Source organism: Eulemur rufifrons, chromosome 16 (genome assembly GCF_041146395.1).
Source record: "Eulemur rufifrons isolate Redbay chromosome 16, OSU_ERuf_1, whole genome shotgun sequence".
NCBI classification, from domain to species: domain Eukaryota; kingdom Metazoa; phylum Chordata; class Mammalia; order Primates; family Lemuridae; genus Eulemur; species Eulemur rufifrons.
In genome coordinates, this window is record NC_090998.1 from 23,694,940 (window position 1) to 23,839,118 (window position 144,179).

General features: G+C 39.7%; 1 protein-coding gene across 6 annotated transcripts; it reads left to right on the top strand.

Moving 5' to 3' along the window:
• The first annotated feature begins 1,941 nt into the window (after positions 1-1,941).
• Positions 1,942-113,485, top strand: RASSF8 (Ras association domain family member 8). 6 transcript variants are annotated; one of them, XM_069491687.1, is made up of 6 exons: positions 1,942-2,383; positions 39,074-39,168; positions 99,054-99,263; positions 105,508-106,397; positions 108,527-108,671; positions 109,310-113,485. In XM_069491687.1, exons 3-6 carry the CDS (start codon positions 99,161-99,163, stop codon positions 109,429-109,431), a joined length of 1,260 nt encoding a protein of 419 aa, XP_069347788.1. In that variant the 5' UTR covers positions 1,942-2,383; positions 39,074-39,168; positions 99,054-99,160; the 3' UTR covers positions 109,432-113,485. The 6 variants fall into 6 exon arrangements, with proteins under 6 accessions (XP_069347788.1, XP_069347790.1, XP_069347791.1 ...); XM_069491689.1 differs by having other exon boundaries at positions 99,096-99,263; XM_069491690.1 differs by lacking the exon at positions 39,074-39,168.
• Positions 113,486-144,179: the final 30,694 nt, after the last annotated feature.

Below are 144,179 nucleotides of genomic sequence, written 5' to 3' on the forward strand. Positions count from 1 at the left end.
TTAACCAAATAGGCTGAGGCAGGGTAGAAATTTTTCTGGGTTTACTCAGCACTGGATAGAGGCATATACACTGATATCCGCAGCCACCAGTAAGGCAAGCCGTAGTGTGGAGGGGAGGATACCTAAACAGGTGCCTGGATTTTAGGAAGGGTTTCTCCTAAATAGTGAACATGGTTATTCAATCACAGTAAATTTAAATGTCAGTCACATGACAGTTGGTTGTCATGAGTCCAGCAACTTGTTCACCTCTGGACAAGTGGTAAAATTGAGGTCCAGCTCCTCCTGGTGATCCACAGAAACTGGACTAGGGGTCGGCTACTCAGTAAGATTCTCAATCCTGGTTCAACAAAAGCCACACCCCCACCTGCTATCACTAACCGTTTCAAGACTTCCACAAAACAGGGATGACTATCACAGCAAAGGAAAAGCGGAAAGTTCTAAGAAGGAAGGAGAGGTCAACATTGGCAAATGCCACAAAGGGCACAAGATGAGAATTAAATTTTTCCATTAGATTTGGCAATTAGGCAGTGACTGATGTCGTTAAGCGGAGCGAAAGGTTGACAACGGAATGAGAGGTTAGGAAACATTCACCTTAGGTCTTGACAACTCCTTTGAAAAGAGTCTCGTAGGGTTAAGGGAGGACTCATGTCCCACAGATTCATCTTTAAATCATATCCCCTTAGCTTTTACATTTGGATCACAGAAAACTCTTCTCAAATCCTCCAAACGTTGGGTTGACAAATTTGACAAAAAAATCTTAGCATCTCTCTTCTCAGTCCACCTGCGAGGCAGAGCAATTAATGAGCTGTGGAATAACTAAAGGTCAAAACACAAGAGGAAGAAACAAAGAACCAAAAAATCCAAAACTCAAAACAAAACGAATCCGGTTCTGAGTCAGAAGAGCTGTAACAAGTTGTGCTTCAAATTTAATACCCTTGTTTTGATGATTATAAAAAAAAAAAGCAAGTGTCTAGAGAATTCAAGGGGGGAGGGACATTTTATAATTGGAATTTTTTCTTGTATCTCATCTATTATCTGCACCCTCATTTCCCTCCAAGTTAATAGCTGTTGCTGAATTGTGGGTATGTGTGAGCACAAGCCTGGACCAAAGACTGAATTTTGTCCAGTGACCTGATTAACTGCATGCCATTAAAAAAGAAAAAGTGAAATAGTGAAAACAATACACATTATCTGCATTTCCAGATGAAAGTACTGGTTTCCTTCCCTGATTATCTGCTATTTTTAGAGGTGGGGGGAGGGAGACACGTTCTTTTGAATCCGAGCCCAGCTCCTTCTAAACTTTAGTTACTCACGTCCGTCTGATTCATTCGCTATTCTTTTTGCTTCCCGCCCCCCCCCCCCCCCGCCCGCCTCTGTCATTGCTTGCTGCTAAGAGGGACGCTGAATCACAGCCACTCCAGATGAAAAGCAATTCAAACCCAGTCCTTGGGGGATGGAAAGGCTCTTTTTAATTTTTTTTCCGTCTGCGGAAAAAGCCTCCTACTTTCCGGGGTGACCGTAGAGGGCAGTTTTACGAGTCTCAGCCCCGGGCTATGGAAGATTTTGCTCGCTCTGGTCCTCTCACCACGTCCGGCTTTCTGGTCCCCAGACCGCGGTGTGTCGCGGGCCGAGCGGCAGCGGGGCCATGCCAGGGCCCGGGCGGGCCTGGCCTGTGGGCCCGAGGGTCGCGCCGCGCCCCCCGGCCGCGCTGGGGGCTCCCACAATGCAGCGCCGCGCCCCAGTTCCGTTACACTGTCTCCCCCGGCGCCGGCGAGCGGCGCGGCGCGGGCGGGGGAGCGGGGAGCGGCGGCTGTAACCCGAGCGCCCGGCCGAGGGGGGCGCCCCCGCGCCGCTCCTCTCGCGCGCTCCGCCGCGGCCCGGCGAAGGGGCGGAGCCCCCGGCCGCCCGGCCCGGCCCGGCCCCCAGCCCGGCCCCGAGCCCAGAGGCACCGGCCGCGGGAGCGAGCCGGCCGCCAACTCCGCCGCCGCGCTCGCCCCGCGCCCCGCGCCGCTCCCCGCTCGGCGTCCGCCGCCCCGCGCCTCGCCGAGCCTCGCCCGCCCGCCCGTGGCGGCGGCGGCTGCGCTGGGGGCGGCTCCCGCGGCGGCTCTGCAGCTGCCCGAGCGCTCGCGCACCCCGCACCCCGCCAGGGGCGTCCACACTCACCTAGCGCCGGCCGGGAAGGTGCGCGGGGAAGGCGCGCCGGGGCGCCGGGGCCTCCCTCCGGTGCGGGGCGCGCGGCCCGGGGAGCGCCGGGGAGGGCGGCGCGGGGCTGCGCGGCGCGGGGACGGGCGCTGGGCGGCCGCCGGGCTCCGGGCGCCGCCGCGTCCAGAGCTCCCCGCCGGCCCGCCGGCGGCCTGCGGGGGCGGCGCAGTTGCGAAACTGAGTAAGTATTAACTTTACTTGGCCGCGGCGATTTCTGGGCAGCGCCTGGGACCCCTCCCTCCTCTCCTGGAGCCTCGGGGCTCCCCCTTCCGCACCCCTTCTCCCCTCTCGGCACCTCGGGTTCCTTCGCCCGTTCTCCCCCACCCCGCTCCCGCGCGGGCGCCCCACTTCCTCCGCGTTCACCTTTTCCCTGCTGTCACCCCGTGCGCCTTCTCCCCGCGGCACACACGCGCCGCGGACTGAAAAGTACGAGCTTGTTCGTTGCTTTTCAGCTTCCTCCCAGTGTCCTTGGCAAGGGAGTTTAGAGGCCACTTTTGTTGGGAAGGGAATTGCATGTCTGGCTTCTTTAATATTTTGTTCTCCAGCTGGAAATCGGATGCTCGCTTGCCGGGTGGCGGTTTGGTGCACGCTTATTTTTTCCTCTGGGGGAAAAATGATTGGTTTATAGGTTTTTAAATTTTATTTGAACTGTTAACCATTCTGCGTTCCTATTCCCCCTTGCCGCCAATCCCTCTTGGGGAGGGGAGTCCAGAAGAGGGGACTTTCAAAGTAATTCTGTGTTGTAGACTAGAAACTTTGAGAAGGTAAATCGCAGAAAGCCTGATAAGATGCAACTTTAAGGGACGCGAGCTTTGAATGTGGATCCTTGTGCGGCACTGGGTCATACAAGCCGAGTACCTGGGTTCATAACCGAGTGTTGCGTTGTTATTTTAGCATCACAGAGCCGCCTGCTGTTGCTCAACCACTACTTTCCCAGCATCAAATGGCATCTTGAGCAGTGCAGTCGTAGGACATAATTGCAGGTCAATACTGCTCCTGATCTTTAGGGATTTAGAAGGGAAATAAATGCAAAGCACGTTTCATAGCTGACTTAAACCTGTCAGGTTAGCCCCATCAATACATCAAAGCATTGCATTTTTAAAAATTCTTCCAGCCTGGTGACAGCAGGGACGAACATGCATGGATTTTCCAGCAGATTGTGGCTCAGCAATTCATTAGATCTGTATTGTCCCCAGGAAGTATCATTAAATATGTATACATCTCTGCTTTTCTGTTCTTTGGGTTAACCACTCATTCTGGTGGGGGGAGGGGCCCAGGTAGTTTTTTTTTTTTTTAATTAAAAAAATTTTTTTTTAAGTCTTTCGTCTTGGGGTTGCCAGGAGTTGCAATCATGTTATGAAGGAACAGAAAACGGGAAACGTTCTTAATGGGTTTTCAACATCCTGTCCTTTGCCTGGGTGAGGCAGCAGTGAATGCCAGCCAGCCCTCTGCCGGAGAGGTGCCAGGTGGACACAAGAATCAGGACGCAGGACACAGCATTATCATTTGGGGAAGTGATTTGTGTGAATTTTATCTTTTAGCACACATACTAATGGTACTTTTATTTATCCCCATGGGGAACTCTTCTAAAACCATCAAAATTATACATGATCAAATCCCACTTTAAGAAAACTGAACATAATTTAATGATTATTCTATTGCAGGATCAGTCACAACCAAATATAATTTGTAATGTAGATGATAAAACCTTTCAAAAATCTCCCCCCTTCCTCAATTCTTTCTCCTTTTAAGAGTCTCCAGGTGGTACTTTCCATAATAGACACAATTGTCAGTAATGCATTGAGTTCTTTGTGGGTTCATTGATCAAACTTTATTTCTGGGCTTCAGTAGCCCAGGGGTGCATTAGAGAGCCCTGAGAGGGAGCAAATCATGAGTCTGTGCAGAGAGGAAGGGCATTTCAGTTTGCAGAAGTGTCAGTGTGCTGTAGGGAAAAGCAGTTACAAAGAAGAGTGAATGTTTAAGTTGTTTTTAGGGTGTGGGTTTACTGCATTTGACGTTTGGTTGAGATATTTGGGAATTGCAGATTTAAAATTCTTTACAGCTGTGGTATCCTTTCTTTTTGCCTTCTATTATTTTTTTTAGTTTTCAACTTTTTAACCTGAATCTTCAGTAGTTGGTTTTTGTAGCCTCTTATACTTGGTGACTTGCATCAGTTTTTGACTTGAATGCATTGCATTTTGAGAAATGATTAGTTCTTCAGGGTTTCTTACTCATTAATTGATCTATCTTATGTTGACACATGTAACGACTTGGGTGTAAAAATATTGTTTGCTGCAGGATATTGTTGCCCTTTTCATGATGGTTAATTCCTGGCGTAATGGCTTTGCTCATTTGTTGTAAAACATTAAGGTCTTAGGTATCTTGCTAGTGCTCTAAACATTGCAAAACTCTTTGCAGGTAAAAATAAATTGGGGATGGGAATTGGGTAGAAAAACACTGTGCATCATAAATCTGAGGATTTGGATTTTAAAAATAATGTAATGCCTGTTTGCTCTCTTTGGATGCTAGCTTACTGCAACCCTAAATAGAATTCAAAATTCGAAGTATAGAGATAGTTTCCAAGTATTCTGTATAGTGGAAAGAATGTTTACCTCGCAGCCAGCCAGACTTTGTTACTTCAGAGGTGAGTAAACGTAACAATGCTTGCTTCAATCTCTGATCTACAGTTTGCTTTCTGGAAAATGAGAATACTTCTACTAAAAGCGACCCTGTGGTGAATAGAACATCTAATAAAGTGCCTGGCATATCTTAGCCAATAAATGGCAACATCTCAAACTTCTCCAGAACTGAGCTCTTGACCACCCAAATTTTTGAACTGTTCCTTCTCTATTTTGCATCTCAGCCACCCAACGAGTGCCATTCCAAGAGCCATTCTACTCTCTTTTCTATCAGCCCCACCAAACCAGTCCATCACAAAGTCCTGCTGTCCATTTATCTTGCAGAATCTTTTTCAAGCCTGTCTGGTTTTCAGTCTGCACTGTGCTTCCGTCCTAATGCAAGCCACTACACTGTGTTCTCTTTTCCTGGTGAGGTGCTTTCTGTGCACACTCTGTATCCCTTCCAGTCTGTTTTCCCACCATCAGCCTGGAAAAAAAAAAAAAAAAAAAAAAAAGTGACCCACTGTTTTAAAGGTTTCAAGGCCCTTAGGAAACACGTTTATTTTGAGGATGAGATACAAAATGCTCAACATGCCGTCAAAGTCCCACATAATTCGGTCCCTGCTCCCCATCTACATCTCTTGCCAGCACCTTGACCAACTCTCCATCAGACTTGCCTCAGGGCCGTTGCTCCTGCTTTTCTCTCTATTTTAGGACCATCTCCTTGAGCAACTTCTCATCCTTGGATACTATCCCAAATATCCTTTCTTATAAAGATCTTCTCTGACAAGGCCACCTTAACATCATTTAAATTAGAGCCCTTTTATTTTCTCCTTCATAGCATCATCATCTTTTCCTTCTTAATATTTACCACAATTTATAATTACACATTATTATTTAATGTCCTTCTCTTGCCCTTGAGGTTTTTATGAGGCTAATAGGACCTGGTTTATTCACCAGTGCCTGGTATTCATGGGTGCACAATAAATATTTGTAGATACAGTGAATGAGATAGTAATATCAGTTTTGTATTTGTATCTCGATTGCCTTCTTTGTCACTGTTAAATTCATTTTTTATGACAGAAAAGCCAGACTGGCACTCTCTTTCGTCCTTCTTTGCTGATTATATGTATAATATGAAACAACCTTTGCTGATACCAGGTGAAATTAATGCATTTAGGCTCTGTGGAAGATTCATAGTAAGCAATAAATTGAGGCACCTTTTAATTAGTGTTACCCCAGTGACTTTCTGTTGTAGATAATCCTTTTTCCAAGTACATCATTAAAATAATTATGCTATTTTTCATCAGCACAGGATTACTGAAAGGGGAAAAAAAAAATCTTACTTTGCCATCCTATTTTACACAGTGTCACATGATAACACATTAGTTACCTGCTGTTGACTGCTCAGTGCCAGACTTCAAAGGAAGGTTGGAAAAGTTGTCGTAGAAAAATGGGCGTTAGAGTTCTAAGGATGTTCAGTACTGTCCGGCTGTTGATGTGGCTTGCATAATAACTAGACATCATTTGACCACGTAGTTAAGGGAGAGGAGTAGTTATTTAAAAATGGGAGCCACCTAGAGGTCTGGAAGTTCTTTTTTTCTCTCTCACTAAAAGCATTCCTTGTTGTAGCCAAAAAAGTCTCATGACCTTCCAAGGCCAAGGAAAGCTTCAAGCTTGGTTTGAGTATTTCTGTCATGTGGTTGCTCTTTGTGAAATACTAGTTTGGTGTTCTATAACTCTGAAGTATTTACATCTCTATTATGGATGTTTGGAGTCTCTGCTTCTTAATACTCATCTGTGTTTTTCTCTTGACTTGATTTTTAGGACTTCAGTTTTCCTTCCAAATTATCCCCTCTCACCCTTACAGTATAATTCCCATTCTTTTCTAGTTTGTAGATCACCAAGTATACAGGGGACTTTGGAATTGATTCTAGTCCCTTCAGAACTAACTTCTCTGCACTCAACCTCTGGGTTTCCCCAGACTGAGACACGCCTGAGTGGCCTTGTCGGCCTGGGTGCTCTGGGGCTGGGAGAGCTGGGAGAATGAAGGCAGCTTTTTTGAGCTCCTGTTGTGTGCCAAGCTCTGCCCTAGGTGCTCTCAAAGGAGGAGTGAGTAGTTTACCTGGTCAAAATTGGAAAGGGAAGCTTAAGCTTTCCATACATTTGCTTCTCTTAGGGAAACTGTTCCTCTTGTTCCCTCATTTCCCCACGCCTGATTTTCCAGTCAGAAAGGCATGGGAAGATAGAGAAGTCCCTGTTAGCCACAGGGCTGATGTAGATCCAATTTTACCTGTATAAAAATGTTGGGAGTGAGGTCCGAGGGGGCATACCGTGTGATCTGCTTTGCGCAGGGCCTCTGTGCCCCCAGGACATTTGCGTCAAGGGTAGCCACTGCTCTGGAGGAAAGAAAAGTTATGGTTGGGAGCCCATGTTATTTTTTTCCCCTCATGTATATATGTCCACTGGTTACTTGGGTGACCTTGAACAAGTTGCCTGGAGCTTTTTAGCACCAATAATATTTGTTACCCATTTATTTCACAACCTTGCTATGGAATTTAGATGACTTATTCTTGAGTTTTATTTTTTTGTACATTCTGATACATCACAAAGTTCATTACAATTAACTGTAGGGCTGTCCAAGTTGTAATGTTTTCTTCTTCAGTAGCATATGTTTTACTCTTTGTTTTTTAAAAAAATCATATATAGATATAAGTTGTAGCAAAGGGAGAGTTACAGCAGGTTTTATGCGAGTGTGTGATCTATTTCGTCACTTTTGTTAACTGAGTGCTTCTGAGTGCTAAATCATGCTTATCCTTAACTATAATAATATTATTGGAAGACCACTTAAGATTAAATTATTCTTCCAGAAATTAGTATTTATGTTGAAAAAATTAGGGTTCTCTTAATGGCTAGACATTGGGCAGATACTCTTGCTTAAAATATTTGAATGGATTTATAATCTGTGAAACCCTGTTGTAGAAATACCACTAAGAAATAGATTGGGATGTTTTGTAAAATTTGGCCATTTCTACAGGAAGTTCTAATACCTGATATGTTAGATGTCAGAAAACCTTGTTATAGTTTATTTGTGCTGTATTTTCCTTATTTTTTTAGTGTACGGTGACTTCCTTCTCTTGTATTCCTTTTTTTAAACAGTTAAGATGCAATTGACATGCAATACATGCAATAAAGTGCACATACTTACCTGGAACAATTTTACAAGATTTGACCTGTGTATATACTGTGAAATAATTACCACAATCAAGGTAATGAACGTATGCATCACTCCCCCAAATTTTCTCATTCTCCTTTGTAATTTCTCCTCCCTCAAAACCACTGCTCTGCTTTCTGTCACTGTAGTTTGTATTTTCTAGAATTTTAGATGAATAGAATGATGCAGTATGTACTCTTCGTTGTTGAGGCTTCTTTCATGCAGAATAATAATTTGGAGATTCGTTCATATTGCTGTGTGTAGCAGTAGTTTATTCCTGTTCATTGCTGAATGGTATTCCATTGTATGACTGTGCAACAGTTCATTTATCCATTCACCTATTGGTGGACATTTGTGGAGTTTCTGATTTTTGGCTATTACAAATAAAGCTGTTATGAATACTTGCATACACATATTCATTCATGAACACATACTTTCTGTTCATCTTGGGTAAGTACCTAGGAGTGGAATGGCTGAATCATATGGTAGGTGTATGCTTAGATTTTTAACAAACTGCCAAACTGTTTTCCAAAGTGATTGTACCATTTTACATCCTTACCAGCAGTGCATAAGCATGCTAGTTTCTTCGCATCTTTGCCAACACTTGGTAGTAGAGTCAGTCTTTTTAAGTTTAGTCTTTTATGATATTTCATTGTGATTTTAATTTGCATTTCCCTAATGACCAGTGATGTTGAGCATCTTTTTATGTGCTTTTTTGCTATCTTTATACCTTAGGTGAAGTGTCTGTTCAAGTCTTTTGCCTGTGTTTCTATTGGGTTGATTGTTTTCTAATTGTTGAATTTTGAGAGTTCTTATGTATTTTGGATTCAAGAGCTTTATCAGATACATGCTTTGTAAAGGGTTTCTCCCAGTTTGTGGCTTGTCTTTTCATCCTCTTAACAGTGACTGTTGAAGATCAGAAGGCTTTAATTTTGATGAAGTTCAGCTTATGAATTTGTTCTTTTATAGATTGTGCTTTTGGTATGGTGTGTAAGAAATCTTGGCCTAACCTGACAAAGATGTTTTTCCTGTTTTCTTCTAGAAGTTTTATAGTTTTAGGTTTAAGACTTAGGTCTATGATCCATTTTATGTTAATTTTCATATGGTGTGAGTTATGGATTGAAGTTCATTTTCTGCATATGGAAATCCAGTTGTTCCAACACTGTTAAAAAGGCTGTTCTTTCTCCACTGAATTGCCTTTGCATCTTTGTCAAAAATCAGTTGTCTGTTATATCCCTTTTTATTGTATCAATTGACATTCACAGCTGGATAACAAACTAAATGAAAAGCAACTAAATCTAGTATAGTACTTGATAATGTGTTTTTGTCATGTTTACTGTAGTAAAATTTCTAGTTTTCTTACTGTAGCCTTCATGGAAAGCTTTTCTTACTCAGCATTCCTTCTCCCTCTCTTCCTTTCTCCTTTTGTTATTTGCTATCTGTTACAAAGTCTGGTGGGGGTGGGTACACACATACCTTGCCCTTTTAACTAATCTCACATACACTTTTTGTTATCTTTCCTGTTAGTGACAGTTATTTCACTTTTTGCTCTCCTTGAAAACTCCCCAACCTGGATCACCCCTTTCATTTTAATTTTCCTGGTCTTGATTATCTGTCTCTTCCCTATCGTATTCTACAAGTGCCCACTTACATTAAAAGCCTGGCTGTACCGCGGTACCCTTGGAGAAGTTGTGAGGCTTACTGAGCAAGTTGCTGATCTTTAAGTGGGGCTACTAATTTATCACTCAAGGCAGTTTTGAAATAAAAGATGTTTAAATGTGTCCATGTATGGAAATGAAGGTATATGAAGTGCCACAGTGGAGAGTTAGTGCCTGTCCCCCTTACCCAGCCCCAGTGTGCTCTGTGTGATAGTTCTGTTTGCACCGGGGCCTGGGAAGGCCTCTGTGCTCTCTGGGCAGAACAGGTCCTGAGCCCTCCGCCGTCCGTCCAGGCTGGTGTTCTGAGGAGCACTGGAGTTAGGACACTGCCAGTTTAGGTCACGTGAGGGTGGGAGAAGAGTGTTTGCTTGTTAATGGAAGATCTTCCTTGTCCTCCACACTCTGGACCTGCTGTCCCCATACCTTTGTCAGTAATCCTTTCTCTCTCCTGGGGTGCTCTGCCTTGGCTCCTCGCCCTGGAAACAGTGTGCTCAGGTCTCTTTCGGCACTGCTGTTCCTACTAGCTGTCTCCTTTCTCAGCCAGCTTCTCACAGGGGTTGTCTGCTTATTGCTTCTTTTACCTCACCTGCCTGCTCCCTCCCCAGCCAGGGACCATTTCTTAGAAACATTTCATGCCGCAGGCACCCGTATCTTAATTGCCCAAATCAATGGAAACCTTCCAGCCCTAATATAACTGAAGTATTTTGCTGCATGTTTACCTTCCCTCTCTCTTGAAACTTCTCTTCCTTGGCATCACTTTTTCTTTGTTCATTCTTTTATTTTATTTATTCATCCACAGCTGAACTGCACACCCTTCCATGGGTGGAGATGTAGCAGAGAATCAAACACACAGAGCTCATGCTTGCACGGAGAGCACACTCTACTGGGGGGATGATATGTGAACAAGTAATTTCACATTATTTATGCGATGACAAATGCTTTGGAGGAAAAACTATAGTAAGGTGGGGGAATTGGAAATGCTAGGGGTGGGCATGGAGGTGTTACTTGATATTGGGTGGGCAGGAAGTCCTCACTAACAGGAGCAGAGACACTGCTGGAACAGAGGAGCCAGAGGTCTGGAGAAGAATGCTGCAGAGGGAGGGCACAGTGCCGAGGAGCAGGTGCTCACAGGGCGCCCACCCCAATGGCCAGGCGGGTGGGGCGGGAGGGGAGGCAAGGAGGTGGTGGGGATCTCTAGAGTGGGGCCTTACTGGCTGTGGCAGGGATCTTGGTTTTCACTCTGAGAAGACAGTTCAGGGTGCTGAGCCGAGCAATGAACAGACTGGAGTGCAGCCTGGGGTGGTGGGAGAACACAGAGTCCAGAGCTCTGCCTGGGTGAAAATCCCAACCCTACACTTACTGGCTCTGTGACCATGGGTTAGTTCCGTAACTTCTCTGTGCCGCATCCCTAAAATAGGGATAGTAATGATTGATAGCTGTCTCGTACTGGTGTTGTGAGAATTAGATGAGTTGATATTGGTAAAGAACAGAGCATGGCAGATAGTAAGTATTAAAGTGTTTGTTAAATAAAATGAGTAAAATCGAAAAGGGTTACTCTGCTGCCTAATGGAAAGTAGCCTGCCAGGGGGAAGTAAAGATAGAGGCAGAAAGACCGATTAGGAGTTGATTGCAATGATCCGGGCGGGGGATGGCTTAGACAAGGTGCCGGTGGTGGAGATGGAGTGGGAGAAGGGTCCCACCTGGGTGTAGTTTGGAAGGAATGGCTGGAGGATTGGATCTGCTTTTCTTTCCATCTCTGATCTTCCTGAGTCTCCTTTGCTTTTTCCTCCTCTCACTCTTGACCAGGGGTTCTCCGTGGGTTAGTACCATTTGGAAATATTTGGGGGCATTTTTTGGTTGTCACAGAGGCTGAGGATTGGGTATTTCTCTTATTAAGTGGCCAGGGGCTGAGCTAGTGTCCTACGTGGGGAAGACTTGTCCCTCGCAATGTGCCTGTGGCGTCCTGGTGAGAAATGCTGCTTTAGACCTTCTTTCCACCCCTGCACCCCCACCCCTGGGCCCAAGATTTCTGAGCCCCAGCCACTGTGTGGGCAGCAGGGGGCCTGTGAAGTTACTGATATTTTTTTCTCAAAAATGTCTGTTTATGTGCTCCTTTCTTTTCTTCTTTTTATTTTTATGGTGAGAGATTGCCAAATTTTCATGAAGTTCTGAAAAGTGTTCTGTCCTAAGAATGTAAAATTCCTATTGTGAGTGATCGCACCCACTTTCCTTGTTTCTACTCTGTCCTGTGTGGCGATCGATGAACATTGAAGTCTGTGTTCCTGCAGTGCTCTGTCCCTGAGTTCCAGGTCCCTGCCTACTCAACCATGTGTCACTTCCTCAGGATCAACATACCCTAACTTCTTCCTTTTTTTTTTTTTTTTTCTTCCTGGGTGTGTGGCACCCTCGTCCAGCCTACTCCATTTGTGTCCTTCCTGTGCCACTGCACCTGGACTGATTGATCAAGTCCTGATTTTACCTCCTGGACAGCGCAGGAAATGTCCCCCATCTCCCATCATTCACTACCCTCTTTCGTCATCTCTCATTTAGACTGTTGCCGCCTTGGCCCTAGACCCCATCCTCCCTGTTGCCGGATGAGCTCTTGGATATGCAATTCTGACTGTGTCACTCCGTAAAAGCTCAAGTCTGCCAGTGCCTGCAGGGTAGTGTTCAGCCTCCTTTAGGGCACACAGGACCTCTGACTTCTGGCTCTGGCCTCCCCACCCCGGGCTGGCCAGGTGGCTGTCGTGCCTCCCTGCTCATCTGAGCCCCCTGCCCATCCTCACGCGCCAGGCGCTGGCAGGACTAAAGTAATAAGCTGTCTCATGCCTTGATGCTGAAACATTTGGTCACACAAAAAATTGGTTCAGCCTGTCCTTTACCCGCCGGAATATTCAAAAGCACTAAAACCAGCCTGGCTGTTCTTTCCTCGTGAAGGAGGGGCTCACTCCCTTACGAGCTGATCCTACCGTCTTTCCAACCATGTGCATACATAGTTTTCTTATTCCTTTGGGCTGTAATTTTAGAAGCCCTCTACTTCAAACAGGTGAGCTTCTGAGAGGCTCTTCTTAAGCTCATTTGTTCACAAGTTCAAAGTGACTAAGAGGTCTTTAAGCTTCCAGTCCTCGATGCAGTTCAAGGAGTGTAAGTTGGTTCTTTGAAGCTTTATGACCGGTTGTGCCCTTGCTGCTGGATGTTCTATGTGGTATCTTGTTCTAAAGTGGAGTAGCTTCATCTGCATTAAACAGCTGTTGAGGCTGGTGGCTCCTTTATGATTTCTTTGGGGTCCTGGGGAGCCCCCTCAGTAGCCCTTTGTGTCCAGGTTCACTCCTCACCTCTTGGATCACGGGAGCCTTGGTGGGCTCAGCCCTGGCTGTGCTTAGCCTTTCTGTTCTAGAACAATTTCCTGGCCTCCTGAACTAAGGTTGGGCCAAGTTTCCACCTTTGGCATGGGTCATCCTGTTACACATTCAAAATGGAAAACTTCTGAAGATCTCTCTGCTGTGTTCTGGTTGATCATTGCTGCTTGTATTTCATCCTTTGCCCGTCAGGGGTCTTCCCAATTGTCATTCCATTGCAAAAAAAAAAAAAAAAGAGGAAAAAAAAATATTTGTCACCACCCTCTCTATTTTTATGAGCTTTCATTTTTGTTTCTGTTTTACCATGTGTCTCTTTTTATTAGCACTTTAAAAATGTACTGTGCTTTTGCAGGATCAGATATGATGGGGTCAGTAATGTTTGTAAAAACACTTCATAACATATTAAATACAGCAGATGCATTCATCCTCAGACTAACAAACCCACCCAGGTCAAGTTTTCAGAGTCTGGCTCTGGGGCTGATATCCGTTCCCATCTGCACAGTTGTGATTTGAAAGCTCAAGAGTGAAGAGTGCAGATTTGTTTCGCGTGGATTTCCCTGCTAGAGAGTCGGTCTCCTTACAAGCAGGATCCATATTTAATTATCCACTGACTGCAAGCTCTCCAATGTTAGGCACTTGCCTGGTTCCCATTGGATCCTTGGGCCTGGCATAGCTGGTTGTTGAATGAATTAAGGACCATACTAAATTGCTTGTAAGCATTTAGCTGTGCAGACTGAAAGAGGAGTTTGAAATAAAACTGACTACAACATTCATATTACTATATGGGTGTCTGTGGTGATACAGAAGTCCATTGATAGGAATGGGGATTTTACTTTTCTTCTGAAAACACATCAACAAATCGTCAGTACTTGACTGTTTTCAGAAGACTAACAGAATGTTCTGTGGGGGAACACGAGGAAGAGTGATGTGGTCTGTGATTTTGGGAAGCTTATTGTCGAGCAGTGAGGATACGGAGGTACATAAATAATTATATAAGCTATAATATATAATATTATAGATATATAAAGCAGTGTAAGAGGAGAGAGCGGCTGAAAAGCTTAAAGGGTAAGGGCATTTACTACAGCAGCATTTATGATAATAAACATTGGAGACAACTAAATGGTTGATATCAGGGCATTGGTTAAGTAAATTATGGTATAGGCATCAGATGGACTGTTATATAGCCATTAAAAGTATTTATGAAGAATTTACAGTAGTTTGGATAAATGATTATGCTTTTTTGTTAGGTAAAATGTCAGAAAACAAAATTATATGTACAATGTGATAGAAATTTTTAAAAAATTCTCTAAAAAGTAATACCAAAAGGAAAAAGGCACCAGAATGAAAACACACCAAAGTATTAACGTTGTTTTTGACTTCAGGTGTGTTATGTGTGTGTGCATGTGTACACACACGCATAAATATACAGTTCATTGAATTTTTACACACTGGACATACCTATACAGCAAGTGCCTAGATCAAGAAATAGAACATTATCAGCATCCTTATAGGCCCCTGGCATCTTATAGTATTGACTGTTTTTTGTTCCTTAGATAAATGATGTCATACAACATGTATTCTTGTATTTTTGATTTCTTACACCAAAGGTTGTGTGATCTGTCCATGTTGCGTGTAGTTGTAGATGGTTAATTCCTTTTATTTTTTATGGATGACTTTTAATCTTACAGTTTCATCTTTTTAGGTTTTCCAAAAGTTTCTATAATGAGCATGTATTTTATAATTATAAAAACATCGCATTTGTTTTTTTAGAGAGGCAAAGGCATGTTTATTTGTTAAAATGCTTGGGCAGGTTCGTTTGGCCAATTTGGCCAGACCGTGGGACATGTGAAGGGGCCCTGAGAAGACGAGTTGGGGCTGTGTCTGGTGACAGATGTAGTGCAGCGCGGTGTGAGCTCAGGGTCAGGAGTGCCAGGTTCTGTTTGTCGTTTCATAGTCATGGGACTGGACACTTCACTTCATCCCTTTGATCCTCAGTTTGCTCATCGTCCGTCAGCTGGGTGTGGTGGTATCTGCCTTATAAACTGATCCTGAGGATTAACTTGAGACACCGAGTTTGTGAGACAGTCTGCCAGACAGTGAGGTCCTCCACTGAAATATCAGAGTTAGAGAGGATGGCTGCTCAGGGAGGAGCCTGCTATGGTCTGAATGTTTGTGTCCCCCCAAAATCTACATGTTGACATCCTGACCCCCAAGGTGAGGGTCCTTGGAGATGGGGCCACTGGGAGGTGATTGGGTCATGGGGGCGGAGCCCTCACGAGTGGGATTCATGCCCTTATAAAAGGGAGCTGGCTAGTTGCTTCCACCATGTGAGGACTTGGCAAGAAGGCGCCTTCCATGAACCAGAAAGTGGGCCCTCACCAGACACCTGATTTGCTGGCACGTTGATCATGGACTACTTTGCAGCCTCCAGAACTGTGAGAAATACAACATTCTGTTATTTATAAGCTATGCAGTTATGATATTTTGCTATAACAGCCTGAATGGACTAGGACAGGATCCATGTCCATTTGCCATAATTTTCCCTTTGAAATAAGGGATGAGGAAGGGTGTTATCTGGAAGTGAAAGAAGATGGTCTTGAGGTTGGGGTTTGAGCAAACAAACCAGTTTTGGGGCAAGTGGCCCCTAAGCTTACAGTGGGCTCGGGGGTCCCAGGAGAACATGGGAGGGCTCAGCATGTGAACCCAGTGAGGCTGGGGCAGGGGTATAAAGGTGGTGTGAGCTCTGCCCCCAGAAGACTCATGATGTTTTGTTTGATGTTAGCCTACATGGGTGGGTTTGCCAATATTAACCTAATTTTTCTTGCTCATACAAGCAGAGGAGGTAAAGACAGGAAGGAAAGGGCGGGAGAAGTGCCATGGCTAATCTACGAAGAGAACGCTCTGTTTAAGGGAAGCCTCTGATGTACAATGTGAGCACTGTTGAAGTCCACAGTGATTTGGAATATCTTTTTCCAAAGGTATTTACCCTAAAAGGGAGAGGTAAGATTTTAGTCTAGCCGACAAAAGTCTACAAAACAGAGAATTTTTACTAATGTTATATTTTCCACTATGACACTGTCCTGGAAGACACTGAGCGGCGCTCTAAGCCTATGTTAATTCTAAAGCAATCCCAACATTTCCCAGCATAAAATCTGAATAAATAGAAATCTTAATTTCTCTGAGTGCAGTTTTAACTGTTTTAGAGCGTTCAGATTAAGTAGGGTTTTGATATGGGCCAGCCTATACGACTGTTGTTTCTATGGGAGTAATTCTCAGATAGGAGAGACTGCCCAGCTCTGCCTCTTCCCAGCACAGCGACAGGTGAGCACTCAACCCTGAGCCCACAGGGGTGAGTTAGCTATCTGTAGATAATTGGTGTTGGTCGATTGGGCGGTGCCCTTTATTCATCATTGACTCATTCAAACAGTATCTATGTAGTGCTTGTGAGCTGGATTTGCAAAACCAAAAGAACTAGTCTTATCTTTCAGACACTTTGTTAGTATGAGGTGCCTTTAAACAGATCATTTTTAGAGTGTGATAATGGATGAAATGGAGAGGTGGGTTCCTGGGCTGGAGTTGGAAGTGAGTGCCTCTGGAAAGATCTTCCTAAGTGTGCCTGAGGAAATCAGGGAACGTTTTAAGAGGAAAAGTTAGCTCTTGAGCTAAGACTTAAGGATGGAAAGGCATTTTTCTGGGAGGACGCTCCATACAAATAGAGCAACGGGCACAAAGGCACAGGGTGTAAGGAGAATGGTCTGCTGGAGAACTAGAAATAGTCTTTTTTATTTTTTAAATTTTTTTCTCACCCCTACCCCACCCCTAGAAATAGTCTCAGTATCGTTAAAGTTGGGTGTGCTCAGTGGGCTGGGGGAGCCGCTGGAGCTGGAGTTAGGAGTCATCGCCGCCCCGCCCCCACCCCGTCCCCACGCTCTCCTAAAGTTTGCTTAGCTTTTGGTTAATAGCAAGCTTGGTTATGGGAAGCAGAGTTTTTTTTTTGTTTGTCCTGAATTAAGATTTCTATTTATTCAGATTTTACAATAGGAAATATTGGGATTGCTTTAGAATTAACTTAGAGTACTGCTCAGCGTCTTCCAGTGTAATGTGTTGAGATCAGCTTGTTTACATTCACTCTAAAAACATAAAGATCACATGCTGTATTGAAGGAAAGATACTTGTAGTGTCTGGTATTACAAAGATAAGAAATGGCCTCTGCCTTTTAAGAAGCTTGCAATCTAGCAAAGCAAAAGTTGAATTTTTAAAAAGCCCTATTACAGAAATAAACATAAATGGAATAGGAAGGAGGAAGGACTTATTCCTTATACCCGTAGGAAGCAGAGAAAACTATTTAGAAGGCAGGGCATGCTGATCAAGGGCCCGAGGACCAGAAGACATGATACGCCTGGTGGACAGTGGTACAAAGGCCGGTGGGAGGTGATGGGGTGCTGGGGAGAGGCCACCACAGCCAGGGGACCATGGTGGAGGCTGGCCCAGGAGTGTGGATGCGTAGAGTAGCATTGGGACACTCTAGCACAGTGTCTAGAGTCAGTCAGCTCGGGATGCGCTGCTGGGAGTAGAGAGAAATGGGGCAGATGTGGCTGGGAGCAGGTGTGGAGGGTCTTACATGCTACACTGAGGAATTTGGACTTTATCCCAAGGCAATAGGCTTTTATAAACGGGTCCTCTGGTCTCCCCTCCTCACCCAGGCTGCCACCATCTCCAGTTCTCTTCCACCTGCTGTGTTCAGAACTAAGCCCAGTGTGTTACACCCGGTCCCCAACACCATGTGACTGGGACTCTCCTGGTTTGGGGCAGATTACCAAGAAGGTTGTGATTTGGGTCTAGAATTTTAAGATGTTTCCCTAGTTAACAGCTTATCCCTCAGGGTTGGTTCTCCTCACCTTAGATTTTTATGGAGTACGATTTAGTTTTTAAGCCACCTTGGTGTCCATTATCTCATTTGATTCTTAACAATAATTGGAAATAATCAGGTCTGACAATTTATAGTTAGAGAAATTAGCTCAGAAAGCCTGAGTGAATAGCCCAAGATCATTTAGCAGTGAGTGTTTGAAATGAGATTGGAAACATCATCTTTATGACCCTCTTTGGTCCAGGGTTCCTTCCATTAAGTCATTACAACATGGCCTTCCACTTGGGTGATTCTGACTTATTACCAGTGAATGCATGCCAGCCGTGTTGGTATGGCATGGGTGAGAGGTTTGCGTGGATTCATCCCAGTTGGGCCGTGACTTAAGTATTTTGAAATGGCTGAGATTATGGGCTACACTGGTGATGATTACACAGAGAGAACCTAGCTGGCTGATATGGGAGTTTGCCCGTAACCATCTTGTTATCTGCGTTTCCTCTGTTTGGGAAACAACCTTCTTAGTAAGTCTTTTTCGTTCAGCTGATCATTGTGATTTTTTTTCTGGAAATAATCAGCATAAATCATGGTAGTTTTTATTCTTGACCTCATACATTTAGCAGGAAAATTGTGTTCTATCTTTCAGATAGTCGACAAGCTAACAAAGTTTTTATATGTATCAGTTTGGTGAATTTAGTAGGAAATATGACTTGCCAACTTAAGCACACAAATTAAAATATTTGTAAGACAGAAAAAGTAACAAAGTTGGCCTTTTAAAAACCACGGAGAACATCTGATAGGTTGTGAGACAGCTCGAGGAAGGGCAGAGATACTATAGGGTGTCCCAAAAGTCTCCGCACAAAGGAAAAATTTTGTAAACTTTTGTAATGAACATTTTGTAAATAAAGGTACATTTAACTACAATTTCTCATTTTCCCAATGTATGGTGACTTTTGGGACACCCTGTAGGTTTTATAATGAACACATTGACTACCATGTGAGTTGTATTTAACTCAGGCTAGTTTTGACCCGTGGGCCTTGTAATGCACAACCCTGCAGTTAGTTCCTGAAAATCTTGTTGATGTTCTTATTGTTACAATTAATACTGACAATTTAATTCTAAAAACGTGGATTGTGTTGCATATAACTCAAGCACAAAAAACAATAAAAAATAACAAATTAGAAAAGATCGTTTTGTATTAACAAAACAGTGTGGCCCCAGGGAAAAGTTTTTTTTCTAGTGTGGCAGTCAGTGTGAAGGACCCCTGACAGAATAAATAGCCTGTGGAATTCACATAGGGACTTGGTGGTGTTGACATTGGAAGACACTTGGGAGGTCATTGCACCATATTCTCTTTCAGAGAACAGTCACTGAAGAATAGAAGTGGAAAAATCACATAGTTAGTGGTAAAATGGGGCGTAGGAGTTGTGACATTCCTCTTAAAATCCTCAGTGGCTCCCTGTTGCTGGGAGGGTCAGGCCTAAACTCTGCCTGGCCCTTTTGCCTAGTGCCTTATCTGGGCTGAACAAATGCACTTCAGTGGTATTGTTATGTCATTATAGTAATGACAGTAAGTTTCAGGACTGTCCTGGAAACAAAGGTGGAGCTCTTTTAGCACTGTTTTTAAAAAAACATGCAATGGATTCTAGTTGAATATGCAAAAGCTTCCGAGACTCTGATATAGAGAGCTGATCCAGAACACATTGTTTAATTCTAAGGTCAAATCCAGTTGTTTTTAAGCTCCGAAATGACTAGGATTGGGCTTAGACATAACACCCTTATATATTGTGGAAGTCAGACTGGCCGACTTCACCTAAGAGGAGCACTTGCCGTGCTGGGCACCAAACCTCCACATTCCCTACCTTTATTAATTCTTACTTAATGTTATGTTAATTATATATGTACTACATATAATTATGTTAATAATGATATTAATTATGGTAGTAATAAGTATTGCTCATCTCATTTCCAGTGCAGAGTGTTTTAGGTTTTAGACAGAAGCACACGTGTGTGTGTGCACAAGTGCGTGGGGAGGCGCTTCTGCAGCAGCAGAACGGACGCCTTAAAGAGGAGACACGTGGACCCATAAAACTAACATCCAAGAAAGAGGCAGAACAGCCGCAAGGCCAGCACTCTTCTGTTTCACAGTATATGTTCAGGTTGTAATAATACTGCACGTGATTGTGGCGCCTTACAGTTTTCATATTGTTTTCACATATTTTCAGTAATTCGATTGTCAGCAAACGCGCAAGAATGGTAGGCAAAGCATCACGCACATTCTCCATGCAGAGTGAAGTCACAGAAAGATTGTGCATTGATATCCAGACCCTTCTTCCACAGTCAATTTGGTTGTGCCCAACCCCCAGGTGTCTTCTTTTGAAAGAGTGGGTAGATTATGTTATCCACCAAAGAAACTTAAAGCAGGTGGGGGTTACCTGCTCTCTCACAACGTCACTACTGGGCTATAACGTAAGCAAGCGTCAGACGAAACTACTGCACATACAGAAAATTTTTAGATAAACATTCACTAGCAAGTAGCACAAAGCAGTTTATACAGCTGGTTTGTAAGTTCCATGGAGGCTCAGATCTCTGTGTTTTTAGATACTTGACATACTTTTCAATAAACATTTACATAATAGCATGGTAGAGGACGGAGTCCAGATTCTTGGTCTTCTCGTTGCCTTCCATTCCAGTGTGGGGTGTCTCTAAAACATTTTGCCAAGCCCACATATTGAATCCTTTAATTTCACCAATGTGATCCCATTTCTAATGTTCATCATGCTAATTACAAAATTGACACAGTAGGCTAATGAGTAAAATGACCTCAAAGCATCTGTAGTAAGCACCTCTGTTGTATGGGCTTCCTGATTGGAGCCCACCAGACTTAACCTGGACAGCATGTTCCTAATACCAGCAGAGTTATGGCTTAACCTAAATAATATCACAGAATATTATGGGCTGGTTATGCTGAAATAGCTTGCAAAGTAAATTGCAGATATTGAAATACATCTCCTTGGTTGTTGGGTTATCTAGGAAGGTTACATTATTGTGTATTCTCTTTAATAAAATAAAGAAGGCACGTTAATTTAATTTTATGGGATACCTTAACAAAATGTTGGAAGCAGGTTTGGTGATGTTATTCATGTCCATGTTAATGCAGCAGTGTGCATAGGCCAAATGCGCTTTTGTATCTGTTTAGTGCATATTTGCATATGTATCGCCCTCCTGAAGCCCAAAGCCTGAGTGAATTTCAGGTGTAGTTTACCTACTCTAAAAAGAAATGAGTGCTAAAGATGTAATGATTCCTATTACTGAGGTAAAGCTGAGATTTTGACACCCCCTCCCAATCCATCCGTCTGTACAAGCACTGTAAACAAGCTGCATCCTGGTGAATGCTATGTGCAGATACTTACACACTCAAACGTGTGGTAGATGGAGTTTGGTGGTTAAACTTAATATAGATGATTTTTTAAATAGGTTGGAATATATGTGAGGCAGTGGCACACACAAACACATCTCAATTCCAAATTTTAATTTAAATTTAACCTAAATGTAGCTATTATTTATAGCCATCCTAAAAGATAAAATATGTATACTGAATTTTTCACTCTGCTTTCCCATGTTTCTTTCTCTGTTGGGTGCTTCAAATTAATTGACAACTTTTATGAGCTAAGATACTTTTTTATAAACTTGGTTACTTTGTGTTACTTCTTTTGTGAGTATCTGGTTAGTATTCCTTTTCTTTTGCAGGGGAGAATATTATCCATTGGTATCTATTGGGATCTTCACATATAGAGTTTTAAATCAAAAAAATAAGGAAATTGCTCTTCTGTCATGTTTCTTGGTTATTTTGCTGACCTCTTTCTTCCTTGATAGACTTTAGCTTCCAGTTACAGTAAATTTATATTTTATTTTGACCCCTTAAATTTAGCCCATTTTTGAGCTTTCTGGAATTCTTTACCAAAATGTAGAGGGGGAAAAAAAGAAGAGTACTAGGAGCATCTCAATTGTGGCTTCACTAAATGGTACTGTATTTTTTCAGTTAATAAATTTGTTGATAAATTTGCCCTGATTTTCAAAAACACTAGATTGAATTACAATTGCAGTATTTATGAAAAAGGTTATTGAGCTATTTTATGGTGAAACAGGATACTATTTAAGAAAATACTTCTCATTTACTCTCTTAAAAATACTCAATATACTTATAAATTATTTTTGTGTGTTAGTGTAGTGTGTGGTTATCTCTTTTACCTCTTTTGATTTATTTAGCATTTAATATCCACTTTACCATTTGACACATAATCATAATTTGCCTTGAATTACCAGCTTTTCATACATGCTACAGGTATGCCCATTATCATAGATTATCATATAATAAAAATATCTAAAGTCTAAAAAACTCTTTCAATGAGGATTTTTTTTCAATTAAAAATCTAAGTGATAAGAAAACTTGCCATTATTTAATTAGCAGTTTTTCCTTGTTGGTAAACAAAATAACTGCATCTTAGAATTGGTGGCACCATGTAAGTAACAAAATGCAGTTTTTGCCAAACAAGGTCCTTAGAGGCAAAAACTCTTTCTTTTTTTATTTTTCTTTTTTTAATTTTTTTTTGGAGACAGAGTCTCACTCTTTTTTTGCCCTGGCTAGAGTGCTGTGGCGTCAGCCTAGCTCACAGCAACCTCAAACTGCTGGGCTTAAGCGATCCTACTGCCTCAGCCTCCTGACTAGCTGGGACTACTGGCATGCGCCACCATGTCCAGCTAATTTTTTCTATATATTTTTAGTTGTCCAGATAATTTATTTCTATTTTTTAGTAGATACGGGGTCTTGCTCTTGCTCAGGCTGGTCTCAAACTCCTGACCTCGAGTGATCCTCCCGCCTCGGCCTCCCAGAGTGTTAGGATTACAGGCGTGAGCCACCGTGCCCGGCCCAAAAACTCTTTCTTATTAGAACTCTTAGGGACTTAGGGCTTTATTCAGCTTGGAATGCACTCATTAGATGCTAGCAGATTGATTGTATTCAAATGTGTATATGTAGGTTAATAAACAATTTTAAACAGGGGCATGATGAGATCAGATCTGTGTAGGCTGTTCATTCTGGTGGCATTATTATTTTTTTATTTTTAGTATATGTGCTGCTGAAGCGAGCACTTTTTTTTTTTTTTTTGTTGAGACAGAGTCTCACTTTGTTGCCGAGGCTAGAGTGAGTGCCGTGGCGTCTGCTTAGCTCACAGCAACCTCAGACTCCTCGGCTTAAGCGATCCTACTGCCTCAGCCTCCCAAGTAGCTGGGACTACAGGCATGCGCCACTATGCCCGGCTAATTTTTTCTATATAGATTTTTAGCTGTCCATATAATGTCTTTCTATTTTTAGTAGAGACGGGGTCTCGCTCAGGCTGGTCTCGAACTCCTGACCTTGAGCAATCCACCCGCCTCGGCCTCCCAGAGTGCTAGGATTACAGGCGTGAGCCACCGCGCCCGGCCTTTTTTTTTAAATTTTTTTTAGAGACAGGTCTCACCCTGTCCCCCACGTTGAAGAACAGTGGTGTGATCACAATTCACTGCAGCCTCGAACTCCTGGGAGTAAGCAATCCTCCCACCTCAGCCTCTCAGTGGCTGGGACTACAGGCATGCACCACCATGCCCAACTAATTTTTAATTTTTTTTTGTAGAGACTGAACCTGACTGTGTTGTCCAGGCTGCTCTTGAACTCCTGGGTTCAAGAATTCTTCCCGCCCTCAGCCTTGGAGTAGCTGGGATTATAGGTGTGGCCACCACGCGCCCTGGTGGCATGACCAGAAGGTAGTATGCATGGTAATAAAGGAGAGAGAGTGGAAACCTTAATGAAAGGATTGCATTATAGTAACAGAGAAGAGAGGATGTTTCTTGTCAGCTCTTTGGAAGTTAGAATAGGTAGGATTTGATAGTTAACAGTTAAATCATTGATGCTCTTCTCAAGAACAGTGCGGTTAGCACTGAGTTACGAAGTGTGAAGTATTGGAGTCTAATATTTAAATAATAATGATTTTACTTATAATAATACCCGAGTGCTTGTGATATGCCAGACCCTAAGCACTTTATGTGTATTCACTCATTTAAATCTCACAACAGCCTCATAAAGTCTATGCTTTTTTATCCCCTATTTTACCTCTGCAAAAACAGGCACAGAATGATTTGCGCAAACTCACGTGGGTAGGAAGAGGTGGGGCAGAGCTGGAATTCTAATGCAAGGGCAGCACCACCACTATTGGTTTTCACTACCATCCATGCTCATGCCTCACTGCAGAGGAGAGGGGTTGCGTACCTGTGTGCTCTTGCGTTGTGTGAGTGATGGGGACAAAGAGACAATCCTACTCCAGCAGGGAAGATGGATCAGCAACATAGCGAGTGGCTCAGTTGCTGTGGTGGAAGTATGTCGCAGGTAGGGAGGGCAGTGGCCACTCTCTATTGCTGGGAGAGGGAAGGAGAAGTCAGGAAAGGTGACCCTTAAAGGGAGGTTCACAGTGGCAAAATTCAGAGTGGTAGTTCAAAAAATTTAAGTATGAGAAGCTAGATTCTGACCTTGGGACTATGTCTTTCTGTTTTCATCAGATTTTCTAAGTACCCTCCCCCGTAGTTAAAAAAACAATTTAAACAAATATACTCTGTCTTTAAAAAAGTCTCTAGTGGGTTTTTCTTAACAAGATACTTAACACACAAATGAGAATTTCTTGTTGTTTGGCTAGGTGGGCCATTATGCTGTAATACTCATTATTTAATTGCATATTCTCTTTGGAGAAGGAAAACCAAAGGCTCCTTATATCGCCTGTTCTAAGAAAAGAGCACATACATATACACAATGAAATGGTCATTATCTTTGGTTTTAAAAATGTCCTTAATTTAAAAAGTAAATGCAGTAACTATTATGCTTTCTGCATGAAGTGGGAAAGACCCTTCCTCCATAAGCATTTCTGTGCCTTCATCAAACACCGGTCTTCCAAACGGTGTTTTCCAAAAACAGTGTTTTCTTCAGAGAAGCCATATATTTGGATTTTTTGGGTGATTTCCATCCTTTAAAAACATCAAAACACTATATTGTCCAAACAAAACACTTAATGGAAAATGGATTTGTGCTTTACAATTGTGTGGGTATCTTCCTGTTAGCCGGTGGGAGGGAGGTGGGGCAGTGCTGAGTTCTGAGGCCTGTGGGAAGGATTTCTTGCTTTCTTGAGTGGCCTCAGCCAGTGCTAAGCAGGTGAAGCCAAGACAAAGACAGTAGATATTAATGCCCTAACTTAAATTCTTGTATCACAGGGGTTGTAGCTATCAGAAGAGATATTGAGATAGTCTCATTGCAAGAATAATTTATAATCGCTCTAATTTTTATTTTTATTTTTATTTTTTATTTATTTATTTATTTTTTTCCCCCATGGATTTGCTTATTCTGGATGCTCTAATTTTTAAAAAAATTCATGGAATGAGAAAATTCTGTGACTTTTTCTAGATAACTTAAATTCCTTAAAAATTTGCCCTTTAAGAATGAAGTATGTCATACCATTTGCTTTAACAAACAGTATACCAAACACAATATTTTGGGGGAGTTGAGGGACAGTATTAGCGTGTTATCCTAAAAACATACTGTCCATTAGAAAATAAGCAGTGGATGGGTACTTTTTATGGGCAATATAAGGAGATACTGAGGCAGCTGCTTTGGTAAAAGGAGGAGGAAGTATATTGTTAGGGTGAAGTATGTCCTGGTTTATTGGATCACTCCTGTTGTTCTGGTAATAATGGGACCTTTCGTCCTGGGTGATGAATTGTATGGTCACCCTACATAATGTTCATATGACTTTTAGTTGCTGGTCCCTTTCTCACGGAGGTGGAGTGAGGCTGGTATGCTGAATGACCTTGCTGCTGCTTGTAAAAACCAGTCACCGAAGCAAAGGCTAACCTCAGAATGACTCTCTCAGCCTTCCCTGAAGGATCTTTGCTGTTGCTGTCAGGGTTTTAACTTGTCAGCACCATTGAAAGCATGATTGATCATTTCTGTATTACGGCTTTCAAAGCCATCCTCCTTGTTAACTCTGACCTTTTCCTAGGCCCGTATCAGATTCAGTTTGTGGTGAGCGAGGGAGGCATAGCAGTCCCCACTTCAAGGATATATGCTAAACATTCTTCACAATCATCCTTAAATGGCACTTAGGTAAAGATAATATAACACGAGTTTTTGAAAAGCACATTTTCAGGCAAACATCTTTTATTGTATGAGATTGCAGGTGCGAGGTGCTACTTTCCAGATGTATCAGTTTTTTTTTTCAGAAAACCTTTTAAAATGACTTACGTGTTGAATGAGATGATGTTCCACATTATTTTCAACTTGGAATAAAAATATAGATGGCATATTAATCAAGTTTGTGAATGAGAAAGTTTGAAGGTGTTGGTAATATTTTACAATGAGAGATTGAGAATTCTTTGATAGCTTAAAACAACAGCTGAAACAGACTAAATTTAGTAGATCAGAATGTGAATTTCTGCATTGAGATTAAAAGAGTAGTTATGTACGGGAATGAGGAAATATACCTCACAATGATTCAGATGAAAAAGATTTAATGGTTTTAGTTGAGCACAAGCGCAACGTAAGCAAATAGGAAATAATGGCTGTTGAAAAGTTGATGTACTTTCATTTCTGGTCTTATGTGAGACTAGATATTCTGAACTCTTCCACTAAAAATGAATAAAAATAAAAAATGCTGGATAAATTATATAAAATGTATCTTTAAATGGTAAGAAAGTAAAGTAAGAAAGAAAGACCCAAAGTTGGCCTGAAAGTAAAATTGAGAAATTAGAGAAGTAAGGTGACTACCCAATCTGAGAGCACTTGCTGAGTCTGTCTAATTTGAGCTTTGATTTTCTTGGTCCCCTGTTGCTCTGGAGACAAAAGACAAAGCCTGGAGCCTGCCTTAGGGAAGAAAAATTTAATAGACAATGTCTTCACAACAAGCTGGGACCCCCTGAAGACTACTTCCATAGTATAGTTTTCAACTAGAAATACAGCTTTTCCCTTGGCCACCTCCCAACCCCCAGCAATTCTCAAGAAAACTGCTATCTAATATTTCATAGCCAATAATCAGCATCCATGCAGGTTTGCAGTTCGAATTTAGACCTACCTGGGTGGTCCAAAAAAAGACAACTATATAGTTGTAAAGTGATTCCAGAATCGTAGCACAAGGCAGAAGCAGGTACAAACTCTTCCTGCAGGCCTCAAAGAGCTCAAAAAGTAAAGTTCTCAGAAATTTTACTTACAGTCAAAAATCACGAAACAGATAAGTGAGCAATACATCATGAAGAGAACCAGCCAAAATAGTAATAGAATTAGACCTGTAACAATCTCAGATATTATAGTTGTCAAACAGAATGTAGAAATAACTTTGTTTTAAAGAAAATGGGAAGGTTAAAAATGTGAGTAAATAGCAGCATATATTTTTAAAAAATGACAAAAAGAGGTCTAAAAAAGCTAAGTAGAGTGTTGAAAATTTAAACATATAATTGGAATTTAAAAATCAAACAGGTTTAATGGCACATTAGACCTAGCCGAAGAGAGAATTAATCAGCTGGAATACAGTTCTGAGCCTTTTGATTGTGACCCACAGTAAGAAATTCATTTACTGGTACATATGTGTATATGATATATGAATATGATCTAAGCCAAAGTTTCTAGAAACTGATTTTATTCTACTAAGGGCAATAGTCTCTGCTATTTTTTTCCCTAATTTATTCTTTTTCATTAAAAGTGTTGGTACCAACCCAGAAAATTTTATGAGGTGTAGTGGGTCATGAGCCACAATTTTGAAGAAAACTGATTTTAATAAAATTGAAAATGTGTATGTCTTACCACCCAGCACATGTCCACGATAGTTCCTAACACTTTATGTGCCCAAAAAATAAAATAGGAAGGAAAATAAAATGTCTGTTGTAGAAAACATAGGGCGTGGTTTATCTGTAGGGTGGATTGTTGTAGGACTGGGGTGATACTGAGAATAAGGAACAACCAGTGTGGTGTGGACACCACCCAGAGTGGATGATGTGCATAAACAGGGAGCCTCACCCACACCTGTGCATACCAGCCAACCAGCAGCCTTTTCTACAGCTTTGAAAATGAATGAACTTCCAGTTCTTGCATCAACTTAATACTAAACAGAAAAGGCAAGTTCCAAAAGATTTTCTGTAGTATGATTCCATTTATATGAAGTTCAGAAATTTGGGCAGAACTAAATAGTATATTGTTTAGGGATACAAGCATGTATGTAAACTATTTTTTAAAAGGCAAGAGTACACACAGAATTTAGGAGAGTTGTCACCTCTTAGTCGGGGGACAAAGGGTGGGTTAGGAAGGGTCACACAGGAAGCTTCAGAGGTAAGAGTAATTTAGTTTTTCTTCTTAAAATTGATTGTGGGTACATGAATGTTTGTTTCCTTTTAATTCTTTATACTTTATTCATTTTATGAGTATTCTTTTGTCTGTTCAACGTTCAGTAAAAGTCATTTAATTAAAAAAACCAAGACAGGATTAACACAGGTAATCAATCTTTTATGCTCATCAGACCATTTTTGGAAAGTCATTTTTAATTTTGGGTGCCAAATTGTATGGACATTAACAAACTGGAATGTGTCCAGAGGAAAACATCCCAGGTGGTGATATTAAACCACCAACCTAGTTTTAAGCCTTTTGTTTTTCAGATTCATGTGGATTCTGAGTACTGGCAAAGTTTTAACTTCCCCAAGTCTACCTGCTAGTGGGAAGTGCAAGTCCTGTTAACTCCCAGGGTAATGCACTTTTTGTCATACTAGTCAGAATGGAGTTCTAAAAAGTTCCCACAACTGTTCTGTGGTATGGTAGTTTGCTAAAGGTTTTTCTTTTGGGGGTGGGGTGGTTGTCTAATGTTGTAACTGTAGGCCCTATGCAGGCATGTTGCTATAACATACCAAATAATAGCTCAGAAACAGGGCATCTTTCATTGCTGCACTCAGACAAGCCCTCTGCCGTCCGTAGCTCTTGAAGGCATCTCCAGATTCAGATTGTGTCTACCAGTGGGACACACACCAGGATCGTTTAGTTTGGTGCCTTTCAGGGGAAAGGCAGGCTTGATCCTGTGGTTGCTCTGTCTGGAGCTGTGCAGGGAGCCGCTTTGCCCAGCCATGCCTCGACTCTACATAAACAAGGAGAGTCAGGCAGATGGCGGCATTTGTCTGGGTAATAATTACTTGAGGTGAAGGCGTGAATTCGCAATTATGGAGGATCTTCAGTGTACCAAGTGTTAGGCATTTTCACATGAAAGTATTCCATTTTGGGGGAAAGGAAGTAGTCCTATCCCTGTGTTACAGATGTGGAATTTAGGGAGGGGTAGCTGAAATCAATACTGGGGGGGGGAAGGGCAGGAGAGCAAGCTTTCAGCAGGGCAGCGCAAGGGCTGTGGAGGCTGGCTGGAGGCAGTGTAGCATAATGGTCAGGGGCACAGACTGCAGCGGCCAGGGTTGGACTCATATGCATACTGCATTTACTCTCTGGGAGACCTGGGGCTTAGGTTAACTACCCTGTGCCTCTTGCCTCAACAGAAAATGGGGAAAATCTCTATTTCATGAAATTGTTAGGAGAATTAAATGAGTTAATATCCAGAAAGTACTTCTGAAAGTGGCTTGGCACATGGAAAGGGCTGTAAAAGTAAAATGGTTGGGGAAATTTCTCCTACCTTGGCTGGTAGCAAGTGATTCTTTTTGATCTCTGTGACTCTGCAGCAAAGCCTGTCCTTGGTCTTAAAGGGGTGAGGTTCTTCTACCCAGTCTAGTTTCCTAATGTCCCAAGTTAGGTTCTGCCCACCCAGAAGGTAGGCATGGGCTTGCTTTGCATTCCATCAGATCTTCCTCCTCCGGGATCCTGTATCCCCCAGGGCTATAGAGTTGTGCCAATGGCAGTTTTTAGAAGACACCACCAGGAGTACTTATTCCCAAGAGCTTGCTCTGTGGATGAGGAAACTGAGGCTCAGGAAGGTTATGACTGTTCCAAATTCACATCACAGCAGAGCTGAGATGAGGGTGTTTGTTGTTGTCTGTGTCACCTGCAGAATGTACAGAGGACAAGACCAGTTTTCTCTTTGGAGCCTTGATTTCATATAACGTGGCTGACCTCATGTTTCTTGCGTCCGCTGCACCATCAAGACACGTGGGTTTCACGTGCCCTTTTAGGACTTGCCATGTGTAGGCTGCCCCCAGCTCTTGAGCCAAGGGCAGCTGGCTGCTGCTTTGAGCACCTCTGTTGGCTGCTCCTCTTAACCCAGTTTCTAAATTGTGTAGGAATTAGACATCTATTAACTCATCTGTGTTTGCTCTAGTCTGACCTGTTGTTTCCAGTGGTCATTGGCTTCTCACAATCCTGACAAGGTTCCTAGTTGCTTACTGCATTCCCTCCTTTCTTTATTCCCTTCTCCCTCTCAGGTATTCTTACACGTTAGCCCTTGTGTATGTCTATCATTTTCTTGCAACTTGAGGCAGGATTGACTCTTGACTGTTAGAGCTATTGCTAGGCAGTGAGCATTCCCGATATGAACTGACCAAAATCCACAGTACATCTGTGAACTGTGCAGTCTTGCCTCTCACCAGTCTCTTGACTAGCCTGGAGCCAAACTGAACATTATTAACACAGCATCACAGTCAATGTTGTATGCTTTCATCAAGGAGAAAGAGTTTACCAATATTGAGCCAAAAACTGTGGGATGCTAGAATTCCAGAAACTATCTAAGGACTTCGCTTCATTAAGGCACTAAGGCAGGAAATGAAAAGGTTTCAGAAACAGGTCAGTATAATTTGCACAAGTACCTGGCTTAAATGGTATTTAAATCTAAAGATACTTTTTTGTTCAACTCAAAGTAGCTTTATGGCTTATGCTTTTCTTTGAACTGAAATGAGGACATTATGCAAGATTAGCACACATTATGCACCAGCTCAATTTAGGAAATTAGATAGTTTAAAACATACTTGAATATACCAACATATACCAACATGTTGTAGTAATTTTCTATTCAATGGTAGAATATTCTTTGCTCTCTCTATATTTGTTTGCCTGTTTAAATGTATGCTAAAGATTTTCTGTCAGCTCTTATTTTAAAAGAATGAAAATGATTGTCACCTGAAATTAATGTTATTTTAAAAAATGAATCTCTTCCTAACGTTTGAGTTTACTCTTTGTGGTGGGCTCTTTTAAAAGTTAGTTTTCCGAGATCATTAGGGAAAAAAATGGGAGAGACTTTAAAATATCCATGCAGACAACCCTTCAGTCAGAACTGTCAGGTCTTTAAAAGCAGTCTTGGGATTTTTCTTGTTGTCTGATAGCAGTATTATTGAACAGATGGTTAATTCACACAATGAGCTGGATAATCAAATCTGATGAGCGAGGTTAACTATAGCAAGCTGTAGTATTTACAGAAATTTCCAGGGTAACTGGGGAGTGGTGGCTGCAGTCAGTATTTGAGATTTCATTTGTGTTAATACAGAAATGCAACTTATAGCATTAGTTTGAATTAGAATTTTTTTCTTTCTTTTGAAAAATAGTCCTTCCACCCCCAAACAGTCCTTCCTTGTAGGGGGAGAGGGAAGAGAGAGATTTGTATCAGCCAGCTGCCTGCACCGCCACTCCAGGAAATAGCATGTCAGATTCCTGCTTTATCAGGGCCCTCCTCCTGGCCTTCCCCTGGTCCTTGTTTATTGAGTGTGCCAGATTCTGTGCTTGGTGCTGGGACCATAAAGAAAAGAGACAGGATTCCGTGGTACTGCAGGGGAATGGGTCTAAACAGATAGCACAAAACAGGGTAGGAACCTCCAAAGAATCATTCTAATACGTTCAGAGAAACCATCTCCTGGAGGATAGTTCACAACTTCATTTGTTTAATAACCTTTCTAGTTTGCCTTATTTAAATTAAAAACCAGTTAACTTATTTAATTTTTTTCTGGTCTCAGAAAGCAGCTCCTGCAATTCCTCTGCAGACTCACTGTGCCTCCTCCAAAAGAGCCTTCTGCTTTCTGATCTATAGCGAGGACAGCTTTACAATGTCTCCTTTGCAAAATGATTCTACTTCCTTATATATTCTTCAGGTTTCTTTCCCTCCTAACATCTCCTTCAGTTTGAATGTTTTCTTTTAAAACTGTGGCCCAGCCATGTGTTTTCTTAAAATCACCAGACCACACCCAGGGCCATACCGTTCTTTTCTCAGGGCTTGCTTGATGTAAGCAAGCCTTTAACGGGTCCTGATACCACGTTTGTCTGATGCGTGACCTACAGGGAATCACAGTTTTCATTAATGTAATTGTATTTGCCTTTCAATCTATATGCATTTAACAGCGTGTGTGTTTGTCCTCCTCCCTGCTCCCCCATCTTTCTTTCTCTTTCTTAGCTGATTCACACATCTTTAATAGATCTTCAATAAAAGACATCTAGGTACTTTGATGAATACTTACCAAAACCCTGAAGTTGGTCTTCTGAAAACAGCTTTCTGGTGTGTGGGATATTGAAGTGTTAGCTAGGAGAAGGAGACCCTATCCTACTAATCATCCCATAACTTGTCTACTGAAGTTTATGAAGTTTGTCTTTCAAACAGTTTTAAACAAAAATGATTGTTCAGCTGTTTAAAAAACAATTGATCATACCTCTTTTTTGTCTTACCCTTTTCCTCTGCTGCTTTTCTGATTTCTTACATGACATTTAATAACAAATCATAAGACTAACAAGGATGCATTTCAATTCCTTGTGGTTTATGGGTCAGTTGATTAGCCTGGAGGGGGAAGGTGCTGTAAAGAGTGTGAACACTTGCTTGGGATAGGCACGTTAACCTGGATGGGAGTCTGGCTGGAGCTTTAAAATCAAATACACCTGAGTTCAAATCAGGGCTCCACCATTTACTAGCTGTGTGAACCTGGAAAGGTACTAAATCTTTCTGAAATCTCAGTTTCCTCGTCTGCAAATGACAGGGACTGTAGGATTTACCTTCACGGGGTCATGGACAGTGTCTGAATTGGGCATAGAGCAGTGCCTGGCACTTATTTACTGAGTGCCTATTGTTACTTTGTCATCTGTATGATGGGACTGTTGAGAAAAGAAAAGAACTTCTTTCTGAGGAATGCAAGTCCTTTTAAATTATCAGGCCAGAGAGACTTTAAAATGAGACAGGAATTACGTCCTGCCCCCCCGCCCCCCTTGAGCTGTGTATTCGTCTCTTGAAACTGCTTGCTGTTGCCACATGTGGTTTTAAATTAAGCTAATAATGCCACACCAGATGCTGTAGCCCACATCCAATAGCTTAACAATGTGTAACCAATCACTAATCAATGTTATTTCTGTAAACCAATGAGAATTCTTCACAGACAACTTTTTTTTTTAGCCCTCTCCTGGTCCCCCTTTTTTGCCTTTAAAAACTTGCTTGTAACAAAGGCCAGATGGAGCTCTCCAAGGTTACTTGGGTCTGAATCTTCCTGCAGCTGTCCTTACTTTGGCTCAATAAACTCATTAAATCATATTTTGTGTTTCAGCATCTTCCTTTTAGATTGACACTGTTAATATATCCATATAAAAAAGCTAAAAAATTTACTGTCATATACAGGTATGAGGGGCTTATTTTATGAAGGCTTCCTAAATATCCGCCAGCCATAAATGATTTCTCTCATGTGTGACTTTTTTCCAAGTCTCTTTGGTGCTCACCAAACATTTATTTGATGTTGTTACTAGATGTTATGTCTCATAACCTATATCTTCATCTTTATAATCCCTATCCTATTTTAAATATGATAAGGGCTTGGTAAATGTTTATTACATAAATAAATTAATTTTTGTTATTACCATTGCCCTCTGCATCGCAAACTGGTATAGCTGATAGCATCATGATGGAGTTATTTCCATAGACTATCATATTGTTCCTATAATCATTTTGTTTTAACATTTCATATGGAATATGAAAGATATGAAAGATATGAAAGAATATGGAAGATATGAAAGAATATGGAAGATATGAAAGAATATGAAAGATACCTTCCTTACTAATGTTGGGTATTGCTTTTAGCAGAACTGAATTATATTTGGAGATGTTCGTTTATGAGTTTTGATTTCAAAGGAGGGAAAAACACATTGAATGATACCACTGAGAAATAAAAATAAAATCCTAAGCACCCCAGCCGACTGAAAGGACCCCCTTTTGGCCAAGGGGACCTTAGAGAAACCTTAAAAACTAGGCTTCCGGCCATGACTGGATGGGGGAGGTTGGACATGCCTCCTTATACCCCCTCCCTGCTAACTGCCATTAGATTTTCTTTCCTAAGGGTTAAACAGAAATCAGTCCTTTTGAAAGACTTGCTGCACTGCTCATTTGCACAACTGACCAGCATTCCTTCTTGAAAAGAGACTGAGACCAGACCCTGGACTGGGACCATGGACTGGTTCTGGGCTGTTCACAGAGGCTGCCCACCAGTGTCTCTGTGTCCTCCATTTCGCTTTATGACACGTAGAGCCTGATTTTAATGGATTTAAATGTTAAGTCTCCACCCCAAAGTGAACATGGGACTTACACAACATGCATATTTACTTACTATATATGTGCACCCCCCTTTGTGAATATTCATAGCTCCTTCTGTAACCTACTGAATATGTATACTTAGCCAACCCATTCAGCATAAATTCCTAGGTCTCACCCTTCCCTCTCTCAAAGTGCTACACTTCCCAGCCTGCAGGATGGCCAACTTCTAGGCTGCAACCCTTTATTGGAAATAAAGCTCTCCTCTCTGGCTTTAGTGATTCTGCAGTTGACATCAACTTTTCCTTTATTAGAGAAACAAAAATTTAGGAGTATTTCAGATTTGTATAATATTTATGGTTTAAATTTATTTTGAGAACACAAAGGGATATACTTATGAAAATGTACTACCATATTTTATTTACTGTTGAATATTTAGAATTTCAGATGGGTTTTTCTTTTAAGTAAAAAGAAATATGCTTTTTTTCCCCTCAACATTCTGGACGTTTTGGGGTCACAGAATAGAGAAAGCTGGTTTCCTCCAAAACTTTTAGACTTTTTCTTATGTGACCTGTAGTACTTAATATAAATAACCAGAGCAATAAACTTTCTTCTCATTTCTACAGTAATAGAAATGCCATTGTTGTCCATTGGTTATTCCTCCTGGTGGGCCCAGTTTAGAAGAACGGAACATACCCAACAATTAATCAGCGGTCATTAAGAGAGATCTATAAGCAAATGATGGGCTTGCCGCCTTCTTTTGTAAAAAAAAAAAAACAAAAAACAAAAAAAAGCAGAGCCTCTTGGAAACTGGAATTTATTTTGCTCCTGAGTTGTTCTTGAACATTCTGTTTTCCTTATGTCCAGTGTTTCAGAATTGCAATAACCTGATATTGTGTTAATTGACATAAGTAACTTCTATTTGCATTCTTATAAACTATTTAATTTAAGTCTGTGTGGTGACAATAGGTATTAATTATTTACGGCTGTATAACAAGTTGCCCAAAACCTAAAGACTTAAAACAGTAACTTTTAAAAAAAATCTCACCTGGTTTCTTTGGATCCAGAATCCATGAATGGCCTGGGTGGATGGTTCTTGCTCAGGATCTTTCGTAAGGTTGTGGTCCAGATGTCGGTCCATGTCATATGTAGTCTGTATGAAGGTTTAGGGGAGGAAGATCCACTTCCAAGGTGGTTTACTCATTTGACTGGCAAATTCAGGCTGGTTGTTGGCTGGGGGCCTCAGTTCTTCACTTTATGGACCTCTTCACAGAATTGCTTGAATGTCTGTACGACATGGTGGCTAGCTTACACCAGGCCAAGTGATCAAAGAGAGAAAGATGGAAGCTGCTGTGTTTTTTATGACATCATTTCACCATATCCTATTGGCTGTACAGCTTAACTCTGCTCATTGTGAGAGGAGAACATGCAAGGTTATGAATACCAGGAGAAGATCTTTGGGGGCTATCTTGGAGCCTGGCTACCAAATAAGAGAATGTCTGATCCTTGGCACTTATTATAAGTGTCCAATTAGTGGACAGTTATGAAATTTTACCAAAAATAAAGTAATTATTGGAGTATAAAGGTTTCCAATTTTTACCTTTCCCCCCCCAAATCGCACACATTGATATACATTGATTATTGGTCCACTTCAAGCATTTGTATATTAATAGCTACCTGTTTTTTCAGACATGTGGTTATAGGAGAATTTTATCTGGGTGAAAGGAACCATTTAAGTAGGCAGGGTGAAGCTAAGCTCAGCACCACAGAATAACCCGCTGCCATTTTGTAAAATCTGAATCCATCACACCTTCAGCAGACATTTATTGAGTATCTGTTATGTGCTAGGCATTGGGAATGCAAATATCAGTGCAAAATGTCTTTGCCCTCAAGAAGAGGCAAACAATTATAATTTATGCTAAGTATTATAATAGAGGTACAGTTTTTGAAGATCATGGGCTCTGAAGTCAGTTTGAGTTCAATTCCTGGCTCTACTATTTGTTAGCTCCATGACCTTGGGCCAGTCTTAACCTTTGTATTCTTTAGTACCCACCTCACAGGGCTGTTGGGAGGACTCAGTGAACAGCACCAGTGAATACTAAGTGTCAGCCATTTGGGAATACTTAGAGTGACTAATTTGGATGAGGGAAGGTTTCCAGGGGGTGGTGAGATAACATTTGAGCTGAGTCTTGGAGAATGATTGGAGTTTGGCCAGCACAAAAAGTTGGTAGGGCCTGGGCATGGGATGCCAGCGTAAAGTGGAGCCAGAGGCAGGGAGGCTGAACAGTGGGGTGAGGCTTGGCATGCCACGTGGGGGCTTAAGGAAAGGGACCGCAGATGAGCCTGGACAGTGGCCTGAAGGGATGTGAAGGGACTCCTGTAGAGTGCCTGGTATATCATAAGTTCTCTGAGATCATCCCCGCTTAAATCTCTTATTTCTTGTTGTCTTCAGAAGTACTCTCACAGTTGCCAGATCCTATGTTTATATTTGTGGTTAGGAAAATTTTGTTACCACAGTTATGTGACAAACAAAAAAAGGTTGAACTTTTTTTTGTGGAAACTTTTAAAGCAGTAGAATGATAGGATTTGATCTTTTTTGGTTGGTTTGTTTTTGTAAAGGAGTCTGGCTGAAGAGTGAACCGTGGGTTGAGTAGTTAGGATGGTTGTGGAAAGAGGCCTGGGAGGGGGACAGGTGAGCAGGAGCCCAAGCCTCTCACTTTCCCTGTCTGGTCTGGCATTTCCACAGGTATCCCAAGCACAGCAGAACAGGGCACCCCCATCCCATCTCAGAATTGTGCAGTTATGAAAATCTAAAAAGGAGATGTTTTAATCTCAGTATATATGTTAGTGTCATTTTGAATTACATGTGAGGGAATGAGCACCATAATCTTCTTGGCCTTTAAATGTCTGGCTCTAGTGATAACCTTATTTTATGGACAAAAGAAGATAATGATTATGTCAATTTTAGAAACTCATTCTCAGCTGCCCACTTCCCACTCCAGAAAGTTTTCTTGAAAACAAAACTAAAAGAGAGGCAAGCCTTTAAAGAAGATAAGCTGGGTAGGAAGAGATTTGGGTTTAGGTAAATAGGAATACTTTCGCCTACCAGCCTGGATTCCAGGTAGCTTCCAGGCCCAAGGACGAGAATTAGGGTGGTTGTTAGTTCCTTTAGCCTCTTCTTACTTGGTTCTGAATTTGCCACCCAGTCCTCTTTCCCAGCAGGATCGACCCTTCCTTACTCTTGGATGACACTCTGCATGAACAGGCTCTTTTACCAAATCATGTCAGCCTCTGATGTGTCTGTTTCTTCTCGCTTCTTCAGCAGGTAGGTAGGTCTAGTTGAAGCCAGAGACCCTAACCTAACATCTGGTATAAGAGGATGAAACAAATTCTGTAATATCTAGCTGGCCTAAACCTATTTATTTTTATTAGAAAAAAAAAATTTTTAATGTGACTTCTACTTTTCTTTTTCTTAGTTGGAAGCGTGCACTAATGCACCTTTGCACTGCAACTGTAACACTATGTAAAAAATAATCAGGAAGCCAATGGCATTTTTATAACCACTATTAAGTTATATGAAGTGTGAGGCTAGAAACCAGGTTTGGAGACAGTGTCTCCATTCAGGGGTATAGCAGCTGTGCAGGGAGAACCCAACTGGGAAAGGGAAACTTTGGAGTAACTTCACCCTTCCTCAATTGTGTTTGAAATTTATGTTTTCTCACATTTTGCGTCCTATTTGGAGTCCGTCAGTTCTTTCTCCTTATGTTCTAATTGGATATTTTTGTATTATCTCATGACTAAGAATATAAGGACGGTATCCTTTTTGGGTGGTATTTTCTATTCATAATAAAAGTAGTTCGACGTCTGGGTATATTTAAAAAGTGGGTGATCGAAGCTGGTCTTGTTGCTAAAGTAAACCTTTCTATAAATAAATTCAGAAACATCTGTGAAGGGCATCGTCTGAATGTGGCAGACATATGAATTGCGTCAATTCCCATCTTGTGGCCAAGATTTCTTCCTTAGGCTTTCTTTGTAGCCGATGTGGTGGCAGAGTTTCACATTCTCACAGCATGAGGCAATAAAATGGTCAAAAGAAATGCTTCCAAGTTACCCTCTTCCCTAGGTTGGCCGGTGGTGGTAATTTGTACTCACCAAGGAAAAGTGCGGCATGTTTTTGTTTTTATTTTTTAGGACCTAAAACCTGCAATCTCTCCTTCAACTTCATTTTTAGCCCTGGCTTCAGGCAATTTTCCAACTGTCTAACTGCTAACTGCTTTCAAGAAATTATTGTGGTCCTACAGGGAGTTTTGGTCAGTAGAGAAAGACGGCACAAAGTCTTTCCTAGAACACCATGGGCCCATCAAATGACCTTTTTTAGAAACAACTGAAATTCCTCTTTCAAAGGCACAAAAATGCTAATTGAAACCAAACAGAAAACAAACCCACCCCACAAGTACTGCAATTCAAATGAATAAGGGGGAGCAGGGAGAGTGGAGGAAAAATTCTTCTTGGGAAAACTATTTGAAGTACAAGCAGTGTGTGTTTTGGTCTTTGCCTAAGTTAAGATGGTGTGATTTAGCATTTTTAAGATAAAAAATTAGCCAGGCCTGTAAGAACACTGTGTACCTTTTCAGGTGCCTGTGTAGATCCTGCTAGAATACGGTGCGGTGCTCTGTCCGTCCAGTCTACCTCATGCTCGGCTCTGGCTTGGAGACTCCAGCGTGGTAAGGTGAGTCAGAAGATTTGTGCTCCTTACTTGCATCCTAGAAGAGTGTCACTTTCAGTGATTTTTCAAAACACTTTTCAAAGTTTTGGGACACTTTCAGTTCACTGGTGAACTCTTCAGAATCATCATTTGTAAGCCTTTATTTAGAGCATGCAAAGTGTAGTCAGTGATGGTATCTGTGGCCACTGTCATATAGTTACCAGGTCCAAATTTGGGTTAACACTAAAAGCATCATAAAACACGCTTTAGGTTTCAAATATGGAGTCTGCCGCAAAATGTTTCAAAGTCATGTATCACCACTGCTGGGCTTTCTGAGCACTCTTCTACTAATGCTTTAAATTGGCAGCCTCTTTTAAAGCCAAGAAGTATTTCTCATAGTGAAAGGTTAGAAAGTCTTGATGACTAACTGGTTTTTCTGACTCTTCTCCAGAATAACCTTGGTAAGAGTGGAATATTCTGTAGTTTGAGCTTCTGTTTCTTAAATAATGTCTATAATTGGCTTCACTAAGTAAGGGGGGGGGGTCATACAATCTCTCAGGTGAAAATATACAGAATATTATGTTTCACTTGTATTTAGTATTTTGCTGTGTGTGTCATCTCTTGTCTCTTGAACATTTACGTGACTTATTGGTCCCAGAAGGGAAAATAATACGACCTTGTTTAGTAAGTGAATAACTTATGAATAAATTGTTCACAGTTTACAGGTGAATAAACTTTTTTAAAGGCACCCGCCGGTGTGCTGTCTCATAAATTCCTTGGTCCCTCATTTACAAAAGTTATGTGCCTGCATTTTTAAATACATGATGGATCTCGAAGGTCCCATGTAAACTAATTTCCCCCTGAAATAAAAGGCTGTAACTTTAGAGCCTTCTAGTAATTGCTAGATTACGTGGAGGGACTGGACTCCTAAAACCGCAGGTCCGTATCCTCATTGGTTACACTGCTGTTCTGCAGACCCTGCTACATTGCTTGTGGCATTAGCGAAAGCCGTGACTGGAAGGCCACAAATGTGGAGAGTAAAAGGGAGTCTGATGAGGCAATTTTGTCATATCCGTGGGAGAGCCAAAAAGACCCATTCAGACCCTATTTTTAATGCCTGCCATTTGTAATATGGTCTGAAAAAGAAAAGCATAAGAGAAAAAAATGTACCGTGTAGCTCAACGGACTAATGTTCTCTCCGTAATTGGGTAGCTACTTAAATTTTAGTTTTAGCTTCCGTTACTGATGAAGCTGTGCTGTAAAGCTGTCTCTTATGCATTAATTATTTTCTATTTAGGAGGATTTATGTTAAATTATACTAAGAAGACTTGTAGTTCAAGCTTAGTGTTTAGGGATTATGTGTATTTGGGTTTGAACATTTCAATTATATATTTTTTTCTGGATCGCTGTTAGTTATCCACTAATACAAGTGGGGATGGTATGAGTGGTCTAGAGCTCGCTGCTGAAGATTTTTCATTTTTTGTTCAGATGTAGCTGTACACGAAACTTAGAAGACTGTTTTGCCTATGCTGGCTACTGAAGTAACCAGCTTATAGGAGAGTGAGTTCCCTCATCCTTTCCGAATGTAGCGTCTGATTTTAGTCATGTTAACTTGGATGGGCAAAAAAAATTAGCTTTGAAGTCTCAGTATTGCTACACTGTGAAACTTTCTAATATTTTTCCCCGTGGAGCAACTTTACATTTTTAATATCTTGCAATCAGAATATCTTTCTACTAAATCACATTGGATGCAATTTTGCAATTTCTCTTGAGCCATTTTTATCTTAGAGAATGTGATGATAGGGAATAATTCACACTTTATCACAAAACACTTCTGTTAGGTTTATAAATTTGAAACTGTGTGAGAACAAACCTTAAAGCTCGTATTTTGTGTAAAAAGACAGAATAGGTTAAAAGACAGAATAAATTTTACAGATTATTGATTTGCTTCTTTTTCTGTTCAAAATAGGACTGCAGTCTTCCCCCGTCCTTATTTTCTGGTACTTTCCCGTAAAAAGCATTAGTGAGGGGAAAATAATGATAAACAGGACTTAGCTCTATAATCTTATTCCAAAAACTGCTTTATAAGTAATTTTCCATAGTTTATGGAATGAAACATATGGTGGTAATACACTGTGCCTCTGGTAATAGGAAGTAGTTTCAGAATACTCTCAGTATTTTATGTTTTAAGTGTGTGCGTGTGTGTTTTCAGGTTAGGTTTTCTGTCCCATGTGGATCTAATGGAATTTGGATTTCATATGCTTAAGGTTTTAAGGGTTTAGATGGGGGCATTTCTGAATAAAACTTATAAAGACGTATTTATTGTTATTACAGATAATTTTCTGCACGCAGAGTTTAGAAGGCTTGATCTTGCAGAGAAAACTACTTGGTAGGAGAAGGTGGGGGGGGCATTTTCTGTAATTTAAGTTGTCATAGTAACCTGCATCAAGAGGCGGACTTGGAATCCAGGCCTGAAGAATTTCAGTGACAATAAACATTCCAATTGCATTCATCATCCTTTTTTTTTTTTTTTGGCCAAGTAAGGAGCCATCCATTGTGACCTAATTATTTTATTTCTATTTTTAGAAGATGGGTAGCAGTTTGCATGTTTTAGCACTTTGGAACTTTCCCGGTAGACTAAAAATGAAAAATTAAGCTGTTTGTATTTAAGATTGACGTTTTCTGATAATATACCACAAACCTAGTTATTTAAGATTTTGAAATGGGGTCAGAATGATGGTTACTTAATGAAATATGAAAGAAACAGGATTTGATACGTAGTGAAGCACTTTATATATCCATTTGTTAACATGTAAGTCTAATATTAAGAGTATTAGAATCTGGTTTTCATGGTGCTCTGATTTGGGAGTGTTATGACTTTTCTAATATCTACTAGTTAATAATTTTATTTCCTGGCGTCCTGTACTGCAGTCTTAATTAGGCACAGATGTATTTTAGTAAAAAGGATGAGGTATCATTTTTATTAATGGAATAAGTTACTTTGAGAAATTTGTATCCAGACTTTATTTTTAGATACCCTATTTTTCACAGAGGATAGTAGGATGTTGTTTCTAAAGAGAAAGCTTTTCTAGGGGTTTGCTTCTCTCTTACCTTCTGCAAGATATTGATTGCTAACCAAGATTATTTAGAGTTAGAAACTTTAAAGAATGTTAGGAGAAATAAGGAGATAACAGTGTTGGGGGGGGATGTGTATGTGTTCATTTGTTTAAGGAAACTTGGAAAAGAAATTGGAAAAATTCATGGCCAGTCTAATAAAAAATAATGCAAAAATCCATTTCCTGGAAAATGTAAAGGAAAATAAAATCACCCATTAATTCAGTGCTTAGAGATATCATTGTTAATATTTTATGGAAACTTTCTATAATTTTATAAACAAACTGAGATCAGGCTGTCAGTAGCCAAAATACTAATACTGGTGAAACACTAGAATTTTATCTCCTATTAGAATTAGCAGCATACCTGCTATTATCACTGCTATCTAAAATAGCACTGAAATATCTAGCCAGTGTATTAAGAAAAAGGTGAGAGAGAGAACTGTTGTAAAGGAGGATAAAATTATTTGCAGATAAATAAAAAATTTCCAAGGCAGTCATCTAAAACTAATAAGGTTTAGTAGGGTTCCATTATAAATAATATAAATACTGTGATCTTTTTTGTGTAGTAATAATAACCAGTTCAAAAATAAGAGGAAAAAGGAGCCTATTCATAGTAGCAACAGAAAGCATGCTAAGGAGTAGACTTTTAGGAAAAGGGAATGGCCTAGGAAGAAAACTACTAAACTTTAATCTGAGCCAAGGAAACTCAATGTTTCGGGCCAGGAAGACAATTCTTTAATTATTTTAATCTTTTTATATTGGTTTATAAGTTTGATATAATTGTAAACAAAATCTTAGCAGGAATTTTTCACAGATCAGTGATTTGAATTACATTTTTGTGGGATAAATAAGAGTCAAGAAAAGTTTATACAGTAAAGAAGGATAAAGAGAAAGTTGTGATCCTAGCTATTAATTAAAATATGGTATGTTGATAAAATAGGCAAATCCTTAGAGCAGAATAGAAAGTTCAGAAGAATGTTGTATTGCTAAAAATGCCGTTGTAAATAATGAATATAAAAATGTAGTAATAAGTATACTAGAAGAGAATGTATATGAATATCTTGATCTCGGGTCTTCAGTATCACTGTCTTCCACCTCCACACCTTGTCCCACTGGAAGATCTTCAGGGGCAATAACGTGCATGGAGCTGTCATCTCCTATGGTAACAATGCCTTCTTCTGGAATACCTCCTGAGAGACCTTTCAGAGACTGTTCTACAGTTAACTTTTTAAAAAAACATAAGTAGAAGAAGTACACTCTAAAATAACAATAAAAAGTTTAGTAAATATATAGACCAGTAACATAGTCATTTATTATCATTATCAAGTATTATGTACTGTACATAATTGTATGTGCTGTACTTTTATATGCCTGGCAGTGTAGCAGGTTTGTTTACACCAGCATCCCCACAAACACGTGTGTGATGCATTGCCCTACGGTGTTAAGATGGCTACAACATCACTAGGTGATAGGGATTTTTCAGCTCCATCATAATCTTAGGGAGCCACCGTCGTGTATGTGGTCTGTTGTTGACTGAAACATCATTATGTGGTGCATGACTATGTAACATTATCATATGTACTTACATAATTACAATATATAAAAAATAGAGTTAATACCCATATTGTATAAAAATTTATTTCAAGTAAAAAAAAAAATCGGTACCCAATTAAAAGATTTTTGGCCCCTAGTGGACAGTCTTAAAAAGAATACATACTGATGTAGACTTAAAGATTTGTTCAGTTTTAATACTTAACAAAGAAATATATTTGGCATGTCATATTATTGAAGATTCAAAAGCACATATATGACACACATGTAAATAACCTATATGTAAAATGTAATATATGCAGACATATGTAATTCCTCATGCTGGCAGTGGGAGAAGTAAGATCAGAATGTTCGTATAGTGCAACTAGAAGGTAGACTGTAATGAGGCACAATACAAGAATTTATCTACCTATCTATAGATTTTTAAATTAATACAACAGAAAAATGGTAGTGACAATACAACAATATCAGGACATGATATAAATTATAACCTTGGGTTTTTGTTTTTTTTTTTAACTATTTATATAGGGAAAACCCTGAGAAGCATTACACCAAAGAGTTAATAATGATTATCTCCAAATGGTAGAACTACAGGAAAATAATTACTATTTTCATTTAAAACATATAGGTTCTGTAAAATAAATATGTATCATTTTAATAATCAGAAATGTCTAAGATTTCCATTGTATGCCTTTTGTGAAAAAAATATATCTACTTTAAAGACATACTTAATGAGATGGACTATATACAGAAATTAATAGCAAGGGGGTCATCAGAGTCTCTGGGTAGGCTGAATAGACTGAACTCCTGGGATGTTATTTATAAATAATTGGACTGTGATGTGTCCCTGTGCATCCATTATGCTTCCTGGAAACATGGAGTTTGGGAATACAAAGAGCGATGTGTCTACAGGTGACCCTTGAACAACACTGGGGTTAGGGGCGCCGACCCTCGGCATGGTTGAAAATCTGCATATAGCTTTTGACTCCTCAGAAACTTTACTAATAGCCTACTGTTGACCAAAAGCCTTGCTAATGACATAAACAGTTGATTAACACACATTTTGTATGTTATATGTATTATATACTGTATTCTTACAATAAGGTAAGTTAGAGAAAAGAAAATCATTAGGAGGAGAAAATATATTTACTGTTTATTAAGCGGAAGTGGATCAACATAAAGGTCTTCATCCTCATTGCCTGCTCATTGAGTAGGCCGAGAAGGAAGAAGAGGTGGGTCTGGTCTTGCTGTCTCCGGGTTGGCAGAGGCAGAAGAAAATCCACATATAAGTGAACCTGTGAAGTTCAAACCTGTGTTGTTCGAGGGTCAGCTGTATTTTGTGCTGCTTTAACAGAATACACGAGACTGGGTCATTTATAATGAGCAGAAATTTATTGACTCAGAGTTCTGGAGCCAATGTTAAATGCCAGTATCTGGTGAGGGCCTTCTTGCTGTGTCATCACATGACAGGAGAGAGAGGGAGAGGAAAAGAAAACGGGGTCAGATTTGTTCCTTTATTACAAACCTACACCCAAGATAACGGCATTAATCCATTCACAGAGACAGAGCCTTCATGGCCTAATCACCTCTTAAAGGTCCCACCTCTTAATACTGTTAGAATGGCAATTAAACTCCAACATGAGTTTTGGAGGGGACAGACATTCAAACCACAGCAGTCCTAGTGTTTAAATCTCAGCCCCTTCCACCATGCCTTTTATATCAGTGTCTCTGCAGTTTAAATGTTCAAATACTGCCAGTAACACTGTGTCGAACTTACTAAAGTCTTTATGGATTAGATAGGATAATTAGGACAGTTATTTTAATTCCATGGCCATCTTTTTTTTTTTTTTTTTTTTTTTTTTTGAGACAGAGTCTCGTTCTGTTGCCTGGGCTAGAGTGAGTGCCATGGCATCAGCCTAGCTCACAGCAACCTCAAACTCCTGGGCTCAAGCGATCCTCCTGCCTCAGCCTCCCGAGTAGCTGGGACTACAGGCATGCACTACCATGCCCGGCTGATTTTTTCTATATGTATTTTTAGTTGTCCAGCTAATTTCTTTCTATTTTTAGTAGAGACGGGGTCTCGCTCTTGCTTGGGCTGGTCCCTAGCCATCTTGATTGAATATTTACTCGTCCACCTCATCTCCTTTTGACTTTCCTATTTTGATTAGCAATTACAAGAAACTTGAGGAATTTTTAGGAAAAATACCCAGAGTGAGATACTGTGCCTTTGAAGTCTAAATACTACTTTGTTTATTTGCATAGTTCTTCCTGAATACGGCTCTTACAATGGTCTTTTTTCTAGCAGTGTTTGTAGGTTTGCGGGCATGTACAACCCTTTTGTGACTTTGTACTACTTTCAGTAGTAGTTAAGACCCTGCAAAGGTCCGACTGTGCTGCCCTTGAACCTGTCTCATCACCGGGCATAGATGACTGAGGGGAACATGGTCAGACAATTCCCAGCAACAAGGGAAATCCTGGTCTGCTCTGGAAAGAGTTGCAGTTTATGGCAAATGAACCACTTTTAAGTTTAAATAAAATTTGATTTTACATTATTGAAATAGTTTTTAGGTTTGTTTAATTTCCTCCTTAGAAGGCAAGGATTGATTACTAAAGAAAATTGCTTTTCTGACACAACCTGTCTGATACCTTCTACTATTCTGAAATTCTAAATTCTAAAAACCTGCACAAGAGGTTTTTAGCAAAGCATTAGTCATTGTATATTTAAAACAATTGTTCATTAAAAAAAGTAATACAGTAAGTTTAAAGTGTATAGAAAGGTATAAGATGAAAAATAAGACTACCTCCTTTCTCATGTGTTTCGTCTACCCGTCAGTAACCATTATTAGCAGTTTCTTGGTTATCTTGGCAGAAGAAGGAATGTGTACATACAACACGTATTTTTGTCTTTTTAAATTTATGCTGATGGCATCATGTGTATGTGCATGCACGTGTGTGTTTTATACTAGGTTCTTTACAGGTTTACTCCTTAAATCTCCAGAATAATCTTAAAGGCAGGTATGATTATTAAATTGCAGGTTGAATTGGTGAGAGTTCGGTGACCATTTATTAGTGGTTTGCATTCTTCCAATGGACCGAGTTTATAAAAGTGAAGTCAGTATGTAATTAACTGATAGATATAAGACTGCACTTGATTCTACTCCTGAATGTACCAGTGACTATTATCTTAGTCAAGTCATTCTCTATGATGAGTTTCTGTCCCTGGGTATTGGGATAGTACCTGAATGCAGTAGGGAAAATATAAAATAAAACGAAATCTTTTTTTTTTTTTGTTCTTAAGATCTAAGATAATTTTGTAAAGGCTATTTCTTTCATCTAAAATGACCTCGTGAAAGTTATAAAATTATAATAGGATGAAGTCCATGGTTTTTGCCTTTGAGAAACACATAGTCTCACCATGTTGAGAAGGTTCACATCAGATGGGGAAAATACAGCTTTTATTAGTGTTTTTCTCAAATACTTCAGTTTTGCTCCAGACATAGGCTACATATGTTTTTATACTTAGTCTTTTTTTTTTTTTTTTTTTTTTGTGACAGAGTCTCACTCTGTTGCCCAGGCTAGAGTGAGTACCGTGGCGTCAGCCTAGCTCACAGCAACCTCAAACTCCTGAGCTCAAGCGATCCTCCTGCCTCAGCCTCCCGAGTAGCTGGGACTACAGGCATGAGCCACCATGCCCGGCTATTTTTTTCTCTATATATTTTTAGCTGTCCATATAATTTCTTTCTATTTTTAGTAGAGACGGGGTCTCGCTCTTGCTCAGGCTGGTCTCGAACTCCTGAGCTCAAACGATCCGCCCACCTCGGCCTCCCAGAGTGCTAGGATTACAGGCGTGAGCCACCACGCCCGGCCCTATAGTTAGTCTTTTATGCTTAGAGACAGTTCTTCAAATCAGACACCTGAGAGTGAAACAGAGCACTATTGATAATTTCACCAGGGTAACAGTGTAAAAGCTGTTCCAGGTACACCAGGACTCGTGGTCACTCTAGATATACCCCTAGTGTCTAACTCATGGTGTGTGCTCAGAGAGCACTTGCCCACTGGTCTGGGGCAGTGTAGGGTAGTGGGCACATGGGGCACAGTGAGCTCACATTTATCTTGCTGATATTTAGTTCTTACTCATTAAATTGAGGTAAACAATACTGTCTTAGTCTGTTTTGTGCTGCTATAAAGGAATACCTGAGACTGGATAATTTGTAAAGAAAAAGGGCTTATTTGGCTCACAATTCTGTTGGCTGGAAAGTTCAAGATTGGGCACCTGCATCTGGTGAGGGCCTCAGGATGCTTCCACTTATGGCGGAAAGCAAAGTGGAGCAGGTGTGTGCAGAGATCACATGGTGAGAGGGGAAAAGAGACAGACAAAAAGAGAAAGAGGGGTACCAAGCTTTTTTTAAATAACCAGCTCTAGAGCTGGAACTCACTCACCACCACCCACCCAGGACATTAATCTATTCGTGAGGGATCCACCCCCAGGACCCAAACACCTCCCATTAGGCCCCACCTTCAACATTGGGAATCAAATTTCAACATGAGATTTGGAGGGGACACATAACGAAACCACAGCAAATACCCATCTCCAGAGTGGCTGTAAAGATGAAATTGAGATCTCATAAAGCACAGAGTATGTGCCTGAAAATTGGACGCCTGGTAATTCCCCATTCCATCTCTGCAAATTACCTTAGCTGTGCTGATGGATAAGTTTCATGTATAGATGTTTCTGCTGTGTTATGTACTTCTCACACTTCTTTAATGTGTCTCCACAGTCCATTTAGCTGGACATTGTAGGTGGTGATCATAACTAGCTATATACATGGTTGCTCAATTCACTTACACTACAGGGTTGGTCAGTATTGTTTTAATTAAGCACTTATTGACAGGCATCAGCTGTAGTGTTGGTAGTTACACCTGCTTTTTCTGCACACTGTTCTTTTGTGGTATGCTTTCTTTGGGTAAATTTTCTAAATAGGTGAAATATTATTTTGTAAATATTTCAAGTATGAATTTTATATGCATTTAATAAAGAGAGTGTGTGAATCAAAGGTACTTGATTTATACATCAGTTGCAGAGATGTGTTTCTTCCTTGGGAAGAAAATCTGTCTGAACCTTGAAAATGGATAGAGTAATTGGGACTGTACATACCAGATATGCTTTTCTTATGTAAATAACTTCTATTAATAACACCAGACTGGAGAAAGTAATATACATCAAAGTTTGGGTGTTTTGTAAAAGGAGCAAAGCCTTTTCACCATTTTCTTCCATAGCTGCTCTCTTCGTTAGCAAATCTGTGTTCAGATTTGGTACTGCCTAGTTGTTAGGCTTACAAAGAGTCTACTAGAGGGACAGACAGGTAGCAAACGATGACAGTCATGTAAATTCTGCAATAGTGAAGGTGCTAGGGAGCACACGGGGAGGTACTGTAACTGTGTAGAGGTTAAGGAAGGTTTCTTGCGGATGTCATTTAAGCCATGTTTTTAAAGGTGAGTAGGTCTTTAGAGAGTCATAAGAAGACCCTTCATCACTGGAAGTAGCATGTGCAAAGCCCAAGAAAGGCACAGGAGAATAGTGTGTTTGGAGAAAAACAAGCACAGCTAGGTGCAGATATGAGTGTAGATGGGCAGGAGATGGCTGATGTAAAAGCAGCATTCTTATTCTAGTTTGATAGAAACAACCTCTTCTTTTAGGGGCACTGGGCCTTAGGGCAATTGAAGGAATCAAAATTATTTATATGAATAAACAAAGTTGTAGTTGGAGGATAGGTAAAAGTATTAACAATTTGGAGTAATAAACCTCACATATCTCCATAAGTAGAAAAATTATTCACATTTTTTATTGATAATTTCTTTATAATCTCAATAAATTAAATGTTAACATATTCTCATTCTTTAAAAGGCTATTACTACTTTAAAATTTTCTCACTTAAAATATTAGGTATAGATAACATTAAAAGCTATACTATTTCCAGCCAGTTGACTTAATGTTCCACTTACTTTGAGCCTGTTCTCCTGTGAGCTCTGCAGCTACTAGACAATATTACTGTGCAAATTCTTTGTAAATTTGCCTTGTCAGAATGGGAATTAGAGATAAAATGATTAAAGATCACATTTCTTTTTTTTTTTGGTATAACAAATAATTCTTTCAGAAAACCAAGCTAATATTAATTGTGATTTCAATTCCATTTTGCTCCAAAGGATCATTTGAATGTGTACTCTCAATCTTTGTTGTATCAAGAAATAGAAGTATAGTGATCTTTACTGTTAATAAAATAGCAAGTTCATATAATAATACTTATATTCTTATTTGAAAACTAAGATGTCATATGGGTGGCTTTACCTTAGCTCTCTAATACCACGGTACCTGCTTTTGTTTGTATTTTCCTTGTGCCACCAGGGTATATTGCAAGCATGTACATGGAATCTTAATTTTTTTTTTTTTAAATACTTCAGAGATTCAGATTTGAGATTGAAGAAACCAAAACACAGTTGGAGACGGATGTGCTCCGTCTGTACTTCTCTAGTAGGTTAAACAACTTTTTTATCCGTCTTGGTGGTCCTAGTACATGGCCAGTAGACGAAGGTCTGTTGAATAGGTGAATTTATCTCTTTATTCACAGAACTTGAATTACAACCCAGACCTTTTGATTTCCAGTCTGTTCCATGTTCTCTCCTGTATGCCGTTAGTTGCCCATCTTTTTTCCTACTGCACAATGGGTTTCTGTAGCAGCATTCCCAAGGGTTCAAGTTTTCTGTAACACTGAGCTGCCATAGCACTACCCGTTTCTCACAAGAAAAACAAGCTGACAAGCATGTTAGGACAAAGCTATCTGGGCTGAGAACCAATGGATATACGAGAATATTCTAATAAATTTAAATTCCATATTCAAGTTGGAACTTTGTGCTTTTCAATATATTCTTCACACTTCTTTTCAGCAAACTACAGAATCAAGAGATACCTGTAGGAGCATAGAATGTATTCTAGAGTAGTGTTTCTAAGCAGGAATGATTCTGCCATCAGTGGTGTTTGAGAAATTTGTGAGGGCATTTTTGGTTGTCACCGTGATTGAAGGGATTCTACTGACATTTAGTGGGTGGTGACAGAGATGCCAGGCATCCTGCAGTGCAGCGGTCCCCAACCTGTTTGGCACCAGGGACTGGTTTCATGGAAGAAATTTTTTCCACACAACAGGGGGTGGGGAGGCGGGGATGGTTTCAGGATGATTCAAGCACATTATATTTATCATGCAGTCAAACCTCTCTGCTAATTATAATCTGTATTTGCAGCTGCTCCCCAGCGCTAGCATCACCGCCTCAGCTCTACCTCTGGTCATCAGGCATTAGATTCTCATAAGGATTGCTCAACCTAGATCCCTGGCATGCACAGTTTACAGTAGGGTTCACGCTCCTGTGAGAATCTGATGCTGCCACTGATTTGACAGGAGGTGGATCTTAGGCAGTGATGCGAGCAGTGGGGAGTGGCCGTAAATACAGATGAAGCTTTGCTGGCTCACCCACTGCTCACCTCCTGCTGTGTGGCCCAGTTCCTAACAGGCCACAGACTGGTACTGGTCCTCAGCCAGGGGGTTGGGGACTGCAGCTGTAGTGCACAGGACAGTCCCATGTAATGACTTTCAAATGACCCACCCTACTTTCCTAATGAAAAACCCACAACTGAGCATAACTTTTTCCATGTATATACCAAGTGTTTTTATATAGTTTTAACCATAATGAATTTTCCAGTAATTATTATATAAATTAAGTAAAAATTGTGTTTGATTCAGAAATTGAATAAGAATTGTTCCCCAACTTAGAAAACCACATCACAGACAGCAGTGCCTGATGTAGTATATTTTTCTTTTATTTCTCTTCTGCTTCTGTGTTGAGAATAGGCTATTTGGGAGCGGGGGCAGCCCAAGAGTAGGTCAGGAAGATTTGTGAGGAGGCAATTGAAGAAACTCAGTGAGAGATGATGGTAAGTGGATAGAGGCAGAGCCAGCCGCGTTTCCTGATAGATTGGACATGGGTTGTGAGAGAGAGGAGGCAAGGATGACTGCAGGCAGTTTGGCCTGAGCAAGGAAAAGGTTGCGTTCTAGTTGCTTTGAACTGAGATGAAAGGATGTGGGTGTGACAGGTTTGAAGGGCAAGATCAAGAGTTCTTCAGAGTTCAAGCCTGCAGTGAGCTGTGATCTTGCCACCGTACTCCAGCCTGGGCAACAGAGTAAGACCCTGTCTCAAAAAAGAAGGAGTTCTTCTTCAGACACGTTTAGTTTGAGATGTCTAGTGGACATCGGAGTAGCAGTAGACATCTGGGTGTGGGGCTGGAGTCAGGCAAGGGTCTGGCTAGAAAGGTAGAGATGGGAATTGTCAAATATGGTGTTTCAAGTTATGAGACTGGATGAGACCACCAAGGGAGTGTATATAGAGAGGAGGAGAAGGCCAGCGACTGAGAGCTGGGATACACAAACGCCAAAAACCCATAGAGCAGAGGAGACTGAGAAGGAACACTAGTGAAGAAGGAGGAAAACAGGAGTGTCCTGGAAGAGAGGTGAAGGAAGTGTATCAGGAGGAAGGAGTGATAAATTGAGTCTTACATTTAGCAACGTGGAGGTGAGTGGCGACCTTAATAAGAGTTGTTTTGGTAGATGGTGAGGGCAAAAGCCTGGCAGGAATGAGCTCGATAGAGAATGGAGGGTGAGAAGATGAAGATGGGCAGTATACACAATTCTTTAAAGGAGCTTTGTGCTGCAAAGGGAAACAAGAAATGGCAGGTAGCCAGTGGGGAAAGTGGGATCAGAAGAAAGCTGTTTTGCCTTGTTTAAGGTGAGTAAAACAGCCACTTACTTATTCTTTGATCCAATAGAAAAACCCATGCAGAGTGGTGGTCCTGGAGTGAGTGTGAGCAGTGGTGTCCTGGGGACCTGCAGGGCTCCTGTGCAGCAGTGCCGGGTTCCAGGCTTCCTGCGTGCCCTGGCCCTGGGGCAGCTAACTGATGCCTGTGAGATCCCAAGGCCCTGAGGCCGGAAGGCTTCCTCACCCTTCATGTTCCTCTTTCATGTAGGAGAGTTGGTCAGGCATCAGCGAAGGGTTTGGGGCTTAGGTCAGAAATTACATTAGAAATGGGTGAGAAATTAGAAGGGGAAGTAGAACCAATTGCTGCTTCTCCATAGGCAATGACTTGAGAGCGGCTAAAGTTTTTCCTTCTTGTCCACTGGGACCACGTTTACCAAGATGGCACAGGTCCTTTAGAACAAGGCAAGTGAGGCACCTAGGAGGGTGCAGAACATTAGGAGGCGTTGCCCTTAGGATCGTGCAAGTACAGTGCTGGCACCTAGAGTGATGCCTCCTTACATTTTGTACCCCAGGTACCTAACGTGCCACACCCTTATTCCCCTAGCCCTGGGAATGGACACGTGGTTTGTTTAAGGGACAGTAGGAAAGCTCTTTCCCTGATTGTCTCTTCTCACAGTACCAATTGGAGATTACTTTAATGTGCTTTAATCTGATACTTACTAGTTTAATCTGATAGTCCCCTCTCCTTTAATATCTAGTTGACTTCAGCCACTCTTAAGGAATAGGAGGAGGACTCGGTGAAGAGGAAGAGAAGTGCTTCTGGGCTGAACAATTCGATTGTGTGTGTGGGTGCCACCGCACCCAGCTACTTTGTTTCTATTCTTTATAGAGATGGGGTCTTAATATATTGCCCAGCCTGGTCTCAAACTCCTGGGCTCAAGCGATCCTCCCACCTCAGCCTCCCAAAATATTGGGATTACAGGTGTGAGCCACCACACCCAGCCGGCAGTTCTCTTGTTAGTGATGAGAGGGAGCAGGAAATGATTGGTTCTGGGCCTTTGCACGACCAAAGGGCACCCTGAGAGACTTTTAGATACCTAAAGTGCAGGATACAGGGACCTGGAGGGTACAAGGAAGACTAGTTAGGATCAAACCTGGTCACGAAGACTAGAATAGAAACAGCCCCTCCCCAACCAAATTTATTTGTCATTTTTAAGTGTTGTACAGGTTCTAGTACCATTTTGTCTTTCCTTTCTTGGAACCCAAATGTGATAGGTGTCACTCACCTCGTGAGTCCTCAGGCCCTGCCCAGGGCAGCTCTAAGAAAGATCTCCTGAGGCCCTCTGAGGAATCGTCCATCTTCATAACTTAGAAACCAAAGGAACCCTCACAGTAACGTCTACAAAATCCAGAAAAGAATTCCTCAGACAGAAGTTTGTATTGCAGTTTCTTTGGGATGAGGCCTGATGCTGTTTTGGTTTGTGTTGGCCCCAGCTATGTCTAAGAACTGAGTCAGCCATGTGTCCATGGAAAGAAATCCCCATCCAAAATAGTAGGTCCTTACTCAAGCCAGTGTTGCATAATCAGCCCCCTTTGAGCATTTCCTCAGAACTTACTTTCCAAAAACATGAGCCAAATGTCTCCCAGAAGAGCTTTCCTCTTCCCAGTGAGCAATGTTATTTTTAATAATGGCAGAATACTCTTCTAGGCCTTCCTCCTCTCTGCCTCCAGTCCCACAAACACCTGAGTCAAGTAAAAATGATGACTGGACATTGTTAATCAGTTGAGACTGACTGCTCTAGTCTGAATGTTTGTGTCCCCTCAAAATTCATGTGTTGAAACCTAATCACCAATGTGGTGATATTAGAAGGTGGGCCTTTGGGAGGTGATTAAGTTATGAGGAGTCAGGCAGTTGAGCACTCAGGGTGGGATTAGTGCCCTCTTAAAGGAGACCCCCCAGAGCTGCCCTGCCCTTCCTCCCTGTGAGGACAGAGCTAGAAGGCGCTATTGCCATCTGCTACCCAGAAAGTGGGCGCTCACCAGACACGGAATCTGACGGTGCCTTAATCATGGACTTACCAGCCTCCAGAACAGCGAGAAATAAATTTCTGTTGTTTATAAGCTACCCAGTTTATGGTGTTTTATTATACCAGCTCAAATAGACCAAGACACTGACCCCATGAACTTCAGTTCAAATCTAGTGTCTTTAAAGCTTTTGTTATCATGTGCGTATCATGTGCATAGCACATAGTAGGCCTTTAGTAAATGATTTATGAAACAATTAGGTACAGTGTGTATTCTGCTTAGTTATTTATTTTATTAGGTAGTAGAGTATAGTAGTTAAGGCTCTGGTTCCAAAATCCCTGGATTGAAGTCTTGGCTTTTTCTATAATGAATGAGCTATGTGATCTTGGACAAATTTTGTAACTGCTCTGTGTCATCATTTTCTCTTCTGAAAACTAGGAACAACAACCTCGTAGGATTATTATGAGAATTAAATAAATTGATACATTCCAACCACTGAGAACAGTGCCTGGCATAAGGTAAGCATTTAACAAATGACTATAACAAAAGCTGTCAGGCATTTAATATTTAAAAAGTGAAAAAACCAAATCTCCGGTTTTTTCTCAAATACCATTGTAACTGGCAATGAATATTTTAGTGTTGGTTGTGTGAACTGTCATAATTTAGCCTTTTTCAGTGGCTGTCAACGGCTGCCTGTGTTTCCAAAGGAGGAATAAACATGGTCTTCCCATCTAGCCGCGTTATCAGTGTATCACTTTTGACCCCAAACATAACTGTGCTCATGTATTACTTATATCATTGCTAATTATGTGAGTTGAATTTTCTAAAATTTGTGGAAACTAATGATTAGTATCCAGATTTGTTTTTTCTTAACATTCGTAGCCATGATGTTTTTTTTCCATGTGAGTTTTATGAGCTGTATAGTGTATTCCATCTTCTTGCTCTGTTCCTACACTCAAATTTATAGAATCAAAGTAAAGGAAAGTATATCTCCCGGAGTCAAAAACTGACCAGGTTTCCATGTAGTCAGCAGCATGTTTTCCGCAGGCTTCTCTGTCATCATGGGCTCTGTCCCCTGGGAGGTTGGCAGCTCTGAGCAATAGAAAGGCAGAGTTCTTGCTGTGTGGTGTGCCCACAGGGCCGCCCTGCCAGCTTTTCTCTCGTTTCTCGTAATCCAAGTCTATTTTATAAACCCACGGGAATATGTGGCTTCTCTACTGAGAGCCACCCGGTGGGACAACACTTTAGAGTTTATAAGACACTTTTAAACAGGTGACTCCAGTTTGATGCTCACAGCAAACCACTGAGAAAAATATTCCTATCAAGGGAGTTCAGGGTTACGCGGTCAAAGTAATCAGTGAACCCAAGTCTGCTGACTCTTTAAATCCTATGTCCTTCCAATTTTACTGCTTTTCCATCAAATTCACTCAGGCTCAGTAAAATCATAGTAATAGCCGTAGAAGCAGTAGCCAGGCCTGTTCATTAGAAATCATAATCCTGGAGTTACAGTTTCAAATAATGTCTTAAGATTTGATACTTGTTAACTGTTGAAAACTTTACTTTTTATAATAAAAGGACTTGTTTCCCTTTACCTATATTGTTTGTTCTTATTGTTACATATCATAAGCATTTCCTAACTAGGTTTAAGTTTTTATTTTTTTTTTTTTTATTTTTTTTTTTTTTTGAGACAGAGTCTTGCTCTGTTGCCCGGGCTAGATTGAGTGCCATGGCGTCAGCCTAGCTCACAGCAACCTCAAACTCCTGGGCTCAAGCAATCCTTCTGCCTCAGCCTCCCAAGTAGCTGGGACTACAGGCATGTGCCACCATGCCCGGCTCATTTTTTCTATATATATTTTTAGTTGTCCATATAATTTCTTTCTATTTTTAGTAGAGACGGGGTCTCGCTCTTGCTCAGGCTGGTCTCGAACTCCTGACCTTGAGCAATCCACCCGCCTCGGCCTCCCAGAGTGCTAGGATTACAGGCGTGAGCCACCACGCCCGGCCAGGTTTAAGTTTTTAAAGATGTTTTTCCAGTATATGTATACTTTATCATTAAAGTAAGTTTCGTGTTGATAAAAGTCCTTTTTCTTTTCCTGTGGCTGATGTTGAATAGGCCTACATTAAGACTCTTCCTGAAATTCTTAGAAAAGTGTAATTGCCAGTTTTTATCCTATACTTAGTAGGTAGGTGAGTAGCCCTGAGAAGAATAAAATAGTTCTATTTTTGCAACCAGTATTTTTCTAAACCCCATCAGAGTAAATGGCACATTTCTGTATTTGGTGGCCGAACTCAGGCCTGTAGCATTGATTTGAGGAATATGAGAGTGTGGACCTTTCCTGCTTTGTGAAGTTGTGTTCTTGTGCCTCTGGTCAGCAGATGCAGCCACAGCTGGCTGGCGCTGTATGTGCAGTGACTTGCTGAGCAGGAGCTCTCTTGCTCCAGCAGCTGATTTCAGCATGGACCCGCCTGTTTCAACGTCATATTCAGTGATCAGTCAGTAATTCTGAGAAACTCAAGCTGCTATAATAGTACTAAGAGCAGCTATTATTTATTAAGTAAGTACTACATGCAGGTTCTGTTTTAAGTGTTCATGTTCATTGTTATTAAGCCCTGACAAATATAAGGATTATTACTCCTATTTTAGAGCCAAGGAAACTAGTAATTTGTCTGGAGTCATATGGCTAACAAGTGGTAGGGCCAGGATTTGAACCTAGGGCTGTCAGACCACTAGTATGTATGCTCAACCAACAACTTCCATACTGGTGTAGTAAAATATGTCATGTGTATGTTACCTACACCCATGGCAGACATAATTGATTGATCATGGTATTTGTGCTGAGCCTGATAGTCCTTTCAGACCATCAGGCTTGGCAGGCAAGATAAAAACATACGTGCTATCCTTGGCTCTACGTGTCTGTATTAACTTTGTCCCAAATTCCAGTGGTGTGTTGAATTTGGGCCAGTATGTTTTTGGGGAAATAATATAAATTATTGCTTTGTTTCATAGGAAGAACAAACATACAGCATTTTTCTACATAAGGCTTGATTGGTGTAGAACAATTGAATTTAATACAGGTCATTTCCATTTTTATTAATAATAGCATTAAAAGTCATCTGCATGTAAAAAAATTTTTTAAGGCAAGTTGATTACTGATGTATAATATGTATTTATATGAAAATTCTTTCAAACGGGTATTTGAAATAAATTTTGACAATACTCAGAGTTTGTTATGATGAGCTTATTATCTTTTTTATACAATCAGCAGAAATTGGCTGTGAAGTCTTCATTAAATTCTAATTATAGATCAAAATACTAATCCTTTAAGAATTGAATTTAAAACTCTGTATTATAGCTGTTATTGTGGAAGTAAAAACTTGTTAGGATTAGAATTACAGTTTTTGGGTTTTTTTTAGTCCATTTTCCTTTGAGACCTTACCAGTACTTAAGTTGAAAACAGCATTTAAAAAAATTTCCATATATGGTCAAGCAGATGTTTCAGTCTCTCATCTGATCCCTTGATGTAAGGGGCTACACCCACTGCAGGATTATGGAAGAGCACCTTGACACAGGGCTCAGGGTTGGAGCCAAAGACCAGTAATGCCGACAATAATAAATTGCCATTCCTGCCTGCTGCTTAGTGTTTATATTTCTAGAAAATACTCTTTAGTTTTATCCTCTGAAATCTGAGACACAGACTGAGAAATAGAAAATAATTTATATCAAAATATATTTCCACTGATAGACCACCTGACCAGCAAAGAGATTGAAGTTTAATGCAGATTAATGTATGAGGCCATGGAAAACCAATTATCTTTTTTGTGTGTATCTTTAAAGTTAAGTAAGATTATTCTGTAAATTGCTTATCTCAGTTTGCAAAGAAATGGAAATTATCTCTACTTATTTTTGTAGTGATGTTGTAAGAGGAAGAAAATATATAATACGTAAAGTTAGATGATCTATAATTGGGTTGTTAAAAATGCTGATTTGGATGTGCTTTGGAAAAATAAATGAAATTAAGGATAATAACTTAATAGTTGTGTTTCTACCATTTTACTCTGCCTGTTCTCAGAAATACTGTTTCTCTTTTTTCTTTATTGATAAGGTCCTGGCTATGCATACTCTAAAAACAGAAGACAATTCTTTTCTGTAACTCCGTGATCACAGACCCCACTAACTCTGACTAACGGTTACTTTCAAGTGCTTGTGGCCAGTTGGAGTTTATAATTTGTTGCCAAATCACTACTTATCTTTATTTTCAACCTGTATTTTGCCTGTCAAGCAGTCATATTCTCTAAAATTGGAGAGTCAGAACCTTCAGCTAAAGAGTTTGTTTAACTGGAGGCAGGAAGAACTTATCTTCCTTTGAAACGCTTGGGAAATGCATTCATTTTTATTTGTTTTAAATTTTTAAAAACCAGGAAGTTATTAAGGGATGTTTTGGGGTTGCGTTTTTTGTTTGTTTGTTTTTTATTTGTTGGATTAGTTTTTGTTTCATTTTGGTTTTGGATTATCTAGTGAATCTCCATGGTTCTAAAACCAGTGCTTTGCTTTGCTTTTTTTACTTTGTTTATAGTAGTCCATAAGTATAGTAGTCCATAAAGTAGCTTCTCCCTGGCCTGAGATTTTAAGATCTTCCAATAATCTTCGACTGTAGTCCCCATGTCCAGATTTTTTTTTTCTGTTACCTTAATTAATCCGCATATCTTTGCTATCTATTCTGGAAAGTAGCAATTTGGAATCTGCAGTTGGGAGGGGGAGGGGTCTTTGTTGATATTGTTATCTACATGTAAGAATCTATGAGAAAGAGCTTTATCAATTGCAAAGTTCTGTGCAGGTTTTATACTGAATGAGCAAATTATTTTTAGGTAATTATAAATATAAAATATAAAATTTCTAAAAATTAACAAAGACTTCTTTCAGAGTTTTAAGTTGTTTGAAAAGTGTATTGCTGGCAGTTGTCCAGGTCAGTCCATTTAATAAGGTGTGAGAATATTTTCTTCTTCCCTTTTTTCGTGTATAATGTTATCTGATTTGTATCCTGTTGTATAGATGTTCATTTACGTAATTTTTTACTTACATTAACAAGACAGGATGATGAAAATATTCTCTGAAGATCATTCATTAGTTGAGAATTTCCTTTTTTTCATTTCTAGTGGTTTGTAAAAGTGACCTAATTTTTTTTTTACTTCTCTGCTGTGCACAAGCTAGGCAAGTATTTTTTTTTCCATGAATGTATTTGCTTAATGTTTTTAATATTTTCAACTGGAATTTTTTCCTATGGATGAATATTAAATGAGGAAACATTCTTATTTATTTTTCTTTGGTTTTTCACATAGGAATAAAAATCTATATAGTAATACTAACTAAGATGTTTTTAAAATTTTTTTGGTTGTCTTTGTCTTTATATTAGTATTATTAATTGTTAGTAGGGATATTTACCCTAAAGTACACAAGGAAAAGTCAGAAAATGGCACTACCTGTTGCATATTCCTTTGCTAGACTTGTATTAATATATCAATTTAGTTTCAGTCAGGAGAGAGAAACCACGTCATAATTTCAACAGGGAAAATATAAAGGACTATAAATATAAGAGGGGGTTGGAAGTTAGAGATTGATAGATAAGAGGTAAAGAGAACTCTAAAGAATATAGGGCTAGCAGATACAATATTATACAATATGATCTTAATAGTCGCTACTACTAAGGCTGAGACAGAATGCCCAAAGAAGGGGCCCCCTGGGACTGAGATCCATATCATGTTGGCGAGGGCCTAGCTATGGCTCGCTGGATATCAGGAAGTCACTGTGGTGCCTTGTTGATGGAAGTTACCAGCAGTCCGCCTTACTGGAGAGGTGTCTTTCCAGAGGCACTCCACTAAAAATCCACCCAAGATGGATACTGAGGGAGCCTGTTGATTGGTTACTGCTGGCTTTTCTACACCATGGGAGCTGGGCGCCAGAGAAACAGCATTTGCTGCAGGACCTGCACCCTGGGGAAGCCACCCATGCCACAGGAGTGCAGAACAAGCACACCAGAAAGCAAAACTCTGTCCTCTTGCTCTCTCTAGTATCTCCCCAGTGCCTTGTCTTGACAAAATGTCACATGGTATGACTATCCAAGAAAAAATATTCAAGGGCCCAGTTCCATTTTTATAGAACTGGCAAAAAGAATGAAGTTGGACCCCAGAGGCAATCATTAATGGCCAAAACAACCTAAAAGATCTTTCATGATGAAAAAACTTTCCCTTTTCCATGGGCTATGATAGTGAGATAGCTTGACTCCACTTCTACCGAAATGTTTGTAAGAGGTATGTGAATTTATTTGACTTCCAATAAAATTTATTAATACTTTTTAATTGGAGCATATCTGTAGTCTTGAGAACATGAAGTCTTTTTTTTTTTTGGAGACAGAGTGTTGCTTTGTTGCCCTGGCTAGAGTGAGTGCCGTGGCGTCAGCCTAGCTCACAGCAACCTCAAACTCCTGGGCTTAAGCAATCCTCCTGCCTCAGCCTCCCCAGTAACCGGGACTACAGGCATGCACCACCATGCCCGGCTAATTTTTTTCTATATATATTTTTTAGTTGGCCAGATAATTTCTTTCTATTTTTAGTAGAGACGGGGTCTCGCTCTTGCTCAGGCTGGTCTTGAACTCCTGACCTCGAGCGATCCATCCGCCTCGGCCTCCCAGAGTGCTAGGATTACAGGCGTGAGCCACCGTGCCCGGCCGAGAACATGAAGTCTTAAGTAATTGAGAATTACCATGTCACTATAAAAGCCAGTTTTTGTTTACATTTTTTAAAAAGGATTGCTTCATTTCATTATATTTCTTAGCCATATCCATTTGAATATAAACATTAATGCTACACAGGTGCTTGAGCAGCTGCCTGTGAAGACTTTATTCTTAAAATAATTTGGAAATAGCTCTAGAACCTTGTTACTTATTTTTTTAACAAACCCACTTTTTAAATTTAAAAATTCTTGCCATTACATAACTGTACTGAAATTTTATAACATGTCACTTTAATATTTCTTAATGACAAACAGAAATAAAATTCATGTGCAAAAAAAAAAAATCTAAAAACAAGAACATTTCATAAAACCAAAGGTGGATCCCAGCACTAGTAGTCAAACAGAGAATGTGTTTTTTATTTCTTAGAGACTGATAAAGTTGTAAGAAAACTGAACACTTAAAACTTAGAAATTTAAAACTTAAAAATGACCACAAATTACATAGTTGGGAGAATCAGAAGAAAAACGTTCCCTACATAACAATGTAAGGTGATCCTACGTTGTTCTTGTACCATGTCACTCTCAGAGGAAAGAGGGCATTGAATGAGTACTGGGCCAAACCAGAGACAGTGACATGCCCACCAGAACAGTCTTTGATTACATTGGCAAATTCGATCTGGCTCTAGACTTGGCCTCTTGGCAATCAGTTAAGGTATTTAGAGTAACTACTGCTTGAGTGGCTTGAGTCGATATATCCAAATTTGCCTAATAAGCCTTTCTCTTCTCAAAAGCTGGACAAAACTCTGGTGAGTCTGGTCCTTGTGGCTAAGTGAGACTGTTGACTTCCACCTGTTTTGGCTTGGCCATAGTGGTGAAGTGGCATGCTGTCCTTTAATCAAGTAGGCATTTAGAGGAAGTCTTCTAGGTCATTGGTGGCATGGGGCAGATTATGCAAAGGCAACTGGATAATTCATCTGCTCAGGTTATTATGGGGTGATCATAACTGTCCCTTGGAGACTGTCTCCAGTATGACCAGTAGATCTGCTTGACACAATTGGTTGTAGACAGCGTGCCAGCATCGGTGATGGCTTGCTCACTGGAATTGGGCAGCATGTATTCCATTGTGGTATCTTCTTTCAAAATAATCTTAGGAATAACAAAAACAGATCATAGGGTAAGCTTGCGTTTTATTAAAAAAAAAAAAGGTGACTGTATTGAGTTCAATGCTTATGAGTGAGTTTAGGAAAGCTATTTTTAAAGAAAGTATGACCATTAACAATAGGACTTTTCAGTGGGTGTAATAAACTGATAATAGAAGAAATTGCTAAAAGAGGAGCTCAAATATATTTTGGGAAGTAGCAAAAAATTAGTAAGTACATATTTAACCAAATTGCCTGCCTTAAAAGGTACAGCACCTATCTGCATGCAAAAGTGTGAAATTATATGTTAAAGAAAAATGTGATCTCATTACATTATAGCCATAAGTCTTAGAAATGGCTTTGGTGCAACCAAACCTAAACTTCCTTATGCCTCCCAAAACAGACTAAATGACATAAATATTCTTCATGCACAGGCTTGTGTGGAAGTTTGAAAGTGTGTGTGCATTTGTAAGTTGAGTTTAAAAAGAAATCTTGAATTTTAAAAGGATTCCTAGTTGTGGAAAGAGATTTTATCATTTTGCAGAAGGACACTGTATTATTTTTTTTTTAAAGGAATGTTTGGATTAGGTACAAATGTACTACTTAGATTTTAACACCACATTTTTAACTGTGACTTAGACAATTCACTTATAAAGGGGAATTTATTTTTCTGGATATCCGTTGATTGATAATGGTTTTTAAACTGTGTCTATGGAGGTGCCTCAGGGCTGCAGCTTAGAATTTGCAGCTTAATGGCATTTGTCTGAGATGTAAAAGGAAGAAAATGAATGTGAGGATCACATTTGGTGTACATCTCAAGTATATTCTTACCACCTTATAGGGCAAAAGAGTGAATATTACCTTATGCAGCAAAATAAATTGGTTAAAGATTTTGAGATGAGGAACTTGTCCTGTGTTATCTTGGTGTGCCCTAATGCCGTGGTGTCTATGCTTAGAGAGGCAGAGGGAGATTTTGAGACAGAAGATGATGAGGCAGTTGGACCATGGGAGAGGCATGGACTGGAATGACACAGTCACAAGCTAAGGAACACTTGAAGTCACCAAAAGCTTGAAGAAGCCAGGAAGGGATTCTCTCCTAGAACTGTTGGAGGGAGCATGGTCCTGCTAACACTTTAATTTCAGCTCAGTGCAACTGATCTTGGACTTATGGCCCTCAAAGCTGTGAAAGGAAAATTTTTGTTGTTTTATGCACCTTATTTTGTGAAAATTTGTTATAGCAGCTCTAGGAAACTAATTCACTTAGCAATGAAACAAGTGTAAAAATAGAATGTATTAATAAATATAAAATAAACCAACCATAAGAGATTGACAACATTTTTTTTTAAAAAAGAGAATCTTATTTTCAGTGATGGTGAGGAGACAGTAAGATGTGAAGTCTGCTGTGGACGTGAAGTAAGTTGGAAATATGGAACAAAATTATGTAACCATTAGAAACTATTTTTAAATACAGTTTAAGGTTAAAAAAATGACTACCATATAATACTAAGTAAAAACAGGATTAAAAATATACTTATATTATGAACCAAATTTTAAGTATCTATTTCTAGGGGGAAAAAAAGTGGAAAAAAAAAAAAAAAACACAGCCCGTGGAGCTGGTTTGCCTTTATTTAAACCTTTTGCTTTTCCACTTAGCTGTGTGATCTGGGCAGATTTCTAAAGCTTTCTGAGGATCTGTCGTCATCTACAAAATGAGGGTAATAAAACAATCTACCTACCTTATGGAGGACTAAATATATTAATATTTTCTAAGCACTCAAGACAGTGCCTAGAACATTCTAAATGTAGAGTATAATTCATTTTTATAATAAATATTGGAATAAAATTCGAATATCTAGGCCAGTTCTTCACTCTGATTACTTCAAAAAGCTATTCCTTCTTTCTGCACTTAAAATATAGAAACTGGGTCTCCACTTTGAGAATGGCAACATGAGAAGCTCCACAGAATAGACCTCCTCCACAGCAAAATAGCCATAATTGGTGAAAATGATTTTTTTTTTTTTTTTTTTTTTTTGAGACAGAGTCTCACTCTGTTGCCCAGGCTAGAGTGAGTGCCGTGGCGTCAGCCTAGCTCACAGCAACCTCAAATTCCTGAGCTCAAGTGATCCTCCTGTCTCAGCCTCCCGAGTAGCTGGGACTACAGGCATGCACCACCATGCCTGGCTAATTTTTTCTATATATATTTTTTAGCTGTCCATATAATTTCTTTCTATTTTTAGTAGAGACGGGGTCTCGCTCTTGCTCAGGCTGGTCTCGAACTCCTGAGCTCAAACGATCCGCCCACCTCGGCCTCCCAGAGTGCTAGGATTACAGGCGTGAGCCACTGCGCCCGGCCGAAAATGATTTTTTTAAAGGAATTAAAGCGATGTGAAATTGTCCTATGGGCATACAACAAAGGAAAAGCATATATTTAACAAAATCTAAAACTTGGTAAGAATAGCAAGTCCTACACTTGAGCTATGGCTTACTCTGCCATGGTTTGAATGTTTGTTCCCTCCCAAACTCACGTTGAAATTTAATTGCCATTGTAATGGTATTAAGAGGTGGGACCTTTATGAAGTGTGAGATTAATTTGCCCCCCTGCCCTTTTGCCTTCTGCCATGTGATGACCCAGCAATAGGGCCCTTCCCAGATGCTAGTGCCTTGATCTTGGACTTGTCAGCCTCCATAACGGTGAGCCAATAAATTTCTGTTTGTTGTAAATCACCCAGTCTCAGGTATTCTGGTTTAGCAACACAAAATGCACTAAGACATGCTCCCTCCCTCCACCACTCTTCCCAGCTCAGCATGACACAAGTTTTACTCCCAAGAGATGTGGCTAAGAAGACAGGCTTCCTCTCCTTTTAGATCCCACAAAGGGATACTGTATGTCACTCGGAAATACTGTTTGTCACTACTGGCATTTCTCATCCCCTGCAGCTTCATTACAGAGCCTAAATTCTTTGTGAGTGGCAAAGAGGTCATGGAGTCCCTTCCTCCACCTGGCCCCTACTCATAAGCGCAGAGGCTTTACCCTAGATATGGCAAGTCTAGAATACTGGGGTCCAACTGTCCTCACCCCACCTTGCTTCTAAGGCAGAAGTTTGACACTGGGAAAAGCCAAGAATACCAGAGGCTACTACCTCTACCAAGCCTCCAAAGCAGTGGCACAGAGATTGTGGCCAATGAGAGAGGCATTCCGTAAGAACAGAGAGCTCCAAAATGCTCCCCAAAAGAACTGACTTTATTTGAAACACAGTGTAGGGAAATTCAAGCCTAAGGATGCTTTCAAAAACAATGGAGACTTTGGTAGTAAGCAAATAAGAGGTGACTGCTAGCTCCTTTTAAGAGCAACAAGCTAAACCATAGGCCAGCTAGTTTACAAAAAAGAATCAGAGGAGCAGCTAAGGAGAGCCCTCCTGAGGTCAGAACGAACCTCAAAGACTGGCCAAATTATACTGCCTCCTCCTGCCCCTACACTCCCCCCAATTTAATTGGATGAGACTGTGGAGCAAGTTATGTCCCAGAGCATTGTTAAAAACAATAGAGCAGTCAGCCAACAGTTAAGAAATAACAGCTGGAAACTTTGCAAATTTGATGGAAAATGTTAATCCAGAAATCCACAAAGCTCAACAAATTTGAAGTATAATAAACACAAAGAGACCCAGACATGTCAGACTAAAAATGCTGAAAGACAAAGAGAAAAATCTTAAAAAGCAGCAGTAGCAAAAAAACTTGTTACTTACAAGGAAACCCCAATAAGATTAACAGCCGACTTCTCATCAGAAACAGTGAAGGTCAGAAGTCAGTGGAATGACATATTCAAAAAGCCAAGAAGGAATTTTCAAATAAGAATTTTATGTGAAAGAAAGACATTTCCGGATCAACTAAACTTGACAGAATTTGTTGCTAACAGATCCAGTATTATAAGAAATAGTAAAGGAAGTTCTTCAGGCTAGAAGTAAGTGACCCCAGACAGTAATTTGAATTTCCATTAAAAAATAAGGAACACTGGTAAAGGTAACTATGTAAGCATGAAAGGTAGGATAGATGCACATTTGGGTTTTTTTTTCCTAGTAACTGTTTTAAAAAGAAACTGCATAAAATAGTATGTATATAATTTTATTTTGTGGCTTACAAAGATAGAAATATAATATATTTCATACTACCAACACAAAGGAGATTGGTGGATGCAAAGTTGTATCAGAATAAGGAAATTACACCAGCTGATAAAGCCACAGGAAAAAATGAAGAGAACCAGAAATGGTAAATAAGATTAATATACCAGATTCTTTCTATGTACTTGCTATTTTTACTTAGCTCATTTCATAGTCATAAAATTCTATAAAGTATTTAATTATAACTGTATTATTGGGTTTGTAAAATATGTAGATATTACTTTATATAATATATATAATAATAAAGACACAAAAACTGGGAAGGGGAAATAGACTTTTACTGGAGTAACATTACTATATGTCATTGGAGTAAATACTCAATAAAAGAGCTCCTGTCAAGATGAATTCACTGGTAAGTTCTATCAAACATTTTAGAAGAATTAATACCAATTCTTCACATAAAAACTCTTCGAAAAATAGAAGAGGAGAACACACTTCCTAGCTCATTCTGTGTGGCCAGAATTTACCCTGATACCAAAACCAGACAGAGACATTACAAGAAAGCTACCCAGCAATGGTTTTTCTGAATACAGATGCAAAAATCCTCTGCAAAACACTTGCACACCAAAATCCAGTGGCCTGTAAAAATGATTGTACACTACTGTCAAGTAGGATGTATCCTAGGAACTCAAGATTGGTTCAACATACCAAAGAAGTCAGTCTGATACACCATATCAGTAGAATGAAGGACAAAAACTACATGCCCATTTCAATAGATGCAGAAAAGACATTTGACAAAATTCAACAGCCTTTGTGATAAAAACACTCCACAAACTAGGAATAGAAGGGAACTTGTCAACCTGATAAATGGCATCTGAGAAAAACACACAGCTAACATCTTACTTAGTGGTAAAAGACTGAATGCTTTGCTTTCCCTTTAAGATCAGAAAGAAGACAAGGATTTCCACCCTTGTTACTTCTATTGATTGTGCTGGAGGTTCTAGCCAGGACAATTAGGCAAGAAAATGAGATAAGAGGCATCCAGATTGGAAAGACAGGTTGCTTGGATACAAGATCAGAATACAAAAATCAACTGGTATTTCTATGCACCAGCAGTGAACAATGAAAAATGAAGTTAAGAAAATATTTCCATTTATAGTACTATCAAAAAATAAAATACTTAGGAATAAATTTCACAAAAGAATCACAAAGGTTATACACTGAAAACTATAGAACATTGTTGAAAGAAATTAAAAAAGGCTGAAATAAAGGAAAAAACATAGTCATGGATCCAGTGGATGTCTACATGCAAAAGAATGAAGTTGACTCTTTCTCTCACACCATATATAAAAATTAACCTAAATAGGTCAAAGACTTAAATGTAAGAAGTAAAACTATAAAACTCTTAGAATTAAGCTTAGGTGTAAATCCTTTTGACCCTGAGTTAGAAGTGGTTCCTTAGATAGGACACCAGAAACACAAGCAATAAAATAAAACATCAGGTAAACTAGAGATCATCAAAATTAAAAACTTGTGTTTCAAATGATACCATCAGACAGTGAAAAGACAACTTTTGTGTAATGGGAGAAAATATTGGCAAATAATTTATTTGATAAAGGGCTTACAGTCTGTGAGAACTCTTACAGCTAAGTAGTAATAAAGACAAACAGCCCATTAGAAAACAGGCAAAGGGTCTGAATAGACATTTCTCCAAAGAAGATATACAAATGCCCAATAAGTGAATGAAAAGATGCTTGACATTGTTAGTACTCAGCGAAATGCAATTCAAAACAAAAATGAGATACCGCTTTATACCCACTAAGTTGGCAGATAATAACAAGTGTTAGTGACATTATAAAGAAATGGGAACCCTCATACGCTGTTGGTGGGAATGTAAAATCATACAGCCACTTTGAGAACTGTCTGGCAGTTCCTCAAAATGTTAAACATAGAGTTATCATATAATTCTCCTAAGTGTATACACAAGTGAAGTTAAAATATATATCCATGAAAGAAGTTGTACATGAATGTTCATAGCATTATTCATACTAGCCAAAAGGTAGAAACAACCCAAATGTCCTGAATAGATAAATGACATGTGGTGTATCCACATTTAATAATGTGGATATTTCATGTGAAATTATTAATTTCATTAATAATGAAATATTATTTGGCAATAAAAAGGAATGAAGTACTGATATTTGCTATAACGCAGATGAACCTTGGCCACATGTTGTATGATTTCATTTATATGAAACGTCCAGAGTAGGCACATCCACGGAGACAGACGGAGATTAATGGTTGCCTGTGGCTGGGGCTTTGGTGGGACATGGGGAGAGAGTGTGAATGGGTGTGAAGTTTCTTACTGGGTAATGAGAATGTTCCAAAAGTGGCTGTGGTGATGTTTGCACAATTTGTGACTATATGAAAAACTATCAAGTTGTAGACCTTAAATAGGTGAATTGTGTGACATGTTAGTGGTATCTCAATAAACCTGTTAAACAAGCAGACAGAAGCTAGATAGCACAGATAATTCCCTGTAAGTGTGATTTAGGCAAGAAAAATACTGAAGGGTCAGCAGGCCCTTAAAGAGAAGGCTTTGATTCTAAAAATATTGGCAGATAAATGGGAATTTATTTTGTTAAAATTTAACATATAAAATATGTATTTGTTATGTTTTTATGATTCACTGCCTTGACCTGCTTCTGTGAGTAACCAGCCAGTTACGAGTCTCAACTGTGGTGAATAAGGCTAATGCCGTGTGGCTCTGGCCACGGAGCTGAGAACTTCCTGGAGACTAGATTTCAAAGTCATTCATCATTAAGCCATTAATAAAACTAAACAGTTTTTAAGCACCTATTATATGTTAGGCGCATCAACCTGTAGCTAGTAGTTGATACCATGAGAGCGACTTTGGTCACCTAGGGAAAGGGTAGAATGAGAACCATAAAGGATGGAGCCAGAAATCCAGTAGTTAATGCTAGCCTGAAAAATAACAGCCCAGGACACTGGAGGGGAGTGTCTCCATGGGCAGAAGAAGCCGGGGAAAGTAGGACATAGAAGTCAGGACAAAAGAACATGTATAAGGAGTGGTCAGCAGTACGGATGCTCCAGGGACAGCACAGAGGTGCAGGGAGGGTGTAAATAGTAAGAGACATGGCCCACCCGTGCTGAAAAAGGGGACACATTATGGTTGATTTGGGGATGAATGTAGATGAATTATAATTAAAGGTATTTGAAACCATGTGTAAATTTAATTTTTTATGTGTTTTTCAGATATTTCAGAACTTCATTCTCTTTCCCATATTCTGTGGGATTATAGGTGATTCTATTTTCTCAAAGCATTTTCCATTTTTTGGATATTCTGTAATGGACTTATTTTGCCTTTGTAGTTGGGAAAGTTGTTAGTTATCCAAAAGATAGAATGATGTGCAACCACCTTATTTGGTAATATGTTGGAATACAAAACATTGTATTCTGATAAGTATTTCACAAGCTGCTAGGGGCTTTTACTGGGATACTAAATACCCTTTTCTTTGGATTTCCTTTGGTGCTTCATGGAATAAGAAATACTCTGTTTTGGAAGGTTTTAATCTCTTGGGAATCGTAAGTGTCTATGCTGAATTGTCCCTTGGCCACGTACATGAAATTATTATTGACCACTCTAACCCTTGAATTTTACCCTGACTTGTAGCTGCAAGTAAGTGACACTAAATAGAATTGTGCTCTCCCTTAACTAACAGGGTTGACACTAACGATGTTGAAACTTTTGGTTGTCAGCTCCTTGTAAGGTGGGATGAGTAGGAAAGAGTGTTCATTGAGTATATGTTGTGCAAGGCACTATGATGGATTAAGGATGTCTTTCTCTCCAATTTGATTGTAAAGATATATGTTGAACACTGAAGGAGCCCTGGCTAATTTGCTTTTTTCCCCAAACCCAAATCTGGTAGACAAAACTTAGGTTTGACATACAAAACTAATTGAAAAAAACAATATAAAATTTTATTGCACTATGTAGCTGAAGAATGTTCAGAAATGGTTATATTTATAATACAGTAAAAATTCTGGAAACCTCTCCCAGGTCTGTCCTTTGCCCCTCATTACCATGGCACCGGTCCAGAAATCTCTCTTCTCCTGGGAGCTGCCTCCTCTCTCCAGCCCCTCAGTGATTTGACTCAACTCTGTCATGGAGATCACTTCAGCCCCTCAGGCTGTTCCCCATTACTGGTATATCAGCAAAAGTGGGAGGGGGTCCATCCTCAATGTGTTTTAGGTGAGGAAAGAGAAGAATGTTGCCAACACATGTATTTTTTTATTGTATCCCTTTAACAAATACACTGTGAGTGACAAGTGCTTCCGAAGCCCTGCTTTTTATATCTCTGGGGAAGGGCGACCTCTGGTGGCTAAAACCATAGCCCCAATTCAAGAGACAGAAAGGTTATTTCATCCCTGCTTAAGTTGTGTTCATATGTTCATGTTTTGTCACTTTTTATGATGTACCATGTACTCATTCCAAGTAAATAGATGCCTTTTGCCACCGTGTTTAAAGGCTGCATCTTTTGTTACTTGCCAGCCGTGCTCTGTATTCGTGATTGGCCTTGATTCAAGATCTAAAATATTTTCTTAACCGATTATGTCTTGTTCTAACGAACAAAACCATCTCCTTGGCACTCCTTTATGTTACTAAAACTTAAAACTTCTCTGTTGGTTTAAATTTTAACCATTATAATTAGAAAAATTTACCTACTGGTTAAATAAAAAATCAGTCTCCAAGTATGCTGTCTGACTTATGGTCCTGGCTACTATTTGTCTTTCAATCAAGCATCTAACCAATATTTAATTGGATTGCTTCCTCAGAGATATTTAGCCTTAACTCATTTTATCAGTCAATAAATGGCAGCCAGATTGTCAATTTTATTTTTATGTCAGCCCTTGCTAGTTTGGTTATTTGTGTCTCACTCTGTTTAAAAAGAATTAGGGCAACTTACAAAGAGGCATACCATTTTTTTTTTTTTTTTAAAGAAAAGGGTAAAAATAAATTTTAAAAATTAGGCAAAAGGATAAAGTGTCTTTTTCTTGGGTTGTAGATTATGCTATAATATGTCTAAATTGTCTCAAAGTTTATTTTAATTCATTTGTTTCCTAATATGTAATTGATAAATGTTATAGTGATTAATTATAATCACTTAATGATGAAATAATTCTTAGCAGTTTTTCCCATGATCAAAAGAACGTTTTGTTCAAGAGAAAAGAAAAACCTGTTGTTATTCAAGAGCCATGGTTTTCAAATTTTTTCTGTGACAGTGGAAATCTACATTGTTTCTCATGGTTTATAATCCTAAGTAGAGGAACTGTAAGAAGTAGCAATTAATCCATTCCACATAATTGTACTTGTTTTCAAAGAAAGTTCCGTAGGGTTCAGTAGGGTGACTTTTTAAAACCACTTGTCCAGAGAAGATGGATTCTGTTCCTTTGTGATCTAGTATTGAGTTTTTGTCTGTCACACACAGAGTTGTTTTTATAGCCGGTGATGTTCTGCAGTGCTATTACTAATGCCATAGACAAAGTGCTGAGGGGTTTGGTATGAAACGAAAATTCCCACGTTATCCTGAATGAAGTAGAAAAAGCATGTTATTTTAACCGAGTAATATTTAACTTCTTTCTTTTATAAACCAAATATACATCTCCAAACTTACCTTTTTTGCCCAAAATTACATTTTAGTAGATAAGCAGCCCCAGATTAACATCTGGAACAGAATTAGGACTCAAAAAGTATTTCCTCACATGTAACAGTACAGACAAGTGGTTGGTTTTTGAGGTTAGTTGTAACTGCTCAGCTCCCTCGCTATAGCACGTAAGTGGCCATAGACAGTATATAAATGAATGAGCCTGACTATTTCCCTTAAAACTTTATTTACAAAAACAGGTGGCAGCCCATCACTTGCAGACCCCTTCAAGACGATCGTAGAAATAGTGAGTTGCAACAGAAGGAGATACAGGAGTACCTCTTAAATATGTCTGATTTCTGACCAGCTTGACTATTGCTGCTTTCAGTATAAATGAAGAGTCTTTACAGTGATCTAGTGCCTGAGTCAACAGTCCAGAAACCTTTCCTTTACAACTAGTAGCTTGGTGCCAAATTAACTCGTAGACTTTTTTCCCCTTCATTTTTTTCCCGGCATATATGGTTTATGGTACTCTGCCAGTCTACTAATGAAGTGTTTTAAAATGCCAAGCTATTTTCTATATTTTGAGTTTGCCAACATTACAGTTTCTCTGCCTTGGATGTCAACTTTGTGGGGTTACATTGTGCTAGATTTCTGGATTACTTTGATTTTGCCAATTGCCAAACCTTTAAAATTTCAATACCCAAAGATGCTAGATTGTTTAGATTTTTTTGTTTGTTTGTTTGTTTTAACACCATCACTTTCTTGGATCCTTAGAGTATATTTTGGCTCTGTGTTACACTGTGTTTCCATCTTTCCTCCTCATGATGGTGTGAAGTCAGAAGAGAGTTCTTGAACTGGGTCAGCTACCCTTTGTTAAACTTGTGATGCGTTCATGAGAGAGGTATAAACAGATTTTGAGCTGGGCTGAGGGAAGAGTAGGATTTGAGGGCAGTGTGCCAGGTTGATTGACGAAAGGCGTAAGTGGCTCTAAAATTATGAGGATCTGAGATATTAAGGGTTTTTAACCATTGCTGTTGGTAGTAAGAATGTCAAACAGTTGATGGTCTGAGAGATTTTAAAGTAAAGGACTAGGAAATGGCTACCTGCTTCTAAAGGCACTTGTTAAGTGGAATCTCAGGGATTTGAGTGAGAATGGGAGAACCTGAGAGGAAAAAAAGTGTTGAATGGAAATTTCAATAGCAGCCACCAATGTAAAACTACAAATACTCTCATCATTACTGAAAATATTCCTCATTCAGAGAAATCTGAAAAATCTGAGGAGATGCTTCAAATTGCTTGATCCAACGAATATGTTTTACTTATAAATATGTTCCAAATAAATTTACCAAAATACCTTAAGTTTCCCATTATCACATACTTTACTGAAATGTATGTTTCTGTGTGTCTAGTTTAAATTTACGTGCATTATGTCATGAAGGAAACTTTCCATATGCCAGGAGAAGTAGCGACTGACTTAAGAGAGGTATGGTCTTGGGATGCTTGGAAACTTTATATCTGGAAAATTTTCTGATTAGGGATTTTTTCCATTGAGCTTAGTTTTACCGAAAAGGTCCAAGATAGTTTGTAACACTTCATCAGCCCAGTTCACCCTTTCTTGTGATGATTTACTCATTTTGCATTTTCACATACAAAACTTCTAAGTGTCTTTTAGAAAGTTTGTGGGAATATTGTATATGTTGCTGCTTCATTTTCCCAAAAAGGAAGTGGGAGGAATTGGAGTCGTTAATATAAATCAAAATTCTGTGTCCGTATGTTTTTTGTATGCATAACAGGTTGTTCAAAATCATCTAGGTAAGGAACTTAGGAATGTTTGTACAAAACAAACTTCTAGCACTGTTTGTGTAGAGAACTATAAACCAAAGTCAAGTTCTAGGACTCTTGGGAAGTTTTCATGACTTAGTCAAAGGTTCCCTTGGGACATATGAATTTTTAGAAAAAAGAAAAATAACAGAAAAGAATTTGGAAATTTTTACACTGGCACGCAGCAAAGAATTCTGAGGAAAGTGTTTCCTGGCAGTTTTTGTATTATATTTACCTACTACTATTTATAGCCTAAGAGATTTTTAATCTATAAAACCTCCAAATTTATTTGTCAAAAGAGCTAAATAGATTTCATTAGCATATACAATGCCCAGTTTCCTTACCCTTCTGTAATTATTCAAAGCAGGATTCGTGATGGGAATATCAGCTGAGAAATTCTGTTGATGTTTGAAATGCCTGGAGTGCCAACATAATTAAACAGCATATGCACACAGGCTGGCCCTGCGCCAAAACCAGTGATTACGTGTGTAACATTAATCTCAGTGTGTCTACAAAAGCTGTTAGAGTAAACATCTGGAATCTTTTATTACCAAAGCTAAAATATTACATAATCAGTTAAAAGAAAGTGCTTCTTACCCACAAAGGTACTGCAGAAAGCCATTTGTACATCTGATCTTGTTGTTTCCAAGCAGACCTGTCTGCTTTAAAGGAGTAACTAAGTAGATACTTCAGTCATCCTTGAAATGTGACTTTTCCTCTAAGGTAAATATTAAGGCCGGTTTTTTGGCCGGGCGCGGTGGCTCACGCCTGTAATCCTAGCACTGTGGGAGGCCGAGGTAGGCGGATCATTTGAGCTCAGGAGTTCGAGACCAGCCTGAGCAAGAGCGAGACCCCGTCTCTACTAAAAATAGAAAGAAATTATATGGACAGCTAAAAATATATATAGAAAAAATTAGCCGGGCATGGTGGTGCATGCCTGTAGTCCCAGCTACTCGGGAGGCTGAGACAGGAGGATCGCTTGAGCTCAGGAGTTGAGGTTGCTGTGAGCTAGGCTGACGCCACGGCACTCACTCTAGCCTGGGCAACAGAGTGAGACTCTGTCTCAAAAAAAAAAAAAAAAAAAAAAGGCCGGTTTTTAAAATGTTGCTACAGAGTTCAGCTGAACCGTAAATACTCTGTAATGAGACTGAGTGGCATCAGTTGGAGACCACGTAATCTCCAAAACTGTGTGGCTCTGTTCTCAGGCCATTGCAGACTACGGTGGCGCTCTTTGATCAAAAGAGTTTGATATTTGTTCATGTAAGTATTAAAACACTAGGTAAAAATGATGATCTTTCAGGTCATAACAGAAAAACCACAGATTGTTTATATTAATAGCATTTTTTGTTTTCACAACATAAAATTACAAATATAGTGAGATCTTCCATATCTTCTTATGTTTTTCTACTATATTCCTTGTTCAAGCCTAGTAAAGTATTTATTCTCTCATGCCAAAACACGTTAACATTTTCTAGAATGTAAGTGGGTTCTCTAGAAAAATGACATTAATATAAATGTCCAGATTGTTATTTTAGAGGGAAAAAGAATGAATTCCACAAAGGGCTGTTTGTTTTTTTTTATGATAGACATAAGCTGAACATGAATATTATCTATCCTCATAGAAATAAACTTAAAGGGCTATGTATTAAATTTTTAAAAACATATTTCTCTGTGGAGGTGAAAACTGTTGCTTTGCATTCCGTGTGCAAACCTGCCTGGTCCCTGTCAGGCTCGCCACTCTCCAAGGGCTCTGGAGTGAGACTCCCTTCAGATCCTCGCTCCATCTCACACTAGCCGTATTGTACCAAGTTAGTTCAGCTTTCAAAGCCTCCAGGTCCTCACTTGTGAGCTGGGGATGAGAAGAACAGCTTACTTCATTGGGTGACTTTGAGTCGTTAGATGTGCGGGGCAGGGAGGAAGGACTTGGCGTCTGCTGCTGCCTTGCCCTCCGCCTCCACCTCGTGGGCCAGACCCCAGTGAGGGGGCTGGGAGGCAGCTAGGGAGTGTGGGAGGAGGAATGCCTTCCAGGGGAGAGAGCAGCTCACGGTGGGGTGGGAGATGGGGCCCCTCGCAGAGGGGGAAGCAGTGGAAGAGGGGGCTGGAGCAAGGCAGGAAACAGTAGGAATGGACGTCATCCCAGAGTTAGTGAGGAACATTCATGGATGCAAGCAAGAGAGGCCCAGGTGCATATTAATGTCAAGTAAGTGAGCGAGAGAATCAGTGGGAATGAATTAGGTTGTTCTTGGATGGGTTTGGGCTGAGGGAAGAATCTAAAATGAAGAAATTGTCACAGTATCTGATCTTTAGACTGAGTCTGAGTCCTTGTGGTTGGAGGAGTGAAGTCATGGATGGCTTTATCTTTTCATCTTTTCAGTATTTTCTGGCGTTTTGCTTCCCCCAAAATGAATACTTTTTTTAAAAAAAGAAATGTTAACTGTGTAAATAAGTTCTTCTGTTTCTAGCCCAAGTGGCATTCTTCTAAGCCAACTGTGGAAATAGGGACTATCACCAGACCCTACAATTTACTATACAAGAGTAAAACTGGCCCGAAAGTCATTTCCACAGATAAGGGGTCAGAGCCTTGGTGCAGCCTAGAAAAGAAGCTCATTAACTAGCCTTACCTCTAGGGGCTAATGATTTTTATCAGTGGTATTGGACAAGTGGAAAAATGTCCATTGAAGTTTATAGGGAAACACCAGAGTAATCATTATAAATCTCAAAAATAAGGTATAATTTACAGTGACTAATGCACATAGAAGTTAAAACCAAAATGTGACAGAAAGTATCTAGAAAGGTAAAAGCAGTCTACAATGAATCTCAGCTTGTCAGTGAATCTGCTTATGGTGTTAGATGGGTTTTTTAAAAAAAAAATCTTCATCTAATATCATGCATTATAGTGGGCACATTACATGGAAAAGATGTAATAAATAATTTTGCTGTGTTTGGATCTTGTCCCACCCCTGCTTGAGTTCCCCTCCCTTCATTCATGCATTGTGGTAAGGATGTAGAAAGCAGGCTGTCCTTTAATTTGGAAATATGGAAAGTAAATGCAGGCAGAAAAGGAATAGGAGATACTTAGCCTGACCGAAAAGAATAGTGAAGAATTATTTCCTAAGATTATTTGCTTGATCAATTCCCACTGAAAAGAATGAGTTTTAATTTTGTAAATAGTAAGAATGATAAAAATCCTAGGCAGAACATGGGACTGTTTCATTCTGCCCCCGAGGACTTAGGGGTATTGACAAATCTCCCCTCACTCCTACCCCCACAGCCCCCGATCCCAGCCGTTAGTTGGTCAGGGTGCTCAGGAACCTTCTGGTGCTGGAGTTGGAGAGCAGATGGAGAACCCCTGGCCTAGATGATTTCTAGATCCGTTCAAGCGCTGCAGGTCTGTAGTCTTTCAAATGCATATAACTGCTGCTAAAGAACTACTAAAGTGAACCAGGTGGGAGAATTTCTTAAGACAAAAATGGGATAAACAGCCTGGTGATGCGCCATCTCTGTTGCAGTGAGTGTGGGTACAGCTCTGGAGTACAGCACACCGACGCAGACGAAGCTGTGTCGTGCGGGTAGCATTGTTTTCCTTGGTTTAAATTACCTTCTTTCAATAGGCAGCAAAGAAAAGTAGGAAGGAAACAAAGGTGAGAAACCACTTCATCCTCTCATTTTAATGTAGAATAAATGAGTGGAATGTGCAGAAAGTTGGTACTGACTTACATGGCTTCATTTAACTCAGGTAATGTCTGGTATCTTCCTTAAAAGGCTTCTGGAGTTTCTGTGGTGTTCTTCTTGCTTCTGGACCCACATTATGACAGGAGTTAGAAACGACTGACATAATACATTTTTAGATCAACAATGGTAGAAACAGCCTGAATATTCTTTGTGAATCATTTTTCTGTAATTGCAGGGCAGGTCGGGGGGATATCTGTGACTCAGTTTATAGATCTGTCTTAAACCCTCTGGCAAAATGGCTTCTCTTCCCTGAACTGAAAAATTCTTGCTGAGAAATAAATAGAAAATGATTTAACAAAAATTTAGGTTCAGTTATTGTTGGAAATTTGATGTTTATTTTAATATTTATTACTTTTTGTAGAAAGTTATTTTCATATATAGGCTATTTGGAGCAGCTCCATTTTTTAAAATTTCAATGTAAGGCATCTTTATTTTTATTTTTATTTTAAAAGAGTCAAGATGACTGTGAAACTAATATTTAATTTAGCCCAGAAGATTGGTAGCTTGAATTTTTTTAAAAAAGTGTGTATTACACTATGTGTATGATTAAGTACTATCTAAGTGATAGGAAGGAAGTTGATGGATTTTTTCCCCCCATTTATATCAGAGTTTACTTTTTCTACTAATAGCATTGGCTGGTTGCCTGATAATTTTTTTAAATCTTCTTTTATTGTATGAAAAAAGTCTGCGCAATGAATATAAAAGCCATAGACTGAATTTGGATAACACCTTAACAGTGGTGTATCAAGGGCAAGGGAGCAGGCAGTGTCTCCTGGTGTAGGCAATGAGAGGAGTATTGTCTGGAGACAATTTGCAAACAGCAAAACTGACCTAGAGTCCTAAAAGCTGACCTTCTTTTCTTATCACCATGTTCAGAAATTCTAGGCATTATCAGTAATAAAATGCTCTTTGTCACCTGGGTGGATCTTTGCCACAGCCAGCTCCACCCCTCACTCCCTTTGGAACGCTCTTGAAAAAGTAAATGCTATACAAATAAATTTAAAATTTCATACAAATTATTTCACATAGTTTTTGTATTTTGCACACTTTATTTTGGTATTTTTAGAAAGAGGGTAGAGTTTATAATGTTTTTACTAGCAAGATCCCATTTTGTTACATCTTTCGTCAAAATCTTCATCCCATTTTTAAACATTTTATTGCCAAATTGCATTTAATTAATAATATTCTTGGGTTTTCTTATTAGACATTTATAACCAGCAATCTGATTAGCATTGAAATAACAAGCCTAGCGCAGTTAATTCAGGTAATTATTTTCACAAGCAAATATATTTCATAGCATGGACAGTGAACCTCCCTGAGTACTTCCTCGAGCCCCTCTAGCTTTTGTGTAGGGGTGGAGGGGGTTTGTGCTGGAGACACTGGAATGGGTTGCAGGGGAAAGAGCTTCACAGGAGTGGCTGTGTCCTGAAACCAAGAGCTGCCACTAAATGGTCACAACACACCTTCCCAAGTCAGAGACTAAAGGGAAATAATGTCCCAACCAGCGTGAGTGTGAAACGATTTAAAGGAGGACAGAGAGAGAATCAGATATGTATTAAATCAAGCTCCACGCAATTCGGGGACTGAGCTGAGTGCCGGTGCCATGTGTACCTACACTGTCACTTCCTCTTTGGTGTATTGTCTTTCTGTCCTGTACGCACCCCCACCATCACAGTTACACTGAGTTGTGATTGTAAACTGGCGTTGGCACACGGGTTGCATGTGATATCTGCGCTTTGGGGGACCTATTGCCACTCTAATAAAATAGTTTGCTCTCTGAACAGGGTCTTGCCTATGCTTTTGGTACCTTTATTCTTAGAGTGAAGCTTTGTTTCAATATTGAAATCTCAGAAAAACATCCTCAGTCCTTCTGGAAATAAAACTGGCTAGAAGTAAAAATTGCAAATGAAGACTACAAAAAATAAATACAATAAAAATGTGTGGTTTTGACAACTTCCTTGAAAGCATTTTATATTTTCAGTTATGAACACCCCAGATCCTGCAAAATTACTTACGTGCTTTTATAATTTGCATTTAGAACTCCAGCTTCTGAGTCATGTTGAAAAGCCCAAAACTATAGAACTAGGTATTTGGCTTTTAAATATATCTTCAGTGTACCTCTTCATCACTTGTTAACCCAAGGCACATTTAAAAAAAAAATCTTATATAAACTCTTTAATTTGCAATATTAATTTGGGAAAATAATTCAAAATGCTTTGTTCTTTGAAATGCTCTTGGTAAAACACACACACATACACACACCACACGTACGTTTAAAAGGGAACATGTTTAATTTTCTTGGTCTCCAACCAGTTATAATTAGTGCTCAGTGAAGCCTCAGCTCCCAGTGCACAAAACTAGGACATTGTTTTGTCTCTTGTTGGTTTTATTTAATTTGACTTTAGTGTCTTCACAATGAATTTTATTGCCCTGATAAATTACTCTTTTGTTTTCAAGGACAAATCCTTGCTATCACTCAGGTCTGTGTCAGTCTTTTCTACTTAGAGCTTTGTGGAACATTCACAGCTGTTTATTCTTCCTACATATGTAGGACTTTTTCCATTATTATTCTAGAAAATGTTTATATTCTTGAAGTTTGGTTTTGAATTATCTTTTTTTTTGTTGTTGTTAACTGTTTTATTGGTATTCACAGTGTGAAACATTAGCATCGCAGAACTGGAGGGGGCATCATGGATGTTTCTGTGATTGGGGTTGGGGACGTGGTCCACAGCTGTGAGTGGGGATCCTATTCCCATGAAATTGGTGTACTGCTCAGGTCAGGCCCAGAAGGTGAGTTCTTAAGGTGACTCACAGCATTCCCAGAAGAATTAGCTTTGCTAAGTAGATAGGATAATCCTCATTCCTCGGTTTTTCCTCAGCAGGTGGAACGTGACTTCTCTGTTCCTTAGCAGTGAGTCTAGGCAGTGCATGTGGGCAGAGTTCTGATTTCTGTGGTCGACTCCTGGTGAGGTTGGGCCTCAGAGGACAAGGATCAGAGACCTGAGTTCTTTGTCTAAGAGACCTAAGTTCTTGCACCTTAACTGTTGAGTAAATCAGTTAATCTCATCTGTTTGGTGTTTGGGGAGGGGGTAGATGTTACAAAATAATAGTGATAACTGCTTTGCCTAACTTTGTAAATTATCTAAGACTAGTCAACACTTTGAATTTTTCAGAGGAAAAAAATAAGAGTTATCTCAGAGCTGTAATTATTCTCACATTTTAACCTATTTACCATTGTGTAAAACTTAACAGTATGTTAAGAATACTAGTAGTTGATGATTTTCATGTCATCTTCCATTGATTTTTCTAATAGTATGAATTTTTATTCCTTGTTCTTACCATATTACTTTTGAGGGAATCACCCTATGACAGGGGAAGATTTTTGCTTTTACTTGTTATTTACTTCTTGAGTGGATTTATTTAAATAAAAGGTATAACTAATGGCTTGATTTAGAGAAATCAATGGATTTGCCTATATTTAATAAATAACTAAAAAGAAAAGGAATATTTGTCATTTGTGTTTTTTCTAAATAACCATGTTACTGAACGTCTGGCCCTAGTAGTACTATAATAGAGCATGTGAATCACATCATGTATTTAAAATTAAATTATAATTTCATTTTTTTTGATTTTGATCATTCTTTCAACACATGAGTATTAGATTCACTTAAACGTTGACTTTTTTGTTTTATTTTTAGTAATCCCTGTTTTTACCTTTTTTTAGTTGTTGAATCATAACTTTAAATATATTAGTATTCTTGATTTTAGAAAAAGAAATTAGAATTTCTTAGCATAAGATTTTTGGTTCCGTAGCTAAACACAAATAATTGGTTCCTTGGATTTGGACCAAAAAAAAATTAGCAACTTGATTCTCTTAGCCATTCTGCTGTCATTAAGTAAATTTTGAACAGTAGAAAGAATTTCCAGAATGGCTTAATGTCAGTGAGGTGGGACATGTGGCAGAAAGTTATTGGGTGGGGATGGCCAAGGGAAGTGGTGAAGTGACATCTTACCTGGAGGAGGACAAGTATGATGGACTGAAGTTTGTAAGGGTCAGGAAAGGATGGGAAATGTTTTTTCTGATTAACTGTGCCACAGACTTCAGGTCAGTAGCACCTGTAGCTTCTACTAGTGCTTCCACTGATAGCTTCAGAGAAATCCCTCTTGACTCTGAAAACATCTGTCCCTACTACAATGCTCCCCTAAGGCCCCTCTCCCCACACCTCTCCCGCAGTACTTTATGTAGGCCTTGAATCCTTGATTCCCATTTTATTAGTAAGATAACTGCTGACTCTTTATTGGACTGTGACTTTTTACTGTTTTCTGAGCACTGAATATATTTATATAGAATTAAGATGAATAATTATTTGAGTTCATTTTGTTAGACCATGATTTGCATAGTTTTATTCTGTGTGATTTTTTGATAGTCTAAAATTTAATAATCTAATCCATCTTTTCTTCTGAATATGTTATCTATCATGTTGAAACAAAAGCCATGAGTTTCTGAGGATTTCTTACATTAGTTTTCATATATACTGCTTTTAGAGTTTTTCATTGTTTAGTTTGTTTCTTAGAGGTCTACACTATGTTGTGTCTTTGGGAGCTCAGTTGGATTAATACTATGAATTTATTGTTATATTGTGAATTATTATTATTACTTAGGTGAAAACCTAGTTAATTGGAAATGCATAGACCTCCTGGCTTTGACAGCGGGTGATTGTGTAACTTGAACAGTTTACCCTGTAGGGTGATACAGTTAATGTAATGAGTATACATTATGTTTCCAAGACTGAGGGTTATGGAGAAAGGGGAAACCCTGATGTCTACTTTAAATGATAAAGAAGCAGAATTTGTGTACACATATACATATATATCTACATACATGCATATGTACACACACATTAAAATACTAAATTCCAAGCCTAGATCAGTCTTAAAATGGAAGCACAGAACAAACTGATATGAATTTGTATAATAATACTAATGAGTTGCTTTTTAAGGTGTGGCATATACTTAAATGAGTTTTATAACTTTATGTCACCTCTGTGATAATTTGATGTGTTGTACGATCTTCTCAGTTCTAGATGCAAATTTATAATTTTGCTGGATAGCTCTACAGAAATAGGTATTGCCCTTGCAAATTCAAGATATCCAAAACTTAATTAACAACTTTTTATTTATGGCAGAATCACACTGAAAGAATGAACTGCTAGTTATTGTAAATGTTTTGAAATTTTTAGTCTGATTTTAAAAATGAAATAAGGTATTTGTTTAATGTAATTCTTTTCTGAAATAATATAGTTACAAATCAAAAAAAGATTAGTTTATATTTTCTCCAGCTCAAAGGAAAAACAGCAATTTAAAAACTCATCAACTGAGAAAACAATGTATTTTAAGAAAGAATTGGAAAAAGAGCACCTGCTGTTTTGTGTTCACTTTATGTATTCCCAAGCTTAGGAATGGGAGAGAATGTTAATCACAGGCCCATCTATGGGTCTGTTTGTCTTCATAATCTCAGGTGAGTTATTCAGATAGATAATTTATAAACCAGAATCTGAAAATGGCTTGAAAAGTCTGTGGTGTTTACTTTATCAATTCTTTTGTTTTGATTTCATTAGATTCCTTACATTCTTTTTATCAAAACCTTCTGAGTTAATAGGGTGAACCATGTATTTCTTATCAGCTGATGACATTTGGTCCATTTTGATTTATTTCTTTTTAGGGAGGAAAATGCTTTGCAGGAATACGGGAATCAGAGAAAGTGTTAAGAAAGAAACAGCTATGTCAGGAGAATTTTATACTATACTGATTTTTTTTTTCCATTTCTAAGCTACATTAGATATTTTTGTCATTATTTTTCTGCCTGCTCTTATAAGTATGATTTACTTGAGCATTTCCTTTCACTGAGTATTTTAAAATATTCATAAATTATTTCAATTAACTGCTTTATTTAAGATCATATGGAACCACAAATTGTATTATAGATTAGAACAATAATATTCCTTCTTTAGATATAGCCTTGGGATATATTTTTACGAATTTTACAATGTGGTATCTTATTCACAGTAGCATCAATTAATAGTAAGATTTAACATTTATTCTAGGAGTTTAAATCAATAGCAAAGGACTTTACTGGGCTTAAAATACTTGAATGCCAATTATATCACCTGAATTCTCATTAATATTATGCTTTTTTTACCCCAGTTAAGCATGAACTCTGTCAGTTTCTATCCTGTACAGCTAGTACCTGTGTTATTCACCAAACACATACGGTACACCCACTCTGTGTCAGTCACTGTGCAGAGGGGTTCTAGGGGTAATACGGGAATCAGATGAGTTAGGCAGGTAGGCACTTCAATGGTTACCACGATGAAACAAAACCCCCTAGTGCTTTGAAAGCACAGGGAGAGTGGCCACCTCCAGATCAGAAGAGGGACCACAAAATTAGGGAAGGCTGCGTATTTGAAGGATGTGCAAGAATTAGCAAGTGAAGAATCAGAACCCTTTTCCAAGGAAGGAAAGCAGCATATGCAGCTCAGAGATGCTTGAGAGAGTGATATATTCAAAGAACTGAAATGTCTTGGCATAAGGGTGGAGGGCAACTAGGAGAGGTGCAAGATGATCAAGGGGTGGTTCATCAGTGACCTGTGAGGATTTTGGATTTTATCCCGAAAGCAGAGGAGAGCCATTGGAGGATTCTGAGCAGGAGCATGGAATCATATTTGTATTTGAAAAACATTTTTCTCTAGCAATAATGTGCAAAGTGGTTGTGCAAGGAGAGAGGCAGGATGGGAAGGCAGGGAGGTCAGTTAGCAGGCAATTGCAAAATGTAGCAGTTTCACTCCTGGGTACAAGTGATCAAAGCAGCATTATTTTGTAATAGCCAAAAACTGGAAACCCACTTGTTCATCAACAGTAGAATAGATGAATAAATTGTGGTTCATTTATATCATGGAAATCTCTACTGCTGCAAGAAAGAATGATGTATTGCTATGCAGAGCAACATGGATGAAGCTCAGCAAACATAGTATGCCAAAGAAACCAGACACCATTACATACGATATAGTCCATTTTTACAGAGTTCAAAAACAGGCAAAACTGGTCTGTGATGATAGGGATCATAATAACGGTTGCCTTTGGAGGAGAGCACTGGGACTAGCGGAGAGGTTCTTGATCTTGGAGGTGATTAGATGGGTGTGTTCACTTTGTGAAAATTTATCCCACGTAGGATTTCTGAATTTTTCTGTGTATGTTATACTTCAATTAAGATGTTTCTTTAAAAATCCTTTTACTCGACTGTTGGGCATGAACACTATTCCAGTACTATTCCCTGCCTGCTTCTATCTAAGTAGTCACTTATTCCCATGTTGCTGCTTCCTCCCACTTTGTGATTGATTGAGGCAGGCTGGAGATTTTTGTGACTGCTGCAGTGATCCTTGGCTGTTTTGCTGAACCCATTTTATTCCATGGATGATGCTTCTTCTGTAAGCAACCTTTGCCAGAATAACTGCTGTAGCAGTGCTTGGAGTTTGCTCTTTACTTGGAAAATGAAGGACTCAGTGAAGTATAAACACATAGTGGAAATCAGATATACTGATGAAATGCAAATATATTTATTTAAGCATAGCAAAAACTAGGGTTTCCCCCCCCCCTTTTAAGCAAGCAGTGTATTTTGGATAGTGTTTTGGGATTTTAAATAGTTAACTTATTCAGTAGCCGTCCTCTACAATTGAGCCATGTATATTATTCATGTGCTTTAGGTTAGGTGTGTAGGTTTCCTCATTCAGTCTGACTGCTAATTGACAAGTCACATTTCATCATCACCTGGTGATGCAGTTTCAGTAAGGGGCAGGAACTAGGCCTAAGCTCAGTTCTATAAATAGAATATTGAAAAATAGAGTGCCACTTTAGTCATTATCACTGATTACATTTACAATAAACATCAGGTCTTTTGCTCTGAATTTCACAGTGCACATCTCAAACTTAGCATCTGTCTTCTTTAATAATATTAAATGATCTTTAAACAGTATAACACTTCCTAGATTATTTGAAGCCCAAAACTTTCCCAACTAATTGCAGAGCAGCACACAGTATCTCTGTAAAGGGAATGGCAACTAAAGTGTGGCTTTTTGGAACAATAGCATTATTTGTTTCATTGCACTGAATAACTAGCCTCCCTATTAAAATTTTGCTACAGTGGATGATACCTGTTACTTTAAAATATCACCAAAGGATGCACCTATTTTTGCGTGTCATCTAGGGATTTAATTATTTAATTGACTTACATTTTCTTTAGAAAAACAGAATAAGCAAATTATTCTTGACTCATACAGATTAAGGGCAAACTAACTGCCTTTTTAAACTGCTTAAATGGACACTTTTTCCATTTTCTATGAACCAAAATTGTTCTAATTTAACAAAGATTCATAAGATTCATGCATGGTTTGGACAAATAAAATTTCTGGCTTCCATTCCTTAAACTATAGCATTCAGTATTGTATCAACTAAGGACGTAAAGTAATGAAATTTTAAGAAACATTTAAACTTTTATGCTTTGTATACTGTGTTAATTAAATCTTAAAATTGAAGTCTAGTAGAAGTTTTATAGTCTGGCAACCACTTTGACCCAAGAGTCAGAGGCTCAAATTTTCCTTAATCTTGTATATTTGTTTTATTACTATTTCCTTACAAAATTATTTTATTTTGAAATATGTACATATTAATTTATCTTAGAAATATACACCTGCAAAGGAACATACATGTTTTGACATGAAGTTTGGCTATTTGAAGACAAAAATCTTCAAGACTTAAGTCTTAAGAATAAACAATGTTTTGCTGAAAAGTCATCACATTTACTTTATTATAATCATAAAAATGGCCTTGTTTGTCAGAATTTATAGGCTCAATATTTATGATACCATCAATGACCATAGTCATCTTGGCTTCATGGATGAAAAATATATAAATGTCTTTTTATCCCTTCTTAAGTAAAATGATAGACTTCATCACAGAATGTTAAATATCAAATTTTAAATAATTTAACTTCAATATTCAATTCAGAAATTAGATTCATTATACCTATATGGTGAGTATAAGGTAATGAACATAATTTGCCATCACACAAATGGGTAAAAATCACTAATGAAATGGCCTACATCTATTCAGGTGTGTAGAAGAAAAATGATTCTGCCTTTGGCCAACAGTTCTAGTGGACATAGATTTTGGGGGGTGGGTCAGATAACATTTGGATTCAGACCATAGCTCTATTCCTGCTTTACTGAGCTGAGGGAGACTGGGAGGAGCAGTTTTCACCAGGAACCTCAGGGGTCATGTGTTCCTTACTAAGTCTGATTTGATTATCCAACATCAGCTCATTGCTTCTCCTCAGTCCTGTGGCAATAATTGGACTAAGTATAGCATTCGGCTTAGTAGTGTTGGAATTTATAGCTCCTATGGTCACATATACTTGATTACTTTCCTCCTGAGCCAGGATTAATGATTACAAATGTCCTTGCAATAATGTCCTTACTAATAACTTCATTTCATAAATTTAAGTAACCATTTAGTGGTTATGAGCATTGTCAGATTTGATCTGCCAGTTATTAGCTGGGTGACCCTGGGTGAGTTACTGATTTCTTTATTGTTATCATTTTTTTTTTAATTTTTATTTTTAAAATAAAGACAGGGTCTCGCTCTTGCTCACGCTGGTCTCAAACTCCTGAGCTCAAACAATCCGCCTGCCTCGGCCTCCCAGAGTGCTGGGATTATAGGCGTGAGCCACCGTGCCAGCCAGTTATTGATTTCTTTATGCCTCAGTTTCCTCATTTGTTTAATAATAATAATTCATGTGACGCAGAGCTACAGATGAGTATTGAAAGGATTAAATAAAATAGTTTATATAAAGCAGTTAACATTGCATCTGTCACACAGTAAGAGTTCCATAAGTGTTAGGTACTTATTATTCTTGTGTTGTTGCTAGATTCAGTAAAAGGAAGGACATGTTATCATTTGATGGGTTGGTTTACAATGAAGGTACCAAAGTGTACTTGCTCAAGGAGAAATATCACAAATCTATTTGTACTTAAATCTACCTTTTAAAACATCACCAAGTTTTCAGTAATTTTTTTTCAGTAGCAGTATATTATACTCACTGCCGGTTTTTTAGTGATTAGTGAAAGACAGCCATGAAATAGCACATGTAGTAGAAAGTATGATTTAATTGATGCCAGAGTTCAGGGTTTTTCACATTAAGACTTCGAGAGTGTGGCCTCTAATCCCAGTTCTGAGAGCTCTAACAGGAGTTAAACCATCATAGAACTTGGCATTACACACATGCCTCACACTATCTCTGGAGGGTCACAAAGTAGATTGGGACCTTAACAGAAAGTATAATTGCAAAACAGATGGCTTTCTATGTTCTTCTTCTTCTTCTTTTTTTTTTTTTAAATAATAATACTGCAGCAAGAAATAGAACCCAATGGTATATTATTTTCATATTTCTTATTTATGAGATTTTGTGCCAGTAAAGTCAAATTGTAAGGTTCCATATTGTTCTGCCTTCCATAAACAGTTAAGAAGACTAGCAAGAACATACCGCACATAGTTTTTTTTTATGCAAAATGTTCTTTTATCAATAATCACTCATCTTAAGGTCTGTTTGACTAGAGTTCTTGACAGGAGCAGCCTCCTCAACATCTTCTATACTGGGCACTTAATTTATTTCAATATATGTAAAGCGTAATCATTTGACTTCAGTTCTCTGAGTATTCTAAATGAGTATTATTCCAAAGATCAGCTCTGCTAACACCTGTGCTTGTGACCTTGATCCAGTGGTATAATCTGGCCAGGCCCCAGCCTTCTGTGTTCAATGAAATGATTGTACTAGTTCATGGCCAGTGAGTCACTAGCTAGGAAAGGCGATATATCTTAATGTTTTGAATGAAACTCTTATCAATTTAGCTGGCTACTACTGTCTCCAACAGCTGAGAGGCCTGGACAAAAGTGCACCAGCAGGGGGTCCACCTGCATGAGTCCCTTCAGGGCAGCATTGCTGTCAGGGGTCAGATTGCAGGCATAACTTCAAAGACACAACCACAATGTGAAAGTTTTAGGTTTTAGTACTTACAGACCCTGGGGGGTGCACAGCAGGCCAGGCTTGGAGGCCACGCACAGGAAGGTCAGAGAGAGCAAGGGGGTAGAAAGAGAAAGGGAGCTGGCAACTAGCAGTATGTATTGGAGAACAGGATGTGAGTCACTGTAAGATTGCATGGAGATGCCTGAATGGTGCATTTAAAGGAAGCAACTGGAAAGCAGGGAGTCCAGTTGGCTAGGTGGGAGAGGTACTTCTAAGTCCTTATCTCTGGTCACCGGCTTGAGCCATTTGGGCTGGGTATAGTGCTAGAAACTGCGGCAGGGGCAACCAAGCCCTGCTCCTGGTGTGAGGAAGTTAAACTTAAATTTAAAAGTGGATGCCAAGGCAACATAAAATTATAAGCACTCACTACGCTTATCCATTTGGTTTCCGTGAACTCCCTGAAATAATGACCTTTACATGGCCTGGAGAAAGTACCATCACGTGCCCATCCCTCTCTGATGTCACTAGGTGTGAGGAGTCCACAGCTTCCTTAGAGCCTTCACCAGGTGGTGTTGGTAGGCTTGTGACTCGGAAAGAATAGTATAGCAAAGCTGGACTGGTAGAGAGGAGGGGAAAAAAGGAGAAGAAAGATGCATGTGTGGAGAATAATGGCATTTGTGTGGAATGGTGGCATTTCACCAAGGGTACTACCGCTAGAGAGTTTGGGCCCATCAGGAATTGGTTTGCAGTGAGGGCTACAGGGCCGTTGGAGGAGGCCTTGACCTATGCTGAATTGTACATTTCTGTGTATTGGTCTCCGTTCATTTCCATCACTTTTTTTTCCCTTTTTTTTTTTTATTTCAGCTTATTATGGGGGTACAAAAGTTCAGGTCATATATATTGCCCATGCCCCCCTCATCCCCCCAAGTCAGAGCTTCAAGCGTGTCCATTCCCCAGACAGTGCTCATCACACTCATCAAGTAGGTATACACTGATCCCCCCCCCCCAGCCTCCACCTCTGTCCGATACCCAATTGGTGTTATTCCCAAATGTGCACTTAGGTGATGATCAGGGAAACCTATTTGCTGGTGAGTACATGTGGTGCTTGTTTTTCCATTCTTGGGATACTTCACTTAATAGAATGGGTTCCAATTCTCTCCAGGAGAACCAAAGAGATGCCATATCACCGTTATTTCTTATAGCTGAGTAATACTCCATGGTATACATATACCACATTTTGCTAATCCATTCATGAATTGATGGGCATTTGGGTTATTTCCACATCTTTGCGATTGTGAATTGTGCTGCTATAAACATTTGGGTGCAGGTGTCTTTTTTATAGAATGACTTTTGTTCTTACATTGGCCTAGGCAAAGAATTTATGATGAAGACCCCTAAGGCAATCACAGCAACAACAAAAATAAATGGGACCTGATTAAATTAAAAAGCTTCTGCACAGCCAAAGAAACAGTCACGAGAGTAAACAAACAACCTACAGAATGGGAAAAAATTTTCGAACAACCCTATCAAAAAGTGGGCAAAGGACATGAATAGAAACTTTTCAAAAGAAGATATAAGACGGGGGGGGGTGGGGAAAAAAATATGAAACTGTTGTTTTTAACTTGCACTGTTCACTTAATAATTTATCATGAATATTTCCCATATTATTTCATATCATTGTACAAGAAATAATGTATACATTATGAGGACATACTGTATCTAACAAGATATACTGTTAGAAAAAAAAAAAAGAAGATATAAGAATGGCTAACAAACATATGAAAAAATGCTCAACATCTCTAATCATCAGGGAAATGCAAATCAAAACCACAATGAGATATCACTTAACTCCAGTGAGAATGGCCTTTATCAAAAAGTCCCACAACAATACATGTTGGTGTGGATGCAGAGAGACAGGAACACTCATACACTGTTGGTGGGACTGCAAACTAGTGCAACCCCCGTGGAAAGCAATGTGGAGATACCTTAAACAGATTCAAGTAGACCTACCATTCGATCCAGGTGTCTTTTTTATAGAATGACTTTTGTTCTTTTGGGTAGATGCCCAATAATGGGATTACTGGGTCGAATTAGTCCATTAGTATAGTAGACTGGTAAGAGGAGTTGTTTTGAAGCAGAGCTAATTTTTGAGACTAGCCTTAGTTACTGAAAACATACGTATATCTCTGTTTTCTAAAATGGGTAATTGTAAAAATTTTGCTTTTTCTTGAATTATAGTTATTACACAGAAATCCTACATATCTATTGTGAGCTTCAATTGACAGGCTAAAATTTTACCCAAATTATTAATTCAAAAATAAGTGTCATCCTTTAGTTATTCTGAAAAATAAAGTACTCCCGAAAGATTTTTTTTTTTTTTTTCTTTTGAGACAGAGTTTCAAGCTCTGTTGCTCAGGCTAGAGTGCCGAGGCATCAGGCTAGCTCACAGCAACCTCAAACTCCTGGGCTCAAGTGATCCTCCTGCGTAGCTGGGACTACGGGCATTCGCCACCATGCCCAGCTAGGTTTTTTGTTTTTTTTTCTCTATATATTTTTAGCTGTCCAAATCATTTCTTTCTATTTTTAGTAGAGATGGGGGGTCTCGCTCTTGCTCAGGCTGGTCTCGAACTCCTGAGCTCAAATGATCCGCCTGCCTTGGCCTCCCAAGTGCTAGGATTACAGGCGTGAGCCACCGCAGCCGGCCCCAAAAGATTTTTGATACTATTTTATAAACTACTGGTTAACACCTCTGGGTATGGGCGATTTTATTTCAAAGTCATAGATATGGGTTTAACATAATTGTCAATAAGCTTTCTCCAGATCGGCTTTGAATAAGAAACTCAGTGGAAGGTAGTGGCCCTGGTAGCACTAAATTTGATGCTAAATAAAAAAAAAATATTACTAGTTATAGTCATTTAAAAAGTTTATTCTAAGAAAAAAAGTACTTTTTAAGCTATCATTTACTAAGCACATAAAAAAATAATTCTTAATAAAAAGATCAGTATTTCTATGTGATTGAAATTCTTTAATAGGGATTATCATTTCTAATGTCCATTTAGAACTTTGAAGGGTGTTAGCTGCTCTTAGGTACATGTTATAATAATCTAAAATGCCTTTATTTTCAAATGCTCTTATGTGTTTCTGAAAATTTGCTTTGCTATTGATTTTTCTTTTCATAAAAAAGTAGTTTATAATTTTTAAAAGTTATAATTTTCATTTCCATACCAAGACCTAACTTTTGAATTCATGCTGCATGCCAAGCCCTGCACTAGGTACATTTTAAAAGAAGACATTATCTCATTCCATTTCTCACAAATGCTGCTTGGAAAGTGATGCATCTTGATTTAAATCACACAGTAAGTAATAGACTCAGGATTTGAACCAGAGTGCATGCTGTTTCCACTAATCAACATCGCCTTTTAAAAGAAAATGGCTTATTCCAGAAAGTATTTTTTAATGGTGTGAACTTAAAGCAAATACAGGAAATCTCTAACAAGCTTTGGTTTATATTTAAGACAAGAGTTAAAATTAATACTTATGTTCAAATATATTTTATTTATGACTCTGTAGAAATAAAGTTGAATGTGATTTTCTGAAACTTGGAGGAATAATTAATTCATGCTGGAAAACGAACCTGACCCTCAGACACTAATTTTGCTGGCATGTGTGTTTATCATAGATTCTCTGAATTAAAACTGCAGTTTCTTAGCATGATTTAATAGGTTTGCCTCTTTTCTTTCTTTTGGAATGGCAAGTTTGTACATATTGTCTGATCGTAGTTTATTAACAGGTTTTCAGGTGATTATATATGATTTTTCTTAGGGTAATTTAGGGCATTTTAAAAACATTTATTTGGGTACAGTGAACGCTTTTATTCTTTAATTTCAAATTTTGAACGTGTCTGTAAATTGCTAGGTTTGTAACTTTGGAAAAGTTAGTTATTGAAGCTGAGACTCACTTTTCTCGTGTTTAAAAGAAGGCTAATGATATCTATCTCAGTGAATTATGTTGTGAGGAATAAATGAGTCATGGTACACAGTGCCTAGCTTATAGTAAACTCGTGCCATTTGTTGCTGTAATTGCAGAATAGTCACTTGAGCATGCAATGTTTGTGAAATGTTAACTCAATGGGTGTATTTGAATGCTGTCACCTGAGAATGGTGAATTATAGTGGTAAGAGCATGGTTTATCTGATTTAATAATGAATATGCACAGATTGCTTAGAATTGTTAACTTTTAAAAACGTGATCAAAGAAATCATTTAGACAAATCTATAAAATGAAAAATGTAAAACTCATCTTTAGAAGAGATAGATTAATGGTGACAATGAAGACTTTTCACGTAAGAGAAAGAAAAACTAGGCTCTGTAAAATTTTCTCATTTGTTCTATATTGTCCCTACAGGTACAACTTTAAATAATATACCCATCACCACTTCTGGGTGCCACAACATGCATTAAAAGGCTGGCAGATGTTTCTCATTTTGTATATAGGCTTATTTTTCAAAAGTTGATAATTTGTATCCCTTGGTTCCAGGGGATATTTTCTATGCTTTGTGTCCCTTTTCCACACAACCCTCTCCCATGCTAAATCACCGAGTAAGATAAAGTTTAACCAGTTTCTCCACTGTGGGGTGGAACCTTTACCTTACTAGGCTTACCTTACTCTGTTTATCTCCCAGAGACAATGTGTTTTGAAATGTTTCCCAAAGTTCTTAGACTGTGGAACCTTATTTCCCCACGGTGCACCTCTCAGGACTGCTGTTCTTAAGAACTCATTTTGGGAAGCGCCCATTTATATTGCCATGGTCCTCTTCCTTAGCACCCAGTCTTAGCATTGCACCTTTTAAATAACAACCCATTCTCTGTGACACCATTTGCAGAACTGTGTAATAGCAAAATAATGGGTTTGCTAAAAGCAATCTGTGCAACTGGGTTTCCAAAATACAAAACCAGAGTGTCATAAACATGCATCACCTGAATATTACAGCTCAGGGGCAGGTAATGCATGACTGGCATCTGAGGCCATTTGCCAAAAACCATTCCCTGTATCTACCATATTGTTTTCCTACTCCCTGCCTGCCTTCCTAATTATTTTTTCCCTTATGATTTCCCTCTCTCTTCTCCTCATTCTCTCACATTGTGCTTCATCCTATTATGTTCTTCTCCAGGTTGTATTTTCATCTTCAGTTCCTCTCCCATCTCCACAGGCACCAGGCACCCATGAATATTTTTTCCTTTACTTCAGTGATACTTTGAATATTAAAAAAAGTTAACACTTCAGATGTTCTACATAACTTCATTTCGTTCCCACCTCAAATTAGTTTTAGAATGAGGTAAACTAAACTCCCTTTAGTTTTTTTTTTTTTTTGACCAATTTTCTATACAAAGGAAAATTATAGTGTCTGATGATTTAATAGCTCTAGTAAGTACTATTCAGTATATACTGTGTTCATTGTGCTGAATCTCTTTCTCTATGACGCCAAAAGAGCTAGTGGCATCAGTACTCGATTTAATTAAAGTTGCTACCCTGATGAAGATTTTATTATATAACCCAACATATTTGTATACTATTTTTTAAAAGAGTGCTCTGATATGCTATAACGTCAGATCGTAAACAAAATTAGCAATGAAGGAAGTGTTAAAATTGGCGGTAAGCCACACCTATATGCTTGCTTCTAATGTCCAGGGAGTAGTAGAATTTGCCTAACAGCTTGATGGTTGCCATCACAAGGAAGTTATACCCTCGAAAAATATACAGTTGTTGTTGTTCATGATATTTGTGTCCTATAAGGCAGCTTCCCAACCCTTTTGACGCCAGGGGCCGTTTGGTGGAAGACAGTTTTTCCACAGACGGTGATGGGGTGGGGAGCCTCGCCTCCTCGGCTCCCCTCAACAGGCGTTGGATTCTCACGGGGCGGGGTGGGGGGGGGAGGTGCGCAACCTGGATCCCTCGCATGCGCAGTAGGCAGCAGGATGCAGCGGCACTCGCGCTCCTCTGAGGGTCTGAAGTCTGATGCCCGCTGACCTTAAGTGGGAGGCGGGGCTCCGCGGTGATGGCGGGGTGGGAGAGGCTGTGGGTGCAAGTGGGGCTTGGCTCGCTCTCTCGCCTCCTGCTGTGCACCCGGTTCCTGGTGGGCCGCGGACCTGCCCCAGGAAGGTCTATGTGAACACTGAATTAGAAAATACTGAACCATCGTTCTTGAGGAGACACAGGGTTGGTTTTCTTCCAGCCTCTGGTAACAACATGTTTGTTCACCGAGCAATACATAACCTTGTTTTATGGTTTGTTTGTTTTTTTTATTTCTGTTTAGAGACACCTTATTTAATATACATTGTTGATTCATTAACATTGAACTTAGGGCCAACAGCACTATAATTCATGCCTAAACAAAGCTTACCTAACACATACTTTCCTCCCATAAGTCACATCATGGCCTCTCTGCCTTAGAAACACTAGACAGCACTTCAACACTGTGCTTTGGGGGCCGTTTTGAACAGTGAAATCACCAACAAAAAGCGCAAAAAATACATGGCACTAAAGAGACTAAGAAAAGAACACTTGACGGTGTGAGAGCTGAAACAAAAAGGCAGACTGTCACCTTGTTTGATCTCAGCTGGGAACATGTGTGTCAGGAGGCTCAAATTTTCCACTACTCCTGCGTATTCGCAAATCACTGTGAAAGCACCACAAGCATTGACTTTTGGGATTACAAATAAATTTTTAGCAAGTGGACCAATTCACAAATGTGGAATCTGCAAATAATGAGGATTGACTATAATTGCTTTATTAAAGCATTGATCTGGAGGGAATGTTTCTACAAATGCAGACATTGAATTCCAGTAAGCTTTTATGACAGTAATGGTATGTAGCTAAAGAACACTTGTTCCCTGCTGGAATGTTACTGAATAAACCTAGTTCTTCATTTTAAAAATTATAAAAATAATAGTGACTTGCATATAGAAACCTCATGATGAGAACAATAACTGAACTATATTGATACTCTTGCAATAGAACCTTACTTCTGTCTACATCACTGTTTCCATGGAAAAATTTATTCCAAATTCCAACTGGAATGCTTGAGTCCTTTTGCTTCCTGGGCCTTCACTTCCAAAGATGACTGATCCACCACACACACCTACAATGTAGGACTTCCATTTTTCCTTCTAGTCTAGTTCTGAGGTTGGGCCTAGAGCTGTTGCAAGTTGGACTCTGGAGGGTATGAAGGAAAGGTCAAGGTTACAGCTCCTAGAAGGCAGGTTCTTCCTAGAGGGAAGACAGGAGAGACAGGTTCTTCAGATGACTCTCATGAGTAATGCTGTGATTTTTAGGGGTGCTAGAGATGATTGTCAGTATATCCCAAAACCTGATGGAACCCATGTTTTCCTGAAAACAGTGGCCCTCCTAGAGATAAAATTTGAGGCAGCCTGGTCCATTGATCTGATCTATTAAGGCAGTGATCCCCAGCCTTTTTGGCACCAGGTACCGGTTTCATGGAAGATAATTTTTCCACGGACTGGGGTGGGGGAGATGGTTTCAGGATGATTCAAGTGCATTATATTTATTGTGCACTTTATTTCTATTATTACATTGTAATATATAATGAAATAATTATATAAGTCACCATAATGCAGAATCTGATGCTGCCATTGGTCTCACAGAGGGCAGAGGTCAGGGGGTGATGCAAGGGATGGGGAGCGCTCGCCTCCTAGGGCTGTGCAGCCCGGGTTTCTAAAAGGCCGTGGATCACAGAGGCCTGCTCTCCTGATGGTTTCTAGTCTGAAAGATATTATTAGTGGTATTGAAACAAAAATGCAGACACTGGTCTTCTGTGTGTGGTGAGCCATGGTAGGAAGTCTCTGATCAAGAAGATGAATACTCTGCAAGTTTATATTACTAAGCAGTATTATTTATGCTCAATGGTTTCCTGTAAGATTACTATACTCTGTAAGATTTAAAGATTTACATGTCTTATGTTCATTTCTATTCATTTAATAAAAGTTCCAAGTGAAACAGTGGTAATTCGGATAAGAAAATATGTGGTAGTATACTAAAGCCAAAAAAGGAATATAGAACTTAGTATGAGGCATCTAAAACAATCAAATTCGTAGAAATAAAGAATAGAATGGAAGTTGCCAGCGGCAACCCTGTCTCAAAAACTAAACTAATGTGTTACAAGGATAGATCTTGTGCTAAGTATTCTTTCACAATTAAGAAAAAAATGAGTCTCATAGGATTCTTTTAAATGACAAGTTTCTTTGGGGAGAGGGAGGTTTTTAATGAGATTTGACCTTTCTTGGTACATTTCCCAAGTTTAAGATCTTTTGGTGAAAAACAAGGGACTAGATATTAAATGGACTTTAATTCAGCTTTTAAAAAAATTTAATAAAGTAATATATTAATGTTTGGCCATTTTTTGAATAAAGAATAAAACATGCTCTAATTTTAGTAAATAGGGTGCTTAGTAGAAAAGGAAACAAGTCTTTTAAGTCAGAACTCTTCTGTTTCTTTTCCTTAAATGTTCTCTAGATTGAACGGCAGCATATAAAACTCATAGAGTGTACACCAGCCTATTAAAATGTAAGGGAAGTCAGACTGTAAAGGAACTTGTTTAACCTTATTTACTGAATTTCTTACGTTTCTTTGACTTTGGAATCCATTTTTCCCCAGGAACTTTAAGACCTTACGGGCCCTCTTAACTGAGGAACACAGTTATGGGAATCAGCTTGTCATTGGCAAGATGTCCTTTTCTTTGTTTATACAGTAGGATTATGAAACCTTGCACTGTGTCGTAGGCAGAGAGAGCTGAAGCCTTTCTTGTTTTCAGGATGACAAAAAGGAATTTTGTACCTTCTCTGGATAAAGTAATTAGGTTTTTTCTCCTTCACCTTGGATGTGTTCTGACTCATCTACCCAGGTGACCAGATGGCCCAGAATTGTCTTCGGTCCTTTAAGAGAATGTACAAGGGACCAAGCTACTGCTTATAGTAAATATTTTATAAGAAAAAGTTGTAGTGTTTTTTAAATAACTTTTTTAGTAAGTCATTAATCCTGAAACACCAGTGCCATTGTAAACCTTTAAACAAATCCAAATGTTCTCTTAATTAAATCAATGTTTATTACATCTCATAAATGTTAACATTCTTTTGTAAAAATAACAAAGAAATAGGAAGGCCACAAAACAATGGAGAAAGTAAACGATAGATTGATTAGAGATTTAACACGGGAAGAGTTGAGATTTTTAAAACCCACAGGGAAAAAAAATTGTGTGTAATTGATTTTTAGCAGGTTAATACCATTCTAATCAACAGAAGAAATCAAAGCATTTGGTTTGACTATATGAGAATGTAAAATTTTTTGCTTGGCATATATAATACAACCAAATAAAAAAGTCAAACACTGGGTAAATACAGCAAGTATGACAAAAGGCTAAAGTTTGTATTATTTGCATAACTCTTAAAATTTAAGAAAACAGTCACGCCTATTTAAATGAGAAAAGGGCAAGCAGTTCATACACGGGGAAAACTGTCAGCCATCAGAGTAATTCATTTCCTTCAGGTAAGATTTTCTGCACACCTGTCCTCATGCTGTGCTTGGTGCTGGGTTTCCGTGGTGATGAAGATGCTCTCACTCCTCTGGGGAAGAGAGGGAGGCAAGGGACACATTAAACAGAGGAGTGCAAATTGAGTTAGTAAGATACCTTGACAACTGTTTTTAAAAATTGTTAACAATACTGGTGAAGTGATGGAAATTGGTGCAGCACATTATTTATGATTCCCAAAATGACAGAAATTTTTTCCTTTTTTTTTTTTGACCTCAGAAATTATCGTAATGAAAGAATTCAAAAAGGAAAACAAGGACAGAAAAACAGCTTGTGTATTGAGCAATATGTCAAATAAGAATTTTTAACCCAATGGAGCGTGACTTAATGATTACGATTATTATAAAAATAGTAGTAACATGAAACAATGTCATGATAGTTGCATTTGTGCTGCTGAATTCATTTCTGTAAAATAAGCACGTGGACTTTAACCATAGTAGGATTATGACATATTAAAATTTGTTTTGTGTAATATTTATGCACTTACCATAAGAAGTGTTAAGATTTATTTTATTAAAAAGAATTTTTCTCCTTTTTTAAGCTGACTACACAGACTCTGCCTTCTCCGTCTGTGTTCCTATAGCCTGAGACATGACCTGACACCCTGATGACCACTCTCAGGGCCCTTGTGTGACTGGCCGGTGCACCATGGAACTTAAAGTATGGGTGGATGGAGTTCAGAGGATTGTTTGTGGGGTCACTGAAGTCACAACTTGCCAGGAGGTCGTAATAGCCTTAGCTCAAGCGATAGGTAAGTGTACCCTGTGGGTGTCTGAGATGAAAGTACATTATGCTTCCTTTTGTTGGGCATATGTGTTTGTTTGTATGAAATATAGGTCTCTAGTGGATGTTGTTCATTTGGTTCCATAATAAGTCACGTAGACACATTTTTACTTATTACTGTTTGCCCATATTTAGGTAAATCTGCACTGATGCTTGTTCTCTGACTCCCCCCAGGTTTTATTAACCTTGAGTCTAGCATCTGCACTGCCTTCTCCTCTCCTGTTGTTTAGCTTAAACAATGATTCCTGGAGGAACTAAAGATGTTTTCTTGAGCCAAAACTTAGATTTCTAGTTCCTAGAATCCCTCATTAGGAAAAATCCTACTTATTGTTTATTTCTGAATACTTTTAGAAAACACAGCAAAGTAAATAACATTATTAAATAACATTAGGAAGATAATGTTTACTTTTTAAATCTTACTATACCGTAAAGTTCATGAAGCACAGCTCCTGGCTTCACCTTACTCTCCTACCCTGTTTTACCTTTTCTTCTAATTTGTTTTAAACTGATATTTATCATAATTTATTCATGTTTATTAGTTCTTTAAATCTCTTTGGAACAGGATGAAGTGCATAAACACCTGTATCAGTAAAACCAGTAATGTGTATTAAAGTTTGTATTTGATCTTTTTTTTTTTTTTTTTTTTGAGACAGAGTCTCATTCTGTTGCCCAGGCTAGAGTGCTGTGGTGTCAGCCTAGCTCACAGCAACCTCAAACTCCTGGGCTCAAGCGATCCTTCTGCCTCAGCCTCCCGAGTAGCTGGGACTACAGGCATGCGCCACCATGCCCGGCTAATTTTTTCTATACATATTTTTAGTTGTCCAGATAATTTCTTTCTGTTTTAGTAGAGACGGAGTCTGGCTCTTGCTAAGGCTGGTCTCGGACTCCTGAGTGCAAACGATCCACCCATCTCGGCCTCCCAGAGTGCTAGGATTACAGGCGTGAGCCACCGCGCCCGGCCTGTATTTGATCTTAAATCTGTCATTTGGCAAACATGTACTAAGAGGAAATTGTTGGGCCAGCACCATGCTAGGTGCTCAGTGCCTTTGTCTTTGAGTTTCTCATCAAAAATTTATTTTATGTCTTACTAGTTTATATTGGAAGAGTTATAATGTTGCCAAGGCACCTTAGCATTTGGTAGAGATAATGGTGCCACCTATGTTGTGACAGAGGCACTGTTGGAAGTTGATAATGCCCTATACAGAGACAGAGGCTTTCTTTTAATATTGACATCTTTTTTTTCCTTACACACTATAGCTCACTAAAATATTACAGCAGTGCAGAAAATCCTAGGCTTTCACATCCAATGAAATTTTCTTGCATTTGGTACTAATATTATATTTGTAGACTTAAGTTTAATGATTAAAGAGGGGAAGATCAAGGTATTTAATTTTATTTCATGTTCTTTCTACCAACTTATTTGTAATTGCCCCTAAGGGCCTCACAATTTATTTGAATTTAAATGAACAGCTTTATTTTCCTGAGTGAAGACTAGGATTATCATTTTTCAAACCGAGCTTTCTTTGTTATATTTGGGAATTAAGCCACAGGCAGTGCTAAAAAACAAAAACAGTAGTTTTTTACAAAGTCAGAGTAGTTGAGTAGTGCTATAAGCTGCCTCTGTGCATATGGTAACAACACTTCTACACAGAATTTCAAGGGGAAAAATGTCCAGATGTACCCGGTATATGTTTATTCATTTGGACTAAAGAATATGCTTATTTGTGAACAAATGAAAAAGAAGTTTTAAATTAATCTACCTTCCGATTTTTGCTTTCTCAATTACTCAGTCCAAGGCCTTTTTGAAAAGTTGACAACTTGAATACAGATGTTTTATGATATTCCTCCAAACTTGGCTAAACATCTCTTTTTTCTGTATCATAAATATTTCTTTGAATTCAGAATTCACCTAAGAGCTAACTTAACTGTCAAATAGCCAAGAGCTGTGGATCCTTGATTCTGTTGTGAGGGTTTATTAATTAGGGAAAATTGCTGTTCTGAAACACACTTTCAGAATTTCCATGGCTTAGCAAAGTAAACATTTAGCTATACTATTAGTATAAATTTCCCAGATCTTACTGATTTGCAGTGATAATTGTTCCCTACTATTTTGGTAATATTATTCTGTAAAGTAACCAGCAAAATGCCCAGCAGATCATAGGTACTCAGTAACTGTTTTTATTATTTTTAAAAGTAGTAAGGTTAGCATATAATCCTAAAGTAGACAGTAATTCTGTAATTGCATGATAGTTCTCATCAGCACACAGGGAAGATATACTGAGCACAATTTAAGGGTTGAATGTACAACTGGCTGACAGCTATATTCAGAGATAATCTTTTATGATAGCACTGTCATAAGATAAATATTAAATACTGCATGGTCAGAGTTATCTTAGTAGTTTCATTCAGAACTTGAATAGTAGAAAATTCATTGATAAATTTGCAGAATTAGCTATATGTCATCAAGAAATTGCTTAAAATTCTCTAGGTTTTGATTTCTTCACTAAGATGAGGATCATAATATCTGTACTGCATAATTCACAGAACCAGTTAAAATGATACACGTAAAAGCATCAAAAGCACTTTACAGACTATAAAATGATACAATGTAAGCTCCGTTACAGAGATCATATACTGTAAGAATTCTGAGTCATTATGGAAAGGATTAGTTATGTTCACTAGAATGAGAATCCTGGAATTATATAAAATCATATAATGTATATTATATATGAAAGTAATATATTTTATAAAATTTTTGTCAAAATGTTTATAGCTCAAGGAGTGAAGCATCCATTCTTAGGAAAATTCAGTGCTGTTCGGTAGCTTATTCACCGTAGATAAAGAATAAGTCAGGTGTTCCTAACATTATTTCTAATTTGTCCAGAAACCTGAAGACATGTTAGCATTAAATTCACAAGAAATTAGTGCCACTTCTCTGTCATGTTCTTTTTGAATAATGTTTAGTATTCATCTTTGAGGTGGGGAAGATTTCATACTGAAGAAAAAATCAAATGGTTAAAATTTGAAGTTACAAAGAGGTTGATGACCAAAGTGTCCCCAGGGTCTGGCACTATTTCTGACATATATTTGGTGTTCAATATATCAATATATTTGTTGACTAAATAATAAGATGTGACTTTTAAACCACGATTTTGTTTTATGACTCTAAGGAGAAATTTCCTAACATTACAAAGATGGTTGAAATTTTTTTAAAATAGTTGAAATAAAGGCATAAAATTTCTGGATGACCCATATTTGAATAGTTGAGTTTTGGTGTGAATTTTCAAAAATTTCCTGTTGCTTCATAATCATACATTCCACTGTAAGTTAGGTGAAAGTAAGGTGTTATCCTCTTTTCTTTTCATTTATGTCAGCCATCCAATAATATTCCATTAATGCATTAAAATCTGTATGTAATTTTCCTCAGTATATGAAGTTAATGATTTTGGGGCTTAGTCTCAATTGCTTCAACCACTTAAAAGTATAATTATGAATTTACTATTACTAAATTGGATGACAGCTACGTGACAGTGACACGCAGTCCTATATAGCCAAAACAGCTTAAACCCAAATGCCATAGATAGATAGATATTCCTTTTATTAGTTTTAAGGCTATATCAAGTTAATATGCAAGGTAGAACTAAATGTATCCACTTAATGCCCTGAAAGGAATAAAATGCCCTGAAAGGAATTTTGCAGGAGGAATCTGAATCTGTCTAAATGAAATAGTATCTATAGGGCCTTGCCAAGTATGGGCATTAAAAACAATGATTATGGGATTTAATTCTTACATAAAATATTTAAAAACCAATTTTTACAATCAAATCAAATGTATTCATTCATTTTCCTTTCTGTTAAAAAGCTATTTTATATTGCTGGATTGATTTTGTGTGTGTGTGTGCGCCTAATAGTACTAAATATGCATTATTTAACAAAAAGGAAACACTGGCAGTAAAAGCATTTCTAAATCACCTTCTATCAAAACATTCTCAGAGGGCAGCAGTACCATTAACATTGGAAAATCAGCTTTATATTTAATCATGATTAAATTAGGGTTCTTTAATTTTTTAATTTAGCTCATGTAATATAATGATTCAGTTTTCATTTTAAATATGTTCCCTTGGCCTGATAGAGTTGGAGGGGACTCTGCCAGTCTAGTCTAACCCCTCACGTTACTGAAGAGGATACAGGGGTTCAGCGAGAAGGAATGAGAAGCCTAAAAGCAGCTGATAGGCAGCAGAGCCGGGAACACAAAGCGCTGTGATCTTTGCAGCAGTTTGTATGCACAGGACAGTTTTAACCTTGCGGATGTGTCATGTGGTTTTTCTTGGATAGTTATAGTAATTTTTAACCTGAAAATCACGAAAAGAGTTTTTTATTCCAAAAAGCCAATCCAATGTGCTAAGGCTTTCTTTTTCATTCCCCTTGTTTGCCTGGGTATTTTTATAATAGTAACTAATATTTGTATAGCACTTTTCAATTTTACAAAACATTTTTATATTTTTCTCTTGACTCTCAGAACAACCTTGTCAGGTAAGGAAAGACTATTCTCTCCCTAGATGAGGAGCCTGAGGCTAAAGGAAACTTAATAATTTGTACAAATCATACAAGTACCATAGGTGCTAGAGCCTGATTTAAGCACAAGCCTTTCTTCCCCAGAGCCCTTGTTCCTTCTACTCTGTCCAGCTTTATATAGTTGAAAGTTGCTTCTTTAAAGTCAGATTATTGTCAGGACAAATCGCTATTTAAAGGAAGTCTCTGGTCAGCCTTTTTGTTATGCAAACAACAATGTCTTACATTAATAATGGCTACCACGTATTGAAAGCCTGCTATGGGCCAGGCAACGTGGTAGGTGCTTATTACACCTGACCCTCAGAATCCGCGAAACGTTGTAGGAGTGAAGTCACGCCATTTCTCTAGTAAGGAATTCATCCAGGATTAAAACTGCAGTCTGTTTGCCTGCAAAGCCCTGACTTTCAGCTGCACCCAAAATTCAGGTTTCCTTAAAGGAGAAGATACCCGTATGCTTACAGCAAAATCATTGTTTGTGCTACTTCTGAAGTGCATACGTGGCTTTTCATATTTACACATCCAGATTTCCATTTATTGACACAGTAATTGTGAAAATACTACTTTTGGTACAGAAGCTCATGAAATTTTAAAAAAGAGGGCAGGAAAGGTAAATTAATATATGGATATGCCAATAATTGCCAGATGGCAGGGTCAGTCTTTTTTCCTTTGTAATAACATTAACTACTAATGTACACTTTTCACAAAATTAAGATAATCCATGTGAACTACCCACCTTAAATGAGAATATTTAGGAAGTTTGTTCAAACTTATGACATTACATTGTCTTCTGAAATTTTATCTTCCATAATTATTAGATAGGTTCAGTATTTTTTTTTAATTTAAATGTTATTTTCTGTTTTTATAAATAATATTTTACTGCAGGATTTTGTGGTTTTTTTAGAAGAATCTTCAAAACTATTACTATCAAAACTGATAGTTTAGGGGACTCATTTTCAGGCCCCTCTTTTTATATGAAATTATTTCGAAGAGCTGTTTTCATTGAGGTGATTTTTTTATTTGCTACCAGTGTGCAGGAAGATACCGCCGTGTGAGTTGGCTGTGGGCTGGCTGAGCACTCACAGGGAGACTGAGAGCACACCTGGGCAGCTGCCCGTTAGCCGAGTAGCAGGTTCTCCATCGGCTCCGAGTCTCCCTTCCGGAGAAGTGGCGCCTCCAACCTTCCCTAGTCCTGATGTGCAGAGGAAGCAGAGGGATTTGCACAGTGGATGTTGACTCAAATTTTGAAGTTCTACTTGGTCCCTGGGACCAGCCCCTCATGACTTCGAATAGGGATTCTAGTGTCCTTCACTGTTTCAGCTGGAAAACAAAACTTTGTTCAGTGTTGCCCCAAATAAGTTATTCTAGGCAATCAGACATTTGACAAGAGTTTCATGCAGATTGAATTTCTCTAAGCAAGTCTGAAGAGTATATGCAGTATACACCCTATAATTTTATACTGTTACACATCCTGAGGGATTGGTATCTTCACATGAAGATTTTAGAGGCAACACGGACTGGACTCTAAAACTTGACGCTCTGATGCTAATCAAGATAGACAGTTATCAAATGGTGTCCTCCGTTGCATTATTTAGCTATTACGTGCCCCATTTTGACAATTTATTCTTATCTATTTTTCCTAGGTCGAACTGGAAGGTACACCCTTATAGAAAAATGGAGAGATACTGAAAGACACTTAGCACCCCATGAAAATCCTATCATATCCTTAAACAAGTGGGGGCAGTATGCCAGCGACGTACAGCTAATCCTGCGCCGGACAGGGCCGTCCCTCGGCGAGCGGCCCACCTCAGACAGTGTGGCTCGGATTCCCGAAAGAACTTTGTACAGGCAGAGTCTGCCCCCCTTAGCTAAACTGAGGCCTCAGATTGACAAATCAATCAAAAGGAGAGAACCCAAAAGGAAATCGCTAACATTTACAGGAGGTGCCAAAGGATTAATGGACATTTTCGGAAAAGGTAAAGAAACCGAGTTTAAGCAAAAGGTGCTGAACAATTGCAAAACGACAGCAGATGAATTGAAGAAGCTGATCCGTTTGCAGACAGAGAAGCTTCAATCCATCGAGAAACAGCTGGAATCTAATGAAATAGAAATACGATTTTGGGAGCAAAAATATAATTCCAACCTTGAAGAGGAAATTGTTCGCCTGGAGCAAAAGATCAAAAGAAATGATGTAGAAATTGAGGAGGAGGAATTTTGGGAAAATGAATTACAGATTGAGCAGGAAAATGAAAAGCAGCTGAAGGATCAACTTCAAGAAATAAGACAGAAAATAACAGAATGTGAAAGCAAATTAAAGGACTATTTGGCACAGATCCAGACCATGGAAAGTGGTCTTGAAGCAGAAAAATTGCAGCGGGAGGTTCAGGAGGCACAAGTCAATGAAGAAGAGGTTAAAGGAAAGATCGGTAAGGTCAAAGGGGAAATTGACATCCAAGGTCAGCAGAGTCTGAGGTTGGAAAATGGCATTAAAGCTGTGGAGAGATCTCTTGGACAAGCCACCAAACGATTACAGGTAGGAATCTTTATGTAAATAGAATGTTTCATCTATTCAAAAGAATTAGTATATTCTTATAATCTTCTTTCATGATTGTCCATCTTCCCTGATATTTAAAGAATTAGAGACCTAGCCTGCTTAAAAGTTTTGTGTAATTCTTAAAACTTATGACGAAGCTTAGATATGAGACCAGAATAAAGAGAAGACCTAAAGCCACTAATCCTTGCACCATGGAAGAGGCTTTTCTTACTGTGGCAGTTGCAGCATTAGATCATTGGATATGAGAGAATAGGATGTCAGAGCTGAATGGACTCTAACGACCAGATGGTGAAGCTGATCTGCTCCTTTTGGAGACAGGGGAACTGAAGCCCAAAGAGGCTAACGTAGATTGGTTGACCAAGGATTGGTGTGGCTAGTGGACTGCTTCTCTGTCACGTGTGCATCGTTGCCAGCCAGCCCCAGCTTCTTTCCCGAATTGTAAATAGTCCCCATCTCCCTCCACTCTCCAGAGTACTCTTTGCTTTCCTAAAAGAGGCACAAAGATTCCCCTCCGATTTTTGCCCTCTCTAGTGCATATGTCAGAACGTTTATATTCCCCCCTTAGACACTGGTCACTCAACTCTTACTATATTTCTTGGGTGCGCATTCTTGAAAAGACACTGTGATTGTCTTGTGGGAGTTGCAAAGAAGCGTCAGTCTCTAACAGATGAGATGAGAAATAAACACAACTGATTATAATACGGCTATTGAAATTTAAATCAATTAAAATTAAATAATAATAAGGCTGTAAATTGTTAAGTAATTTTAAAATTCTGTTTTTAGTCACACTAGTTTAAAATTCTGTTTTTAGCCACAGTAGCACATATGGCTACGGTATTGGACAGCACAGATACAGAACATTTCCATCACTGGAGGAAGTTCTGCTGGACTGTGCTGGGTTAGGAGCCTGCGATTCAAAGCATAGTCCATGCCAGGCAGCTTTGGGGCACAGTTGTTCGAAATTCAGAATCTACATTGTCACAAGATCCCTAAGTAGCACCTGTGTACATTGAAGTTTGAGAAGTTTCAAAATCAGAGAAAGCTGAGGTTTTAGGAAAAACCAGTGTGATTTCCTTTCTCTGTCACTAACTGTAGTGAGAGAGAAACTATCAGAATTTTGAAAATCAGGAATTTCTCATGCAGTAGAAGGTTGTTAGCCTCTGATTTGTCAATATTTTACTATTTGGATTCATTTTGACACTTAAAAAGGTACCAGGGGAAGTCGTGTTGCGTTTGGTACTACTTAACAGCAAACACCAACTTATGACAATCATAAGTAGTAGATCCTGCCACCCACTGAAAAGTGTCTAATAGTAAATTACTAACATATCACCAAGTACCCCCTGCACTCAGAGTTAACTGGGGAAAACAACCACTGAACTCTACTGTCTCTTACCAAACCCTTTGGACACACCCAGCCTGGGTTGGGGGCTGGGGCATGCCCCTTATAGTACAGTAGAGGAGAGAATGAGATGAAAAGCTGTTTAAATGATACCTTGCTTTTGGAGCATTCCAGCTGTCCAAACTTGCTATCCTGCTTTAGGGCTCTGTAGTTCTCAGATCTGTCTTTGTCAGGAATTTAAGAACCTCATAGTGAGAATCTTATGGGAATCTTGCATTATTCATGCTATAAGATAAATCTTAACAATAGATCCCATGAAAACTTAAACAGTTAACAGAAAACAAGAACTCTAAATCTCAAGGACCAAATTACAATTAATTTTGCAGTCATTTATGAAGTGGATAACAGGGAAATTTGTGACCAGCTTACTAGCAAGATTGCTATACCACTGGGATGGATAGAAACCCGTATTTTTTTAATGAAAGTTTATAGATGTACATTTATTTCATAAGGGTGCATAATGGTGTTCCTGAGGAAAGCATCACATTTAAGAGGACAAACTGAAGAAGCTATTGTCTTTGCTTTGCTTGTTTTTTGGCCCATGCCCCGGAGTGAAAATGCCCATTGTATCGATATAAATGTGATCTCGTGAAGGCAGGTATCCCACATTTAACCCCTGCAGCAGATGGACTTGTCACTAGGATGTCTTGAACTGACCAGTAGTGCATCCTCAAATTTAAAAAAATAATAATAAATTTCCATTTAGGACAAAGAGCAAGAACTGGAGCAGCTGACTAAAGAGCTGCGGCAAGTCAATCTCCAGCAATTCATCCAGCAAACAGGGACAAAAGTTACCGTTTTGCCAGCAGAGCCCATTGAAATAGAGGCCTCACATGCGGACATAGAAAGGGGTAAGACATTGATCAATATGCTTTTTCTCCCTTATTCTCATTGCTTAACTTCGAATAAACTGCGTGCGTTCAGTTAAAGTATTATCCTTTTAAGTGGGCCACTTAAAAAAAATCTTTTTTACATCCTGTTTCTGGGGAAAATCAGTAATAATTCAAATTATTTATTTACTTAGGTGAGCATCTAATCACCAAATCTCATATCATTGGTTTTAAACTGCTTCATTATAAAAATTTTTCTTGAAATATATATGAGTCATAGTCTGTTAATTTGAATTTTAGCTTCTCTCTGTTCCAAATGCCCCTTCTTCCCTTCTTCCCCTTCTAAAAATTTTTATCAATTTGAGCTGATATTTAAAAGACAATTCCAAATCTATGTATACATATGGTGTGAACATCTAAGAAAGAAAAGCAAAATGCTCACCTTTTCTAAAGATCATTCACTGTTCAAATCACTGATATCCGGTTTATCAAATAGGCTTCCGTCTGAGAGGGTTTTAGCCTTCTCCTCCCAGGCCAGGGCCACGGGGGCTTGCAGTTGTTGCTCCAGACAGTTCTTTCTTTCAGGTTCTAATTTTTCATATTGCTGAGTCCTCTCAGTTGATGAGTACATTGAATGACTTTCTCTGTTTCCTGTTTAGAGGTGCCATTCCAGTCGGGGTCCCTGAAGCGACCTGGTTCATCTCGGCAGCTCCCCAGTAATCTTCGCATTCTACAGAATCCTATCTCTTCTGGTTTTAACCCTGAAGGCATATATGTATAACATTGTCTGTCTTTAGGGGGGGAGACCCAATAAAGGTACCAAGGACAGTAGAATTCTCTCTTTGATTTGTGCCAATGATGAACAGAGGGTGTATTTCACAAGCCGCCGTGTCTTTTTTCTCTCCTAAATCGCATACCACTTGGAGCCATACCCTGTGCACTGATGCTAAAGAACAAAGAAACTGTGTTTTCACACATCAACAGTGTTGATATTTTTGTCTAGCAGCTGTAATGCAAAGCCTTCATTTTTATTTGTAGCATTTTGAGAGCATTAGCAAAGTGTCATATTGTGTGTATACATAAGTAAACCTTGACTTAAGAGTGAAGAAACATTTGTGACTGGCTTTGGTTTAATTTATTTCATGTAATCAATTAATGTGTGAATGTTGATGTTTTAATATTTTTTATTAATACTTATCCTGTGACTTAATTACATTACATATTGTGTGATTATGACTTTGTGTGCTTGTTGCCAGACTCCATCCATGCATTGCTGATTTACAACTACACAAGCGTCCTAGGGTGTTCCACCATCGAAACCAACTCCAGAAGAGCCCGCTTGCGTTTATTTTCTGAAACTGTCCATTAGCCATTGCTTAATTAGGAGAAATAATTTGGGTTTTTTTTTTTTTTAAATCTAGAATTTAGTCTTTCCTTTACAATATTCCCAAATATATGAGTGAGCACATAACATAACAGATATTTTTCATGAGGCCAATTGTATGTGTAAAAGGTTTGCAGTGTTTCAGATACTGTTGAACAAAAATGTAATTGTTGATATCTATCCAAACGGGCATGGGGTTTCCTGATACATTATATGTTTCGTTTCTGCCCTGCCTTATCCTTTCCTCTCACAGGTCCTTAGAATTGACATAATATGTAAGTTATAGAGGACCAGATTGCTCTACTTCCGGAATGTTGCTTTAAGTGCTGTATTTTAAAATACCCACTGCCTGTGTATGGTCTATTGGTATACATACCCGCGCGTAAGTTATTGCTTGCACATAATTTACCATTGGGATTTCTCTAGTCACTTAGAGGGAAAGTAGATTGGAGTTAGGTACTTTTTACCAAGGAAATAAAATCAAATTCAGTATGTGTTTTTACTTTTAAGCTTGACTTTTATAAGACATTAATCTGCATTTGTACATGTTGTTTTACTTATAAAACCAAAAATGAGTCAATGCCTTTCCCATGAGTAGTGACTTAACTAAGATTTATAGGAATATTTAGACAGATGCCGTCAGACACCACTTAGCCATTTTTACATTCCCTCTGGTCAAATTTGGTACAGAATAATGAAGACTTTAATCTGAAATTTAAAGTAGTTTTTAATTCTGAAGAAAATAAATTCTCTGTGTTATTTACATGCAACAAAATAAAAGTGGGTTGATATAGTAATGCCATGGTAACAATAAAAAGATATGTCTTATGCATGAAGGCAACTTTGGATGTTTTAACATATTTGACTTATTTTTGGTTCAATGAATGCTGAGAATGCTGCTTTACTTAGGTTTCCTATAAAAAATTTTAAGAATGGCTAAGAAAATATATAGAAGCTTCTAGAGAACTGAAAGTAATAATGTAGAGTTGCCTTTTCTAGTACAGCTAAGTGGCGGACCTCACCTGAAGATAATATTTTTGGGGGTTCTTGGAGTTATCGAGTTGATCTTGCCATTATATTACTTTGCAAATAACTGAAGAAGTAAATGATTTTTACCTAAATAACCACATTCTGTACACATTTGCTCTCAGTTTAAAATAGTTATTTCATTTCAACATACATTTAAAATTAGGGTAATTAAAAATCAAAATAATTTGTAGCTTTTGTGACAACATTGATTTATGTATGCCCAATATATGCCTTATTTTTAAAGAGTCCTGTCCTATACTAAGAGTCATTTTGTCATTGTTCAGAGAAATTGAGACCTTATTCACAAAGAAAAAGATTTTTTATATCAATTGCATTCTGTTTAAATCAAAATGTTAAACTATAGGTAATATTAAACTTTTCAATTGGAAACTACACAAATGCTTTGGCATACCATGAAAAACACAAAGCCGGTATCCAAATTAATTATTGTAAATTATTATCAGAATTAACCTAATAACTTTAAAGAGAGGCAGCATGATTGCAACTTACAGCAGTCCTGGGTTCTCCAGCACAGGTCCACAGTTAACCTCCCTGACTTCATCAGAATTTCCAAGCTGCCAAACAATCTTCATGGACCTAATTACAGATAGAAAAAATATACATATATATTTCCTAGATGGGAAAATATAAATGTGAATATGATGAATACATTGAGCAGCTGTAGTTTTTAATCAATTATATTACTTCTGGAAGCTCAAAGCTAAGAAATATTTTCTAAGACTTAGAGGGAAATAACTCATTTCCATAGGAACATCTTAAAATATTTTAGTCTATTTGTGATTATTTTTATCTATTGTGAATACAAATGAGTTACACTAAAGTGCTACATCTTTGGATACATTTCTGAGGGGGGAGCAGGCAATAGTATATAAAAATACCAAATATAAAATTTTGCATCTGGGGGAATATTCAGGTTCTAAATACTAAATTAGATGACAAGTTTTTGTGTTTTTTTAAAAATCATACTGAAAATTGTTTTATTGTAATTTTCTACAAGTATTAAATACATTTAAAGATTTTTTTCTTACCAGGGAATAGTTTTAATACTGTTGTTATATTTGACCTCTTGAGTATCTGTCATCCTCCAAGAATGATCTCTAGTGGTTGACCTCAGTTCTTTTGTTGTCCTTATGAGATATTTTGGTTTGTTAGCATTTGGTTTTTTGTCTTGATGCATAAGGCATTTTTTATATGTGAGACTTCAGTTGGTATTAATAGGAATTACCTGTTGTTTAATTCCCCTAGTAATCAATGAGCCAATCATGAATTCATGTAGTTCAAATTAGACATAAGCAAGAGCTAAAACAAGACTGATAGAGTAAAATATATATAGATATATGAGATACAGTAAAAAAATAGAATTTATAGTGTGAAATGTGAACTATAGCAGTGTATGAGAAGAACATAAAAGCACTTGCTTCCATAGCATAAATAAAATTTACACCTGCATTAAAAGATAATTTTCTTTGTGAATGAGAGCAAAACAGTCTTTAAAAAAGAAAACTGCTGTGAACATGTTTTCAAGTTAAAACTGTAATGGATTAAGGAAATAATATGGAAAAGGCAAAATCTCTTGATTTCAGGCATGCAAAGAGCTTAAGTGGATGGGCAGTTCCCATCGTGCATTGCCTTTGAAAAATTGGGCCTTAATTTGTATGTAAATAACAACGCTGTGTTCACATCCCTCTTGTACCTAAAGTTGTCTTTAGTGACCTATATTGTATTAAAAATTAGCTCATAAGTATTACTTTTATATTATGTCCATTTTCTAAAGTTGCATGTTTATACTCTTTGCTACAGTATTTTTAAGTTTTGGGTGAAGGCCATCAGCTGTATCAAGAAGACAAAACAATCACTATTTATTCAGTATTGCTGCTTTACATTTCCAGAATAAGCTTTCTATGCCAGGACAGTGACTGCTTGAAAGCTGCAGGAGCTCTTTCCAATGCATTTTATATATTTTTAGAAACCAAATAAATGCAGAAAACTATTTAGTATACTAATTATATTAAACCAGCAGAAATATAAAGGCAATAAAGTATATACATATATATGGGGGGAGGGGAAAGATTAAAAAATAGGTTTACAGCCAGACATGGTGATTGCCCTAAATCTATTTCTCGGTATGTTTTTCTTTATTGACCCTAGGAGGATTTGAGTTGCTGCAGCTTTAAACAGAAAATTGCCACATTCACTAATTGTGGACAAATAATATGCTTTTAGTACTGCTTTGCTTATGTACAAATAAAAATATGTAATATGTATTATATGTAATTACTCTTTTCTTTGCCTTTCATTTCAAAATGTATTGTATTTTCTGATTATTATCATGAGCTGTAAAACAAAGGATCAATATCAGATATTCTCCCAAATAATAAATTTTCAGGATTCATTTGGGGCATTACAATTGTTGATTTGTTTCTTATGTCCTTAATATTTTAAAATACAATTTTATTTCCTTTAAAAGATGCCAAAGAAAGTAAGTGCACATAACGGTGACACAAATTACATACTTCTGACTCTAATGTTAATTATTATAAATACCTAAAGAGTTATCTATGGCTCAAAAGATAGCTACTTCATCAAAGTAAAAACTGAATTAAGAAACTATTAATAATAGGCCTTCCTTTTATTTCAAAAGCGAAAGAAGAAATGATTCTTAATGAATCTCTGTAGTCCCCGATCTCCTTTAAAACTCGAGGTGAGAAGAGAACTACTAACATTTCAGTCCCTGCTGCATGCCAGGTGCAATAAAGGATACTTGTCACACTGTAACATTCACAACCACCCGGAGAACTCCCAAATCACACACCTGGGAGGTAGCTGACACACAGTTTGAATTTAGACCTTTCAGACCCCAAACCACTTTCCTGTAGTCCGTGGTACAGCTGCGTAAGCTTTATGATGCCCAGTATTTGCATTTTAACCACTTTTTAATGTGGCAGTATATAAATTGTCATTTTTATAGGAATATTTTTGTAAGTAGAAGTTAAATCTTGATGGAGAAATTATACATATGAATAGTAGTGTGTTATAAAAGCAAAGATAAAATGAGAAACTTAAAATAATTCAAAATACCAATTATTCTATGTCCTAGTTTGGGGGACTTTTAGAATTTTAATTATCCGTGCTGTCCTCCTCTGAAGTCGTATGTTTTGTTAACGGCAGAGCAAGAAATAGGAACTTCTGTTCACTGGACTCTTCACCTGCTGCCCATTTCACATTTGTGCTGTGTCTCTTAGGAGGCCAAAGGAGTCCTATAAAATGGGCATAAATATGCTGGACCCATTCGTGCTTCCTATAGACATTTTGTGACCCCCCCGCCCCATTGTTGGCCCAACACTAGATTGAAATTAATATCTGTTCTCCACCTCAAGAAGATTACAGTCCAGTGAGCAAGATGAAAATCTCAATAGAACATGTTAGGCAGCATTAAAGGGACAAGGATCGAGAGCCATGGAAACACATTAGGAGGGGGTTACCCCAGCCCAAGGTGTCGGAAGCCCCTGGAGAAAGTGGTAGAAACCAGGAGGGGCTATCTGGCACAGGCTGAAGATGGGGAGACGAAGAGCGTGTGGAGCTGTAGCCAGATAGTGGAGGGCCAGGGAGGGCCAAGAAAGGAGGGAGGGAGCCATCAGATCACCAAGGGCCTTGGTTGCAATGGAAAAAAATTTGGACCTCATCCTGAGAGCCACGAGTTTGAAGCATAAAATGAAATGGTTAGCATATTAGGAAATCCCTTCTCGCTGACAATGTGGAGAACTGACTGTAAGGGGGTTAAGACGAGAGGCCAGAGAGACAGCTGAAGAGGCGTGTGCGAGTCCAGGCCAGAGGAGAAGGTAACCTGAACGAAGAAAGCAGCTGTTAGGTTTATGCATATAACAAATTTTTATTGAGCACCTACTTTGAGCCAGGAAATTCAGAGAACCAAACAGGTTGCAGACACCTAAGTAGACAGTAGCAAAACGATAGTGTTTAAGTGGAGGTGCAGGATAAAAGATCGAACTGCAGATGCTTACCAGCTATCCACAACCTTAAATGGCTGGTGGAAATGGTGCTGTGGGTCTCTCAATGGTGAGTATTCACATGTACTCTGTTTTTTATGTTGGTGGGCAGGGATTGGTACAGGAGGAAGGGAGAAGGAAGAATAAAAACATGGAGCGTGGAATGTGTATTCACAAGGTGGGCCTTCAAATGGGCTTCCTTCCCCCTGGTTGACTTCCACCCACTGTGATGCTCTGTGAGAACTGCATGGATTTGGGGAAATGCTCTTCATACCGGATTTAACCATCCAGAGCTCTTCATCCGGTATGTTGGAATACTGTTTTCCCAGCGTCACCCTTGGCAGTGTGTTCCACATCCACCACTTTCACTCCTCTGTCACGTGTCGGTATCCAAGGTGACAGAAGGATCTGACATGGTCCAGAATGACAGGGAGTGAAGAAGGGGGACAATACAATCTCTGTCTATGCAAAGTCAGTATTTACAAGTTTCCTGCAACTGCTGGTAGCGTGAAAAATAAATGAATTGGAATAGTTGGCAACAAAAAATTTTTTTAAGCATAAAGCAAATCATAGATACTTTAAACAAAGGACACAATGAGCAGCAAACACCACACAAAGGCTGAGGAGGGCAGGGAGGAGTGCACAGTATACACCAGGAACACGTCACTCGGCTAAGGGGGAGGGCTCACCAGACAGGCCATGGTGACAGTCATCACACACAGCCATGAGCCACTCCTGCATCACCCCACCAACACCAGCCTACATCGGAGCCCTCCAGGACCACACCTTCCTGGCCCACCTCCGCAAGCTAAAAAGGTCTTCCTTTTATTTCTTGTAATCTCTACTTTGTTTAAGCCCACGCAGAAGAAACAATTCCTCACCAGTTTCACAGCACTTCATGTATTTGAAGACATCTGCGATGCCCCCTCGCCTTCTCTTTCCCAGGATAAGCACTCCAAATTCTTTCTAAGAGTATACAGTTTCTAGTCTCTTCTCTCCTGAACATGCTCTAGATCAGTCCTGAATGTAGCAGCCAGAACTGATCACAACACTCTGTGGTTTGATCAGGTCAGCATGGACCAACCTGATTCACTGTTATGAATCAGGCTAAAACTAAACTGGCTTGGTTGTTGGGTGGTTGGCTGATTAGTTTTTGCGGAGCCTCATCTTAGTGAATGATTGAACTGAAGTTCATTAAAATCCTGTATTTTTCACATTTTCTGCTGTCAGTGAAATGTTCCCTAACTTGTATGTATATAATTGAGTTTCAGAATGCATATGCAGAAGCATACTTTATCAAGATCCCCGTATCTAAAAACTTTGAAAGTAATAAAGAAGGACAATGTGGGCTTTAATGTCAGGTCAAAAATAAGGTTAATTTTGTTCTATAGAAGCACATAATATGTAACAGCAAATTAGGAAGGGCTTCATTGAGGAGGGGATTAGGCTTTGAAGAGTAAACAGGCTTTCACTCAGCCAAATTTATTGAATGCCTACTATGTGGTAGACACTGGAGATACAGCAGCGAACCAACAAACCAAAATCCTTGCCCTCCTTTTCCGAGTCGTTGGCCGTGGGTCTCTGCCACAATTGAGCCGTTGGTCTGGCACTGAGATGCTTCAAAACATCATTAAAAATGTGTGGGTCCCCTTGAAATTCTACTATCCCCAAGTTTACCAGGAGATCTGGGTCAGAGTGGGCTTTGATGAGCCTCATCGTTTATAAAATCAGGAGAGCTGATAAAAGAAGGAAACCTCTGAAAGCTCCTGTGCCTGCTCGTGATCACTAAGCAGCCTCACCTGGAGTGTGCAAGAGCTGGAACGTCAGCCTGCCTGTGGGCCTAAGCAAGCCGTGTTAGATGGGAACATGGGTCATTCCTGGACACTTGTATAAGTGCTGTTTCCTTCCTGGCATCAATAAACGTGTCTGTGAGATGCACCCCACGCGGGACTGCTTTCCGTGCGTCCCCTCTCAGGCCCCTCCTGTGTGCCGGGCGCACTCTGCATAGATCATTTGTAATGCAGCCGATGAAATCAGAATCGCACCGAGCCATTCATCCTTAGAACTCTGAGGAACTGAGGGTAAATATCTCGATTGTCACCAGAGTTGGAGATCAGGATTTAGACACTTAGATTTGAATGTTCAATAAATATTTGTGAAGCATGAAAAAAAAAAAAGTCCCTGCCTCCGTGGAGTTTATATTCTAAGGAGGAAGACAGATGATGAACAAAGAAGCAAAATATATATCTTCGATTGTGGTAAGAACTGAGGAGAAAAAAATAAAGCAGCAACGAGGGATAGGAGGTGCCGAAGTTGGGGGGAAAGATTGCGATTTTACGTAGATGCCTTAGAAGGCCTCCCTGAAAAGATGACATCAGAGTTAAGGCTTACAGGAAGTGTGGGCAGGCGGTGCAGAGATGAAGAAGTTATCCGGGCTACGTAACCCACGTCAGGCTTCAGTAAGAGGTTCGAGATGCCCGGGAAGCCTGCGAAGTCCAGCTTACTGTTTCTAGGCAACTGACACAGAATATACAGGCCTTTTCCTGGCTGTGATTCAGCAACCCCTTCTACCAATTGCCCATTTCATCAGTCTTCTCAAATCTAATAGCGAGCAGGCAGAAGGCATTTTAAAGATACTAAACAAATGTTTAAAATCTGAATTGAATTATCCTTAATCCTTCTCAAATTAAAATTAAGTTCATAGGTAATATGTCCTTCTATGAATAGACATAAATTTAGTCTACTCTGTTTCCCAAAATAATAGCTAAAGGAATAAACTTGAGATCTAAAGATGCTTTATTTTGCTAGATATCCCCCCCAAATTTAATGCAGCTTTATAACCTGTAGATGTGTATTTTTTAATTCAAGATCTTAAACTAAAGCCATTCAAGTACTGTTTTGTAGAGTTAAATGAATATTTCACAGAGGCCCTAAAAAATTGGTTCTAACCAAAAAGGACAGAGGTCCAAACTATAGATGGTAATTGAGGTCATGATCATATGTAGAAAAACGAATTCACCAACCTCTTCACTCTTTCTGTTGTTGTATGTTTCCTCTATTTTATCTAGGAAAATTATCTAGGGATCATCAGACCTGCATCTGTTAAGCAGGAGCATAAAGATTGGGTATCACACCAAAAGCTCAGGCAGCAAAAACAAAAATAAACAAGTAGGACTGCCTCAAACTAAAAAGCTTCTGCACAACCAAGGGAACAAGCATCAAAATGAAAAGGCAGACTATGGATTGGGAGAAAATATTTGCCAACTATATCTCTAACAAGGGGTTAATATCCAAAATGCATAAGGAACTCACAGAATTGAATAGAAGAAAACAAATGACCCAATTATGATTAAAAATGGGCAAAAGACCTGAATAGATATTTTTCCAAAGAATATGTAAAAATGGCCAACAGGTACACGAAAAAGGGCTCAACATCACTAATCATCAGGAAAGTGCACATCAAAACCACAATGAGATATCACCTCACACCTGATAGGTTACGCCTGCTATTATCAAAAGACAAGAGATAAGTGTTGACGAGGGTGTGGAAGAAAGGAAACCCTGTACACTGTTGGTGGGAATTTAAATTGGGACAGCTATATGGAAAACAGGAATGAAGGGGCCTCAGAAAATTACAAATAAAGCTACCATATGATGCAGCAATTCCTCTGCTGGGTATGTACCCAAAGGAAATAAAATCAGCACCTCAAAGAGATATCTGCACTCCCATCTTCATTCACAACAGCCAAGATGTGGAAACAAAGTATCTGTTGACAGATGAATGGATAAAAAAAATCATGGTGTGTGTACATATATACAATGGAATATTGCTCAGCCTTTAAAAAGGAGATCCTGCCATTTGCAACAATATGGATGATCCTAGAGGACATTGTGCTAAGTGAAATAACCCAGAGAGTAACAAGTCAGTAGACAGAAGGAAACACACTGTCCTCTGTAATGTAGGTCAGCCTCGTCCAATCAGTTGAAGGCCTGAATGGAAGCCTTTGAGCTAGGTCATAAAAGTGAAAAGTATTTCATCAATCATGGAAATTGCAAAAAGCAGCGGCAAAGACACTCAGAAGGAAAAGTGTGATGAACTTTTAGCAAGCTGGTGTGCCTAAAATTTTAAGATGAGTGCGTGAGTGTGGTGGGAGAGGAGGATGGAGAACGTTAGTAAACCAAAGCAGTCTCTGTTTTTGATGAGAAGCACAAAGAGTTCTGCGCAGGCTCGAGAAGGAAGGCGGGGACAAGAAGAGACTGGCTGAAAGATTATTCTATAGTAACTCACGAGTGGGTAGGGATGAACTAAGAGGGCAGAGAAATGGAAATTGCTGAGTGCACTCAAGAGACACTTTCAGGGATCATACTGACAGAGTTTTATGTCTGTCATAAAACGGGGGGGTAAAAAGAGAGTGGTGAAGGTTTATTCCAAGAGTTAGAAGCAAGGTAGTTAGAAAGCTTTGATCTGCTGGGGAAAGCTCTGGCAAAGCCTGGTTCTGGTGCTAGCTCTGCCACTTACTCATTATGTCAGCTGGGAAAAGCTGCTTAACTGCTCTCATTTTCCGCTTCCTTATCTGTAAATGGAAGGTGCCATTCGAGACAATCTCTGTCCTCGCCAGCTCTGAAATTCTACCGCTTCATGATATCTTTGATGGACATGGGATCCACCAGGAAAGGAGATATTTAGAAGATGGTGAGAAAAGTTTTGCACTTGTCCTGTTGAGATGCTGGTAGCATCTGCATGGAGAGATCCAGAAAGTATCTGACTATGCACATCTGAAGCTTGACAAGGAAGCAAAGATGTCCATATAGAAACTGTCTGCACAGAGCTGATAGTTAAAAATGCAGGAGAACTCCCACCCCTAGCTGCCATATACATACAAATATATTTGAAAATGAGGAAGAGGTAACATTTGTCAGGGAGAAATGCAAACATTTGTTACTTAGTACAGTCAGAGGACCAGCAGCCTCTGTGTCACCTGGGGACTGGTTAGAAAGGTAGAACCTCAGGCCTCACTTCATGAGTTGGAATTTGTATTTTAGTGAGATCCCCATGTCATTCACATGCACATTCAAGTTGGAGAAGTGCTGGTGCAGGCCTAGGAGAGGGCCAAGGACAGGAGCAGGAGGGACATCTGCAGCTAGGAGGCCCGTGGACAGAAGAGGCCAGAGAGGGAGACCACGAGGAATTAGACACTAAATGCATTGGGAGAAAAGTCAGTGTCTTAGTCTATTCAGGCTGCTATAAAAAAAATACCATAATCTGGGTGGGTTGTAAACAACAGACATTTTTTTTTCACAGTTCTGGAGGCTGGGAAGTTTAAGATCAAGGCACCAGCAGAATCAGTGTCTGGTGAGGGGCCCGTTCCTCATAGAGGGCACTTCTTGCCATGAACTCATGTGGTGGAAGGTGCAAACAAGCTCCCTTGGGCTACCCCCATAACCTAATCACCTCCCAAAAGGCGCCACCTTGGAGGTTAGCATTTGAACATACGAATTTTGGGGTGACACCAACCTTCAGATCATAGCAGTCACTGTCCAACAACAGATGGATGGGACGCTTGTCTAAAACAGAATTGCATTTAGATAAGAGGGTGATATGAGGACAATTTTAACCAATATCTTTTTAAATTTTTAGTTTCTTATGTTTTTAGCAACTCCAGATTTTCTAGAGAATTTTGACTTTACCTTTCCCTGCTCTCCAGCTCCCGCACCCAGAAAGGAGAGGGGATCAATGAGAAGTCAAACATCCAGGTTCTTCTTACCTCTTAGGGTAGTAAAGTGCTTTTTGTATGTGGGTGATTTAGAGAAAGTGAAGAGAATTTTGAAACAGAAGTAGACTGCCCTGCAGACAATCTTTATGTTTAGAAGATAAAACGCCAACAACATGCATGAGCTGGATTGGGTGTGGGAGTGAAGGCTGAGTAAGGAAGTAAGACATCACTTGGAGACGGGGATGCCCAAGACTGAGAGGGGACGAGGGTTGCAGAGCCATCGGCACAGTGCTTCTGAGATAGCAGCTTCTCATGCTCATGCTGAGCTTGGCTGGAGAGTGTGTATGTGTGTGTGTATAGGTGGGGTATAGATCTGGCTCAGCCTGCTACCTTTGAATGCATCTCCCTCCACAGGGGCTGAGAAGCAGGCCCCTCTTCTTTTCCCCTGAATTATGTAAGCCCCCAGGTTCCTCTGCAATCCAACATGGGGAAAGGGGGAGGGGAGGGAAAGTGCCAAAAATGAACTGATATGATATTTAATTAAGAAAAAGAACAAAAATGATATTTATTTAACTTTGGGTTGGGTGCTGTGGAGAAATTTATGCCTGTTTCGTTTAGCTGTTGGCTTACCCTCTGTTGCCAGAGTAGCTTCATTTCTGATAGATGTTTATCTGAAATGGTTTCCAATGGGTTAACTTTACATTTGTTTAAATTCCCCATTTCCTGACTCTGTCGAGAAGAGTGGAAAGTATAAAGGAGTCTGGAGACACAGACGCGCTAACATCACCTGTTTCACAGTAGGCAGACAGCACTGGGCAAAAAGGCATTGACTCTCCCTGGGCTTCAGTTTCAATTTTCATAAAATGAAGAACTAAGATGAGCCGATTTCTAAGTCTTTCCAGCTCTAGCACCCAACAATTCTATGATACATAACAAAGACGATAAGTGAAGGAAAGTTGGAAAATCACGAAAATGGAGAACAGAAATCACAAATATGGACACACCTAAATGTGTCAGCCAATTCAATCTCTTTAAAATTTGTCACTAAACGCTGTCCACAGCATGGGCGGCCAGGGAAGCAGAAAACAATTAAGAGGTAGTTAGACCAAAGAAAGGTCGATAGCTCCTAACGCATCTGCCTAGGATGGGGATCCAGGCTCCCCACCAGGCGTGGCCGGGCAGACTCCTCCCTCCGGCCTAGTGCTCCCTCACGGCACAGCAAGGCGTCCTTGCCCCCAGGCTGCCCCCTGTTCTGAGAGACTGAAGGCTGCTCCTGCGTGGACAGACCACGTGCCTCCAGTCCTCACACCTGCCCCACTGCTTTTAGCTAAAAACAACTTTACCTGCCATGCAGCCTTCCGTTCCCCCTTCACAGGATAACATCCTTCGCTTTCTATCACAAAGTTATCATAATAATACAGTGATCTGTCTGATCGTTTAATTTCTATCTTCACTATACTGGAAGCACCACAAGGGTGTTCTGTTCACCCCTCTGGTCCCAGTATCTGTCACAGGCTATATAATACGCCCTCGATAAATAGAAATGGGATGAAAAGATGAATGAACGAATCCTGTCTTCCATATCAGAAGATGAAGACTCCTTGCCCAAGTCAAATCACTAACAAGTGATAAAACAGAAACGGGAACCTGCTCTCACTGGCTCCACAGCCTCCCTGTCCTCCACTCCCGGCAGCCTCCTCTGCTCTCTCCGACACTTCAGCCTCCTGGCAATAGCACTGGTGCTAGAGGAGGTGGTGAGGGAGAAGCAGGCACAGGGACAGTGACATATTGTTATGACCTGGTCCCTTCTATCTTGCCCTCCTCTGCCCGTTTGCCAATGCTCAATACATACTTCATGGATAAGCACTGGCACCACCTGGAAGAAGTCTGCCTGTTTGCAGAAGGTCTTGACATATGGCCCCATGGCCTTAGCCCTATAAGGCGGAGAACCAGGTACTGAAGCATTCAAAACCGTGACCCCTCACCTCTCCTCCACCTTCGTGGATGTCATGGACTCTAGCTCACAAACACTCAAGTTGGAGACACGCAGTATTTGTATTTCTCCAGTGGACTCGGTTCATTCAGAATCACCTCTCATTCCCAATGCAGCCGCTCCATCTCTGTCCCAGATACTTGGGTTATGTAACCCGAGGTCAGCCTTTGATGCACCCATGCCAAGCTCCGGGTCGGTTTCCAAAGCCCAGGTGTCCCTGGCCTCCATTTCCTTTCTCCCGCCTGGAGCTACGTTCCTCAGCGTGCACACGCCATCTGCTGTGTCTGCTTACCTCCCTCTCCCTCCCATGCCCACGGCTCCCTCTTATTTAATTATGGCTTCTGAAATCCGTTAGGCTTAGTATCTCTAATTGAAGCAGAATAAACACATTTTTGCCCAAATGGAAATGAGTTTAGCTTTCTTCACCTTGCAATGTCACCAAAGTGAATTCTTAAAGATGGAATGGCTCAAAGTACTTTGTAATGATTCTTTTACTTATTTGTTCTATTATCATCACTCAGAGAAAATGCATTCCCAATAGAATTTGCTCAACCTCTATTGACCATTTATTTGATTTAGAAAAAGCATAACATTCTTCAAACGGGTCTGCAGCACAGAGAATGTGCGTCGAAAGAGCTGGGAAGTTTGTCTGCATGGAGAACACCTTTCCTTCTTCTCAAACTGCAGCAGCATTCTCCGGTCCTCCAACAGAGTAGGATTAAAAAGGGTCTCCCCTTCCAGGGTGACACGCTGCACCACAGCAGCGCTCTCCCACCTGGTCATCCTATGCCCTCTGCAGGAGGACTCTGTTTCGGCTCTGTTGTATCGAGAGCTCCCCGAGTTAAAGCTCCTTCAGTCTACAGATCCAGAGATTGCTCTTGTGACACTGTGAATATTACCTGTAATCAGCCCACAAATTGCCATCTGTTTAAAGTTTAGGATTTGTTTTCATGCTATTGAATTTCACTAAAAAATGTCTATCTATACTGAGAAACTCTGGTTGCTTGGAAGACTTTCAAATTTGGGGGGAAAGGTCTGAGATGGATATTAATATTCAGATTTTTAATGTACCTTAAAGAAAAACCCTGAGTACATACAACCAATTACCTTCTTGCTGTCCCTTTGTTCTGGATCTTTAGTCCAAGTCTGTATTTTTATTTGGCCTCCCACATAGAAGAGGAAACATCTGAAGCAGCTAAAGTGTGGACAGAGCTGTGATGGAGATAAACCAGCTTATAGGACCAGTTTTCTGCTATTTAACCTGTGGCCTTGAAAAGCCATTTCACTCCTCTGGCTGCAGCATTACTGCCTGTAAAATAAAGGGCTGGCCATGATGGTACCTAAAATTTCTCCCCTCTTTGAAAAGGAGCACCTTATGCTTACTGTCACTGTTCTCTGTTAATATTAAATGCTTTTGTTTTTTTTTTAAAGTCTTATGCATTAGTTTTACTTCCTACCTTGTCTTTTGTGCTTTTTGGTGGTCATAGTTATGGCTCTGTTGTATTTGCTATATTCTCTTAAACAGAGACCTGCACTTTTACATGTAGATCTTTCGTGAAAGACAATGACATAGTCATTAAGGTCACGTTTTTAAATTTCAAAAAAAATATTTTCTTTCACTGTCCCCTTCCCACATTATTTATAACTTAGATGTTTTTTCACTTTGTAGATTTTTTTATATTCAGCATTGATCTCTTAACCAGGAACAACAGTTAATGATATTTATCACCTAACAATAAAAAGCATTTATCAAGCACTTACTATGTGTCAGGCATTCTGCTAGTTGCTATGAATGCAAAGACAGACAAACCCTGGACCTTGTAAACCAAGGCTAAGCCGAAACGTTCCTATATGTTCAGAAGGTAATGTGCTGCTAGCTCCTCTTTATTCCTGCTTTATTCCAAACTTACTGAATCCACATTCCCTGCCATGGACAAATAACCTAAGGCAAAGGGACGTAATCTTTGTACACAAAATATGGCTTCTGTTAGGTACATGTGGCAAATGAGCATAGTTCTTCCATGACTGCCTCAGCCTCCTCGTCTGCACGATAAGAAAGCTGTAGGTGTGGGGGTAAGGCCGGGGCAGGGCTGCACAACTCTAGTATGCTTTCTAACTCTTACAAGGTCTGTGCTTTGGACTTACAGTTCAATTCCATAGTGCTTTCAGTAATTGTTGAGAGGCAGGACTTTATTTCTTCATAAAGACCACTAGGCATGAAGCAAAATCCACTGAGGATTTCATGCTAGGAAAACCAAGTGCACGTCCAGCCGCGTCTACTTTGCATCCACAGTGGCAGACTGACCGACTGACGGGTCAAGGCCAAGGGCTCAGTGGAATAAAAACCCACTCCATTAAAGCAGGGACACACGCATTCAAAAATGAATCTCACATCTGGCTGATGGTGAAGATCACCGTTATCTTTTAAAAACGTTGGTGAAATAAACAAAGCTGAAAGAATTCATTCACCAGAGACCTGAACTACAAGAAATGTTAAAGAAAGTTCTCCAAGCAGAAAAAAAAAAAATGATATCACTTGGAAATATGGATCTACACAAAGGCATACAAAGCTCCAGAAGTGGTAACTACATAGACACAAATTTCATTTGCAGATGTTATTAACAGAGCTGGGGCAACAAATGAAGAAATGGAGAGTAGAGGTCTGGGAGAAATAGATACGCTGAGTATTCAGAGAAGGACAGCTGCTTACCCTGCACCCAGGGAAGACAACAGGAAAGAGAAAATTTATTGGAGGATGTATTAGTGAGGGTTCTCCAGAGAAATATAACATGATCAATAGGATGGATGGATGGATGGACAGATAGAAAGACAGACAGTCAGACAGACATAACTATATGTATCTGTATCTATATCTCTAGAGAGAGATCTACTACAATGAATTGGCTCACATGACTATGAATACTGAGAAGTCTCACAATCTGCCGTCTGCAAGCTGGAGCCCCGGGAAAGCTGGGCGCATATTCCAATCTGAGTCCAAAGGCGTGAGAACCAGGAGTACTGATGGTGTTAAGGCCCAGGCTGAGCACAGGGGAGGATCAATGTCTCAGCTCAAGCAGTCACGCGGAGATCACAAATTCTCTCTTCCTTCGCCTTTTTGTTCTATCCAGGTCGTTGACAGGGTGGCTGATGTCCACCCACACTGGGGAGGGCATGTTCTGCCTCGCTCAGTCTACCAAATGCTAATGAGTCTTCAGATGCTAATCTCATCCAGAAACACCCTCACAGACACACCCGAAAAGTCAAGCTGACACGGGAGGAGGACAAAGAGGGGAGGAGAAAAGAAGTCATTTTAAAAGTCTAACAGGCTAATGCCAATTAGCGCTGGTCACCAAGAAAAGCTCAAACGAGGTTCAGGATTCCCTTCGAGAAGACAAAGGGAACTGAGATATGGCTTCAAACATTTTTTGTCTAGCTTTTCCGTGTCTGCGAAGCCTGGGAGGTCCTGGCCTGGCCAAAGACGTTGGATCTCATCATCCTACGCCCTTCTTTGTTCCTGTCCCCAATTCCTCTCAATAAAGTGGTTTAAACCCCCCCCCCAAATTTTTTTGGTCTAAATTGAATAAAATAGAAATGTATTATTAGACCAGTAAAAATATTAAATTGGATCTTCTACTGTTTTCTTATTATTTCACGGATATTGTCCTGATCATCCAAACCAGGTGGGTCCCGGAGGCAGGAACTTTGCCTTCTCCCTCTAGACTCCCCCCTCCCCTGTTCACTCAGCACTCACAGAGCAAATGCAGTTTCGCTGAATCTTTGGTAGATTAATTTATAAATTTCAATTAAAAATCAGTCCTCCTAGCAGCCATAGACACCTTTTTTGGAAAGTTAAGCTGAAGAAACCCTAGTACTCGTCTACTCTTAAGTACTACCAAGTTTTAGAAGTGAACTTAATTTTGCCTCTTGTCTTTATGTTTCTGCTGAGGAGTCAGAAAACCTTTCTGGTTTCTTCACAGCAAATACCCTTCAGTTTTCCAGTCCTTTAAAATGTACACACCCCATTAGATGTAATAAACATTTTCACGTGATTTCTACGTTGACAGTCTTTATCCCCACCTCAAAACGATGGCTCTGAACCCAAACCAGACTGCAAGTCAGGGCGCTCTGGAGGCCAAGGCACAACACGTGGCTCTCGCAACAGAATCGCATCTCAGCTGGCCCTGCCTCTGAGTAAGTGCTGACCAGTGGCTGTACACTAAGAAAAGTGCTGCATATTTTTCCGAAGAGCCTGAATTAAATTCCTATTTGGAATTGATGGAAGCCTAAACAAGCAAAAACAGATTTGAGTTGTACTTTTGTGGAATTGCATGTACTCTGCGCAGTTACACAGGGCCCTGAACTCAGAAGGGCCCTCGTGCCTGATTGAATACTCTGCTGTCACCATCAAGAAATCCTTAATAATTTCATTTTTGAATTTGTGTTTATAAGTGAAGTCTGCTAGGACAGTGGATCACCTGTGTGAGGAGAAGAGATGCACCTATGAGATACGCATGTCTGCATGCCTTACCCTCTGTCTGCATATATTACAGCATTCGCACTGTGTCATGAGCACAGAATTGCAGGGGGCCCACAGTGCAAGGGAGTCCAGTGAGACTCAAAGCACATACGAAGTGAGCGTGTTACATCTACAACTGAGCAAGAGGGAGCACCCGGAACCCAAGAGGCCACTCTTTCCTTTCAAACCACAACTTGCTTCTAACACAGAAGACAATGGTGTTCTAAGAAATCTGTCACCTCCCTTCTTACTCAGGCAACCACTTGTGCTGAAAATTTTGACATACAAAGAAAGAGAAAGATAGGGTACCCCATGGTCCCTTTTCCTTGCAGTCCTGCCTTACTCATCAGCAAGCCAAAGGTAGAGAGTGTTGGTTGAATGCACACAAATCAAGAAGTGAGACACCACTGCCCTCATGCCCGGGCAAGAAAAGTGAGATCTTGTCTCAAAAAAAATAAATAAATAAAATAAGTGAAATAAAATCAGCTGAAATAGTTTTGTGCAGCATTTCCACTGTTCTGGTAAGAATGAAATATATATGCATGCGTGAGTGATAAAATAATACAAATTTTATAATTTTGGTAATTCCAAAGCACAATTTATATTTGTACTTAATACAAGTTATAGTTGCTCTTATAGTTGTACTTACTGGCATTACACAACATGAAGATGAATGGCAAAATTTATACTGATGATTAAAATTCAAAGTTTTCCTTTAGATTGACATTAAATAGCACAGTAAAAAACACCATAACGAGAGAGAGAGAGAGAGAGAGAGACTACGAAGGAAAAGGAAAAGGTACTTTAGTACCTTTAATGGCATTTCCCCCTGGTTTTTGAACGAAGGGTATCACATTTTCATTTAGTGCTGGGTCCTACAAATTACGTAGCCAGCCCCTTAGTGGGAAAAGCAGAAAATGATAATGAGAAAGTTAAACTTGAAGCAAAGACAGAAAAACAGCAAATGACTATTTTTGAAGGAAATTACAAAAGAAGTGTTCTAACTATTCATTCTGAAATAATAATATACTATAACTTTCTCAATTATCTGTATCATGTAAACAAAGCACCTTAATTTGTTTCCCATTCCTTTGGCAGTGCAGGGGGAGGAGGGCTGGTTGTCTCAAGAACCCTATGTCTGCAGTAACAAGGGATCTTACACTAGGGGGCAGCAGCTACCGTCCATCAACCTTCCGGGGCTCCAAAGCCGCAGCGTTAGGGTGAATTACTTGAAGAGACCCCGAGAAATTGAAGAGCTATTCATTGTCTAAAAAGTGCGCTTTATGTCTTAAATTAATTTACTTTCCTGCATTGTTTTTGAAAGAGGACGGGCCACTTACTCCAAAGAATTAAGTAAGTTGTTTCTTTGCCAAAAAAAAAAAAAAAAAAACCAGCAGTGAACATGTTTTATCTGCTCACACTCCGTGGCTCATTTCTGAAGTGACAAAGTAACATAGTCTGAAAGATCTTGTTAAATATAGTTTCTCTGTGCAGTCTAGTAGTAATTGGTCATTTTTATCTACTATGAATTTGATCAAAAGAAAGAACTCATTTCACTGAGATAACACTTTTGTAATTCACGAAGAGTGCAGATTTTATTTATTTATTTATTTAAAGGCTGGTCAAGTGAAGCCGTGGGAGTGGAGAAGGAAGAGTGCAGATTTTAGAGGGAAACTGCCAAATCCAGGGATTAATAAACCATCACAGAATCCACACTCAGTCACTCAACTTGGCTTGAGTTATTGAAGAATCAGAATGTCCTAAATATGAACAAGAATCCAGAAGTCTAGACTTTACAAGTAGTAATTTGTGAAGATGGCTATTTTTGCAAAGGTATGGAAATTTGTTCCGTTAGTGCAAAGATAAATAGCCTGCCCTACAGATGTGTTGGCTCAAACATAGCTTGTAATATTGTATTCATTTTTTACAACACAATTTTCCAAATAAAAATTTCATAAAAGGTAGATTGAAAGTTCCATGAAAGAATATGCTAAGAAACCACTGCTGTAAATGCCAGACTCTCTGGCAAGACTTAATAAAGAGGTTCCTCTTATCTCAGCTTTCCACAAACCTTCAGGATGGTGATTCTCAACTGAGGCAGTTCCATCCACTAGGGGGCATTTGAAAATTTGCCAAGGTGTTTTTGGTGGTCTCCGTAATTAGAGGCACTACTTCCATTTAATTTGGGGAAAACAACTTAACAGCAAGAAAACAAAAAACTCATTAAAAATGGGCAAAGGACCTGAATAGACATTCCTCAATTGCTCTAGTTGAAAAAATTGAAGAGCAGGGTAGATTTTAGATACAGGCACTGGGGTTTGTTACCCAGCAACAGATTGAAGTTCCTGAAGAAATTTTGAATTATCTCATTAGCAAAGCAACTTCCTGATACATAGCTATTGACTCTGACCACAGTGAACCCAAGGCTCATGATCCTCTGACCCAGAAAAAAATGCAGATAAGAACTGATTAGGTGGCAAGATACCAAGAAAACTAGTTTTACAACCTATCAGGTAAGTGAATGAGTGATGGCTAAAGGTTGGTGCCATTGTCTGGGAGAGCAGGAAGATTGGGGCCACTGTATCTCACAGAGATACAGCACAGCCTGGGAACGCAGCCCTGCAGCCTGAGAAAGAGCCTGGTGCCACTGTGGCATGACGAACCATGATGCCAAAGGGATGCTACACTTGTCTTTCTCCCTTCTAGTCTTTCCACAGTATTGTATGACCACTGAACTCACCCAAAAAGACATACAAGAGGTTTTAGATGATGTCATTTAATCCTTGTCTCTATCCTACAGGGATGCTACTCTCATTAAAATCATCCTCTTTACAGACAAGAAAACATAAATTTTAGAGAAGTAACTTGGTTAAGGTCACAAAGCTGATGAGGGAGGCTCAAACCAGGCTGTCCCATTTCTGATTCCACGTTCTGGATCTCTTTGTTGGATTGCCTCCTAGAAACCAATTATAATGGGTATTTGTTTAGGGCTTTAACACTCACAAAGCTCTGAGCCCCACACACTCTGAGGTGGACCTTATTTCATCACCATCCCCATTATACAGATAAGGAAACAGACAAAAAGATGTATAAGTGGTTTTCCCAAGTCTATGCAACTGGGTGGTGGAGCCAGGATTGGAACCCTAGGTCTTTGGACTGTAAGTGGAATTTACAATAGGAATACTCAAACAGGATGGAGTGAGCTATGCTGAGCACAGAGCTTAAGGGGACAGAGTCCTGTGGTCAGGACCTTAGCCTATTTTGCCTTTGCTTTGTCTTTCCTGACATGCTTTTACATGAATACAATTATTTGATGATAATTTGCACTGTAATTACTGCATTTGCACAGTCTGGATATATTACCTTTGTTTAGAATCTAGAAGACATGTAGGATTTGTATAATCTGGATCTGTCTTCTCTGTTGAAGATGAACGTTGGAGAGAGCTCATCTGGATTTAAGCAATGTCCTTAAAGTCATATGTCAAGAATACTCAGCTCTGCATGGAGATCCCCCCAGGTTTAATAAGCAAACACCATCTGTCCAAGATGCCAAGGCCCAGAAGATCAAAAGATAAGAATCTTTTATCCTCCTTGTTATGGGCTGAATGTTTGTGTCTCCCCAAAATTCATATGTTGAAGTACAATGTGACGGTATTTGGACATGAGGCCTTTGGGAGATAATTAGGTCATGAGAGTGAGGCCCTCATGAATGGAATTAGTGCCCTTATAAGAAGACGCCCCAGAGAGCTGGCTCACCCTCCTTCTACCATGTGAGGATACAACGAGAAGTCAGCAGTCTACAACCGAAAGAGATCCCTCACGAAGAGCCCAACCCTGCTGCCTCCCGTTTTGGACCTCCAACCTCCAGAAATGTGAGAAATAAATGTTTGTTGTTTAAGCCACTGAGTTTATGGTACTTTGTTACAGCATCCTGAGCTGACTGAGACACTCGCGGAGGACAAACATCTCTACATCTGGGGGAAAATGTCATTTTCAGACTTATTCCACTAATTTTATCTACTAACCTGTTGCTTATTATGGATTTCAGAAGGTCTGATGATAGGAGGGGAGCAGAATCTCTAAACGAAATTGTGCAGTGTAAGAAAGGGAATAACTGTGTAGATGTCTGTCAAAGTTTATTCCCCTGAGTTGGTCCTGAGACACTGTGTTGCCTGGTCTCATAACACTGGCAGGTTTCACAAGGAAGCTCGGTTGATATCTGCAATCATACAGAGTACTGAATGTATCCATCTAGAAGACTGGTTTTTTTTTTTCAGTTTTAAAACATAAAATATCTCATCAGTTTCTCCCTTTAGGCTCACTTTTAAAACTTGTTTAAGTTTCTGTAGTTAATTTACTATCAATTTTTAATAGACATAGAATGTATTATTCTCATGAGATAAAACTGCCTCGAAAATCTTTTCAACCCATGAAGTAAAAGGTGATGCAATGCTGCTCTAAAGTGCATCAGAAATGGTGAGCACCACCAAATTTTACCTACTTCCTATTTAGAGACATAAAAATTGGCAAAGGGCCATTTACTTTGTGAGAGGATGGTTGAGTGAGTGAATTTTTAAATACTTACTGAATGCCAGGCTAGGTACTGGGGCTACTCAAAGTAATAATTAATCAGGACCCATAACCCACGCTCAACATCAACTTTAAGAACAGGAACAATAAATATAAGCACATCGGAAGTATTACAAGTGAGAACTTTTAGGGACACTTCAAAAATAGAAATTAAGAGGCATTCTTTCTGTCCTATACTAGTTCGATTACTTTGTTCTGTGCAAGCTGGAGAGCACATACTCTCCCCCATGAGGAAAAAGGCCGGGGGCTGATTCACTCCAAACCAACCACACGTGCCTTGGGTAGAAACTGTCAATGTTAAGACAAATCAGATCCACTTTATCGTAGACCCAGACAGAATTGTAGGAAAACATTTCCTGAAATGCGGCCTCAGATGCGTGGTAACGGTGCTTTGGAGCCTGACAGATGTAGAGATGGCCAGCCACCTTTACATCTGACAAAATATATGTTCCCCAACAGCCAGAAAGATAAAATGACTAAACCATGCATGCAAGGAGTTGAGCATTAAAAATTCCAGATGTCTTCCAGGCTGATGCTGAATCCTACTAGAAAACCCAGCACATCAGGGTTCTTGCCGCAACCAACTTTCCAGGAGAGCAATCCTAATCTCTGAAAGGCTGTTCTCCGAAACGCAGGTATCTGAAAGATTACTGGTTATGAAGGATATAGCCATGCCGACCATCAAAGGGGCCAGAGCCATGGGAAGTCACCTCATCATGTCTGATAAGCGGCTCCTGGAGGCTTGGCAGCCTGGGGATGGCCAGGCAGGGCAAGCGTATGACAGTGGGCCTTACTGGTAAAGCAGCCAAACAATGAGCGTGCTCCCAAACCACCATCAGGTGAATGGAGTTAGGCACTGGGGGGGCACTGGGCAGAGCACCTACTTCCTCCAAGCTTGGGTGGGAGGTTTAGCCAGTCCGATTTCACAATAGGGAAGGCAAACCTTCCTGTTCTGGTGTTGCCACCTACAAATCTATTCCTTGCTCACTCTATAGCAGGCATACTGGCTCCCTACTGTTCTTCAGACATGCCTCGCATGCTCCTAGCACAAGACCTCTGCACTTCTGTTCTCTATGCCTGGAATGCTCTTCCCTGATCTCCTCCGGGCTTCCTCTCTCACCCCCTTCAAGTTTTGGCTGAAATTTTACTATCTCAGTGAGGCCTGCTGTACTACGTTTTTATTGCAGCCCTTGCAAATAACCACAAACTTAATGGCTTAGTACATATAGGATGAATTCCCATATCCACTTCATGTGGCATAAAACAATACGGACTCATTACCTTATAATTCTGCAGGTCAGAGAATCAGTGTGGCTCACATGAAACTAGAATCGAGGTGACAGCAGTCTGCATTACTTCCTGAAGGCTCTAAGGGAGGCCTTTTTGAGGACTGAGGTCCCTGCTTCCTTGCTGTCAGCTGAAAGCTGCTGCCAGCTTCCAGAGGCTTCCTGCATTCCTCAGCACTGGCCCCATTCCTCCATCTTCAAAGCTAGGCAGGTTGAATCCCTCTCATGCTTCAAGGCTTTCCTCCTCCTGCTTCCTTCTTCAAATGTTATGAATGACATTCATTAGTAACACTGGCATTTTTATCAAAACAGGACTACACATAAAAACAAAAACCACTGTCTTAGAAAAATGTCATAAATTTCTCTGGATTATAAAATTAGAATAAAATTGACAAACACACATCATCCTCATTTCTCTAGAGATAGATGCTACTTGTGTAGGAAGAAATGAAATGGCTAACACTTACCCAATTTGAAAGCGCATTTAAGGAAAGGTATATTAAGGACACCCATTTGTTCTTAATTTGGGTTACAAAGTTTGAGTGAGAAAACCACAGAGGTGAAGTGCCCTTCTCATCACATAATACCCATGGGTACATGATAGCCACATGATGTATCACAAGTGACGGTAACCATATCACTCGGCTAAGGTGGTATCTGCCAGCTCGTTCCACTCTAACCTTTGGAAGTGAGTCACTAAGCCCAGTCTACACTCAAGGGGATGCTTTGTTTTACTGTTTATTTTGAAAAAAATTCAAACTTATAGAAAAGTTACAAAAATCCTACAATGAATTCCCATATATGCTTCATCTAGATTCACCACTGACAGCATTTTCCATATATGCTTTATCAATCTCTCTCTTGCTCCCTTTAGAAATATACATATCCATATTGTTGCTATTCACATTATTTTTTGGACTGAACCATTTGATACTGAGTTGCAGACATCATAATTCCTTTATCCTAAATACTTCATCATGTATATCCTAATAACAAGCAGTTGTTTCATAACCACAGGACAATGACCAATTTCAGGAAATTTAACATTAATATAATACTGTTATCCAATATATAGCCCACGACTTCCATTTTTGTCTATGGTGGAGTAGCTGGTACGAGCCCTCTTGCCTTAACTGTAAAATGGACAAGATCTCAAAGGCAAGTGTTTTCAGATGCTGGAGAACAAGTAACACAAGGCAGAGTAGGCGACGCAAGACTGCAATCGATCCCCGAAGGCAGAGAAATATAAGAGGTAAACCTCATGATAATCTTGGCTCTCTGCCTGGGGAAATTTTCCTGACTGCAGTGCAGCGACCGGAATCCAAGCAGAGCATGGCAGTCCCTCTGAGCAGAGGAGGCAGAGATCAGAGGTTGGGCACTGAAGGGCTGGAATCTGCAAGGCAGGGCCCCGGAGAGATGGGAGCTGTGCAGGTCATATCAATGAAATCCCGAGTCCCTCCATACCGATCCCTCTAATTCTAATCCAATAGCACTAGTCTTTCCCTAGTCCCTGTTTCTGGCTGTCTTTTAGAAACCCAGTTTGAGAGCAGATTGCCAAGGTAAGTCACAATCTCCCTTGTCAAGTCTCCCAGTTGAGGGAAAGCTTGCCAGGGGTGAGGTGGGTAAAAGAAGGAGCATGGAGCAAGAATCAGTAGTTTGAAACCCAGAGAACCGATGATGTAAAATCCAGAAAATAACAGACCTGGCGAGGGTGTGCACCAAACAGAAATAGAAATCTAGGAGGTAGACAACAACGTATTTGCTGTTGGATCGCTTTAGGAGTAAAGCCCCCATCATATTTTTTAATCAAAATTCCCAGTTACTTAGAGGTAGTCTGCTTTTAAATGGATTCATTTGTTACCTCTTACCACAGTTTCTTCATTTCTGAGTTCTTTAGTTTGACTCATTTCTTTGTTGTCTGGTGTGTCCATCTTTCAGTAACTTTTTCAAGAAAGGTTTGTGGATTTGGTTTCTCTCGGTTCCAGGATTCTCAACCTTGGCCGCATATTGTGATGAACGTGGGAGCTTCTGAAAAACTATTGCTTTTGGTTGTCATCCCAGACCAATTCAATCACGTTCTCTGAGGGCAAAATCCATCTAACAGTTATGTGATTCCTCAAGGGGGTTTAACATGCAAATTAATGTCTCCAATCTCAAGGAAATTACATGAACAAGTTCTCTTAGGAAAAAATAAAAAGACCAAAGAAAGCTGCGAGCAAAATTTAAAGAAGCAGGTTGGGTTGAGAACCACTGCTTTAGTTCTTTCAGATTTGAGAATGTTAATTTGTTGCCTTTATACCAGAGAAACTCCTTGGATGGGTTTTTAAAAATTGCATCACAGTTTTCTTTCCCTCAGGACTATATAGATTGGTGCTTTTCAAACCTTAACGTGCATAGGAATCATCTGTACATCTGGTCAAAATGAAGATTCTGATTCAACGCATCTGGAGTGGCAACGGACAGTCTGCATTTGTGACAAGCTCCCACGCAAGCCCATGCTGCCGGTTCAGGGACCACACCTGCGAGTAGCAACAGCATCAGCCTTGCTCCTCTGTTTTCTGAGGTGAAAATTGCTATGCAGGAATCTGGGGCTCCCTGAACATGCTGGTGTTTCCCTTGTGGGGGGCTTGCTTCTTATTCCTGGATGTTCATGTGATTCTCTTATCTTTGAAATTCATATATAGTTAGGCGACATGTAGTAACAAGGTATAGAATAAAGATTTGCACGTTGATATTATATTTGCTTCTGAATGCTTATTTTATTTTATTTTTTCAGTTCTAGGGCCTGCGAGGCTCAACTCCACCAGAGCTCCGGCTCTTCCTGAGGACGTCCCATAGGACTGCAGGATGGCCGGCCCAGTGGCTGGGATGCTGGTTTCCTTATTTGCACATTTGTTACAATAAAATGCCCATCACCTGAGATTATTAGAATGAGTTTGTTCCTTGCAACCAAAAGAAGCTAGTTAAAACAATTACAGACTATGGATTTCAAACCATACAATATGAAAATAAAGATTTATAGAATGCTGTGTCAAAAACCAACATTAATGCAAGAAAAAATGTAGTTATAGTTGGGGCTGGCAGAAAGAAGGGCAGGGGCAGAGAACATTTGTGATTGACAGATTCACAAATAAGAGAGAAGATAGAAAAGAAAAGTAATGGTGCCAAAAGGAAGAGAGAACAAAAGATTAAAACGTGATACTAAATGATGCTAGGTTAAAGCTGTACATTAAGAAATAAGAACTTAAAAATCTTAAAGGAATAGTAAGGCAGTGTTTTAAACCGGGAGAATTATTTTTTAAAAAAACTCATAAACAGAAGTACAATATGGGCTCTAAGATAAGCCGAATAAAGATTAAAAAATAAATGTTAGATCATTATTAGAAGACACATTTAAAGAGAAAACTGGAAGTTTAAAATAACTAAGGTTAAAATTAAAATGAAGTGGAGTTAGCTATGAAATAATTTAAAACAGATATTCTAAATAAGTCAACAGGGTAATAAGGTAAGAAATAAAATAGGATAGAAGATATTTGTTTAAAACATGAGAGTAGAATAAAAGATAAATATAAACTGATTTACATAGATTTTAAAATGGCATCAAAACATTTTTTTTTTAAGTTTAAAAGTTAGAGAAAAAAATGTCTTGAAATAACACAAGGAGTAACAGGGCTTGGTACTTATCTGTTTCTCCAAAAGACAATCTCCTAATGGTATCTTTATGGTAGAAACAAACCTAAGGGGACAGAGAGCAATGTGACATGGCCATGGAGGTTCCCCCTTGCTCCCTTCAGCAAGTACCAGAAGGCCAGCCCCCGCAGCAGTAACCAGAGAGGACAGATAGGAGGTATTCATACAGCAAACTCACAGCTGGATGCCACCAACTTGACCCAGGAGAAACTCCCTGGCCTGCCAGCTACATTCCCTCCTGGATTATCTCCTCCAAATTTAGCCCACACAGAGTCAGGGGAAACCACTCTCTCTAGATCAATAGCCTATGAAGCCTCGGGTTTCAACAGTTGTCTCATGTCTCTAGAAAATTTTTTAGGCACTGGCATGCCCCTAGATATTAAAAAAAGGCATTTACTCAATAAATGTTTACTGATCCTCTTCTCTGTCCCAGGCAGTGTACTAGACTCCAGGAATGCAATGATGAATGAACAGCGGATCTCCCTTAACAGAGATCCAGACTGACCGCATGAAGAGGGCATCGAAGCTTTAACAGATAATTTTCATACATTAGCAATGCCACAAATGGCAGCGTTGGCTTGGAGCAGGAGGAGGGCCACCTTTCTCTCTGCAGCTGTAGGCAGGGAAGTGAGGGTGTGGGAGGAGGGAGGTAGGAAGGGTTGAGAGTTAGGGAGATTATGCCCCATGGGGCAGAGTAGGGGTTTTTCTGAGAGTGAGGAGTCTGGAGATAAGCAGAAGTCTTGGGGTAAGTGGGGGAGAGAGGTCTGGGAGGGTCATAAAGGAAATGTGAGAAGGAGCTAAAAACAAGTAAACAGTCTGACAGGCAGCAGCAAGGGCCAAGCACAGGCTGGTGCCAGTCTTCGGGACAGCAGCGTTAGGACGTCCAGAGCCGTACCCAGTTAATTACAATACAATTCGAAGAGTTTCAATGTGACAGGATAGTTTATTGAGACATTAACCTGTGTCTGTTCTCATTGCAGTTTCCCCTCCACCTATATTCGAGAATGGCTCTGGGGCTACTTGCATCAGGGGAGTTTTGATGGAAACCTCCTGCCAGCACCCCTGCCTTTTTTTTTTCCTCCTTTAAAGCAGTGGTCTCAAAGTGGCCTTCTCCAGGCAGAATATTACCTTTATAGATATATTTCATTTACAATGAATAGTGTTTTGAAGTTTTTAAAAATAGTTGCCAACCTTTTGAAAGTAGAGTTCACATAAAATCTAGATTTCAGCTTTTCCTGGAAAACTTAGATGATCTCCCAATACTGGGCCTACATTTTCACCAGGCTACTATTGGTTGGAGTTGAGTAATGTCTGTCCCTTTTAAAGGGGGCACAACCTCCAGCTCACCTGGGTCCCTACCATTCTCTATGCCCACATCACTCATTTAGGTTAGCTGCCTGGTCCCTGGAAGCCTCTCTAAAGTTGGAGAAGGAGGGAGAGAGTTAAGTGCAAGGATTAGAGGCAGAAGCAATAAGGCAGTGGGGTCACAGGTGTGCAAAGCCCCAGAAGGAAATGGGGACACGGTGCCCTAGGGCCTGGAGCTTCCTCATCAGCAAAGACTCTTACCCAGAAAGTAGCAGAGATGGCAAGGACACCAAGCAGCAGGCTTGGACACTGACAATTAGATTCTGAGAATGAAGGGGTCCTACCGCTGCCCTCCTGAAATCCCAGGTCCGTCCTTGTGAAGATTCTAAAGGAGGCTGGGTGGGGGTGGGGCAGGAAAGACCACAGTGACCGGGATTAGTTTCCATCAGCACTTGGGGAGGTGGTATGAAGTCAGTCTTGAGAGAGAATAAGAATAGGTATCACTTCTTGCACATGCACATTTGTGGAATAAGATGTTAAATACCAAAATGGAGATTTAAAGAAAGGGCTAAGAGCAAAGGAGTGGGCGAGGTTGAGTTTTGACTAAGATAGTTATGGAAGTTTTCACAGAGGAGGTGCAGTTTTAACTGAGTTTTGAAGGATGAGTAGGAGGTATCCCAATGGAGGTTAATCTACCTAAAGACAAACATTTGAGAGTGCACAGCATATTTAGGAACTCACGGTAATTTGGTGCACCTAGGAATTAGTCACCCATCATCTGGTTGGGGGAAATAGGAAAAGGGTGGGAATAGAAGAGGGTGAAACCAGAAGGGAAGGTAAAAGCCTTCATGCGTTCTTCATGACTGCACGAAGAAGTCTCTGGCTGTTCTTTAGTATACTTTTTGTGTTTCGAAAGTTAATTGTGCTGGCTGTTTGGTCAATGCTTGGGGAAAGGAAGATTGGACAAAGGCCACTAGATAGGTTCTTGCAACAGTCCAGGTGAGAGATGATAAAGGTCTGAGCTACGACAATAATTGTGGGAATGGAAAGGATTTGGATTTCAACATTTATTGAGTGCTTGTTGTGTGCCAGGCATTGTAATAGGTGCTGAGAATACACTAATAAATAGATACTGAGCCTTGCCTTGAAGTTCACTAAAGGACAAACGTTACCACACCTGGCAGAGCCTGCCAAGAGCTGAAGCAGCTGGGATTGTGAAGCTTTAGTCACATGTGTTGTGCATTCTGTCACAGGTTGCATTCAGAGAGTCCCGCTCAGTCCTACACAGGGGTTGGGGCCATCTGAGAGGTGAGATACAACTCACTTTGTGAGTTTTGAAGCTTCCTTCTTCTTCTACAGGGCAATTGCAGCCACTCTTGCTCACCAAGAGGACAGAGAAATGATCAGAATCTTCCTTAATTTTAAATTTCACAGAAGGAACATCATTAAAGGAACTTTTTTTTTTAAACATAAGTTGTTAGTCTTAATCATTTAGGCTAAGGTGAAATTGAATAAACTCTATTGTTAAGGGAACTACTCTCTTGATGCTTCAATATTGTATCCAAAATGTTATGAAACAATAAAATTCAATCAGCTTCCAAATCATGCTGAATCTTTTCCCATTTGCAGGCATGGGATGTTAACTGCTTTGGCCTCCTTACCACTTGTTGACTTTTCTATGTCGTTTTTTCTTTGAATCACAGTGCCTGGAACACAGCAGGTGCTCAGTGAAAGTTGAGAAAATGGATTCTTAACATGGAATGCGATGCTTTGAGAAGTTGTGTGCTGTTGTCTGTGGAGGCGATCAAACTGAAGTGGTTGCCAGAGATGGACATTCATTCTTCCAGAAAATATATATTGAGGATCAATACATATTTATAAAAGGCAAATATTTGTTTACTTCTTTATTGCCAGGTACCACTCTTGCATTGAACAAAGAGCGATGAACAAAACAAAGTCCCTGCTTATCTTAGGGAGACAAGCAACAAAAGATTTGTGTGTGTGTGTGTGTGTGTATACATATACAGCACAGTGTTATACACACACCACATCAGGGGTGATAGCTGCTACGGAAAAAAAAAAAAACAATAAAGAATGTTGGTGACGGGAAGTATTTTGTATTTCAGCTTATGGGCTGCTCAGGGAAGGCCTCTCTGAAGCAGCCGCAGGTGAACAGAGACCTGAAAAGGCGGGGTGGGGAGTGGCAGGGAGTGCTATTCAAACTCAACCTATAGGACAATATGCATACACATCACTGATAGGCAAACAACAAACAAAGGAAGCCTTGTGCTTTGTTAATGTCTGTTAGCTTATAGAAAGTAGTCTGTCCCCAGGGTGGCACTCACTATGCCCTTTAGACTGGAAAATTTACAGCCATTCTGTGATGTCTTAGCAAATACTGGCACCTGACCTGTCCAAATATTACTGTCAACGCCTGAGATCCCTTTCCATCACGTGACCAAAACCATATTTGCAAGGGGTAGTGATGCGTCCCTACTTTTGCAACACCTCCGGGTATACCCGATTAGCTAAAGGGCATTATGAACTCCGAATTCCTCCAAACTATTCATTTTAGACCATTTATAAATATGCATGTTTTGGGAAGCGTTACACAATCAACGTGGTCACTTTAAAAAGCGAAACTGTGAGACTGGATCATTTTTCCTAACAGAAAGGGTTTGTAAATAACTTTTTTAAATGTAGCTTTAGAAAAATCCATCCCTCAGCCTCTGGCTACGTCAGTTCCCTTCATTTCACTGCACCACGCAAAATCCATTAGGTGCCATAAAATCGCTTCTTTTATTTCACACCTTGAACGGAAAGTCCCAATATATTTTATCACAATTAAACAAATCCCCTAGTGCTTAACTAGTGGAAATTCAATTTGCAAAACTCCACGTGAGACCAATGAAAAGACGCAACGCCTCCATCAGCCGGTACTGCGACAGCTCCTACGCCAAGAGCTCCGCTCCAGCACTGTCTCCCCACCCCCACCCACCGCCCGGGGCTTCCCCCGCAAGTCTCGGCCCGGGCACAGGGCCCGCCGGGGTCCCGCCCGGCCGCGGCCAGCCCAGGCTTGAAGTTCCCGCCCCAAGGCCCTTCCGAGGCGGCTGTCGACCTTCCCGTCACCCGCGCCCAAAAGGGCCGCTCGGAAACTGCTGTGTCAGAACGGTTCGAGGAGTCCCGAGTCAGGAGCCAACTTTAATTCGGGAGGGATGACTACCCAGGGCAGGCCCGCCGAGACGCAGCCGGGAAGGGTGTGCCGCAGCTGTCGGGGGGGCGGGTCCTGCGGCCCGGCCGCCCCGCCCCGTCGCCCGCTCCCGGGAGCCGGCGTCTGGAGAGCAGCGGGCGCACAGGGGCAGTGCGCACGCGCGGAGGGCCAGGAGCAGGCGCCGCTCCGCCCCCTCTCACGTGCCGCTCAGCGTGCGCCCCGACATGTGCGGGCGCACGTGACAGCGCCGCGTCCGGCTCTGGCTCCCTCACCCCGCGCGGCTGTACTTTGAACCCGGGCGTGGGAGACGGGAGCGGGGAAGGGAGGAAGGGAAGCCGGGCGGGGAAGGGCGGAGGGTGGGGGGAGGCCGGGCTCCGGGGGATGATATCATCGGCAGCTTTATCGCTAGGCAACCTAAGAATGCTTCTCGCTTTCCAATCCTAGAGCTCCTTGCAGATCTCAAGGCTGATGACATTATTCCCCCCTCTTTTCGTTCCCCCACCATGCAGCGCTCCAACGGCGACTTAAGGAGCTAGGGTTGGTTAAAATGAGTACGTTACAAACACAGCTCAGAAATCGATCCATTATCGCACCCACTGTGTCTTGCAGAGAACTGCAGGAGTGCGGGCATATGTATATCGTCAGGTTTCTTTTTCTGTTTGGTCACATGCGGTTTATACAGCCACGCTATAGCTAGGCAGATAAGCCTTGTTCAAGAGAATATATATATATATGTAAGTTCTGCTTAAGGTATCAGAAAGAATTCAGTGTCTTTATAATGTCATATTACAGGGTTTTTTCTGGTTGCTTTAAGTAACTGAGGACTCCAAGAGTTGGGTCCAGGCTGAAGGCCCCTGTTAAAGCTAATTTTTGAATCACAGCGAGGAAGCTGCAAAGCCGGCGCATGGAAGCAAAATTTATTACAGACCCATCTGGTAAATACTCAATACCTGTGTTGTGCAGCACATAACACTCTTTGGAACCATATGGAAAAGGCTCCAAAATTGAAACTTTAGCTAAAGTTCACAGAGCCCTAAAAATACCCTGTATAAAAACTGTAGCACATGGCCCTCTTTGCTGCTTCCTCAGTTCTAGAAGTTGCCTCTGGCCAGTTTCAAAGGTTGTTTTGGTCCTAAATCCCTTCTTTCCTGGAAAACCTCTAGAGCACACAGGTACAGAAGGGTGGGGGCATGGGTAGAAAACTCAGGAGATAATGTGAAGACTTCCAAAGCAGAAAAGTCACATTTCTGGATGTCTCCAAAGTCAGTAGACTGCAGAATAGTATGGTTCTTTGTAGCAGACTTTGAAAATTCTTTCTTCAGAATTTCATCTCTCTCATAATTATTGCATGCTCTATGCCATAATTTCTAAAGTCTGTTACCGTGGTCACTTTGCTTCTCCACCACCAACTAACTATACTCTGCCTCTTAGGATCTCACATGGACTAGCTGTACTCCAGTCCATGAGAAATTGTCAGCCCGTCCCCATCTCATTGCTAAAACTATGTTGTAATAGGATGAAGAGAGGTAGATTAAGAACCAAAAAATCTTATTCTAATCCTGGTTCTGTGACTGTGCTATGTGACCTTGGACTAGTTCCTTGCCTCAGCATCCTCCCAGAGGTTTTTGAAAATCAGGCCTTAGGATGCCATGTTTCCCTCTAGGGCCTCTCTCTCTCTATATATATTTCTTTTTCTCTCTCTCTCTCTCTTCCCCTTACTTTAGGGGGAAAAAGTCACCATTAGTTTTATTAGTAAAACAGATAGAGGAAGGAGGTTTGACAGAGCTGCTCGTGAGGTAGTGCTATTTTTTCCCCTACTGCGTAAGATATTATCACGTTGTGAATGCTCATACCACCTTTTACAGCAGGAAATATCATGACTCCCCAGTTCCAGCCCATGGTTCAAACCCTCAGGAGGAGATGCTGGTAAGACCATAGCAGTCAAGTTCTAAAGAGACTGTGAAGTTAGGAAATCCTTGTTCAGACCTCAAGTCAAATATAACCAATTAAACTGTCCTGCAGCTTAGCATAGGACCAGGCTGTGCCAGAGCCTTCTCCTTGGATATGTCCACATGCATTCACTATCTTCTTCACTGTAAAACCCAGCTACTTCTCAAGGCCTTCTTACCTAGATGAAGTTAGCAATCCCCACCTCCACCGCAGGATTCTATCCATTGCTGCATAGCATTTACTATGATGCAGTGCAATTTATTTTAGTATGGGTCTGTCACCTCCACTAGACTTTGAGATCTTCAGAGATTAATCTTTGATTCTCTAGCACTTCCCACAGCACTTCATAGACAGCAGGAGCAGATCAAATGTCTAAATCCCCATGCCCACTATTTATTGAATCTGTAGGCACAAAAAGGAGTGTGCTGCAATCAATGAGAAGTCTGAAACCTCTCACTGTATGTTCTCCCATGGGTGTGTCTAAATTCAGAGGCAGCATCCGGGCTACACACCCGCCCTACCAGTTCCTCAGAATGCTTTTGCTGGACCTGCCACCCAAGACGTCCATAACCCAGAGGCAGAGGAGGTTACACACCAGAAACAGGGGCCAGGGTCATCCTTAGATCAAAATGCTGAATCAGTTTTTACAAGTGGCCCTTGGTCCCCTATTCTTAGCAACCTAAGAGAAATGTTCATCCAATCGAATAATTTATTTCTGACATGCGGATTTGTTTATTTTGTGGTTAGCTGTGGAATGAAACCATTAGCAAGTTGCTTTTATTTTTATGAAATGAAATGGTGGAGAAATATATAAAGTATTTGAAGGCTTTTGCATA

Coding starts and splice junctions, on each gene's coding strand:
- RASSF8 (XM_069491687.1), top strand. CDS start 99,161: ATGGAACTTAAAGTATGGGTGGATGGAGTTCAGAGGATTGTTTGTGGG. Junction 99,264..105,507: donor AGCCTTAGCTCAAGCGATAG/GTAAGTGTACCC, acceptor TATTTTTCCTAG/GTCGAACTGGAAGGTACACC. Junction 108,672..109,309: donor ACATGCGGACATAGAAAGGG/GTAAGACATTGA, acceptor TTTCCTGTTTAG/AGGTGCCATTCCAGTCGGGG.